The sequence below is a fragment of the Eptesicus fuscus genome, chromosome 8, assembly GCF_027574615.1.
Source record: "Eptesicus fuscus isolate TK198812 chromosome 8, DD_ASM_mEF_20220401, whole genome shotgun sequence".
Lineage (NCBI taxonomy): Eukaryota > Metazoa > Chordata > Mammalia > Chiroptera > Vespertilionidae > Eptesicus > Eptesicus fuscus.
In genome coordinates this window covers 91,225,127-91,369,305 of record NC_072480.1, presented here as the reverse complement: position 1 = coordinate 91,369,305, position 144,179 = coordinate 91,225,127, and the positions used below count along the sequence as shown (strand labels likewise).

The following is a 144,179-nucleotide window of genomic DNA, read 5'->3' as shown; positions in this document are numbered from 1 at the left end:
AATGCAGATAGGAGTTCACTGCAGAGTGAAATGAAGGCAGGAGAGTAGAAAGCATGCCTGTGTCTTCAACTCTTCCATGAAATTTGAATCTCAGTTGAGACAGAAAACTAGGAGCATGACAACAAAAAATACAGAGTTAAGAAGAGCTTTTCATTCCATTAATATAGTCAACAAATATTAATTAGGTGTTTTCTATGGTTCAGTCCCTCTTCCAGGTAATGGGAATACAAGACTGAGAAAGCCTGTCTTCTCATGAAGTTTATATTCAGGTGGTGGGAGACTGAAAATAGACTAGGTAATTGAGTAAAATGTGTAATGTGTTAACTGATGGTAATGACTAATGAGAAAAGTGAAGCAGAGAATCAGAGAGAAGGGTAACATGAAATAAAAATAGAGATTGGGGAAATGTCTCACTGAGAAAGTGACTTTTGAGCAAACACCTGAAGGAAACAAAATAGCTCCCTGTGGATATTGGAGAAGAGCATCCCAGTCAGAGGAAAATTAAAGTACAATGTCACTAAAGAGGGAGTGTGTCTGATGTGTTCCACCAACAGAAAAGAGGCTACTGTGGCTGAAGGAGGAGAGAGTAAAGGAGGGAAGATTCGAAAGATAGTAAGACACAGAACATGCACATTCTAGCATTCTAGCTAGTCACAGTGGAGTATTTGTCTTTAACTCTGAAACAGGAAGACACTGGAAGAATGATACACTAAGACTTACATGTTAATGGGATCACTGTGATGAAGGTGTGTTATGAATACTCTTCAGAGGCAAGGATAGAAGTGGGAAGATCACTTGGGAGCCTATTTCAATAACTGAAGAGAGAACATGGTGCTGAGATCAGAGCAGTGCCTGCTGGGTGAGTAAGAAGTGACATAATTCTGTATTTATTTTTAAGATAGAGCTGACAGGGTTTGCTGATGGAACGGATGAGTCTTTGAGGGAAAGGGAAAAGTCAAGGTAGACAAAAAGTTTTTAGCATCAGAAATGGAAATAATTGAGTCACCATTAAATAAGATATAAGGTGGGGGTGGCTGGTTGGGTGGCATGAGATCAACCAAAGAATTTGTATGCATATATGCATAACCCATGGACATAGAAAATAGTGTGGTAAAGGCCTGGGTTGGGGAGGGGTGGGATAGAAGGGGTCAATGGGGAAGAAATGGGACATAAGTAATACTTTCAACAATAAAGATTTTAAAAAAGAAGGTGTGGTCCTGGTCAGTGTGGCTTAGTTGGTTGGGCATCATCCCGAGCACCAAAAGGTTGCCAGTTTGATTCCCAGTCAGGGCATGTCCCAGGTTGTGGCTCTATCCTTGATAGGGACTTGCAGAAGGCAGTGGATTGATGTTTTTCTCTCACATTGAGGTTTCTCTCCCTATCTCCCTCTCCCTTCCTCTCTCTCTAAAAATCAAGTAAAAAATAAAAATTCCAAGTCTTTGCTATAACCTGTGATGACATGTATGAAAAAATATTAGTCCCCACCATTCTCTTCAAAAAGAAGAAAAAAATGTGGATGGTTGAGAAAGAAGCAGTTTCTTGAAGATTCTCCTTAGACATCCAGGAGACTTCCATTAGATGATTATTGGATATATGGACCTGGAGTTTAGGGGAGACATATGAGCTAAAGGTATAAATGCAGGAATTATATGGTTCTATATGATATCTGAAACAGTGAGATTGGATGAAATTGCCTATGGAGTAAACATAGATAGAAAAAAAAAGAAGGTCAGTAACTGAGACCAGGGATACACTGAATTGGGAGGTTAACACACGGGAAGCAAGTAGCAAAGGAATCTGAATAGGAATAACTAAAAAGAAAAAAGAAAATCCAGGTGATAAGATATCCTGTGTAGGAAGGGTGTCAAAGAGGGCAAGAAGATCAATTACAGCAAATGCTGCTGGGTTAAATACAACAGAAACAGCAAAATGGCACTGGCCTCAGTGATTTGGATGTCACTTTAGTGCTTGGAAAGATAGGGACTTGGAAAATGTAAATGAAAACCTTATAGTGTTTTAAATCAAGAGGGAGGCCTCTTCTGGTTGGGTTGTCAAAGAGTCCTCACATTTGAGATGGACCTGAATGAGGAAAAGGAACGAGTCAAGCAAAGATGGACAAGAACAGCAATTCAGATAGAAGGAATAGAAAGAAATGTGGACAGAATTAGCTCGGCCAACTCAAGGAATGGTAAAAGGCCATATGGCTAGAGCAGTCTTAGTGACAGCAATAAGGTAAGGGAGGGACACACAGCCTGGGTTGCATAGGTTTTATAGACCTGGGGAAATTAGGAATATGTCCCAATTGCAGTGGGATGCCATTGAAGAACGTGAAGGAGGGAAATGGTGTGTGCAGAGGGACTAGAAAGGCACAAGGGAGGAAAAGAACACTAAAGAGTCCCAGAGTGACAGTGGATCCTGGTTTGTTAGGGATCATCTTCCTTTGATCCATGTTGTTCCAGAAAAAGTATTCATATTTCCCTTGTTGGATAACATATTTTCTGGCCTTTCTGTTTTCGGTTTATATATTGGCAAGAATTTCTAAAATATGTATTATTAAAACATTGCAACACAAAGTAATTTCATTTCATTCTCTTTGGCAGAAGATAGAAAATAATTTTGATTTGGGTGATGTGGGCCTCACTTCCCCTGGATATAACATGATACTTTGTACCAGACCTCCTGACACTCCAGTGTTAGGATTTTATGAATTACTAGAGGCCTGGTCCACAAAATTCATGCACGAGTGCGGTCCCTAGGCCTGGCCAGAGATCTAAATGCGAGTGTCTGGCATGGAAGGGCAGGCCCCAGCTGACCTCTGAGCCCTGGGCAGCACCTGGCCCTGTGAGCCCCCTCCGCCTGAGTCATTGGGTCCCTGCCTGGCTCCCTCAGCACCTGGGAGCTGGGCGGTGGCTCTGCCCCCTGTTGCCACCACTGGTTGCTGTCTGCCGGGCCATCGGCAGGGCGATCGGGCCCCACTTGCATCTGCCTTGGCCTGGTGCTGCCCACTCATCTGCTCTACCATCCCACTGCGGTCCTGCTCTTGTCGGGGCCCATTGGGGCTGGCAGCACCTCCACTGCCGCCCACTGCCAGTGCTGCATCACGGACACCTGCCATGTTACGTGCCGCCCCCTGGTGGTCAGTGCATGTCATAGCGAGTGGTCAAACTCCCGGTAGAGGGAACAGTTTGCATATTAGGCTTTTATTATATAGGATATTGTTTCATACTAGAGGCCGGGTGCATGAAAATTCATACACTGGATGGGGGCGTCCCTCAGCCCAGCCTCCTGCCCCCTCTTACAGTCCGGAAGCCCTCAGGGGCGGGAGGCGAACTGGCAATCGGGAAGGCGATGCCCCATCACACCTCTGCTGCTACCACTGCCGGTAGCGCAAACCTCGGCCAGCCCTGGATACCTGAGCCTTTGGTGGCCCTGGGTGGCTGGGCAGGTGCTATCTGAGGCTTGCCTGGCCCTCGGGCCGGCCCTGGGCGGCTGGGGGGCTGATGGGACTGGGCACCGCCATCTTGTGGCTGTGGGTGCCACCATCTTTGAGGGCATGGCAGTCAATTAGCATATTCCATCCTTATTGGCAGTGGGCACCTCCATCTTTGCAATGGTGTGAGGGTCAATTAGCATATTCCCTCTTTATTAGATAGGATCAGGTTAAGACTTATGAGACAGTTCTAAAATTGCTTCAAAAATTATTCAATTTTTTTATTATCGTCATCTTTTTAGTATCCTCAAAGTTGCTGATGAATTGTTTAGATTGGAAAGATAGGAAAGAGGTATCAAACTCTTTTACTTGGACAAAAGTGGAAAAGCAATAAAATGCTCAGAAAAGTGCCACACAATAAAATTGTGATAAAAATGGCTGGGATTTTGTTATTCATATTTGCTGTTTGGAGTCCAGGCTCAGAAACAGACAAGAGGGCCTATTTTATACACAATAAATTATTCAAAACCATTGGGTTGTAAAAGTTAAAGCATGGAAGTGCTAACTATTCTTTCTTTTCTGCTTCTCTTTCCTACTTTCCTTCACTACTAAGTCCCTAGAGCTGTGAGGATTGAAAATGGAGTCTGAGAAGGAAAAGAAAGTAAAACATTTAGCAGCTTGCTTCCACTGGAGCAATGAAAGACGACAAAACTCTAGGTGTTAAAACCTAGACTCTAGGTCCTAGAGTATTTAATCTCAGAAATCCAATCCGATTGAAATTTTCTAGGAACCAAGCCACATCCTTGCTCTTGGCAATTTTTGATGTTTTGCTATTTACATATCTATGCCAGTCAGAGTAACATAACTTTTCTTCTGAGTTTTTAATATTTTATTGGTATTGTTGTAAAGAATCTTAAATATAAAACTTATTGATGTAGGGACTAAAACACAATTATGCAGAAATAAATTGTGAGAATAACTATAAACCAAAGGGAAAATGTATATATTATGCTCAGCCTGCACAGCCTACAAATACCGCTTGGATTTCACTTGGAAATAATTGTTCTATTCCCACTTTGAATCCATTAGGCACCTTTTCAAGACTCTCTCACTTATGTTCTGTGATGCCTTTACCATTTAGAAAAGACTGACTCTAAATGATTATTTTTGGAGGAGTCAATTTGAGGTGGGAATTACCTTTCTGAAACATTTTTCCCATCAAGTCATTGCTGTCATTAAAAAGTTTAATAATAACAAAATAACACCTCTTAAAACAGTGTATATTTTAAAAATGTTATTTCACAAAACAGTCATTCTGTCTTTAACTTCCACCTCGATCCCCACAATCAACTCTAAACTCAATCACTTGTACTTTGCATACACACACTTGAGCTCATTTTATTTCTCTTCTGATGCTATCTTTTTAAAACCATAGTAAATGACTCCCCTTCTTGGGAGACTTCCAAGACTGTGAACCTCTGGGAAAATTGAACATCTCTTCCTGCCATTTTCCATAGCACCAAAATTTCAGGGAAATGGCACAAGCTGCCTTGAGGACTGTGCCTGGATTGTTATGGCACTAACCCTTAGACTACACTGTGTGGAGTAGATACTGAATCTACCGTCTTATCCTTAAAGCCATCAAGACTCCCAGAGACAGTGAGCATTCAAATAGTTTAACAGCTATGCGGAGGAGGAGCCTGATTTACCACCTGTTTTGAGGATTCCACACTGTCCAGTTTACTTTTTTTTTTTTTTTGCATTTTAATTTCTTTATTGGTTAAGGTATTACATATTTGTCCTCATCCTCCCATTACCATCCCACCCTGCCCACTCCTGCCCTCACCCCCCTGTTGTCTGTGTCCACTGGTTAGGCTTATATACATGCATACAAGTCCTTTGGTTGATCTCTCCCCCTTACCCCCACCCTCCCCTATCTTCCCTCTGAGGTTTGACAGTCTGATCTATGCTTCCCTATCTCTGGATCTGTTTTTCATCATTAGTTTATGTTGTTCATTATTTCCCATAGATTAGTGAGATCATGTGATATTTATATTTCTCTGACTGGCTTATTTCACTTAGCATAATGCTCTCCAGTTCCATCCATGTTGTTGCAAATGGTAGGAATTCCTTCTTTTTTAGCACAGTGTAGTATTCCATTGTGTAGATGTACCACAGTAATTTAATCCACTCATCTGCTGATGGGCACTTAGGCTGTTTCCAAATCTTAGCTATGGTAAATTGTGCTGCTATGAACATAGGGTGCATATATCCTTTTTGATACATGTTTCTAGCTTCTTGGGATATATTCCTAGAAGTGGTATTACTGGGTCAAATGGAAATTCCATTTTTAGTTTTTTGTAGAAACTCCATACTGTTCTCCACAGTGGCTGTACCAGTCTGCATTCCCACCAGCAGTGCAGGAGGGTTCCTTTTTCTCTGCATCCTCGCCAACATTTGTCGTTTATTAATTTGTTGATGATAGCCATTCTGACAGGTGTGAGATGGTATTGCATTGTCGTTTTGATTTGCATCTCTCGGATAATTAGTGACTTTGAGCATGTTTTCATATGTCTCTTGGCCTTCCTTCTGTCTTCTTTCAAAAAGTTTCTATTTAGGTCCATTGCCTCTTTCTTTCTTTCTTTCTTTCTTTCTTTCTTTCTTTCTTTCTTTCTTTCTTTCTTTCTTTCTTTTTTCAATGAGTCATTTATTTTATTTTATTTTCTTTATTGATTAAAGTATGCCCATTTCTTGATTGGATTGTTTATCTTCCTTTTGTTGAGTTGTATGAGTTCCCTGTAAATGTTGGAGATTAAACCCTTATCAGTGATATCATTGGCAAATATGTTCTCCCATGCAGTGGGCTTTCTTGTTGTTTTATTGATGGTTTCCTTTACTGTGCAAAAGCTTTTTATTTTTATGTAGTCCCATTTGTTTATTTTCTCTTTATTTTCCATTGCCCTAGGAACAGTATCAGTGAAGAAGTTCCTTCGGCATATGTCTGAGATTTTGCTGCCTGTGGATTCCTCTAGTATTTTTATGGTTTTCCGTCTTATGTTTAAGTCCTTTATCCATTTTGAGTTTATTTTTGTGTATGGTGTAAGTTGGTGGTCTAGTTTCATTTTTTTGCATGTATCTGTTCAATTTTCCCAACACCATTTATTGAAGAGACTGTCTTGATTCCATTGTATGTTCATGCCTCCTTTGTTGAATATTAATTGGGCATAGTGGATTAGGTCGATTTTTGGGTTCTCTATTCTATTCCATTGGTCGATATGTCTGTTATTGTGCCATACCAGGCTGTTTTGAGAACAGTGGCTTTGTAATACAGCTTGATATCTGGTATTGAGATCCCACCTACTTTGTTCTTCTTTCTCAGGATTGCTGCAGCTATTCAGGGTCTTTTTTATTCCAGATGAATTTTTGGAGAGTTCATTCTAGGTCTGTGAAATATGCCGTTGGTAATTTAATGGGGATTGCATTGAATCTATAGATTGCTTTGGATAGTATGGACATTTTGATGATGTTGATTCTACCATTCCATGAACATGGTATGTTCTTCCATCTGTTTATATCTTCCTCTATCTCTTTTTTCAGTGTCCTATAGTTTTTTGCATATAGGTCTTTTACCTCTTTAGTTAAGTTTATTCCTAGGTATCTTAATTTTTTTGGTATGATGGTAAATGGGATTGCTCTTTTAGTCTCTCTTTCTGTAAGTTCACTATTGGTGTATAGAAATTCCATAAATTTCTTGGCATTAATTTTGTACCCTGCTACCTTGCCAAATTCATTTATTAAGTGTAATAATTTTTTGATGGAGTCTTTAGGGTTTTCTATGTACAGTATCATGTCTGCGAATAAGGACAGTTTTACTTCTTTTTTTTTCAATTTGGATGCCTTTTATTTCTTCTTGTCTGATAGCAATGGCTAGTACTTCCAGTACTGTGTCGAACAGGAGTGGTGAGAGAAGGTATCCCTGTCTTGTTCCTGTTCTTAGTGGAAATGGCTTTAGTTTTTGTCCATTGAGTATGATGCTGGCTGTGGGTTTGTCATATATGGCTTTTATGTTGGATTTTGTCAAATGCTTTTTCTGCGTCAATTGATATGAATATGTGATTTTTCTCCTTCAATTTGTTTATGTGATGTATCATATTTATTGATTTGCGGATATTGTACTGTTCTTGCATCCCTGGGATAAATCCTGCTTGTTCATGGTGTATGATCTTTCTGATGTACTGCTGGATCCAATTTGCTAGAATTTTGTTGAGGATTTTGACATCTATGTTCATGAAGGATATTGGCCTGTAATTCTCTTTCATTGTGTTGTCTTTATCTGGTTTTGGTATTAGGGTGATGCTGGCTTCATATAATGAGTTTGGAAGTGTTCCTTCCTCTTGAATTTTTTGGAATAGTCTGTGGAGGATAGGTTTTAGTTCTTCCTTGAATGTTTGGTATAACTCTCCTGTGAACCCATCTGGCCCTGGGCTTTTGTTTGCTAGAAGCTTTTTGATGACTGCTTCAATTTCTTCCATAGTTATTGGCCTATTGAGATTTTTAGAAGCTTCCTGATTGAGTTTTGAAAGGTGGTATTTTTCTAGGAATATGTCCATTTCCTCCAGGTTGTCTATTTTGTTGGAATAGAGTTGTTCCTAATATTTTTTAACAATCCTCTGTATTTCTGTGGGGTCTGTTGTTATTTTGCCTCTATCATTTCTGATTTTGTTTATTTGAGTCTTTTCTCTTTGCTTCTTGTTGAGCCTGGCTAGAGGTTCATCATCTTGTTTATCCTTTCAAAGAATCAGCTCTTGGTTTCATTGATCTTTTGTATTGTTTTTTTGGTCTCTATGTCATTCATTTCTGCTCTGCTCTTTATTATTTCCTTCCTTCTGCTCACTGTGGGCTTTTCTTGTTTCTCTCTTTCTAATTCTTTGAGTTGTAGCGTTAGATGATTTACTACCATGTTTTCTTGTTTTTTGAGGTAGGCCTGTGGAGCTATAAACTTCCCTCTCAGGACTGCTTTCAATGTGTCTCATAGGTTTTGGATTGTTGTGTTTTTATTGTCATTAGTTTCCAGGATGTTTTTAATTTTTTCTTTGATCTCATTGGTAACCCAATCAATATTTAATAACATGCTATTCAGCTTCAAAGTGTTTGAGTGTTTTGGATTGTTTTTATTCTAGTTTATTTCTAATATTATGCCATTGTGGTCTGAAAAGATACTTGGTATGATTTCAATCTTCTTGAATTTGGGGAAACTTTGCTTTGACCCAGTATGTGGTCTATTTTTGAAAAAATCCCATGTGCACTTGAGAAGAACGTATATTCCACAGCTTTGGGATGAAATGTTCTGAAGATGTCAATTAAGTTAATCTGATCTAGTGAGTCATTTAGGATTGTTGTTTCTTTGCTGATTTTTTGTCTAGAGGATTTATCCAGTGATGTCAGTGGTGTATTAAAGTCCCCTACTATGATTGTATTGTTGTCAATCGCTCTCTTGATATCTTCCAGAAGATTTTTTATGTATTTGGGTGCTCCTGCATTGGCTGCATATATGTTTATCAGGGTTATATCCTCTTGTTGTATCGATCCCTTTAGTATTATGAAGTGGCCTTCCTTATCTCTTGTTATGGTCTTCACTTTGAGGTCTATTTTGTCAGATATAAGTATTGCTACCCCAGCTTTTTTTTTCATTTCCATTTGCCTGAAAGATATTTTTCCATCCCTTCACTTTCAGTCTGTGTGAGTCCCTTGTTCTGTGGTGGGTCTCTTGTAGACAGCATCTATATGGGTCATGTTTTTTTTATCCATTCAGCCACTTGATGTCTTTTGATTGGAGCATTTAGTCCGTTTACGTTTAAAGTTATTATTGAAAGGTACTTGTTTGTGGCCATTTTTATTTTTTGAGGCTGTGTTCCTTCTTACCTTTTTGTTTCTTCTTTTTATAGCATTCCCTTTAGCATTTCTTGCATTGCTGGCTTGATAGTGATAAACTCCCTTAGCCTTTTTTTGTCTGTGAAGCTCCTGATTTCCCCTTCAATTTTGATTGATAGTCTTGCTGGATAGAGCAGTGGTCGACAAACTCATTAGTCAACAGAGCCAAATATCAACAGTACAACGATTGAAATTTCTTTTGAGAGCCAAATTTTTTAAACTTAAACTTCTTCTAATGCCACTTCTTTAAAATAGACTCGCCCAGGCTGTGGTATTTTTGTGGGAGAGCCACACTCAAGGGGCCAAAGAGCCACATGTGGCTTGCGAGCCACGGTTTGCCAACTACTGGGATAGAGTATTCTTGGATTCAGTCTTTTGCTTTGCATCACTTTGTATATCTCCTTCCATTCCCTTCTAGCTTGATGTGTTTCTGTTGAGAAATCATTTGATAATCTGATGGGGAATCCTTTGTAGGTAACTCTCTTTCTCTCTCTTGCAGCCTTTAAGATTCTCTCTTTGTCAATAACATTTGCCATTGTAATTATGGCATGTCTTGGTGTGGGTCTTTTGGGATTCATCTTGCTTGGGACTCTCTGTACTTGAGTAACTTTTTTCTTCCCCATATCAGGGAAGTTTTCTGTCATTATTTCTTCAAATAATTTTTCTAATCCTTGCTGCTCTTGTCCTCCTGGCAGCCCTATTATACGTATGTTATTTCATTTTGCATTGTTCCAAAGCTCCCTTAGACTCTCCTCCTGCTTTTTAATTTTTTTCTCTAGTTGCTGTTCAGATTGGGCTTGTTTCTGTACCTGATCTTCTAACTCACTAATTCGGTCCTCTGCTTCTTCTGGTCTACTGTTGAAGCCTTCCATGGTGTTTTTGATTGTAGCTATATCATTTTTCATTTCTTCCTGATTTTTGTATAGGTTGTTGATGTTTTTGATTGTAGCTATATCATTTTTCATTTCTTCCTGATTTTTGTATAGGTTGTTGATGTTCTCGTCCATCTGGTGTATGAACTGTACGATCATTACTCTGAATTCTTTTTCTGTCATGTTGCATGCTTCTATTTCACTTATTTCCTTTCTTGACAATTCCTCCTTTTCTTTCCTCTGGGGATTGTTTCATTGTCTCCCCATTCTGACTATGACCAGAAGGTTCAAATGTTGAGTTGTGGGGGCCTGGGCCGTGTGCAGTGGGAGTTTTGCACCCCCCAGTGTCACTAAAGAGCTCTGACACCCAAGACGTGCAGTTGCTGTGGGTTGGTGGGAGCCACGCTCGCCCTGGGTCAGAGTCACAGGTGCTTAGTGTGGCCTCGTGTGTGCACCTAGAATCAGGGACTTAGTGTGGCCTGCACCATGTTGAAACAGAGAACTCACTGGCATGTGCCAAAAATCAAAGTCCCCTATTGCGTGTCAGGAGTCAGAGGCTGCCTGTGTCCTTGCCGACAATTGAGTATCAGAGTCTCTGTTGCTTGGTGCTACCTTGCACTGAGAATCAGGGTCCCTGTGTGCACATGCACCAAGAATTGGAGTCACTGGCTCTTAGTGTGAATGTACTGGGAATCAGGGATCCCAGGCGCATGCATTGAGGAACAGAGTCTAGTCACTGGTGCTCATTGCTGCCTCTGGCGTGGAGATTCAGGATCCCCGATCTGCTTGGGATACCGGGTTGCTCAGTCACACTGTGTTGGCAAGAGGTCCACTCTGCCCTGCGGTAAACAGCCTTCTGTGTGCGCTTGCCCTGACTCAAAGTCAGGTGGCACTGCCACTTAGTGTGGGTGTGGGGTCTGGTCATGCGGGTGTGCACTATGGAAAACAAACTCCATGTGTCCATGCATCCAGGCTCAAATTCAGCACTGCCTCCCTGTGTGGGCACAGGCTGTGGTCATGGGGAACAAACTCCCCAAGTCCACACATCCAGGTTCAAATTCAGCACAGCCTCTCTGATAAGGTGCAGGGTCTGGTCATGGGAAACAAACTCCCGGGTTTGCACCCCCCAGGCTCAAATTCAGTGCTGTCTCTTTGCGTGGGCACAGGATCTGGTCACAGAAAACCATCTCCCCAAGGTCGTGCACCTATGCTCAAATTCAGGACTGCCTCCCTGCCTGGGCGTGGAGACTAGTTGCGGGAAACAAATTCCCAGAGTTCGCAAGTCCAGGCTCAAGTTCAGTGCTGCCTCCCTGCCCTGCATGGGCATGGGATCTGGTCGCAGAAAACTACCTCCCTAAGGATGAGCAGCCAGGCTCAAATTCAGCTCAGTATCCCTGCCTGGGCATGTAGACTAGTCGCAGGGAACAAACTTCCTATGTCAGACACCAAGGCTCAAAGTCAGGCAGAGTCGCCACTGCTTTGTGTGTGCAGAAAGCCTTATTGTGCAGCTGGGGTCTGGTAGTTTCTATGTCTCTGCCGCGGGGGCGGTAGGGGAGGGGGATTGGCTTTGTGACTCACAGAAATCTGTGGCTGTGGTGCCTGGAGTCTTGGTTTGCTTCTGAGACCAGATTGGGTATTGACGAGGCTAAGATTCTAGTCTCAAGCAGTTCTATTCTTCAAGATGGCATGGTCTCTGTGCCGCCGATGTCCTCCCTGGAGTGTTTGCAGTGGAGTGTTTGCCATCTAAGACTGCCCGGATTGGCAGCCCCCTGGAAGAACTGCAGGGTTCAGGAGCTTCACAGACAAAAAAAGGCTAAGGGAGTTTATCACCACCAAGCCAGCAATGCAAGAAATGCTAAAGGGAATGTTGTAGAAAGAAGAAACAAAAAGGTAAGAAGGAACACAGCCTCAAAAAATAAAAATGGCTACAAACAAGTACCTTTCAATAATAACTTTAAACGTAAACGAACTAAATGTTCCAATCAAAAGACATCGAGTGGCTGAATGGATAAAAAAACATGACCCATGTAGTTGCTGTCTACAAGAGACCCACCTCAGAACAAGGGACTCACACAGACTGAAAGTGAAGGGATGGAAAAATATCTTTCAGGCAAATGGAAATGAAAAAAAAGCTGGGGTAGCAATACTTATATCTGACAAAATAGACCTCCAAGTGAAGACCATAACAAGAGATAAGGAAGGCCACTTCATAATACTAAAGGGATCGATACAACAAGAGGATATAACCCTGATAAACATATAAACTGTCCCTATTTCACTCACACACACACCCACACACGTCCACACACACCTCTATCGCTCCCTCACTCTCTCACACACTTTCCCTCCCTACCTTCCTGCTGGTCACCAACTTGCCTCCTCTCCTTGATGCAGCTCTACCCTATCCTCTTTTATTATGCTTCTCTTTCTATTCACCTCAGTAGGCTCATTTAATGTTTGTGAGCGCAAAGAGGCTCACGTATTTATGTCCCAAGTACTTAATGTTCTAAATTGTCTCCAGTGTCCAGCCCGGGTTTCAACTCAGGGCCCTGCACTCAGCTCAGCCAGCATTACCCTTGTTGCCCCCAGGCTAAAGCTCAAGGAGCTGAGTACGAGGAGGACTCAGCTCCCTCCAGCCCTGCTGCCTTTGATCTGAGGGCTGCCCATTATCTGCTGGGGCGGGGCTGGCCAGGACCAGATCTGCCTGAACCAACATGGTGGGCTAAGGGATCATGTTTTCCCTCCCTAAAATTTCCCTCTTTGAACAAGTTTTCCAGGCAATTCTAAATGTCTCCGCCTGAGCAGAGAGGAGGGGGTGGAGGGACATGATAATGTGTAGAACAGCTCTGCTTAGTCATTGTGTTGGGTGATTTGGGGTGGCCAGCTGTAAAAAGGACATTCAGTCTTTTTGTGGGCTGAGCTCCACACCACCCCGGTATATCCTCATTCCCCCGTATTCAGTGCCCCATCCTCTTGCTGAAAGTGGGGGGCAGGTACACTTTTGCTCCCTGCATTTTCTCTTGGCTCAATAGGTAGCTGAACTTTCACATAACTTTCTCATAAGAACAAATCAAGTGGGAAAAATGTCCTATGACCCGCCTGATGGTGGCACTGCTCTCAGCTAGACAGTGTTTGCAAGGACTGGGCTTTATTCAGCTTTTGACAGTCCCTGGAAAAATTAGGGGCTGAATGATTGTTTGTTAAATGAATTTTAATGAGGTAAAATATGTTTTCTATTTTAATCATCATTAACGGAGAAGCTGTATTACCCTCAGGGACACATATATAGCAGATGTATAATTTCAGAGAAGTGCAATAGTCAATTAAAATTTCACATGCTGCTGCTGCTGAGTCATAGACCCTGTACATTAATGGTGTATTTGGACCATTTTCTTCCTTTTTTTTTTCTTCTATTTCTTTTCTTTTGTATATTTTACCAGTATGAGTGCTGAGATTGCTCAAATCACAATTCTACATCTCTAGAAATGTTCATTTCTCATGCAACCCATACATACATTTACAAGTTGTTAATTAAAAAAAACACATTTATTTTTTTAGCTTATGATTCCATTTATTGAGCTTAGGTTCTCAATCACTGCAGGTCAGCAATTTAGGCTGGGCTCAGCGGATGCCTCTCGTCTTGGCTGAGCTCCATCGTGTGTCTGTGGTCCCTGTGGATCATCTAGGTAGTTCTGAGTCTGGGAGTTGACTGGCTGCTGGCTGAGGCCTTGGGTGGATTGAACCATGGGCTTCTCTCATTCTCTAGTGGGCTAGTCAGATCATATTCCAAATTCACAGCTAGTATTTCTTCCACTCTGCCCTTTATCAATGGCACCTTCCATCTCAGAGGAGTCCTGTAAGGATTGAAGTTAGCTTTCCACATGTAAGAATTTTTTTCCCCCTCCAAGTTAATTCTTCTTCCATCACCATTTATCCCCCATTTATCCTCTTATATCTCCCCCTGCTTCCCTTTTCTCTTTGGTAATCACCATATTGTTGTCCGAGTCTATGAGTTTTTAAAAACTGTTCATTTTTATTTTAATTTATTTGATTTTTTTTAAAAATCTTTATTGTTGAAAGCATTACATATGTCCCATTTTTCCCCATTGACCCCTTTTAGTTAGAATCCTGCCCCCCCCCCCCCCCCAGGCCTTCACCACACTATTATCTATGTCAATGAGTTATGCATATATGCATACACGTTTATTGGTTGATCACTTCCCACCCACCCTTCCCTCTGAGGCTTGACAGTCTGTTCCATGGTCTATGAAAACTGTTAATTTTTAAACCTGATGCCACAGACTCCTCATACCTGTTCTTTGTAACCCAGGAATTTCTTCATTTCTTCATTTAATAAATACTAAGCACCTATTTTGTGCTAGCCACTGGGAGTACAGCAGTGGATAAGACAGTTTTCTAACTGATCTCTATCATAAAATTTTTCCTCCTTCCACTCTATTCTTCTCAGAGCAGCCAAGATGAGACTTGCAAAACATAAATCAGAAATGCCATTCCTGTATTTAAGCCCTCCAATGGCTTTCTAAAGCGCTAATCCAGGCTCGTGGCCAACATTTTCTAAGCCCTTCCTGATCTCTGGTTCTTTTCAGTTTCTGCTACATAGGTTTCCATTTGCTCATTCTCCAGACTCTTTCTACCCTTGCATTCACCAAGCCTGTTCCTACCTCAGGGCCTCTATATGGGAGGTTTCTCAACTCAGGGCTTTTCTCCCAAACTGTCACAGAACCCCAGATCTCAGCCAGAAAGCCACATCCTCAGACACACAATACCTGATCCACCTTTCAAAGCTTGCTCTCTCCCACACCTTACCACCCTCATTCACTCGGTAACGTCTTATGTTCTGCATATAGTATAGTATATTACTTATTTACAATAACTTTATGTAAGTGCATTGTAGTTTCTTCTACACCTGCCTTGTTTCTGATTCCAGACGAAAGACTGTGTGCTGTGGAGCTGTGGAATCTGCCATTGCCCTGGCTTAATATGAAATGTTGAGTTGAAATCTTTACATTGAGACAAGATTAAGGATGTCTTTTACAAAATATGCTATGATGCCACTACTATAATTTCAGGTAATGACATTTTATTTATTATTATTATTTTATTTTAAAAATTTTTATTTTTATTGATTTCATAGAGGAAAGGAGAGGGAGATAAAAACATCAATGAGGAGAGAGAATCATTGATTGGCTGCTTCTTGCATGCCCCACACTGGGGTTCAAGCCTGCAACCAGGGCATATGCCCTGACCAGGAATCGAACCATTGCAAGGAGTTTCAGGGATAAAATAGGCAGGTTTAGGGAGATTTAGGAATAAAGAGGTTCCATGGGGGAGGACTGCATAGGTGAGGGCTTGGAGCTGCCAAAAGGCATACATTCACAGAGAAAAATAAGAGGTGCCACAGGATAAGGGGAGAGGAAGAAATCCATACACAGAAGCTAGGGAAAGCCACAGGGTATGGGGAGCAAGAGGAAGCAAACTTTCACAGAGGATAGAGAAATGCCCACGAATGGGAGAAGGAGGAAAATGGATTGTCACAGGAGATAGAGAATTCTACCACTGAAGGGGAAGAGAAAGAGGGGGCACCACGTGGGGTTTGGGCTTTGAAGCTGATATTCCACCAGTAAGAAAGGAGTATGAAGAAACAAAAAACTGCAGCCTTTATAAACCTTAAAAAAAGGAAGCTTCGTGGGACCCCCTCCCTACGTGTGAGTCTGTACTTGCTTCCAATATTTTTCCACCCTTTTCACCTACCACCTTTTGTCCATGACTTCATTCATGGAATCCATCTGGACAAAAACCCAGAAAAGAAATCACCCTTGCATCTTGCTCAGGAAAACAACTGGACTCACCATGACCTCCTGGCTCATAGGTCAACACTCAACCACTGAACCACACCAGCCAGGCCCGGTCATGGCATTTTATATAGTTAAATTATTTCATCTCTGCTTTTCTCATTTAAGTAACTATGAATATGGGGTTCTGTTTTTTTCCTTGTTTTGCTGTCGTTGTCTTCGGGTGTTAAATTCATTTTTAGTTATCACTTGAGGTTGTGCATGTGTTTGTGTGTGTGTGTGTGTGTGTGTGTGTGTGTGTGTGTATAATTTAGGATACAACTCAGTGTCTATTTGAAATATTATTACCCAACTTTCAAAATGCAAAGCAGCCTGCCAAAGATCTCTAGTATACATTTAGTGTTATCTGTTAGGGTTTATTAAAGAGATATATCCTGCGGGAAGGCTGTGGAAATACTCAGAGGCAATGTGCAAAGATTATAAAATGAAAATAGTTTTACTGGTTTTCTCAGGAGAATGTTACATTTTGAATTTAGTTGCCCTTGGTTATGTTCTTTTTTCTTTCTTCTTTCTGTTTATAATATTTATCTTGTGGATGCTGTGGGGTTGTTGTTGTTGTTTTTTTTCTTCTCAAAATGCTTTGCTTATGTATTTATAAGGAATTAGTCATAGGTGATCTATATCTTCCTGTCTAATCATGTTTCTAAATTTCTTTTTGAATACTGGCCTTCATATTTTAAAGAAATACATAAAAAGTAAAAGGATATATTTCAAAAATAGCAAAACATTTGGGAGCTTCATTTTTGAAAAGTGTTTGTGTCTGAAAACTGGTGAAAAGTTTAAAAAAAAAACCACTTGTATCCCTTAAAACCTTCAGCTAAATGTTGATATTGGCTGTTTTAGTTTGCTAGGGGTGCAGCAACAATGGACCACAAACGAGTGGCTTAAACAACAGAAATATATTGTCTCACGGCGCTGGGGGCTACATCTGGAGATCTGTGGGCAGGGTTGGCTCCTGAGGGCTGCAGGGAACACCTACTTGGGATCCTTGGCTTGTAAATGTCTGCCTTCGACCTGTGTCTTGTACTCTGGCTTCCCATTTCTATCCAGATTTTTCCTGTTAGTGAGATTACCAGTCATACTCGGATTAGAGCTCACCCTAGGCACCTCATTTTATGATTACCTCTGTAAAGGTCTTATCTCTAAATAAGGTCACATTCTGGTTTACTGGGAGTTAAGATTTAATCATGTGAATTGGGGGAGGAAAGGTTACACAATTCAACCCATAATATCAGCTTATTACAAAGCTCTAATTTTTAACATCAACTGACTTTTCTTGAATTATTAATATGATTATGCTATTTTAGATATATTTTAAATTCATATTTTATTTCCTCAACATAAAGATAGAAGCAAAATTCCTGCTAACCTGGTGACTTTGCCAGTGGTTCTATATGGAAAGAATCTGTGTTGAAATAAGAAATGTGACATGAATGGTTTAGTCAGTGAGAAGTTAAACTTCTACTGCTCAAATTATTTCACTCCATTGCCCTTTATCTGTTCTTGTGCTTATAATGTCTGTTCTAATATGTCTTTCCTATCTACATGAATTATGAAAATTCATTTGCTAACTAAAATTTATAAAAATTCTCTTATCAGTGTCATAGTAGGTGCATGAAGATTTGGCATCAAATTCCATTGAAAATCAATTTACAGGGTTTTGTTTGGTTTTGTTTTTTAATCACAAATTGAAAAAGTTCAATTTAGCAGTCAACAGAGCAAGCACTTTTAGATTTGGCAAATGGGATTCACCTAAAGTCATCTGATATCTCCTTCCAGATTTTAACTCTTTCACAGAAATACCTAATGAAAATGATTTAATTTAATATTTGAGTTTTCATGACTTTTATATATTATATTTCATACATACAATATTTTTTGTGGAAGTTTTATTCCCCTTCAACATTCTACAATCAATTTATAGTTTAAGGATATTATTTCGGTCTTTATTTTCTGTCCACTTAAGAATTTTCTCTGCTTTCTTTCCTTAATTTGTATTTTATGTTTTTATATTTTTAATAAAAGCAACAAATTTTATTTCCAAATATAAAAGATAATAGTAATAATGAACTTTCACCCCACAAATAAAAGAAGAAAGTTAAAATCTTTCTAAATCTACCACCCAGAGGCAAATACTGTTAACACTTGGATGAACATAATTTTATTATTATTTATTTATTTATTTTTAATCTTATTTTTTTCTATTTTTTTTATTAAGGTATTATATGTGTACATATCTTACCATTGCCCCCCCCACCCCACTCTGATATATGCTCTCACCCCCCAGAGTTTTGCATCCATTGGTTATCTTTATATGCATGCATACAAGTCCTTTGGTTGATCTCTTATCTTCCCCACCTCTCCCTAACCTTCCTGCTGTAATTTGACCTTCTGTTTGATGCTTTACTGCCTCTGTATCTATCTTTTTGTTCAACAGTTTATAATGTTCTTTATTATCCATAAATGACCATAAATGAGTGAGATCATGTGGTATTTTTCTTTCATTGACTGGCTTATTTCACTCAGCATAATGTTCTCCAATTCCATCCAGGTTGCTGCAAATGGTAAGAATTCCTTCTTTTTTATGGCAGCATAGTATTCCATTGTGTAGATGTACCACAGTTTTCTGATCCAGTCTTATGCTGATGGGCACCTAGGCTGTTTCCAGATCTTAGCTATTGTAAATTGTGCTGCTATGAACATAGGGGTGCATATATCCTTTCTGATTGGTGTTCCCAGTTTCTTAGGATATATTCCTAGGAGTGGGATTACTGGGTCAAATGGGAGTTCCATTTTCAGTTTTTTGAGGAAACTCCATACTGTTCTCCACAGTGGCTGTACCAGTCTGCATTCCCACCAGCAGTGCACTAGGGTTCCTTTTTCTCCGCATCCTCGCCAACACTTGTCGTTTGTTGATTTGTTGATGATAGCCATTCTGACAGGTGTGAGATGGTACCGCATTGTCGTTTTGATTTGCATCTCTCAGATAATTAGTGACGTTGAGCATGTTTTCATGTGTCTCTTGGCCTTCCTTCTGTCTTCTTTTGAAAAGATTCTATTTAGGTCCATTGCCCATTTTTTTATTGGATCATTTATCTTCCTTTTATTCAGTTGTATAAGCTGCCTGTAGATGTTGGAGATTAAACCTTTATCAGTGATACCATGGATGAACATAATTTTAGATATTATCTACTTTTCTACCTATGCACTCTTTCTCCAGCTATGTATCTTCAAAATTATAATGGTTAAAACTACACTTTTATAACTGGGCTTTCCCCTCCCCCCTAACAGTAGGCTATGAAAAAGTGTGCATGTCAATAAATGTACATGTACATACAAGCATATAGATACATGTATACATACATAGAGGTATGTATTTTCATTTTAACAATTGCCATATATTATGTTAATACTTGGATAATAAATTATTTATGTGTCTCCCCACACTTAATAACACTATTATTTACAATTGCCCAAACTTGCATGAAATCACAATCAATGGTTTCCGTCTCTTTCCTATAGAGGAGATGAGCTAGTCCTGTAAATCTGTACTTAACACAGATTAGCCAGATTCATATTGCTGCCAACTATGTGGGTCTTGTTGGAACTTGATGACCTTCCCCAGAGGCTCTGGGTTGTTGAACATACTAAGAAAAAGTTAGGAGACTTACGTTACAAGGGTCTTAGGGTTTGCAAGTCAGAAGCACAACTAGGCACTACCCAGAGTGTTCCAAAGAAAGACAAGCTAAGAGTTCTCATGCTAAACTACATTCTTGAGAAGAATCAGTCCTGCATTCTTAGCTTCTGTCCCCTTAGAATTTTCAAAGTTCAGATTTTGATGGTGAAAGGTTTGGTCCATGATGGTCATCCTATAGATGACCAGTAGTCTGAATAATAGATGGCAGGTGGTCTGGGCAAGTAAGTAAACATTCTTTTCCTAGTCCTTCTGGGAGTAAAATAGAGGGTTATCTGGAGGTTTGATATATATCCAGGCATTAATAAAGGACTGGAAAATTCAAAGGTTTAAGTTAAAATAGGCTAATTAAAACAAAAATATAATAGCTTTCTCAACCTACTTGCTTTTAGTAATTTAGCATCTTGACTATAGTGACTCCATTTTATTTCTTCACTCTGTTCCTCAGGGTAAAAATTAATGAAAAATGGAAAGAAGAGGGAAGTGACTGCTCTTGAAAAGGAATCCAATAAATGATCATTCAAAAAGAAAATACCTACATTAATTTGGTGTTGTGTGAGAAACTGAGGAAAAGAGAATATTATCTCTTAGCTATACTTACTGATGCCCACTGGGATGAAGCTAATTGCTTACAAGACCACCTAATTTGTTTTGGGCTGAAGATCCAATATGGGCTCCAAATGATTTAAGAGGCATTCAATCTGGAGTCATCTATCTTTCTGTGTCAACTAGAGGCCCAGTGCATGATTAAATCATGCACGTGTAGGGTCCCCTGCACGCTTTCACTTTCGATCACGGGGGAGCTGGGTACCTGTCCACTGGTGCACCAGGCCTTTCAGAAGCTTCCGACGCGGTGGAGGCTTCTGAAAGGCCTGGTGCACCAGTGGACAGGCACCCAGCTCCCCTGTTTTTGATGGTCCACAGCAGGACGTGAGCTCGCTGCCCCAGAGGCCCCTTCTGTGCTGCAGCACAGCCATGGCGCAGACGCTGAGCTCACGCTGCCGCTGGCGACGCGAGCTCAGCATCCTGCCGGCCCAATCGGCCACCCCGGCCACCCTGAGTCCCGCCCCCCCCCGCGCCCCCTGGCCAATCGTGGGCATAGCGAAGGTACAGTCAATTTGCATATTTGTATATTATTAGGTAGGATAACACTAACAACACCTTGAGAAAGAACGCTTGAAGTAATTCTAATGTTGCTTCATCTGCTCAAGGTCAATGGCCTGGGATCATGGCAGCAAAAGCACAAGGAATAATTTTATGAGAGATTTACGGTACTCTAACTTATAAGAATTCATAATTGGATAATGTAATTTGCATAGGTGCTCTGTGACTGCCAAGGTCTAGTCATTATATATTCATATTCAATAGTGTAGTTAGTTGGAATTGGAAATCTATCAAACTTGACTAGGATTTTACCATCAAGGAGAAATGGGCATTACTTAAAGGCTCATTGGGAACCAATACTAGCAATTTTATAGCATGAAAAAAGACATATGGCTATGCCCATAAAGGGATTTGGAATTCAAAATTAGCTGAAATTTAACTTTTTGATTTATATCCTAATCCATGACAACATTTCTTACATGGACAAGAACTGCTTTTGTTGGAAAGGCTGATAAAATGCTATTATATTTAAAACTGACTAATTTTCTCATAATTTTATTCTAAAACATAATATAAATGCTTTTTATCATAATGTTGTAGTTGATACAATGAAAATGAATTGATAATATTGATATCAGTGATCAGATGTAATAGTAGATTGAAGGAAAACCTCCACAAAATGTTCTTCTCTTGGAAGCTGGTTTGATAGAGGAGCAACTAGATTTACTTAATACTTAAATAATTATTACTATTTAATCTGGTAATACCATTGCCAAAGTTCAGATTTGATGGTGAAAGGAGGTAACAAAGTTGTCAAATTTTACAAGATTACAAACAATTTTGGGTTGGAATATTGGAAATGGAAATGTTTCTTTGAAACAACACTATACTTCATTGACTAATACAAATAATTAATATTTTGGTTGTTCTTTGTCTTTTCTATTTTATTAAAGGTGTGAAACATGCAGATAATGTGATAATAGTTGATAATTTTAAAAGTTTGAGCATGAGTCAGAAGTGAGGAATGGATAAGATAAAGCTATCATGTAGCTATATTGGAGCACCTACGCTCATTTTTGGAGACACCTATAATCCTCCTACTGTCCCTTGGTCAAGATTAGGATAAGATACTCTAACTAGTGATGATGTGCTGTTTAAAGTTCAATATTATCCTTGAGACACCAGGGACTAGCCTTTTTGCATTATTTTAGGATATATGATATGATGATTTACACCTGGTTTTACCAGTTTTTCAGCCTGGCTCAACTTAGTGACCAGTGAGGCATAAAAGATCCCATTGGAATTTTTTTGTCCAGGTTCTCCTGATGCTAAGATTCCCAAGGCATAGCTTGGTGTTTCATTACCTGGTGATGAATCGCTTCATGTGTGCCCAGGAAAGGCCCCTGTTGGGCTGCACCTGAAAATCTCTCTGATGCCAATGCTGCCTTCACTCTTTCTCGGCTCCTCAATCTGTCCTCTGCCTTTATTACGAGCCTTACCTGTTCCAGTACACACTGAGAACTCTGTGAGTCCTTTCAGTTATCCCACCCAGTGTAACGGACACACTTTAGCTCAACTACCTCTACAGACTTTGTTTTTGTACTAGATACAATTACATATATCAATGTCTTATGGTTTCTGATTTTGTTAATATTAGTAATAGCTCATATTTACTGAATGCTTATTATGTGTCAGACACTGTTCTAGATACTTTAAAGATATTAATTCATTTGGTTTTCAAGACAACATTGCACGAAGGTGATAACAAAATATTTTATTCCCAATTTTCATGTGAGGAAACTGAAATGCTGAGGGCCTTGGAAGTTAGTTCTCCCAGGTAACTTTTATTACTTAAGTAATGAAATTGGGCCCTAAAGTCTTTGTACTCCCCCTCCATTTTTATCACTGAATATGTATGATATTCTGGTATCAGATTTAGAAAATTTTTCTCAAGCCAAAATTATAAAAAACAGTTTATATATATTTTTTCTCCTATTGTCCTCATTTCTTCCACATGAAATAATTTGCATTTTGTTAAACATTTTATATTTTCAATGACTACCTTCTTTTGATGTTGTCTTTCCTTCTGTACAGTAAACCTTTTTCTTTAATTTAATTCTGCTTACTAATTAGGACTCTTCCCATAGAGTTCAGAGTCCCTGTTACATCTTCCCGTGACAAACTCTGCACTCCTCTGCCGTGGAATGCTTAATGTTAGATTTTATTTAATCTTATATATTTTCTAATGTATATATATTTTTTCTAATGAGCATTTTAACCCCAAAATGTGAGCTCCTGAGATTAGGATTATGCCTTACTTTTTACATCTGCAGGGCCCAACACAGTTTCTGAGATTAGTAGTTCAATAAATATATCAAGGTTTATATTTTTGTGAAAACAATTCTGTCCTTTGGACAAGTTTTGCTCTTTACCTTTATTATTTGGTCATTTACTTTCCCTGACACACTCAATCAAACAGTAGCCCTGGTTTATGTCTGTTTTTCTTTATGAAAATACTAACCACTGAACTGTCAGCATCATTTTACTTTTCTTTCTTTTTTTCTGAAACAAATGTGCTAGGCAATAATATATAAGAATAATTTTACTCTTTTACTTATGTAAGGTTAAGCAAAAAGCAGCAGGGCATAAATTGGTACTTACTATATGTTAAAAAGTATAATTTTTAGAAGATACAGAAACAGATTCCACAAGTCCTTCTTTGGGAGGAATGCTGAGCTTCCTTTTCTGTTCTGAGCTCTCAGATGCATCTCTTCTAACTCCTTCCCATAACATGCGCTTTGAATTTTCTAAAAAATATTGTCAATGATCTCTTCTTTAAGAAAGGTAAAATGAGAATCTTAGTGAATATAATTAGTGCCATTTATTTTATATGGTAGGTTTAGAATGTTAGGTCTTAAATGAATAAGTTAAAGATAACGTTGGAATTACCTTATTTCCTGCTCCCAGTCTATGCCCATCAGTAAGGAGAATCATTTGCCAAAATTTAGGGAGATTCAGCCCATGAGCAGTATCATCACCTCTATTAGATGTGGCATAGTGTCCAGCAGAAAATGCCATTGAGTAAGGTTAAAAATATTATGATTCTACTTTACTTACCTACCTGTTTCATACTGACAAATCCATTGATTGGAAAATCCAGATGCCCTTACTATCACCTTGACCTTGTGTTTAATGTTTTTTGTCTATTTCATAGGCTTGCACACATCACAACATGAACTTCTATATACTGGCAGAGATTTGGGCTTTCCTTCTACCCTATAGGACCACTGAGGCCAAAGTTTTCAGTCAGAAATACTAAAATAACAAGTGAACTTTTTTATTATCCTTGATAAGCAGCCTTTATTTCAAATGCTGCCATATTTTCTATAGAATTCAATCATTATTTTTCACTAATATAATCTAAAATATTCCCTCATCTTGATTTAATGTTAGATGGAGTTTAGCAGTCTATAGACAGAAACTGGCATCATTCATTGCAGAAATACATCCATTTACTTAGATTTCCTCATTTAATCCTATATTAAACTATATTTTCTTAAAGCTAAAATCTTGGACACTCAATTGATGAAATAATAGAAAGTAAAAGTATGCTGCAAATCCAGATTCTTCTATTTTGGGGGGATCGGTTCATTTTTCCTAATCAGTTTTCTCAATCACCAATTGCTTGTTCTTGATGACAATGGGAAGGGAACATATAAATGTATAATCCCATACAAGATTGTCATTTTCTGTGAACAGGAAATAAAATTGCATTCTGACTCACTTTCACTTACTTCTTTATATTTAGACCATCACACTGATGGTTTTCACATAGAATAAATCAGCTAGTAGGCACTCTGGCCCAGAAACTATGTGAAGACATTCTTTGGTCTAAATATCAGATTTTTATGAAAGTTTTAAGATGTGTTTCTATATTTTTCTTTACAGAAACTTTCAAAAAAAGTGTTAAGAGCAGACACAGAAAAAGGGAAGGGCACCATTCAACAAAAGTTTGAGGCAGGATTGCAAAATTCCAGGATAAGGAAATTTTCAAGAAATAATTATTAGTGGATCAAGGATGTGACATTAAAGAGCAGGTCTCAACCAAATTTAAATACAGATAAAGAATAAGCAGTGTTAATAATTGCCTGCTCTCCCCACCCCAACTCAGTATGCCACAGTCTCTGCTGAATTTACAGGCGCCACAATAAGCTCTGCTTTGGATTAAACCACCCATGCAATAACCTGAGGCAATTGAGGGGCTCATTTTGTAGTTCCCTCTCTCAGGAATCATTGCCTTGTGCTACCTTGTATCTGAAGTCTGAAACTGTTTTCATGTATTTTATCTAGTTTTATAATTATTCCATGCAGGAGAAGAAATCTAGTTCCATTACTCTATCATGACTAGAGGTAGAAGTTCTATTCATTTTTCACCTTAGAAAAAGAGAAAAAAAAAGAGAGAAAGTTAAAATTCACATGAATATTTTATATTCATATTGAAACTGGCAATTTCATTTGGTTCTTTCATCACATGCTGTATAGGGAGTTATTCTGAGATAAAAGTCTTAAGTTTCTTAATGTGGGGTAGGTGGGTAGTGGCATCATTTCCTTTGCAGAGCATTAAAATTAGCATCATATTTCTAAGTAAACATATGTGGAGTTTCTGTCATCTAATTTTAACTACAAAAGGTCAAGAGTTCTAAAAAATTTCACCAGGACAAACCTTATGTTGAGAATAATTAAGAACAAAAGAATGATAAGAAAATTATTTAGTTGTCATGTCTAAGTATAAATTCTTCATCAGCTAAAGAGGGAAAAACGTTGTCAATGTAATCTAACATGAGAAACTGTAAGATAATTAAATTATTGAGTATTCTGAAATATAAAATTGCATTTATTATTGTAAAAAATAAATTGTATTTTAAATGGATTCTTTAAGATATTAGCTAATAATACAGTGAAAACCTCATGATTAGCAATACACTTATAGAATATGACATAAAGCCCAGCTGGTGTGGCTTAGTGGCTGAGCGTTGATCTGTGAACAGTTCAGTTCCCAGTCAGGGCACATGCCCGAGTTGTGGGCTCAATCCCCAATGGGGAACATGTAGTAGGTAGCTGATCAATGATTCTCTCTCATCATTGATTTTTCTATCTCTCTCTATCACTCTCCTTTCCTCTCTGAAATCAATAAAAATATTTTTTAATAAAGAGTATGACAAGTAACAGAATAAAATAGAACAAGAGCCCCAAAGCAGACCCATACATTTGATTTGTGACATAGGTTACATGCAAAGCTGTTGGAAAGGAAATCTCTTTTTTAGTAAGTTGTGCTATGTCAATTAGCTATCTACCTGGAAAATGTTTAAAATCTTCAGACATAAACAAATAGCATAAATAAAAATAAACAAGAAAATATTATCCCCCAAAAGACCCATATCTATTTGTTTCCTTATTTATTCCATACTTATGTAAGGAGATAAATAAGTATGAAAAAAGAAAGCATTAAAATTATATGGAAGATAGACTTACAATTTGCAATAGTTTCAGGATCAGAAGAGCAGAGTTTGAAGGGCTAAGTTAGAGATTTGTGGAAAGAATGATATGACTTTTGTAAGAACATATCAAGTAATAAGTATTAAAAAATCACATCCAGATACATATATCATTGTCTACAAAACACCAAGAAAAAGAGAGAATGGTAAAATAGCTATCAAGGTAACAAAACAAAACAAAGGACTATATATTAGTCATCTTGTATCTTGGGCTCTTGTAACAAAAAAATAGTGGGTGACTTAAACAACAAACATTTATTTCTCACAGTTCTGGAGGCTGGAATCTGAGATCAAGATGCCAGAATTGTGAGTTCTTGGTGAGGGCCCATTTCCTGGCTTGCAGATGGCCACCTTGTTGGTGTATCCTCACACGATGGAGAAAGAGCTCTGGTGTTTCTTCTTCTTTAAGGGCACTAATCCCACCAGGGGAATTCAACCAAACTCTTTCTTCCTATCACTTTGAAACTCCCAGATTTGGGGTGAGGGGATGAGCAGAATACATTCTTCTAATTACATTTTTGAATAATATTTGAGTTTTTAAAACCAGCAATGAAATAAAATGAATTTTATATGGTTAATGTGTGTGAGCTTCCAGAGTCTACTTAGAATGTTTATGTGAAAAGGGAATCCTAATATATAAAAGCCCAGGGTCCGTAACATCCAAAACGACCGAAGGATCGACCGACCGGAAGTCAGTGCTGGGTTGGGGTGGTGACCCAGCACTGACTGCCAAGGGGGCTGCAGATCAGGCCCGGAGAGAGGCCCAGGGAGAGAGAAGCAAGGTCTGATCCCTAGCCTCTGTGGCAGCTGTTGATCAGCACTTGCCTCTCTCTTTTGCTCCAGGCCTGGCCTGCAGCCGCACCTCTCTTTCTCTCTAGCCTCTGCTGGGGCTGCTGATCAGCCCACCTCTCTGATCAGGTCCATTGATAGGCCCAGAGACACCGACTAGCATAGAAACCAACCAATCAGAACCAAATCTGGGTGAACTGCGAAGGCAGAACCTAAGGTGGGGGCTGAGGAGGGGTTTTAAGGGCAATAGCTATTTGGTGTAAGGTGTAAGAAAGCAGTTCAATTTTTTAATGACTGGTTTGGCAGTATAGTGCATATGGCTGGCTATCAGTCCATATATAGAGATTATGTATTTTTGTCTGCCAAGAGCATCTCCTCCTGATGAAAAAGGCTCACCCCCCCCCCCTGCATTAGAGCAATCCTATCCTATATAATCTATCTATACTACTAAAAGGGTAATGTGTTAATTAGACCAGGTCAACCGGCCATCTTCCAGATGTCTGACTTCCTTCCAGACAAAGTCATGGGTATGGGAGCCGAGGCAGAGGACGTTAGGGCCTATCAGGCTGGCAGGGGAGGGCAGTTTGGGGCAAGATCAGGGTGGCAGGGGAGGGCAGTTGGGGGCGGGATCAGGTCAGTAGGGGAGGCCACTTGGGGGCGAGATCAGGCCAACAAGAGAGGGCCATTGGGGGCGAAATCATGCCGACAGGGGAGGGCAGTTGGGGGCGAGATCAGGCTGGCAGGGCGGGGGGGGGGCGCATTGGGGGTGAGATCAGGCCAGCAGGGGAGGGCAGCTTGGGGCAATAGGCCAGCAGGGGAGGGCAGTTAGGAGTGATCAGGCAGGCAGGCAGAGTCAGTTATGGGTGATTATGTAGGCAGGCAGAGGCAGTTAGGGGTGATCAGGCAGGTAGGCAGGTGAGCGATTAGGAGCCAGCTGTCCCAGATTGCAAGAGGGATGTCCGACCACTGGTTTAGGCCCGATCCCACAGGGTTGGACATCTCCCAAGGTGTCCTCGATTGGAGAGGGTGTAGGCGGGGCTGAGGGAACCTCCCCCCCCCCCCCCAATGCACGAATTTCATGCACCGGGCCACTAGTTAATTCTTTAAAAGATTAAGCACATTTGTAAGAAATCCTCAGAAGAAAGGAGAAGCCTAGAAAAATATTAATACCAGAGCAAAAATTAGAGCTTAGCAATCATATGACATAAAGTAAGCTGGGGGCAAAGCAATTTCAGGAGCTGGGAATTAAAATCTGACTTTTGTCTTTTAATCTATGTGTACACATCTGCTAAATGTTGAGCAAATGCTATAGTGGTACCATGAGACATTGTCAATATTGATATTGCTTATAGATAAAGGGACCTCACGATGGAAAAGCAGACCAAGCAAACCCACTTAACTATTCAAAGAATTCTAACTCAATCATTTTTCTGAGAACTACACCACATGGATATCTCATGCCTTTGATTAAGTACACAACAAATCTGTATCATTTTAATTTCATTATAAATTAGTTGATTTGAAAAAGATGTGCTTATATTCAGTTTCTTGACCATGCTATTTCAGATCATGACATAAAATGATACCATCTTGCTTGCAGATCATGCCGGCAGGGGAGGGCAGTTGTTTAAACAGAGCGGTATGTTTAAATCAAGTTTTCTATCATTCCATTGGATGTTTTAGAAGGAAACTGTCTAAAAATAATATTTTTCTTCATATAAGTTATCATTATTATGTCTTAATTGTTATTATGATTTCACAATATGCACAGATTGTGAAATGAGTAAAACATCATTTTATACACTTGTAAAAACAGCCACTTCAAATATAGAGAGCTCTTACTGTAAATGCTAGTGTAAGACAGTGAAAATGACTATGTCAGTTTAAAATATAAGTAAATTTAGGCAATGAGAAAAATTACAATAGTTTCCTTAACTTCAAAATTAAATTTTGTCCAAACATTAAGAAAACTTTACTGTAAGTGATAGATGTATAGGAAAATGAAAAATTATAAAACTATTATTTCTTAAATATACTATAATTTAAAACATCAGAAACATTAAAGATTTATTTACTTGTTTGTAAAAAAACAAAGGAGTCATTTGAATAGTGTTTGCCTTCTAATTGCGGAACTTCCTGCAGAGGAAGCCTCTTTATCTTGGAAATTTTTCATCCTCCTCTACAATTGATCAGCTTTCAAGATTTTATTCTTTTGCTTTCAAGTCTTGCACTGTCTCAGAGAGGTTTTTTTTTTAATTAAATTTTATTTTATTGATTAAGGTATTACATATGTGTCCTTATCTCCCCATTGTCCCCCAAAACCCCCACTCATGCCCTCACCCCCCTGTTGTCTGTGTCCATTGGTTAGGCTTATATGCATGCATACAAGTCCTTTGGTTAATCTTTCCCCCTTACCCACACCCTCCCCTACCTTCCCTCTGAGGTTTGACGGTCTGAAACTCATTTATGGAAAATAATGAACAACATAAACTGATGAACAAAAACAGATCCAGAGACAGAGAAGCATCTTTCAGACTGTCAGAGAGTTTTGTAATATGAAGATTTTGCTGGTATCAATTTCTTTAAAACATCTTAATTCTTTTTCGTCACAGCCGCTTTCTAATTTTGTGAATAAGTTTGGCTTCACTATGTTCCGCTGGTTGCATAGCTACAGGCTCTTGAACAGTGGTAGTTTAACATCCCACAGTCAGCTGTTTCTTCTGTGACTCCATTTACATTTGATTTGAAGTTCACTTCCAGCCTCAGCACTTTTTGTTTCTTTGTTTCACTTTCATTTTTTAAAATGTACCCAGATCTTGTACGTGATAGATAATATTTGGAACCATAAAAGAAGTCTCAATAAATTTGAAAATATTGAAGCCATAGATATGTTCTCTGATAAGAATAAAATAAAATAAAAAACAAACCAAAAAAACCCGGCCAGTGTTGCTCAGTGGTTGAGCCTCGACCTATGAACCAGAAGGTCATGGTTCAAATTACCGGTCAGGGCACATTCCTGGGTTGCGGGCCTGATCCCTAGTGTGGGGCGTGCAGGAGGCAGCCGGTCAATGATTCTCTTTCAACATTGACGTTTCTATCTCTCCCTCTCCCTTCCTTGCTGAAATGATTAAAAATATTTTTAAAAAAAAGAGTTGAAAAGACTACCAAAAGCTTAGATTAGATCCTGAAGGGAAAAAGTAAAGACCAGTAAAAAAGACTGACAGGTTATAAGGGTTAAAACCAATTGGAAATGATGAATTTTTAGGTTCTAGTTTTGATTAAAGTTGGATATTTGAAGGACAGCCACTCAAAAATAAAGGAAAGTTTGTTGAAAGTGTTACTGATCAAGTAGTTCTAGTGATTAAACTTTTTCTTCTGGATGGACAGGAATGATAAAGGCAGTAAAGAATAAAAAATTGGGGAAAAAATTAAAAGACCAAGGATGGGATTGCCTGCAAAGGTGAAAGAGCTTGTGATTAGTCTTAGGTTAACTTGAATTTTTTTTCTGTTCTCAATTTCAACTACCCAAAATGTTAAGGTATACCCCATGTTGCCTGTCAAGTTTTTTAAAATGAAATTTCATCCCTAACCGGTTTGGCTCAGTGGATAGAGCATCAGCCTGTGGATTGAAAGGTCCCAGGTTTGATTCCAGTCAAGGGCATGTACCTTGGTTGTGGACACATCCCCAGTGGGAGGTGTGCAGGAAGCAGCTGATCGATGATTCTCTCCCATCGATGTTTCTAACTTTCTATCCCTCTCCCTTCCTCTCTGTAAAAAAAAAATCAATAAAATATATATTTTTTAAAATGAAAATCCATCTGGTACCATTGCAATTAGCTAGTTATTAATAACTAGAGGCTGGTGCATGAAGTTCATGCAAGGGGGGGGCGTGTCCCTCAGCTTATCCTGCGCCCTCTTGCAATCTGGGACCCCTCGGATAGGGACCCTCAGCCTGTCCAGCAATCAGGACCTATCGAGGCTTTCCTTCCCCCAGCTGCTGGCAGCTGGCCCCACTCCTGCCACTGCCACTGCTTGCCATCTGTGCGGTGCTGCCCCTCTTCTCCCCCCGCCACTAGTCACCTCCCTCTGCAGGCAACAGGCGTGGGGTATAATCGCTTGGCTGGCCTGGGCCTCCCTCTGTGGGGCGATCAATCGTGGGACCCCCAGATCAATTGCCCCGCAGAGGGAGGCCCCGCCCACCCAGCCGGGGCTCCACGACTGATCGCTGCGCAGAGGGTGGCCTGGGCTTCCCTCTTTGGGACAATCGATCGCGGAGCCCTCCATCGATCGCCCCACAGAGGATGGCCTGTGTCAGGGACCAGCCTGACGGTTGAACCGGGCTGAGGTAGGGAGGTGAGAATTGAGAAAAGAAAGAAAGACAGGACAGCGGGATCGGGAGGAGTCTGCAGGTAGTCATCGACTGACTGCAGCTGCTTTATTGACTGCGTAATGCCTTTTATACACAAACACTTGAATAGGAGGTCAGTTAAGAGGAATGTACTCTCTGTTCCTCTTAATCTCTAAGATAAAGCAGGAAGCCAAATTCTCAGTAAATATTTACAGACTTCTGATAAGCTATGAAAGGTCTCTCTCATTCTCATTCTGCTGACAATAGGAAAGTGCCATCAAAACAAGTCAGGGAACATTCTGTGTGGGCAGGGGTGCTTACTCCCGGTCTCCGACAGGCCTGGGCCTCCCTCTGCAGGGCAATTGTGAGGCAATGGCGGGGCACCCCGACCAATTGCATCGCACCCGCCTTGGCTGCCTGACGCCAGTACATGTCATAGCGTGGTCGTCCGGCAGGTTGTCAGGACGGTTGTTCTGCTCTTCGATTGTTCGGTCGATTTGTATATTACGCTTTTGTTATTGTAGATAGACAAGGAGCAAAAGGAAGGTCAGACATTATAGGCATGTCATTTGGGCAGCTTCACCAGGAAGCTGAAACTTTGCTCTACACAGGGACCCAAAGGCCCATCCCCTGCACATTACTGGGGAAAGGGACTGGACAAAGGGGAGGATGGATGCATGCACAGTGAAGTTGGGGTGACCTTGGGATGTACTTGTCAACCAAACCTGGAAACAAGTCATTGGCTAGAAGAGGTGGAGCCAATGCAAGCCGGAGAAAATTTGGAGATACTTAATCCCCCAAACGAAGGAGTTTGCTCTCTCTTGGCTCTGTTGGCTCTTGGTTCCCTTGGCTCTCTTGCATTCGCCCATGTGGCCCATGGCAATGTGGATCCCACACACAATGGACTGATGGACTGCAACGGAGAACACAAGCTAAGCTAGCCTGATGCTGCACTGGACACTGCTCCAATATGGAGCAAAGTTTCTGGACATTGTTTTTCATTCCCTCCCTATTGAAATTACAGCTACATTTCTTCCTTGGCGGGCGAGAGGGTGTCGGGGAAGGAGGGTAAAGCACAATAAGACCTTGGGAACTCAGGAGTTTGATTCCACAGAAATAAAGCTTTCTATAATACCTCATCCTCCTGTGTGAGTATCAGAAAATTCCTTTTCTTGGGAAGCCTGCTCCCACCAGGACCTGGTGGGGGTACCAGGACCTCTCTTCACTGATAACACATTCTCTGAAATATTATTGCATATTAATCTTCAAATTAAATAATTTTAATGAGTATAGTTGCTACTTTATTAAGTTATCAGGTGTGTTGACACTTAATGTCAGTCCATTCCACCTTCTTCTAGATGGAAAGAATGAAAGCAAAAAATAACCAAAAAAATATTTCACCTTTTTCAGACTCCCTTCCTGACTGAGCCTGAGTGCAGGTTATCCAATTAGCATGACTCATTTGCATATTAAAAGTCAAAAGTGAGATAGAAGCCGTCAGGGTCCTTATCCATTGCTATTGACAAACAGGTACATGGAACTGTGCAACTTTCCTGAAACATTCTGGGGAATGGTGTTCATTTTACAGCTCTCTGGATGAGAGAACCAGTGAGAGGAAGGGGCCTGGGCCTGCTTCTTTGGGCTCAATCCTTCAAAGTTCTCAAAGGTCCTCAAAGTCCCTTGCTAGGTCAGTTTTAAATTGTCTGGAGACATTCCAACAGTCCAAAATTAATTTGGCCCCTTTCCACCATTTCCAACTATTTGTGAATACTTTTGGTAACTAAATAATAAACGACCAAAGTGAGAGTCATCAAGCATTAATTTGAGATCAGAGGCAAAAAGCTCTAATTTGAGATCCAAAAGAATAGCTAAACGGAAAGCACTGATTCAGGCAGAAACTAAATAGCGTTCTGAATAAGAGGTGAAAGCACCTGGTATTTATGAGAAAGGGAAGGGACCTAGGAAGGAAAGGAGGATTGATGGATACTAACAATACCTTTCGTATGCCCCTTCTAGATTTCAAACCTAAACACAAGGAGTGTTTTATTGTATAATAGAGGCCCAATGCACAAAATTCGTGCAAGAGTAAGCCTTCACAGCCCTGGCTGCGTAGGCCCTCCCAGCCCCATCTGCCCCGCGGCCCTGCCCCCACCCACTGGTGGTTCCATTTAGGAAGGTCGTTCTGCCATTGGGTCTACTTAGCATATTAGCTCTTTATTATATAGGAGTTATTTTGCCCACATGTCCACCAAAATGGCTAACTCAAAATAGATCCTCAATAAACATATTTTTGAAATATGGGCAATGTCAAAGTAGTAGACATTTATCAAAAGTTATAGCAAATGTACATTTCAAAGGCTTGGGAATGGATACCAAAAATTGAATTATAATTATTTCATAATAAAAATTATAGTAATACCAGTAATAAAAATTAACACTTATGAAAACACAGCTATAAACTCATTTAATTTTCACAACAAATCTATGAGACAACTTTCTATTGTGCTTGTTTTGGAGATAAGCAAAACTGAGGCAGAGTGAGGTTAAATAACTTACCCAAAATCACATCCTATTTAATAAAAGAGGAATATGCAAATTAACCATCACTCCAACTCAAAAGATGGCTGCCCCCATGTGGTCAAAGATGGCTGCTCCCATGTGGACACAAGATGGCTGCCACAAGATGCCCAGCAGGGCAGGGCGTTTGGGAGGGACCAGGCCTGCAAGGGAGGGCAGTTGGGGGCGATCAGGCCAGCAGGGAAGGGCAGTTAGGGGTGACCAGGCTGGCAGAGAAGGGAAGTTGGGGGCGACTGGACCTGCAGGGAAGGGCAGTTGAAGGGGACCCAGGCCTACAGGGGAGAGCAGTTGGGGGGGGACCAGGCCTGCAGGGGAGGGCAGTTAGGGGTGACCAGGCCTGCAGGGGAGGGCAGTTAGGGGCAAACAGGCTGGCAGGGGAGCAGTTAGGCATCAATCAGGCTGTCAGGAGAGTGGTTAGGGGGTGATCAGGCTGTCAGGCAGAAACAGTTAGGGGCAATCAGGAAGGCAGGCAGGTGAGCAGTTGGGAGCCAGCAGTCCTGGATTGTGAGAGGGATGTCCGACTGCCCATTTAGGCCCAATCCTGTAGGATTGGGCCTAAACGGGCAGCTGGACATCTCTCGAGGGGTCCCAGATTGGAGAGGGTGCAGGCTGGACTGAGGGACACACACCCTTGTGCACGAATTTTGTGCACCGGGCCTCTAGTACATAAATAAGATTAGATCCAGAATTTGCAGCCAGTTGGTTCAGCTCTAGAACCTGTGATTCTTTTTCCCCATGATATTACCCTTCATAAGCAAACCAATCATGATGATACTAGAGGCCCAGTGCATGATTGAATTATGCACGTGTAGGGTCCCCTACACACTTTTGCTTTCGATCGCGGGGGAGCTGGGTGCCTGTCTGCTGGTGCACCAGGCCTTTCGGAAGGAAGCCTCTGGCTTGGCAGAGGCTTCTGAAAGGCCTGGTGCTCCAGTGGACAGGCACCCAGCTCCCCCGCTTTTGATGGTCCGCGGTGGGACATGAGCTCGCCGCCCCAGAGGCCCCTTCTGTGCCGCAGCACAGCCATGGCGCAGACGCTGAGCTTGCGCCGTCTCTGGCGAAGCGAGCTCAGCGTCCCACTGGCCCAATCGGCTACCCTGGCCACCCCGAGTCCCGCCCCCTGCGCCTCCAGCTGGTCCAATCGTGGGCGTAGCAGAGTGATGGTAATTTACATATTACCATTTTATTAGGTAGGATACATAATAAGAACCTTTCCACTCATTATAAGATTTAAATTATTAACTTAAATTGTTGAATAACCAAGGAAAAAATATGTCAGAAGAGAAATAAATAAGATAATAGAAAATATAACAGATCATTGAATTTATATCAAAACAAACTCTGCTATTGAGTTTTCTGGGTAATGTTAAAAATTAGCTACTGAACATGAAAGAATATTGCTAATCAGTTAATATTTTCTAAAGGATTGCTCTTTTAGGAAAAAAGCTGTAATAGTAATGAAGAGGATTCAGTGTTTTAAATTTGTAAATTTTAACATTTCTATTTATTTTTAATAATACTCTTAACAGAGGGCTGCTAGTTGCCAAGCACTCTTAAACATGTTTCACAAATACAAATTTATTCAATTCTAATAGGATATTTCTTAAATTCTCATTTTGTTGATAAAAAACTGAGGTAAAATAATTTGCCTGATGTCACAGTAAATTCCAGAGGCATGATTCAGTCTCAGCAGCCTGTCTTAACATCCATACTTTACCTATCATGCTATTTAAATAAGGATCTTGTGTATAACAAGGAGTAAATTATCATAAGAAAATAAAAATGTTTAGTTCCTAAAAAACATTGAGGATTGTATAGTGTTCTTAAATAAATAACACCATGTTTCTTTCCTGAATAGTTTGTAAGAACTAGTTTATCATTAGAGGCCTCACCTTGCTCATTTTCTCCTATGTTGTATGAATATAGCAAGTGCTTTGGATGCAAGGAGTTTATTTTGAAACATAAACATAATAACATCAGTAACCAATTTTCTAACAATTTTCCTTAATCTGCCTTAGCTAGTGAATATTTTAAAATGTATTGTGTTTTTGGTACAGGTTTTAGAGACAGACTGGAATATTTGATATGCCGGTGTCTCCCACAGTAAAACAAATTAAATGAACAAATAAACAAACAAAATACCTTCCATGTGATGTAAAACAGTCAATGCCATGTGAATCTGTGTAAATTTGTTTTAAGCATTATGACAGATGACAGAGTCATTTAAATTTAAAAAAAAAACATTTGCTTGTGAATGAATCTTTTAAGATAATTTTTATTCATATCTAAATAATAGAAGGTTCAAGGTTAAGCACTGAAAGTGTCATATATATGATAAAGAAAAATGCAATCTCGAGCAGTTTACATTAATTCCATTTCTTCATTTTTCCTGAATGCCCCTCTTTTTTGAACTATTTTTCAAAAGATAGTGTTTTTTGTCCTTTATGGGATATCTTTCATCTTGGCTAATGATGAAAAGTTGCCGTTTCCTTTCATCCTTATTATCATATTCACTGTTCTCCTTAGTTGGTTGCTTTTTGGATGACACCCTGGTCCTGCAGAGAGCTGCAGGACTCCATCAGATCTGTTCAGTCATCTGAGCCTCATTAGTGAAGTTTGAACTGTTCTTTATATTGTTGTAGATTTGGAAAATTAAGGTGTTTTCCTCCAAGTCATTCAAGATTAAGTGAACATTTTAAAATGGGACATTACTAACAGTCATAAAGCGTATCTCGTATTTATATTACATATCATATTACACATCTAAAGAAGAGAAATAGAATGTGACCAATTTTCATGTAAAATTCGATTTATTCATACAGCCCATGATTTCGTAGAGATAGCAGGCCATTTACAAAGCTACCGTTGGAATAGGGTAAATCATTAAATTTTGAACTCTTAACTGAATTGGAAAGTAAAGAAAAAGTTCTAGACAATGGTGATTAGCCAGAACAGTATTTAGTACTATTGAGACCATCTTTACATCTCCTTTTATTTGGTTACGTCAATTATCATCGCTATTGTAGTGGTAAGAATTCTGGCTAATTTCAGCAAAGAAATTTACTGAAAGGCTATTTGATCCCTCCTGGAATCAGTAGGAAGGCTGGAAAACCCAGCAAGGAGTAAAGAAGGCTAAGCACACAGGCCCAAAGCCTCTTTTACTTAAGGATGATGCTCACAGCATCACCAACACAGGATTCTTGACGGTAAATCTTCCTCTGAACTCTCATTCCTACCATTGCTATAAATCATTTCTGACCTATCCAAATGTCTTGTCTTATTTTTTTCTCAAGAATCACTACCCAGGCAGGATTAAATCACTGGGCTGGCTTACCTCATAGCTGAGCTCCAGGAAGGAAGAGAGAGATGCTGGAGTTTGCAGCCTCAAGGATCTTGCCTCCCAAAACTATACGCACAGTAGGGAAATTACCAGAAACAGACAGGGTTTCTCATGTTGTCAGTCAAAAGACAATGGCTTACTTAAATCATAAGTATTATATTCACAGGTAGGTAGTACAATATTGCAAAGAATGCTCAGTTAACAAACAGTTGGGTTCTAATTCAAAGTCGACATTTACCATCCTCATGATATTGACTACAAAGTTAATTCTCTGAGCCTCTGTTTTCTAAGAAGGATGATGATAAATGTTGAGTCTTGTGTAAGCAGTGTGCTATCCGATGACGGGCTCGGTCACAAAAAAGAGGTATCAGGGGTTACCGCTGCTGTTGACATATTGAAAACTCATTAGCAACAATATCCAGATCATCCTTGTTCAGCTCAGGAGTCACTCTCATCTCTGTTGCGAGATCACTTTGTACATGGCTTGTGGAAGAGACTTACTGGCTTTCCCCAGAGAAGGTCAGCTTATCAACCTGATTATTAGATGAACTTGGGCCAAGACAGTCCATAAGGATCCAAAATGGCATGAGTTCTGAGTTCTAATTAATAAGGCTCAGCAATCCACCTGAGTATATTTTCCCCAGGACCCTCTGAAGATGGCATCAGAGGAGGTTTATAATATAGTCCTTGTTATCCACTAAATTGTGTCCCCCTAAAATCAGTATAATAAAAGGATAATATGCAAATTGGGCAGGACACCCTCACAGTAATGACCGAACAGCAGGCTGCATGAAGTGACAAGGCTGGCAGAAGAGTTAGTGAGGGATGACCAACCGACTGAACAGCAGGCTGTGTGGGGCAACCAGGCCAGCGGCAGGGCGGGTGGGGAGGCAGTAAGGGGTGATCAGGCTGGCAGGGGGAACAGTGAGGGGTGACCAGGCTGGCAAGGGCAGCAGTTAGGGGCGACCAGGCTGGTGTGGGGGGGAGGCAGTTAGGGGTGATCAGGCCGGCAGGCAGAGGTGGTTAGGGGTGATCATGCTGGCAGGGGGGCCGTTAAAGGCGATCAGGCAGGCAGGCAGGTGAGCAGTTAGGAGCCAGTAGTCTCAGATTGTGAGAGGGATATCCGACTGCCGGTTTAGGCCTTGGGATCAGGCCTAAACCGGCAGTCGGACATCCCCCAAGGAGTCCCAGATTGAAGAGGGTGCAGGCTGGGCTGAGGGGACCCCACCCCGTGCACAAATTTCGTGCACTGGGTCTCTAGTCCATGTTTAAACCCTAAGCCCTTGTACCTAAGTGACCAAATTTGGAGATAGGGCCTTGAAAGAGGTGATTAAGGTAAAATGATTAAGGCCTTAATCCTACATGACTGGTGTGGAAAGTTGAGTAAGAAGAGGAAAGTTGAATACATCGGAGACAACAGGAAAGTGAGCACTGAGGGATGACCATGTGAAGAAGAAGCAAAGTGGCAGCTATCTGCAAGTCAAGGAGAGGCCTCAGCAGAAATCAGACCTGCTGACACCTTGGTCTTGGACTTCAATCTCCAACTGTGAGAAATGAATGTCTATTGCTTAGACAACCCAGTGTAGTATTTTGAATGACAGCCCTAGGAAATGAATACAGTCCTGTATTAGTTTTTTTTCTACTGCTGTAATAACAAACTTAGTGGCTTAAGAGAACACAAACTTGTTTTCTTATACTAGCAGTTCTATGGCTCAGATGTCCAAAATGGATCTGACTGGGCTAAAAATCAAGTATTGGCAGGGCTGCACTACTTTATGGATGCTCTAGGGGGAAATCTGTCCTTGCCTTTTCCAGCTTCTAGCAGGCACCACAGTTTTTAGAAGCCTTCTTCCTTCATTGCCAAGGCCAGAAACCTTAAGTTAGTTTATTTGGCCATTCTTTGATCACCACATCACTTGTTCCGACTCCCTTCTACTTTCCTCTTCTATGTTAAAGGATCCTGATGATAACATTGGACCCACTCAGATACTCCAGAATAATGTCCCTATTTTAATTTCAGATGATTAGCAACCTTAATTTCATGAGTAACTTTAATTCTTCTTTGCTCTGCAACATAGCATTGTTCTTGGAATTAGGATGTAGATATCTTCCTGAGCAAGGGCATTATTCTGCTTACCATAAGTCCTATCACTTGTGGGTTGCTCAAGAGTCCCATAGCTCAAAAAGTAGTGGATTTTTTAAAAAAACTATTACAGTTCTGGAACTGGGTAAGTTATTGAAATCATCATCATAATGAGAGTGAGGTTTCTGCCTACCAGACCCAGAAATGTTCTGCTTAATTAGGTCAAGTAGCTCCTTAAGAGGCCACCTAACATTCCCAGACAATAAATATCCATTTTATTTCTAGGCAATTAACATGAAGAACGAACCATCCTTCCTTTCACAAATCTGCTGGGCTGCCCATTTGCCAAACCTAATTAGAAGCCAGAGGTCAAGGGAGGCATTTATCTTAGTGCAAAAAGGTTAGCCTGTTGGGTAAAATAGATGGGTGAAAAGAGGTATAGTTATTGAGCAGTAAGTGAGAAAATGGCAAGCCTACCATCTGTTACCATTTAACTCATTATCAAGTCCCATTAAAATTTCCTTTTAATATCTATCCACTTCTCCCCATTGCCATGACACCACCCAAGTCAGTCAGCTTTCCTAACTTTCTAACTAGCCTACTTGCCCTTAATCTAACTTCCAACCTCTAATTTATTCTCCACATTGCATTGCATTGCAATCTAGTCAACTTTTCCCTTAATCCCACTTCAAAATCATAAAGTCTTGCCACTGCTCTTAAGATCAAGAAAAACGTCTCAATCCATTAGCCTCCTAGTAGCTCTCAGCTTTATCTGGAACCTTGCTTGCCATTTTCCAGGTTTTTGTTTTGTTTTGTTTTGTTTTGTTTTGTTTTTCTCCAGCCACATTGGCCTTCCTTTGGTCTTTGATGCTCTTCATGCTCTTGCCTTCTTCAGGCATTTGGATACACTGCTTCTTCCATCCAGAATTTTCTCTTCCTGTGCAGCAGTTCAACTTCCAGACCTTCTTCGGATAAGTGTTCCTTTCTGAGTTCCCAGACTACATAAGTATGCAGTATTGCTTTTTGCCTCACTACACAGCACTGCTATTCTGTTTTTAGCATTTTTTTTCTTTGCCCTCAAGGAGATGCTAGTAACTGCATTGTTCAGAATCACCTTCGCCATATGGTTCCTGGTGAGGGTTCATCAGTGAGTGGTTCACTCAAGAAAAGCAGAAGGCAAAAGAGAGAGATCCCTTTGTTCTCTGAAAGCCATTGCAGGCAGATGGAACAGCAAAAGACAGATCTGAACTTTGGAAGCACTCCTGAAAGTTATCAGCAGTGGCTTCTGAAGATTTTAGGAGAGAAAATGGAGAAGTATAGATAAATAATTATGTATATTCATGAAAGCTAAGTATCCACGTGGCATGGAAGTGGAAAGGACACTATAGAATACAGACTTAGTTCATGCTCTGTCATTGGCCAGGTGACCCTAGATAGTTTTTTGAAGAGTCTTTAAGTTCCCTCATTTTAAAATGAAGAGGTTTTGCTGTAAGAAGAAAAGGGTAGGAAGTATATAAAATTGCTATAAAGTAAATGATATCCACTTAGCTACAATTCCCTTGGCTATAATACGGAGCTCCTAGGCTGACATCCCATAATGATTCCAGGAAACTTCTGGATATGAATTTGCTTAATGAAGTTTGCTCAGACTTAAATTAAGTGACACTTTTATCACTTTTTAAAAAAAATATACTTTATTGATTTTTTACAGAGAGGAAGAGAGAGGGATAGAGAGTTAGAAACATCGATGAGAGAGAAACATCGATCAGCTGCCTCTTGCACACCCCCTACTGGGGATGTGCCCGCAACCAAGGTACATGCCCTTGACCGGAATCGAACCTAGGACCCTTGAGTCCACAGGCCGACGCTCTATCCACTGAGCCAAACCGGTTTCGGCCTTTTATCACTTTTAAGCTTATTTAAACTACATGGGTCTGTCACTTTAATTCTGAAACTGCACTTCCCCATACCAAGTGCAATGTGCATTCATGTTTTTAAAAATATCTCTTAGAAATTAGTTCACATTCAATTTTTTCCTTAACTGGTATTTTTCTGTCTTTTTATTAAGACATGAATCACAAGGAAAGGGTAAATTGTTAATATTGCTTTGGGGAGTCAGCTGAGCTTGCAAGGAAATTAGTCACTAGTATTTTGTGCATACTCTTACCCCATGTACTTCCCCAACTGTCCAAGGAGTGTGACTTTTAGGGGCTGGGATACACTTTCCTGCCATTTGACAAACCTTGTAGTTTTGTGTGAAAGCTGGAAATGAGGGAGTGCTGGGCAGGTGGCAGCAGCAGATCCAGTGGAGCGGTCAGGGCTATGAGAGAGGGGGCAGGGGAGGTGCATGCATTTATATCTGGAGTCACTATTCTCTTCTATTGATCAACATATCTATTTTTATACCAATACCATACTATTATGATTACTATAGCCTTGTAGTATAGTTTGATATCAGGTAGAATGGTAATTTCAACTTTGTTCTTCTTTCTCAAGATGGCTGAGACTATTGGGATCTTTATGTAAAATATAAAAATTTGGAATATTTGTTCTAGTTCTGTGAAATGCATCATTGGTATTTTGATAGGAATTGAGTTGAATCTGTAGATTACTTTAGGTAGTATTGAAATTTTAATGATGTTAATTCTTCCTATCCATGAACACGGTATATGCTTTCACTTATTTGAATCTTTCTCAATTTCTTTCTTCAGTATCATATACTAGTAATTTCTCAGTGTAAGTCTTTTACCTCCTTGGTTAAATTTATTCCTTATTTTTTATGCAATTATAAATGAGATTGTTTTCTTAGTTTCTTTTCCTGATAGTTCATTATTCGTGTATAAAAAATGCCATCAATTTCTGAACATTAATTTTGTATCCTGCTACTTTACTAAATTTATTTATCAGTTCTTATAGGTTATTTATTTATTTTTGTTTTTTAGAGAGAAGAAGGGAAAGGAAGAGAGAGATAGAAACATCAATGATGAGAGAGAATCATTGATGGGCTGTTTCCTGCACGCCCCACACTGGGGATTGAGCCTGCAACCTGGGCATTGAGCCTGAAACCTGGGCATGTGCCCTGACCAGGAACCGAACTCTGATGTCCTGGTTCTTTGGTTGACACTCAACTGCTGAGCCATGCCAGCTGGGCTCTAGTAGGTTTTTGGATTTTATATACAGTATCATGTAATCTTTAAATAATGACAATTTTTCTTTCTAATTTGGATGCCTTTTATTTATTTTTATTGACTGATAGCTATGGCTAGAACTTCCAGTACTCTGTTTAAATATGAGTGGTAAAAGTGGATGTCCCTGTCTTATTCCTGATCTTAAGGAAAATGCTTTTAGTGTTTGCCCATTGAGTATGATGTTGGTTGTGGATTTGTCATATATGGTCTTTATTATGTTGAGGTATGTTCCCTCTGTTCCTACTTTGCGGAAAGTTTTTATTATAAATGAATATACACCATGCACAAGAATAAATTCAAAATGGGTTAAAAACAAATTTAAAACTCAAAATCATAAAAATACTAGAAGAAAACATTAACAGTAAAATCTTGGACATTTCTCATAGCAGTATTTTTTTCTGAGCTATCTGTTCATGCAAGGAAAACAAAATAAAAAATAAACAAATGGAACTATATCAAACTAAGAAGTTTTTGCAAAGCAAAGGAAACCATCAACAAAATGAAAAGACAGTCCACTCAGTGGGAAAACACATTTGCCAATGATACATCTGATAAGAGGTTAATATTCAAAATTTATAAAGAACCCAAACAACTCAACACCCACCCCCTCAAAAAAAAGACAACCCAAACAATCCAATTAAAAAATGAGCAAAGGACCTCAATGGACACTTCTCAAAAAAAGAACATACAAATGGCCAATAGACATATGAAAAGATGCTCAATGTTACTAATGATCAGAGAAATGCAAATTAAAACCACAAAGAGATATCACTTCACACCTATCATCAGAATGTTTATCATCAATAAATATACAAATAACATGCTGGTGAAGATGTGGAGAAAGGGAACCCTGGTATATTGTTGGTGGAAAGCAAATTGGTGCAGCCACTGTGGAAAACAGTATGGACTTTCTTAAAAAAATTCAAAATGGAACTGCCTTATGATTCAACAATTCCACTTCTGGAAATATATTCATTGAAGCCTGAAACACTGATTTGAAAGAATATATACATGCCTATGTTCATTGCAGCACTGTTTACAATAGCCAAGATTTGGAAGCAGCCCAAGTGCTCATAATAGATGACTGGATAAAAAAATATGTTGTACATTTACACCAGTGGTCGGCAAACTGTGGCTCGTGAGCCACATGCGGCTCTTTGGCTCCTTGAGTGTGGCTCTTCCACAAAATACCATGTGCAGGCGCGCACGTACAGTGCGATTGAAACTTCGTGGCCCATGCGCAGAAGTCGGTTTTTGGCCTGGGCGAGTCTATCTTGAAGTGGCGTTAGAAAACTAAAGGGGCCAAAGAGCTGCATGTGGCTCGCGAGCCGCGGTTTGCCGACCACTGGTTTACACAATGGAATACTACTCAACTGTAAAAAAAAATCTTTCCTTTTTTGATAGCATGGATAGACCTAGAGGATATTATGCTAAGTGAAATAAGCCAGGCAGAGGAACAAATATCACCTAAGCAAAATAGAAACAAAATAGAAACAAACTCCTAAATATGGAGAACAGATTGACAGCTGTCAGAGGGGAGAGGGTTGTGGGACTGGGTGAAACAAGTGAAGGAATTAAGCAATAAAAACCCACAAAAAAACCTCATAGACATAGTATGAGGATTACCAAAGGGATAGGAGGGTAGGGCAGGTAGAAGGGGATAAATAGACAGATGATGTAGTATAGAATTGTACACTTGAAATATATAAAAATGGTTACTTTTCTGCTCCCTGTACCAGAGGCACCCAGTGATGTTTTTGTTTTGTTTTGTTTTGTTTTGTTTTGTTTTGTTTTGTTGGCCCTTCACTGTAAAGACCTGGTGCGATTTTTAGAGATAAAGCCCATGAAAGTGTGCGGATGCCCCTAAGACTGCAGCCCTTAGGAGTCTCCCACTTCACACACTAGTCCTCACTCAGCCTCCAGCAATTCAACAAAGTGACCATTCAAGTGTTCTCGCCAGTTTATGCTCCTGTCCAAGTCTTCTGCTCCAGGTAAGCTGACCTCAGCTCTGGGTCTCTAGCCACCTTTCTGAAATTTGGGTGGCACTTTGCCCTGGGACCTCAGTTCTCTCTAATGGCTCCAAGAAAAATGATTGATTTTCAGTTTGTTCAGCTAATTTTTCTTGTTAGAGACATGAGTGGTGACTTCCAAGCTCTTTAGATGTTGGGGCTGGAACTAGAAGTCCTCCATGCACTTTCTTCTAAACGCTGACAACCTGCTGAAGTGCTTTGATTCTCAAAGAAAAGTAAACAAGTACATTGGTCCTTCCACTACACTGAGTGTTGATATTTTAATGTAATTTTACATTGCAACATAGAAACATAAATTTAGACCTATATTTCATAGGTCTATAGTTTTTAACCAACTTTTGAAGTACAATGTATGTATAAAGTAAATTTTTAAATCCTATAAAAATACTAAACCCTTAATATCAATTTATGATTTTGTGGGTGAACCAAAGCATTTTTGATAGGCTTAGTGGATGATACTGCTTAGTGCTGATACTAAGTCTCTTTCTGTATTTTAACTTCAATAATATTTGTGTAGGAAACTTCTATTCATAAAAGGTTATGTAAAATGTTACGGATAACATCAAGATTTTTCTTTTTTTCTACTTAGGATCATCAAACAAAAGCTCTGCTAGGATGCAATTTTTCAATATAAATATCAATGAGGTATGTTTTGAGAGTTATATAAGTGCTTTATATTCACATAGAGATGGGTCTGCTGCAACATTATTAAAATGTTTAAGTCACTATTTAATTATTGCTTTGAGTTCAGAATATGAAAAAATATTATCTTTGCAAATATATCACATAAATATGTGGTATCATATACCTTACTAGAGTCCTGGTGCACGATGCACCATTGGGGTCCCTCGTCCTGGCCTGTGGGATCAGACCGGAACTGGCTCTCCGACATCCCCTGTGGGGTCCCAGATTGTCAGAGGGTTCAGGGAAGGCCAAGGTTATCCCACTGATGCATGATCAGGGCCGGGGAGGGACACGGGAGGTTGGCCAGCTGGGGAGGGACCTCGGGAGGCATCCAGGGCATGTCTGGCCTGTCTCACTCAGTCCTGATTGGCCGAACCCCAGCAGCAAGCTAACCTACAGGTCGGAGCGTCTGTCCCCTGGTGGTCAGTACACATCATAGGGAGTGGTTGAGCGGCCTTAGCATATCATTAGCATATTATGCTTTGATTGGTTGAATGGATGGCCAGATACATAGCATATTAGGCTTTTATTATATAGGTTAACTAATGACCTGTTGCATTTTGGGGCATACAAATGTATCTCTTAATGAGTGTAAAATAAATCTTCCTTTGAGTTCAGCATGCATACATTTACCACAATGAGTTCTATGAGACCCTAGTCAGTTCTTCCAATCCATTTCTCTCTTTGATTGTAAAACTTTATCTGAACACCAGGGATAATGTTATATAGCCTCCACTCTAGACACATATGTCCACAGGCAACAAAAACAAAGTCATTGGAATCCCATGGCAGTAACTGATTGTAAAGCCACTATCCCGATGATCTGGAATATGTCCATGTTTGTAGTTTGTTTTCAATATAACATTTCTGATAGAGACCCTCTAAAAATGGATACACTGATCTTAGATTGAGAAAAATGTATATTTTGCCAAGATTTGAAATCCAACTTAACTGGGTTTGAATACTACATCCGATTACTCATAACTCTATTCTTGCCAAGTTTGCTTAGTATCTCTAAGCTTCAATATCTTAATCAGAAAAATGACCTGGCAAAGTTTCTGTGAAATCAAATGAAACCATGAATATAAACTTCCAGCTCCTTAGACATTCCCTCTGTTCTTTCAATTAATCATTAGGTTGACTTGAATATATTTTCTACATGGTTCCCTAGTAAGGTATGTTACATATAGAAAAACCTAATGGAGAATATCATGTAATGTAATACATTATGTATTACTTTTACACACACACACACACACACACACACACACACACACACACACAGAGCGAGAGAGAGAGACGGGGCTTTCTAAATGCATAATTTCATTTTTGAAGAATGTGGAAGTAATCAAACAGAAGTGGTTAGCATTGTGAAAAGAAAGATATACGCATAACAACATTACAGAGACAGGCTAGAAATATAGCCTACTCTGACAAAATTAAACCTCATTAGGCTAGAAGTTTGGAAAGTTGGTGCCTTACCTTATTATTCCCAATCTGACTTTTCTAATAATGAAGTGTTGACAGGGGTATTCAAGTTTAAGGTTTTTCAAATTCCAGATTTTTCAAAGACCACAAAAGGATCATATTTTATATGTACATCTAAAATAAGATTTATACACAAACAATTCTAAAGGAAATAGAGTGAGTTTGATGTTAGTGTAAGTTCCTCCTCACTAAGAATTTCGTGTTAAACTTAGTGTGGTTAAGGAATAGCCCAATAGCCTTCCCGCAGGTCTGCCTTGATCCACCTCAGTGACCCTACTTCTTGTCTGAAGCTACCTGGCTAGACCTCTCACAGCTTACCTCAGTGCCTCTGTTACTATTAGCCTTTCACTTGAAACCTGTATAATTTTATTAACCAATGTCACCCCATAAATTTAACTTTAAAAAAGAAGAAATAAGTGTATGGGACCTGAAGTCAAATGTTTGGATTTTGCCCCGGCCAGCGGGGTCTTCTAACGGGGGTACCGAGGAGGCGCACCTAAGAGAATGAGAGACAGACAAGGGACGCAGAAGAATGGAAGCAAGACAAAAGGGATTCTGATCAAGCCTCGAAATTTTATTTTTTACAGCGTTCCTTATATGTGGTTTCTAGAGGGGTGGGGGCTGACCCTTAGATAATCGGCTAAAGTCGTAAAGGGTGCTGACTATAGATAAAGGGTGTGGCGGTTGAAGGGCGGCTACAGAAGGAATGCTTTGACCTAGGGCAAGAGGAAGTGGGCCTAGTTTCAGTAACTTACTGAAGTAAGGTCAGAGTTAATCCTTTGACCAACTCTTGGCTCCTGACAGGATTTGAATTCTGGCCCAACAATTTACAAGGGCAAACCATTTAAACTCTGAGCCTCATTTTCCTTATTAATAAAATGAGGACGCTAATAGTTTATCTCAAAAAATTGTTGTAGCCCAGCTGGCATGGCTCAGTGGTTGAGCATTGACCTATTAACCAGAAGGTCACAGTTTAATTCCTGGTCAGGGCACATGCCCAGGTTGTGGCCTCCATCCCTAGTGTGGGGCTTGCAGGAGGCAGGCAATCAGTGATTCTCTCTCATCATTGATGTTTCTCTCTCCCTCTCTGTTCCTCTCTGAAATCAACAAAAATATATTTTTAAAAAATTGTTGTAAATATAAATGAAACTACAGACAAACTTACTATGAGGTTCATGGAAATTTGGCAAATATTTTTTAAAAGAATTTACTATTAAAATGCCAGGTGAATTTGAAAAAAAGAAACAGAGACAGGGATATATGGAACAGACTGACAGCTGTCAGAGGGAAGAGGGTTTGGGGGCCTGGATGAAAGAAGTTTAAGGATTAAGCAAAAAACGTACATACATAACACATAATCATACCAGTTTGATGATAGCCAGAGGAAAATGAAGGGCAGGAGTAGGTGGAGGTGGGCAAAGTGAGGGAAATGGGATAAAAAAGAGACTTTGCTTGGGGGGTGCATGATGCAGTATGCAGATGATATTTTATCAAGTTGTGCACTTGAAACCTGTATGGTTTTGTAAACCGATATCACCGCAATAAATTCAATAAAAAAAGGCCCTAGCCAGTTTTGCTCAGTGGATAGAGCGTCAGCCTGTGGATGGCAGGTTCCCGAGTTCAATTCCAATCAATTCCAATCAGTACCTTGGTTGCAGGCTCCTCCCTGGCCTGGGCCTGGCTGGGTGCATGCAGGAGGCAACCAATCAATGTGTTTCTCTCACATCGATGTTTCTCTCTGTCTTTCCCTCTCTCTTCACTCTCTCTAAAAGATCAATGGAAAAATATCCTCGGGTAGGGATTAACCAAAAAAATACAAAATAAAAAAGGAAGCAATTGAAATATTATCTAATCTTAGAAAAATAAGAATGATTGTGTGATACTGTTACTTTCTCAAGCACAGGGCACTGTTCCTGCGTTCTTTCTCGCAGGCATACTGTCTTTGGAGAAGATAGTGTTCTGTGGTACTCGAGGGCATGGCAAGATTATTTTGGCCATTTATGGTAGAAAATATGATCTCTCCCTGTTTAGAATACTAAGAAGTGCCTATGGAATATAAACTGATCACCTTTCCCCAGAAGAATTAGATCTAAAAATTAGCTTCATTAATGTAATGTATGCCTTTTATATTTGTCACACTGGAACTTGTTGAATTGATCAAGCAAATGAGACGAAAACTGCAAACTCGGACAGGGTGGTAGAAGGTGAAGGACATTTCTTTCCTCTGACTCAATGCTTGAGACCCCCTGTCCTGCTCTCTTCTTCTGGGGAAATAAATAATTGGTTAGGTGCTCAAAAGCGATCTGTAGATAATGCTAACATCAGTATAGACAGAGCTGAAGTGAGCATTGTTATATTATTACTTTTACTTAGTATTTGTTTCCTTTCCTCATGTGTTTTGTATTTGAAGCAAGAGATAAGAATGTAGGGGGAGAAAAGGTTAAGAAAAACAAATCACTTGCCCAGCCAGCATGGCTCAGTGGTTGAGCATCTACCTATGAACCCTATGAACCAGGAGTTCATGGTTCGATTTCTGGTCAGGGCACATGCCTGGGTTGTGGGCTCGATCCCCAGTGTGGATGGTGCAGAAGACAGCCAATCAATGACTCTCTCTCTCACTGATATTTCTGTTTTTCTCTCCCTCTCCCTTCCTCTCTGAAATTAATAAAAATACGTAAAATACATATATTTTTAAAAAAAGAAAACCAAATTACTTAAACATGGAATTTCTCATCAAACTTACATCGTATGAAAAAGGATATGATGAGAACCCTATATAATAAAAGCCTAATATGCTAAGTGTCTGGTGGTCTGGTTGTCCATTCAACCAATCAAAGCGTAATATGCTAATGATATGCTAAGGCCCCTCAACTGCTCACTATGACATACACTGACCACCAGGGGGCAGACAGTCTACCAGTTGCTATGATGTGCACTGACCACTAGGAGACAGACGCTCCGACTGGTAGGTTAGCTTGCTGCTGGGGTCCGGCCAATCGGGACTGAGTGAGATGGGCCAGACACGCCCTGAAGCCCTCCCGTGGTCCCTCCCCAAATGGCCAACCTCCTGTGACCTCCCCAGCCTAGATCATGTACCGGTGGGTCCCTCAGCCTGGCCTGTGCCATCTCACAATCCAGGACCCTTTGGGGGATGTCAGAGAGCCGGTTTCAGCCCAATCTCACAGGCCAGGCTGAGGGGCCCCACTGGTGCATGAATTTGTGCACCTGGCCTCTAGTAGAAGATAATAGAGAATAGAAATTTATAGAAGGCATACACATCATAAAAAGGGAGAATTAATCTGCCATATATTCTGTTCCCTATTATAATAACCCCTGTTTCTTTTTCATCTTACTTCTCTTTTTATTTTGTAATGTCCTAGATGGGAAGACAGATTTAGATTTTGCAAACTTGTGCTTTGGTGAGAGTATGATTGAATTGCATTGTTAAGAAAGATTTTCAACACTCAGTGTGTCATTTCCTTTCTTCATGTATCAGATGCTGAAATACTATGTGATAAAGATTTTACATTTCAATTGTAAAAAGTGGGAAGTGGATAAATCAGTTCAGCAGTCTTTAGGACAAACAGTAAAGTAAGTTTATTTTAATGTTTTTCTAAAATTCTATTAATTATATATGTCTTCTCTGTGTCTGGGTGTGTGTATAGGATATGTGAGATATAGGTGTATATACACAAAATCAATCATTTCTATATTTTTTATTGTAGCACTAATAATTTGATTTAGTTGTTTCAAGGATAAAAAAATAGAAATTTGTGCTAGGTGTTCCATGAATGGAAACTATATGTGTGTACATAGATATATACATAAAATATACTAAATACTTTGCAGGTTAAACTGGTAAGAAATTTTGAGCATATAACTGTATATTTTATTGAAAAATATTGGCTTTATTAAAAATATGATTAAACACTTTAATTGGACACATTTCCTTGATTTTCACATTATACTTGTGGCTTTAATATCTTTTATTAGCTTTACATGCTCATGTAGGAACTATTGGTTGTATGTCTATATATGCACTTCACTGGACTAGTCATAGGGAAATATACACTCCAAATGTAAAATACAGTTACTATCTTCAGGAAGTTTATGATTTAACTTGAGTAATATAATATAATATGATGTGATGTGATATGATGTAATATAATATGATATAATATAATATAATACAATATAACATAATATAATATAATTTGGGTACCTTGACTAGTGTGAAAGTGTACAGACAACTACTATGGGAATATAGGAGAGGCCAAAATTACTTCAAAGAGAGAAAGGACTATTAAAAAAATGTTCATGAATTTGTTAGAATTTAGATTCATCTTAAAGAATGGGTAAGATTTGCACAGCATAAAATGGGGATTAGTGTTCTCAGATAAAAAAAGATATAGAACTCAGATTACTAATGTTTTATGCAATAGTTAGAAAGCTGATTTTATGGAAGTACATACAAATCTAAGCTCCCTCACTCCTTAGTTCTACAACATTAACTAGTTATTCAAAACTTTTAGGTCTTGGTTTTCTAGCCTTGTAAAATGGAGACAATACTGCTCTATACCTCATGGAGCTGCTGTGAGGATAAAATAGAAAAGATAAAATAAAAAGAAATTGTTATTTTAAAATAAAGGTGATTTATTTTTTGATGGTTGTCTGTGTACCAGGCAATTTACAAAAATTATTTTAAATCCTCATAATAAATCTTTAAATTGTAATCATATTTTACATATATATAGAAACTGCAATAAAATAAAGTATTTGTCAAAGGTCACATAGTTAAGAAATTGCACAACCAATATTGAATCCTAGACTTTATATTTTTAAAAAAATGATGCTATTTTTCCTTCACTACCAAGGATGAGCATCAGTAGTACCAGGCACAATATAGTTGTTTCCATTTCTTACCTTAATCCCTTTTATGGACATATTTCTTAGGTATAGAGCTATTGGTTTCTCAAATATGTTAGTTATTTTCATTTTATACACATTTTTAAAACTTTTCATGCAAAATCAAAGTTTTTTATTAATAATAAAAGTTACAAAGTTATTATTTACCCCAAATCTTAGGGATAAAGTTAACCTTAAGCATTTGATGACAAATCTGAATAGAAAACAGTCTTAGAAGGAAGCCTGCCTAAAATATATATTGCATATAAAGAGTTTATTCATATCTATATAAAGATCTCCTGAGGATGTATAAGCAATTGATATGAATACACAAAACCCAAGAAGAAAAATAGTTACATGCAAATATCTCCTACAGACTAATAATAAAAAATACAAGTAAAAGCCACTATGAGGTATTAACTCTTATCAAAGTCAAAATGATTCTAAAGTAAATATTATTACTGAATAGTGGTGAATTTGTTTTAATACTGCCATACTTATATTTGACTGTAATCTTTGTAAATTTGTATGATCTTTATAAAGAACAGTTAGGCAGTAGATATCAAGAAGTTTAAAATAGTTTTTCTGCTAACTGGTAGTTTTAACATACAGTGAATTATCCTAAAATAACATTTCAAAAGAAGACAGATATTATGAAAATATTTACATTATCTATATTAGTAAATATTGTCCTCCAAAGGAGAAGGGAAAAATTAAAATAATCACATTATAGAAAAATAACTATATGAATAAGATTCATGTATTTAATAAGTTATTATGTAGCCCATAATTATAAATTAAAAATAATTTGAAATATAAAATATTGATACGATTTTAAGGGAAATATATAAGACCAAATGATAATGTCATTATGAATCAACTAAGTAACATGGATATTTAGGTACAAAGACTCAAATTTTATGTAAAAATATGAAAGTATATTTTTCTTATATTAGGACAAAGGATGATAGAAACTTTCCTTTAGTTTCCTTCAAACATTGTTATCATGTTTTTATAATAAATAAACAACAGGAAAAACGTAAAAGGCATGTTTTCAAACAAGTTAACATTGAAATTCTTTCACATGGATTTCCTGTGGTAGCTTCTGTAAACTTTTCACGCACTTTACTAAAAGCTGATATTGCAGAGATGTGTTTCACTTCCCATGAGAACATGCTTTTAATAGGTTATACAAACTCAGAAAATTTCACAGTCCTTTGTCAGTGCGTTGACATTTGGTTGGAATTATAACTTTATGTGAAGTTACTTTTTCTCTTAACCTTGGAAATAACATTTAAAGGCACATTTGCATTGCATAAATTGTAAACTGGCTGCTAACTTCATATGTGTATGTTCTTTAAAATTATTTAAAAATCGCAATAATAATGCAGTAAAGAACTGAAGTAATCTAGTAAATCTAATTAATGCATTTGATGCAAAGTGGGAACTTTGAGGGTGAAATGTTTTGTTTCAGTTTCCTATTTACACACAATTCAGAGAAAACCTTTTCATTTTCCAATGTATAAAACAACTTTAAAATTTTTCACAATCGTGAAATACAAACTTTGCTTGAGCCATAACCCTATATATGAAACCTAGTCATCTTGCAAAAAATACTGTCTTTCATTTATTTATGAAATTTCTTATAATGTATTTATGTATGTAATTGGAATCTAACAAGTGCAAGGAACTTCTGAATCATAGATCTAACTTGCGTGAAAGGAGACAGACAGTAGACATGATGAATAAGAAAAATGTATTGCACATCAGTTAGATAGTGAAACATTTTTTTGAAAAACAAACAAAAATTAAGCCAGGGAGGACTTGAAGTGAAAGAGATATGTTGTAATTTTACACATGAGGCTCAAGAAATGTCAGTCTATCTAAGAGAGTAAGGTTTTAATGGGGAGCTGAGTGAGATGGGAAGGTGTTCACAGGTTTTGAGCAGTGGAGTGACATGATCTGACTTGCTTTGTGAGAGGAACACTCTACAGGTAGTATGGAGAATAAATAAGTATATAAATGGAAAGAGTAAGAGTGAAGCTGAGAGACAAGTTGAGAAAGATGATGGGGCTCCAACCAGGATGGCAGAAGGGAAGGTGACAATAGATTGGATGTGGAGTATGAGATAAGGAAGACCCCTAGGTTTGGGCCATAAGGAAATCCAAGTTGTGATGCTGTAAGACCGTTGCATATACTAGTAAGGTCTGGAGTTAAGAGGAGAGTTCTGGGCAACAGACATCGATGTAAGAGTCATCAACCAGCCTTCAAGTTTGTATTTAAAACAGTGAGGCTAGTGAGAACACTGAGGAGATGAATAATACAGAGAGAGAACAAGAACTGAGACCTGGCACAATCCAATGTTAATAAGCTGGGAGATGAGGAGGAATAAGGAAGGAAAAATAAAACTTCCCTCGATGTACTATCTCAGTGCAATCTTCAATATTTCTTCTCAATATAAGAGCATGAACATGACCAAATTTCTGGTTTACATAATCAAGGCCTATCATCTTTACATATTTACTGTTTCATGATTTCTCAAGAATCTGCTTCTCTACCATAGAAGCAAAACAGCTCAAATTCCATGTAGCAAGCAGCTTATGGATGTTCTTACATGCCTTGGAATTCTTTGTCCTATTTCATGGCCCGGCCTTCTTCTAGTATAGTGTCAAAGGGTCTTCCTTACCTTTAATGCTGATTCTTCTTCCTTTACTTGCTCATTAAATGTATTTGTTCTCAAGTTTATGTTCTCCATATTTTTTTCCTGAAACATATTTTCTGTTTGATATTTTTCTCCTAGTATTTGTTAAAGTGTTATATTTTGATGCTTGCTCATCAAGTTTTTTTCATTTCCTTCTCTTTTTAAATATCTCTTGGATTCTCCCCTTTCATTGTCAACTCCATTTCTACTACCCAAGGAGCCTAGCTGGGGTAGAGAAAACTGAGCTGAAATTAAAAAAAAAAAATTGGAATAGAGTGGAAGGAAGGAATGGAGGAGGAAGTCAGGAGTTGCCATGCAATCAGATATGGGTGTGGTGGATGAGAGTGAACTAAAATAGACCCTGGCCTTTGGTTGAAGTGACTATGCTTGGCTAGCATCTCTATTTATCTTTACATCTGACTTTATCATGTGTGTCTCTCTGCATAAAAAATAGAATTAAAGGATTATAATAAACAGATGATATAAATAGACATATGCCAACACCAATAAACCTGGGAAAAATAAAAATTAGGTTGATGTGGAAAACACACCATTGTAGCTAGTTGTATTATTTAAAGAAATGATTCTGAGCTGGATCAGAAATAAGATCACAAGATCACAGCTGGACATATGTATATGTATAAGTATGTATGTGTATCTGTATATATACATACACACATATATATACACACACATATATGTATATACATACATATTATATATATGTATGTATATATACATACATATATATGTGTATATATACATATATATGTGTGTATATATATATATGTAATTTTCTGGTGATAATTTATCTATTTTAGCCTTTTATATTGGTGCATAAGATCTTTGGTGCTTGAAAATGTTCTAAACACATTGATCTTGGCTGTCTAGTGACTTTCACAGTATTGAAGTGATGGTATATAATAGGAATTTGTTGAACTAGCCTACGTGAAGGAATAGGTATTTCCATCTTAAAGTTATTGATTGAAAAATATCCCAATACTTACCATCCTATATAATAAAAGTCTAATATTATGCTAAAACAGACCTGTAGGTCCAGTCTACTGGTTGGCTCTTCAACCAATCAAAGCATAATATGCTAATGATATGCTAAGGCAGCTCAACCTCTTGCTATGACATGCACTGACCACCAGGGGGCAGATGCTCTGACCGGTAGGTTAGCTTGCTCCTGGGGTCCTGCTGATCGGGACTGAGCGAGAGGGGATGGACATGCCCAGGAGCCCTCCTGCAGTCCCTCCCCGGCTGGCCAACCTCCTGTGTCTCTCCCCATCCTCTATCGTGCACCTGTGAGGTCCCTTGGCCTGGCCTGCACCCTGTCGCAATCTGGGACTCCTCGGGGGGATATTGGAGAGCTGGTTTTGGCCCGATCCCACAGGGTGAGCGCTGCTCAACCAGAAGCTGGGCTCAGGGCTGGCAAGCACAGTGGCGGTGGCAGGAGCCTCTCCCACCTCTGAGGCAGCACTAAGGATGTCCTATTGATGGCTCCCAGACTACTAGAGGGCACAGGCTGGGCTGAGGGACCCTGGGCCTCTAGTGTATATATATTTGTTTAAGATGGAGCATCTAGCATTCTAGATCCACCTTTAAAAAAAAAGGAGAAAAAATGGAATTCTTCCTTTCTCCCAAGAAAAGACCTTTTAACCAAAACAGACCTGTAGGTTCTAAATTGCAAATTTGTGAAAACATATATGTGGGAATTCTGAGCACATATATGGATAAAAAATAACATTCATTTTAACTTATTGAGGTCAAAATCAGATCATTGTATTATCTTTCTGGATTTGCTACTTTCTTTTCCTCTTTAAAATACAACTAAGACCATCGTTTGCAAAAAAAAAAAAAAAATTGTCCCAACCAAAATGTTAGTAATGTTCTCTTGAGAGCTACAGTGGGATATAGCCATTGCTAGATGCCAGGTGGGCCTGACAAGAAGAAAATGATGCTTATTGGGAACAGGCGAGTGGCAGTGCCTTAATAGTGCACTACAGTCACCCAGCCCCAACATTTGGTCCATGTTTAAGGAAGCTATAAAAAGAATAAGAGTGTAGAATAGGAAAAAAGTCTGAATTAAGTTTAAAACCTATTTACCAAGAAATTCTCTATCAGCAGAAGCACACTTTTTTGGTCCCCCTATCTGCAAACTTCTATTTTGTCCTATCTAATAAAGAGGGAATATGCTAATTGACCTTCATGCTATTGCAAAGATGGTGGTGCCCACAGCTAACAAGGAGGGAATATGCTAATTGACTGCCCTGCCCTCAAAGATGGCAGCACCCACAGCCACAAGATGGCCGTGCCCAGTCACCTCAGCCCCACTGGGGTGGCAGGCATGTGGCAAGGCTGGGCCCACCCGCCTCTAGAGTCTCCCTGTACTCTCAGTCTCCCAGCCGCCCAGGGCCAGCCTGAGGTACAGGCAAGCCTCAGATGGTGGCTGCCCAGCTGCCCAGGGCTGGCCCGAGGTTCAGGCAAGCCTCGAGGCTTGCGCTGCTGGAAGTGGCAGCAGCAGAGGTGTGATGGGGCGTCACCTTCCCCTTATTGCCAGGTCGCCTCCTGCCCCTGAGGGCTCCCAGACTGTGAGAGGCGGCAGGCTGGGCTGAGGGACCCCTCCCCCCCTCCATTGCATGAATTTTCATGCACTGGGCCTCTAGTTTAAAAAATAAAAAACAAAACAAAACTAATATATGTGACTTGATTTTGGCTGTCTAGTGACTTGCACAGTATATGAGGTGATGGTACATAATAGGAATTTGTCCCAACCAACTGTCCCAACAGTTCAGTTCATTCGATTGATAAATTTACAAAATAAAATATTATTAATAAATATTTGTTGAATAAATGATCTGATTTGTAATACCTGACCAAACACAAATCAGATCATTTATTCAACAAATATTGTAATACCTGACCAAACACAAATCATATCATTTATTCAACAAATATTTATTAAGAATATTTTATTTTGTAAATTTATCAATCGAATGAACTGAACTGTTTCCAAGAAAAAGTAGTATAATTTATTTTCATGGAAAATGTTTTTAAAATGTGATCCTCAGATTGCAAGCTGCAGCATTACTAGAGAATTAGTTGGATTTGCAAATTCTTGACTCTTCCATCACAAACATTGGAAACTGAGGGTAAAGCCCATCAATCTGTTTTTAATCAAGCCTTTCAAATGATTCTGATGCATTTTCAAGACACATAGGTATAGATTGTGTCATAGAATATGGATTGTGCTTTAAAAGGTACAAGGATAGCCCAGCCAGTGTGGCTCAGTGGTTGAGCATAGGCCCATGAACCAGGAGGTCATGGCATCAATCTTTCTGTCTCTCTATCCCTCTCCCTTCCTCTCTCTCTGAAATCAGTAATTTTAGAAAAAAGGTACAAAAACATATTTATGATGCTGCCAGTGTATAATGAGGAGTCCTGAAAAATAAGTAAATAAATACAAGTAAGAAAAAGAAAAACCAAAACTAAGTTTTTTCTGTAATTCCTAATCTAGTGATTAGATTTTTTTCTGCCCAAAATGATAAACAGATGCCTTGGCAAAAGAAAAACTGGCTCATAAAGTTCTGATAAAAGACCACAGGAAATATGTACATGTGTACATAGCAAGATACATGAGTAGGTCCTATGTAAGTCTGTCTTACTGTTAAAATTAAAACTTACTAACATATATATATATATATATATGGTAGATATGTAAATTTAGTTAATTATGTTTTCTTGCTCAAATTGAATTTTAATCCTAAAATTCAGTTGGAAACATTATGCCAAAGGGTCCTAACCATTTTATGTGTAATTAATGTTTTTCCATGTGTTTGATAGAGGTATGGCACAGTGGGATAGCTTTCCTGATCAAGAGGAGGACACTGACAGCTGTTCAGAATCTGTGAAGTTTGATGCTCGATCAGTGACAGCTTTGCTACCTCTGAGTAAGTAGAGGAAGGGTGGGATGCCCAGGGAGGTTGTCCTTAGAGTTATTGACACTAAGTCAAATCAGTCTTGTAGCCTACCCTAAATGTGTATGGATGTTAAAATAAGACTTATTGGGTAAACTGGTCTTTCCCTGTCTTGAGAGAGAATACAAAATAAACTTAAACTGAAGTAAGGAAACATAATACATTAAATTAATTTATGTATTAATGAGATTGATTGAGTTATCTGATTTCCCAGCCACTGGACTAGGTCCTGGAGATGTCTGTGATTGTAGCACCAGGAGGGAAGGCAGGGTGGGTGGGAAGAGATTAACCAAAGAATTTATATCACATATATGCATAACCCATGGACACAGACAATAGGGTGGTGAAGGCCTAGGGGGAGGGGATGGGCTAGAAGGGCCAATGGGGGGAAAAAAAGGGTACATCTGTATAACTTTCAACAATAAAGATAAATTAAAAAAGAAACACATAGGTGGTTGGTGCTTGTATTAGTTTCCTGTGGCTGCTGTAACAGATTACCACAAAGTAGGCGCCTTAAAACAACAGACCTTTATTCTCTGACACCTCCAAAGGCCAGAAGTCTAAGTCAAGGTCTCAGCAAGGCCATACGCCCTTGGAAGGCTCTAGGCTCAGAATACTTTCTTGCCTCTTTCTAGCTTCTAGTGGCTCCGGGTAATATTTAGTACTGCCCCTTTGCTTGTAACTTCATCGCTGCAATCTCTGCCTCCATCTGCACACGGTCTTCTCCGAGGGTGTCTCCAAGCCTTCTTATCCTAAAGACATCAAACAGTGGATTAGGCCCCACCCTAATGCAGTATGGCCTCGCTTGAACTTGATCATATCTACAAACATCCTTTTTCCAAATAAGTTCATATTAGTTTTCAACAGATATCTTTTTGAGAAACACAATTCGGCACATAACAGTCCTGAAACAGATGTTTGTGCAGGGTACCAGAAGACTTCAAAATAAGCAGTATTTGATTGTATCTGGATAGGTCCATTTAGTGTGAGGACAGAGGTGCTTTAATTCTGTTAAGCCTTAAGTGCATTTACCAAGTGTTGAGGTGGGTGGGGAAGGAGCTATAGAGATATTTCAGTTAGAGGAAGCAGCAAATGCAAAGTTACAGGATCGTATTCATACATAAAAAAACCTGAAATACAGATCACAACTGCAAGACATGATGGATCTTATATGCTGTGTTAACAATAGATGGTGGATGAGGCACCAGTGAGACAAGGAAAAAAGATAACAGTAAAAGCTTTTAAAGGTGGAGATATTGAGAGATTGAGGAAGGAGCACAGAGTCAATGGGAACAGAAAAAAGGCAAAATAACCAAAACAAACACAAAACAAACACACACAATAACACATTTGAGGGTTTTTAAATGGCAGCCTACAGATAATTTGTGCTTATAAATTGGAGGTAAAGGAGATGATGACTCCTGGGTTTCAGGTTTAGTCAATCTGGGGGATGGAATACCTCATCTTGCTTGTATTGTGGGTTGTTCTTTTTCCTTAGATCCCTCCTTATTGTTTCTCTTTATTTTATTTTCTGTATATTTCTTTTGTTTTGTTTTGTTAGTCCTCACTTAAGGAAAATTTTCCATTGATTGTTTTTTTTTGTTTGTTTTCATTTAAGTTTATTGTTTAAGGTATTACAAATAGTAGTATATATGTCTCCTTTTTTTCTTTTTCCCCATTGACCCTCCCCCTCCCCTATCCCCTGGCACTTGCCCTCATCCTCCTCCTCCCCCCCCCCCCCCCCCCCCCCCCGTGTCTTGTGTCTGTTGGTTGTGCTTATATGCATGCATACAAGTCCTTCGGTTGATCTCCATTGATTGTTTTTTAGAGAGAGTAGAAGAGAGGGGGAAAAACGGAGAGAAATATTGATGTGAGAGAAACACATGGATTGGTTACCTCCTGCACAAGCCCCGACCAGGGCCCAGACCTGGAGGAGCCTGCAATCAATGTACATGCTCTGACTGGAAGGGAACCTGGGACCCTTTGGTCCACAAGCCGATGCTCCCTCTGCTGAGCCAAACCAGCCAGGGCTTATCTTTACTTCTTAATTTTTTTTCTCCTTTTCCTTTCATTTCCTCATAGAACATTATTGAGCACTGTCTGAACTTTTGTTTTTAATTTTGGAGTTTACAACCTGAAAACAAAATTTACTTTTTTAAAAAAAAAATGAGCAACAAGAGCAATGGCCATAGGAAAAATATTTTAATAAGTGGTTTTATTAACTTAATCTGAGAAATGTCTTCCTCTTCTATTGAGATTCCTTCTACATCAAGTTATCTTTTCCACAATTAGTACCCATTATGTGAATCACTGCTTATTATAAATTAATAATACTGAAATGTTAATATTTTCTAGTATATACAGAGGATGAACTTCATTGATTTATTTCAAAATTTAGTCAAAATGTGAATTTTTTTATTTCTTATTTTACATTTTATTCACATCATAAGAGGTATCCAAATACAAAGTTACAGAGATTGGGTTATAAAAAGAAAATTGTACTAGTATAATCATCATAGAAAATAAATGTTTCTCTTATCTGACTTAATAGGAGAAAAAAAATCATAATTACATAGTTACTTGGGGTTTTTTATTTTCACCCAGAATATATTTCCATATGAAACAATAATAAAATTGTTTGCATATGTTGGTATGAATATTAAAATGTATCAACCAGTGGCCCGAAATGAAACAAGTACAAACTGTAGAAGATACTCACTTTTTCATGCATGCTTAGTTCATGGGTAAGTAAATCAAATGTCCACAGTGATGCCAATATTGGCTTAGACTGTGATTGTCCCTTTTTCTTCCTATTGAATAAACAAGGACCTATCTCCCGTGGCCTCCCCCCCCCCCCGCCCTTTTTATTTTAGTAGGCTTCCTAGTTACAATATAACTGCAGATCATAAAGATTGTAATTAAGTAAGATTAAGTTTTCTAACAACAGTTTGGGCTTTTGTTTTTTAGATTTTAAAAATGGCCCTGCCTTTCCAAAGAAACTGAAGTCCGTCAAAGCTGCCCTGATTGCCCTTTATCTCCTTGTGTTTATAGTTCTCATACCTATCCTTGGGATAGTGGCAGGTACAGTATTCTAGAGTTCTGAAACCCAGCAGCTCAGCATGTGAATTAGTTACTGTAGAAGCAAAAAAGAAGCACTCTTTTTTTGTATTTGGGAGATTTGTAAGGTAAACTTGACATCACAAAGTTCCTCAAATTTATTAAATGAAAAAATAGATTCTTCAAAGTTACTAAGTCAAAGAATAGAAACAATGAAATAGAATAGAAAATGAAATATTAAGATAAGAATAGAGCTGTGAAAAGGATTATTTCAAAAATATATTATCCTCTGAAGTCCTATAGATGTCTAGTGGTGGGTCACAAATTTCAAGGTAAGTATTCTAGTTGCCGATGTGAAAATATGAACATGATCATTTACATTAAAAATGCCTAAAATATAAAAACAAGCCAGTTGTTCAGGTAAAGATCTACTCCTAGTATTGAGAGCAGAAAGAAATATTCCTGTAAGTCTTAAAAAAATAATGGCCTACACTTCAATAATATCTTTACAGTTTATATGGCCACATATTTCATAAGGCCATTATTTAAAACATCTCTAAAAATTAGAACACTTTACTTGGGCTCAACATAATGTTTTCCAGGTACATATTTCTTTGGAGAGTCTGACTTAAATTGGGGATAAATCTGAGGGTTTCTACAGGGGTGGCTTGCATATAACTCAGTGAAATCTGTAAGTATTATTCCCCTCAGAAGCATTTATTATGTATTTGATTTACATTTGCATTTATATACCCTGTAGCTCTCCTTTCTCTATGACTGAAAACATGTCTGGGCATATGATCTACTAAGAGATAGGCTGGGAGTTAGATACATTTTTTGTGCACACACTAATCAGCTCAATGAGAAAATGCTCCTAAATACAAGGCCAAACCTCTGCTAAGAAGCAATCTAAAGGAATATTCCAAGACAGAGCCAAAATTATGCTAAGAAAGAAATGATAATAAAACAACAATTGTAACTGTAGCTATCGATTTTAGGCATTCACTATGTTCAGGAACTGGGCTATAAATTTTCCACAGATTACCTAAATACACCTATCCAGTTACCCCTGAGTAGACATAAACTCACCCTCATTACCCACAAAAGGAATTTGAGAGTGTTCAGGAGTGGAGCTGCAGTTCCCACCCATAACACTTGACTCCTAACCTCTGTGTCCTACTGTCTTCCAGGGTAATTGGGTTTTTAGCCCAAAATATGATTGACCAATAAAAAAACAAAAAAGAGTTGCTGTAATTTTAGCCAGGAAAATATTTTTCCCAGATAAAGATCAACTCCTATTTTGGCCATTAGAAACAAAAACCAACAAGAAACGAAACCAGTCACTCAAACCAACCACAACCATCTAAGTAAAAGAACCTGATTATCTCTCATGAAACTAACTTCCTGATGAGCTCAGGTTATCTGTATGCTGTTTATGTACATGCTTATCTGAAGTTTGAAAGACATAACTGAAAGGTACTTTATTGTTTGGGATTATTAACAATAAGCCAGTTATGATTAGGTTAATTTAATTGCCTTTATATAAACCATGGTCTGTAGCGCCAACCCAAGAGTGCAACTGCTTTCTAATAGGCCAGTGCAGAATGTGGACTGAAGTCTGAAAAGAACTCAGGGTTCTCAGCAAGTTCAGGATCTCTGGGCTATTAGAAAATACTATCCAGTCAACACATTTAATTTAGGGTTGACAATGATTGATCTGAAGTGGTTTTGTTTACTAAAACTATAATAGTACCTATTAAGATTGACGAGAAGTTTAAAATGTTCAAATCAAATAAGCTCATGTTAGCACCCAAATTCATAAGAATAGGGAGATCTTGCCATGTCTATCACTCTTGAATAATAAACAATTGATCATCCATTTACAATTTTAATTAAGTTGTAGATCAGAATATATTCCAAAAAAAGGAACTAAAATGCAATACATATCTCTATTGATAACCAAAAATTACAATTATAGATCAAATATATCCCTACTAAAATAATAGTAATCACTTTGTTTTGGCAAATATGAGTTGGTGGGTGAAGTAAAATGTTGTACATAAAAACTCTGCTTAAATTTAAAGTGTCATATTCATGAAAAGATATTCCTTAATTTTAAAATCTATTCTATATGCTATCTTTTCTTAAAGAACCTACTGGATCACTGGCTTAATAATAGAACAGCATAGTATCTCTGGACAATCAAATATAATTCAGTATTAATGTATATAAATTGTCACTGAAATATTGCATACTCTTTAGCTCAGAATAATATAGGTTTTGGGTAGGAAAAGGTATTACCAACACGAAAGAGTAAATGTGATCCATGGAATCAAATATAATTCTCTCCCTAGGACTTCACACAAGTCCTAAAAGCTTGTCTCCTTTAAATGTGAAATAGAAAAGTAAAAAAAAATGCCATCTCTCCAATGATAGTGAGATAAATGAAGATCTGAAAATAGGAACTCTTGCGTTCTTTACCTAGATTTATGATACAGAATTAAACATTCTTAAAAAACGTAGGGATCAAATTAGTTCTCATTCAGAATTTGGGGAAATAAAAACGGTTTTGTTTTTAAATATATTAGTAAAATGTAACCTTTATTATCAGTCCATGTTGAACTTGATGTCAAATAAAAACATTTGGTCATATGACATTTTGTTCAATCAGGTGTCTCTCTTATATTGTGAACAAGAGTTGCTTTACCCATATAATATAGAAATTGTTTCAGTATAAGTAAAATTACATGCTTGAATAATTATGTCCATATGCCTAGTAAAATAAAGTACAGAGATTACTGTACTCATTGCAATATGGAACTTCCTCCAGTTTTTGTATTACACAATATTTATTGCCTCTAATTATCAATGATGTGCATATAGATGCACAAGTCACAAACAGATAATCCAAAATATTAACAATAACAAAAAAGCTGAAACTTGCCAAAAGCTTATTATGTGCCAGGATGTATTCTAAAGATTTCACATAAAATAGCTCATTTAATTATTTGAACACTGACTAGTAGTACCCAATTTATATAGAAGTGAAATAAAAGCATTGACACCTTAATTTGCCCAAGGTCACAATTTGTAAAGGAAAGAGCAAGAATTGCTAACCCAGTTCTAATCCAGAACCTGAATTCTTAACTGCTAACTAAAAAAAAAAAATACTATAAAGGGAAAATTTTAAGGGACAACTTTGAATTTCAGTCTATCTTATTCCTAGTGTTTTATACTTAGTAGGTGCTTAATAAATAAAGCATAGCATTGACGAATTCATTAATGAGGCTGTCAATCCAAAAATTACTCCCCACACTTAATTTAATAAATGGGATAAAATCTTAGTAAGAAATATACTTTTTTTTTGTCCAACTTATTGATAAATTAAGAATTATAAAATTATGCACACTTAAAATGGCCTTTGTTGTGGATCATATAAAAATGTAGTCACATTTACCTTAATTGTAAAGAGAATGTAACTAGGAAAATAGGATATAATGTGTGTTTCTAAAAATTGGGATTTAAGTGCATATACTATATGCCTTATCTCATTCATCCTTAGCACCACTGTTGAGATAGTTACTATTTCTAGATCTTTGTGAGGACTTAAGCAAGGAGAAAATAAGTAACTTGCCCAGAGTAACCCAGCTAATAATGAGGAGTAGAGCTAGATTCCAGAATCAGGCAACTTGACCCTGTGTAAACAACAATGTCTTCTTTATATAACAGGTACCCTGAGTTAAGGGTGGAAACTAAATGTTTTTTCATGTGTTATTTCATTTAATTCTCAAAACCCTATAAAGATGATACTATTGCTATATCATCTTTACTCAGAAAACTGACAGATCAGGTATAGCTGATTATGTAGATATATTTTAAACTATGTGAAGTTATTATTTTTATTGCTTAATAATGGTCAGATATGGAAAAATTTATATAATAAAACAAATATAAGTAAAGGACATATATATGTAGATAAAAGGTATAAATGATGGAGAAAAATATATAGAGATATGGAAAAACAAGAAAATCTTAACCATCACTGGTTAGTGGTAAAATAATATTTAATGTTTTCTTTATTTTGTATAAATATATAATTTTATCTGCAAAGTTAATGCTTTTCATTTTTTTGAAACTGTAAACATATTATATTGCTCTAGATATTTCAGAAGGATAATTAGCTTGTTTAGAGAATATATGTCTATTTGGAAGTACATATCCTCAGCTCTGTATGTCCCCAAAATATGATCTTGCTTTTGTAATAATAATATGATAATGAAAACTGAGAGTCATATTTGATATACATACACCAAAATGTTATCATTTAACTTGGAAGAGATTAATGGTAAATAGTTTTTTCTTATTATTCATCTTCTCTAAATTTTTGCTGTGGATATATATTTCATAGTAGACAAAGACTAATCTTAGAAAAATAATACCTTTTAAAGTAAGAATATTATTTGCCCAATTTTTTGTTCTACCAACTATAAATTAGGCCTGTGTAAACTGAAAATGACAATTCTTTGCCAGCTTAATGATAGGATGAGGAAGATGAAACAACAATTTATTATACAGTAAATAACACCAATACTTCTACTTTAGAAACTGTATTGTTATTATCATTTATCTTGATAAGAACTAATATATTCAACATGCTAACTTCAGATACTCTGTTATCTCATTTTATCTTAATGACAGACCCAAGGAGTAGGGTACAATGCACTTTATAATCTGTGGAATCTCTCTTACTGGGAAAGCCAAATGCAATGGTCTAGGAGATTCTTATAAGCAGCAATTCAAAAAGAATGGCTTAATCCTGGAATAAATTCTAAAGTAAATTGGGAATAGGAGACTATCACCTTCTCAGCAATATACCTACTGTGGTTCATACATGTCTATTTAAAATAAATACCTGATTTGGGATAGCATTTAGAATGTTAGAATGGGATGATATACTGGTATGCATCTAAGGAGCCAGGCCATGACTCTGCTTATTTTTACTTTAAATACGTAGCTCAACTCCTAAAATGGGAAAGGAAGAATTGCACAGTTGGTTCAATTAATGGCAATGATTCATCTCAGAGTCTCATGGGAAAAGGAAATGACCGTGAAGAGGATATAAAATTTCGAGAAGTTGTCACAGGAAACCTGAGCAGCATGGAGAAAAGAATCCAGTATATTTCAGATACACAAGCCAATCTCATAGATTCAGAGCGTTTCCAAAATGTCAGTGCAATGACTGATGAAAGATTTAATGATGTTCTTCTCCAACTGAGAACCGTGGCTTCCTCAGCCCAGGAACATGGAAATGAAATAGATGAAATCTCCAAGGCATTGATAAGTCTGAACACCACATTACTTGCTTTGCAGCTCAGTATTGAAACACTGAATGGCAAAGTCCAACAGAATACAGTTAAACAACAAGAGGTAAGAACTTTCCTATTGGAAGGCCACATGCTGACACTGAATTCATTTAGCTCCTATCTCCTCAGAGGAACAGATCATTATAAACATTATAAACCCTGATTGAACATCATCCTACCTACCCAGATTCCATTCAGAATCTTACCAGGTCTCAATCTAGTTCCTTTTCCAGATTCCCAGCAAAAAAGAAAATATTTTTCCATTGGATATAGCCTCTCAAGGTATTTTAGTATCATAAAACCTGGTATAGTATCTCTTGTGGCTGCCTAAACCAATTATGATTTTTAGATTACCTTAGCAGATCTGGAGAGGTGGGCACTCTGTAAATTTTACAATAGACCCCCCATTTTTTTTATCCTCATCCTTTACATGGATAACCTAAAAAATCTAGTTTAAAATAGTTACTTTGTCACTCCCAGGAAGTATACATAACTTTTATGTGTAAATTAACTATAATTTAAAAATCAAAATTTGAATAATATATTACATGTATTATAATAGCATCAAATATACAAGACAAAAGAGCAAGATATATTCTAGACCAATTGTCAGCAAAAGTTTCTTTTTAAAGGGTTAGATTTAGCTTTGGGACTACATGGTCTATGTCAAAACTGCTCAACTCTGTGATAAAAGTAGAACAGAGAAACAAAACATTATCAAAATAGATTAAAAGGTTTGGTACATCAGCAAGAGAAAAGGCCAATGCACAACGGAAAACCAAGAAAATACTTGAAAGGAAAAGTAATAAAGAAAAATATAAAAAAAATTATGATTTGGTATTTAACCTTATCATAGTTTGAAAAGCAAATTAAGTATCAAGAATTTATTGTGTCTACTTTTACTCTGCCAAGTTAAATATATTAATAATGCCAATAATTTAGGTGCAAAAAGTAGGCACTAATGTACAATTAATAAGATTTTAAAATGATATCAACTGTTTGGATGACAGTGTGAGAGTATTGAACAAAAAATTTAATATTTACACACTTGGATCAGATTCACTTTCAGGAAGCTGTCCTATAGAAACACACACATATATGTAAAATGATGTTCAGCCCAGCCAGTGTGGTGCACTGGTTGAACGTTGACCTATTGACCTATGAACCAGGAAGTCATGGTTCCAATCCCAGTCAGGGCACATGCCCAGGATGCGGGCTTGATCCCCAATAAGGGTCATGCAGGGAGCAGCCGATCAATGATTCTTTCTCATCATTGATGTTTTTATCTCTCCTTCTCCCTCTCTGAAATCAATAAAAAATTTTTAAAAGATGTTCATTATAGCATTATTTAAAGTTGTAAAATATGTGCAGCTCACAACTCTAATAGGAATCAAATAAACTATGAAAAATACATACAGTATACTTACACTAAATTATTAAATATAAGGCAGCCTCTAAGTATTATAATAAGTAAATATATCATTGAGTAAAAAATTAAATATATTATTGAGTAAAAAATTAAAGCATGTCCCAGATCAAACAAGTACTATCTCGCTTGTTCACAATCTCAGGTATATAAATGCCATTAAAATCAAAATAATAATGAAATCTCAAATACAGAGGCAATGAAAATTAAAAAGATATTGTTAATATGCTAGTTGAGATTGTATTGAATATGAAAAGCAATCCTGAATTTTCATTTCCACTGGGAAATATGGCATTAAACTTTGTTACTGATATAAAACGATTATATATTCAAATCTGTCAAATTCACAGAATTGGAATACTAAATTTCACTATAAGTACAGTATAAAAAAGCTTTACTTCAGATAAATTAAAAATCATATCACAAGTGTTTTAAAATTATTTGTCTTTTGACATCTATATATTTGGAAATAGAAGAATACCTTAGATATATTCAACTAAGGTGGGAGCAGGGCAGAGGGTGTGAATATTCAGCTGTTCAGTCAAAAGAGGAAATGCTTCAAAACCAAAGAATTAATCTTTTAAAATAGTTCTCTAATTTTTGTAGTCTTATTCCATAATATTCTTGTAATATTATATGTATTTTTTAAAAACCTGGCTTCCAGGGTTTCTTAAGCTTACATATTTTATCAATAATGGTGTAACAAAAATTGTGGATGCTTGCTTATGCTTCACAGGAGATGAGTAAATTAGAGGAGCGTGTGCACAATGCATCAGCAGAAATTATGTCTATGAATGAAAAACAAGCACGTTTGGAAGAGGAAATAAAAGGAGAAGTGAAACTATTGAACAACATCACCAATGATCTTAGACTGAAAGATTGGGAACATTCTCAGACACTGAAAAATATCACTTTAATTCAAGGTAAAATAACTCCTCTTTCTTCCAGAAAATTATATATTAAAATGTAATGATACACATGAGATTTGATCTCCAAAATCCTATGACTTAAAATAGTTTTGAGCATACATTTACTACAAATATCTATAGAAAGAAATCTTCAGATCATATTAGGACATGGTAAGGTAACAGTATCCTGGTATCCTTTAAATAGAAAGGGTAAGTTCTAATGAGTCATTATCCCAAGTTTTCTGTAAGGCACAAAGTTCTCTCTCTGTCTATAAATCAAGCTTGTTAATTCTCTTTTTCAAAACTTCCAGATTCTTTCTTATGTTTTACCCTATTGTATTATTAATTAGAAAAGTCTTTGAACTCTCCAAAATAAGTGAATTTGTCCATTTATTTTTAATTGGTTTGTAAAGCAAGGTGAATTTGCAAATTAATATTTTTACACTAGTTTCTAATTAATTAATTGTTAGTATTTTTCATATTTACTTTCAACCTTTTGGTAGTCTTTTGTTTAGGTTCGTCTCTCACAAAGAACAAGTCCCAGAAGACTATATAGAGTACATTTTTGCTTCCAATGCTCACAATTCGGAAAAAGTAAATAATGTATATTTATAGATATATACATATGCAGTAAGAAAACTTATATTTAAATGCAGGTTAATGTGACACACAAAGTTCATATTATCTTTTTAAATATTTATCTTTGAAATGGAAGTAGATGAATGAGTCAGGTAGAATGTAGATTAGATACCTATTTTTTGGATTGCAGGGATGTTCTCTTTATTACTCTGCAGTATAGCTTACTTATAGAAAACACGTATGTATTCTTTATTACATTAAAATAGATAATAAAAAATTTCAATTAATCAGCTTTCTAACAATTAGACAACTACACTTTAGATTTCAAATAAAGATCCTAAACTTTACAAATCCAAATCTAAATCATTGATTCTTGAGCACCCCACTCTATCCACCCCCAAATCTGTTGCTTTCCCAGTCTTATCTGTTTGTTGTATCATTGTTCAATTTGTTACTCTCAGACATCTTGGAAACTATCTTTGATATTTTCCTCTCACTCTCTACATCCAATCCATCTATGTCCTGTTAACTCACAATATTTCAAATAAAATTCATTTTTACTGTCTCCTTTGCTACTATTCTAATTCAAGCAACTATACTCCAGTTTGATGTACTCCATCAGCTTCCCAATTGTTTGGCCTAACTGTACTCTTAATTCATTCTACATAATTTAGAGCAAAAGAGTGCTATCAAAAAATGTCATTATCCTGGCTGGGGTGCTCAGTGGTTGAGAGTTGGCCCATCTACCAGGAAGTCATGGTTTGATTCCAGGTCAGGGCACATTCCAGGTTGCTGGATCAATCCCCAGTAGGGGGAATTGCAGAGGGCAGCTGATCAGTATTTCTCTCATTGATACTTATATCTCTCTATCTCTCTCCCTTCTTTTCTCTCTAAAATTAATAAAAACATATCCTATATAATAAAAGGCTAAGATGCAAATTGACCGAATGGTGGAACGACCAGTCGCTATGATGCGCAATGACCACCAGGGGGCAGGCGCTCAATGCAGGAGCTGCCACCTGGTGGTCAGTGCGCTCCCACAGCACCACTCAGCCAGAAGCTGGGCTCAATACTGGTGAGCGCAGTGGTGGTGGCGGGAGCCTCTCCTGCCTCCGGGGCAGTGCTAGGGATGTCCGCCTGCTGGCTTAGGCCTGCTCTCTGAGAGCGCAGGCCAGGCTGAGGGGCCCCCCCCCCAAACCCAAGTGCATGAATTTTGTGCACCGGGCCTCTAGTCTATAATAATAAAAGTGTAATATGCTAATTAGATCAGACCCCCTTCTGGGCAACCTTCTGGATGAAGCCAGGGCTGTGAGGGAAGCCCCGGTCCTGGGTGACTGCCTGTGGCTGGAGGGAAGCCCAGGTCCCGGATGCCAGAGGCAACCTGGTGCTGGCAGCCGGGAGAAGGAAGGCCTACTCTTGCACAAATTTCGTGCATCAGGCCTCTAGTTTAAAAATATTGCTAGACCTTTCCTCTCAAGCTAAGATGCTCCAAAGAAAATCTAAATTTCTACTTGGTCTGGCACCCATCTCCTTATCTGCACTTATTTTCTAATTTTCACTCTGTCTAGCTTAGAAATCTGGAAGAATGAAAATGCCATTAAAAGGTGTGAGTTAAGCCCTGACCCAGTGGCTCAGTTGGTTGGAGGGTCCTCCCATACACCAAAAAGGATTCCTCATCAGGGTACATACTTTAGATTGCAGATTCGGTCCCCAGTCAGAGTGTGTGTGTGAGGAAATAAATCAATGTTTCTCTCTCACATCCATGTCTCTCTCTCTCTCTCTCTCTCTCTCTCATACACACCCACACACACACACACACCAATAAAAACATATTCTCATGTGAGCATTTTTTAAAAAGTGTAAGTTAGCCGAAACCGGTTTGGCTCAGTGGATAGAGCGTCGGCCTGCGGACTCAAGGGTCCCAGGTTCGATTCTGGTCAAGGGCATGTACTTTGGTTGCGGGCACATCCCCAGTACGGGGTGTGCAGGAGGCAGCTGATCGATGTTTCTCTCTCATCGATGTTTCTGACTCTCTGTCCCTCTCCCTTCCTTTCTGTAAAAAATCAATAAAATATATGATTTAAAAAAAGTGTAAGTTAATAAGGAGGAAGTGCTAGTTTCACTTGTTGCTATCTAGAATGAGCAGTAGACTCTGTCTTGAAATGTCCTTCTCTTACCTCTCCAATTTTTCTTAGCTCCACTCAAAATCACCTTTTTAGAGATAAGTTCCCCCTCATTCTCATGCTTCTCTCCATCTCTATATCTTTACTTACTTTAAGTTCCTCATAGTACTTATTGCTATATGAAATTGTTTTCCACTTTCATTTGCTATTGGTTTATTATATATCTTTCAATAGAATGTGAACTCCAGGAAGTTGAATCTTGTCTTGACTGTCTTTTCTAGCACGTGTTAGAGCACCTGGTATATAGTAGGTGAGCAACTATATATGTGTTGAATGAATAAGTGAAACTAGTACTTTTATTTCTTTTCATTTTTAGTACTATCTTGTCAAGTTACACTTTATAATGGCAATAGCATTCTTCCAAGTTTCCAAGATAGAATATTTAATTGTTTTTTATTCTTTCTCCCAAGGATATTAGTTCTTATGTTCTACCCTTTATATGCTTGTGTAAACTGTTTTTATCACTGCTCTGCCAGACTATTGAAATAGTCTCCCAATTATTTCCTGCCTCAGTCTTTCACACTATAATCCTTTCTGCATTCTTGTTAGAATGCAGTGTTCTTGAAGGGAACCTAGATTACAAAAAGCCTTTCACTGTCTCCTCATTAGACATATATGTCTCTTTTTAGCATTGAAGGTATTCTGTAATGTGTTTCTTAACTATTTCTTAATGTCTCATGCTCTCCTTTTCTCTTTTTAATCCCAAATATTTCAATTGCTTTTACTGTAATTATAACATACCCAATACTTTCATACATCCTGCCTTGGGTCTTTTCCTTCACTTGAAATAATATATTTCCTCTTCTATTAGTATCTGAAAATATCTACCATTCAATGTCCATCTAATATGTGAGCTCTTACATGAAGCCTTCTCTAGTTCCACCATAGTAATACTATTGCTGACATTTATATTTTGCTTAATATTGAACAATAAGTATTTTTTCACATGAGTATTCTTAATATGATCCAATATAATAAAAATGTAATATGCAAATGGTTGTTATGCCATGAAGCGTAATGACCGACCACGTAACGACCGGATCACAGATCATCAGGAGGGTGGGGCAGCAAGCTACAAGCGGGCAGTGGAGAGCCATAGGAGGAGGCAGAGCAGCAAGCTATGAGGGAGGGTGGGGGGACAGAGGGAGCTACAGGAGGGTGGGGCAGCGGGCAGAGAGCTACAGGAGGGGGCAGGGCAGAAAGCTATGAGGGGTTGAGGGGCAGAGGGAGCTACAGGAGGGCAGGGCAGTGGACAGAGAGCTACTGGAGGGTGGCCACGAGCTACTGGTGAGCTATTGGTGCACGGATTCGTGTGCAGAGCTACTAGTTGTCATATATAAAAGTATCTCATATTACCTTATAGTGAAATGTTAGGTCTTCTTGGAAACAATAAGTTCCTTAAAATGAAGGACTATTTCTACATTCTTTATAGCATCTTGCCATAAAATACATTTATAAATACATATTTATTAAACTACAACCCAGAGATATATATTGTATAAATTAGTGAGTTTTTTATCATTTGTGGGTTGTAGGACCATATCATTACTTTCTGTCCTTTTCTTTATATTAACAATTGCTAAATAACTATAAAGATAAAAGAAATAAAGATGTTTTAATACATTTCTCAGCTAATTATAGTAAGTAGAGTTTAAAGGACTAAATTATTAAAATGGTAAACAGAGTTTGGTAGAGAGTGGGGGACAACATGATTTAAAGTTGGTGAACACTGAGGCAGGAAGCTAAGAGAAGTAAAATATGTCTCAGTAGTGAAAAAAGATAACATAATGCTCACTTAGGAAAATTTTAATGTATTTTCCAGCATCTAAAAGCACCAAATAAATATATTTCATGGTAAGGAAGAAGAATAAGCAATTGATTGTATTTAAATTTAGAGATTTGTGTTCAATTAATTATTGGAATTTAAAAATATATTGACGTGTCTTTAGCCACTATAAAGGAAAAACTAATCTCAGGAATAATGGAAGAACAGATGTCAAAAATGAAGTCAATTAAATTTGGAATACTCTATCCTAGGATGTCAGGAAAGAAGGGTTCTAGCTCTGGTTTTACCCAATTAGCTTTAAGGTCTTGAATAACTCACTCTCTCTGACCCTCTATAAGTATGTTTGACTTAACAATCTTTTAAGGCTTTTCCAGATTAAATATATCTAAGTCAGTGAGTATGAACACTGGAAGAATACAAAAAAGGGGGGCAGGTGTAAGTAGTTAGAGCCTACTTAAGATTTGAACTCATTATGAGGCAAGATTGAGAACAAAGTAAATAATTTATTATAATAATTAGGACATGAAACATAACTGGAAATTTCGGCAGATATTAGTGCTATATTATCGTCAGAGGATTTAAAATAATGATATGCCTGGGTTTGCTCTGCAGTAAACTGCATAATGTTGATCTATAATATATATGATTACTGAGTGTTCTAAATAAGTACATTTCTTGGGCTTATGTAGAAATCTCAGTTTTCCTTTTTTTAAAAAAAATTATAGAGAAGGAGCTAAATAGTGGATTTTTTATGTGTGTTCTATAAAGGGAATTGTTTATGAAACATTTTTGCTATAGCATTTAATAATTGTTCCTGTAACTTTGCAGTTAGGAGGTATAAAAATGAAGAAAAAATAATGTGAATGCTTATAGCTTTTTGAACTAGAGCAAATAATGTATTTTGACTTATACCAATCTAGTTTTCTTTGACATATGCTAGCAAGGGAGTTGACAGGTAGCATTATTTCCATTTATTTATGCACATAGGTAGTTATTGATGTGATTATGGAACAGAATTTTGAGAGGCTAAATAGTAACTCAGAACAAAGAAGGTGACTACAATAGACTCTAAGTCTCCTAATTTGAAGATCTTCATTCTTTTTTTTCCATAACATGGCAGAGTAGATTGCTACATTTCTTTATGGTTGAGTTGGAGACATATAATATCTAGATCAATAGATAGATAGATGATAGATAGATAGATAGATAGATAGATAGATAGATAGATAGATATAGAGATATACAGTTTTTAAGCTGACTGAAGGATATCTGAGGGTGAAATATACAAAATACTTTCAGACCAGATTACAAAATATCTAGAATCGTCAGCTGAGGGATGATGGGCATGTGAACTGCTAGAGATAGAAAGGAGAGCAGTTTTGGAAAGTAGCATGATAGCATTATGTTGACAATGTTTTCAAAAGTTCTATGCAAGAAGCTAAGAGAAAAGTGGTTTATGATCTGTGTACTTTTATATGTTCAAACTATTTAAGACACAAAACATTTATTTAAATATTACCCACATTTTGTTCATAGCAATAGAAGAGATATAACAATGGCTAAAAGTAAAATATAATATAGTGACTGACATTAATGTTATATGAAGAATAAGATAACAAAAAAGTAGCATCTGACACACCTAGTTAAAACTCTTTAAGTGAAACATTAACCTGGTTTCCTTACTTTGAGATTCAGATACCTGGTATCAGGTGATTATTGTTGTCTTTGTTGTTTAAAGAAATGCCTTTATTTACTTACTGTTTAAATTATTTTTTATTTTTCAGTTGTCAATCAATATTATGTTAGTTTCAGGTATACAGGATAATGGTTAGACTTTTATGTAACTTATGAAGTGATCCCCTGATAAGTCTTCTACTACCCACCTGACACTGTACACAGGTATTACAACATTACTGACTGTAGTCCCTCTGCTGTACTTTACATATTCATAACTATTTTGTAACTGCCAATTAGTATCAGTATTATTACATTAAAATAGAAAGAGGAGGATTTTTAACTCAGAATTTTATAAAATAACATGTTTTTTTCCAGTATACTTATTTATTTAAGTGTATATGTATATATATTTTTCCCATCACCTTTTATCCCCCCATCCCCTCATTTACCTTCACCCACATCCTTCCCTCCATGCAACACTGCACTGTTGTCTGTGTCCATTGAGTTCTTTCTCTTTTTTTTCTCTTCTGCTCAATCCCTCCACCCCTCAACCCCCATCTTCCCTGCCAAGCTGTCAGCCTGCTTTCTGTCTATGAGTCTGTCTCTATTTTGCTTGTTAGTTCATGTGAGTGAAATCATATGGAATTTGTGCTTGGCTTATTTCACTTAGCATAATGTTCCTTATGATTGAACTAATGCTCCAACCTTAGAGCTGTATGCAGTTACTATACATAGTTACATGCAAAATAACTGAAAGGATAATTAGTGATTATGAAGTTCATTTCTTTCTTACCTCAGAAATGGTGAAAACTCTTCATTTCAGAGGCTAAGAGCCTAGATCTAGTCTGTATGTCCTTCGTTTCCTGTCTCACACATTCTAGTTTTCCCTGAAATGCCTGTGTCTTGCTTTAGAGGCTGAATCACTAAATCAAAGTTTTTGCTTGTCCACTTTTTTCAAAACAACAACACCATCCTTGGGTACCATGGATTTCTTCCTTTCAATTTGATCAGCAAAACTCAGGCTGCAAATTGAGTCTTTCTGTCCTGCTTGCCCCTCCATCATCACGGTGTGGAGAGTGACCTGCTGCTGTGTGCATGGTGGGAAGTTAAACTCCCTTTGTTGGGAAGAACTGCATTTCACATAGATTAGGAGATGCACACAGATCCCCACTGATATAATAGTAGAATCACATTTCTTGTGGAACATATAAATATATGTTTCCACCAATAAGCTATAGCTTAGGAGAATTTGCTAGTTAATTACTTAATGCCCAGTAATATGTAGTTTGCATGACGATTATGTGAAAAAATGTGCAAAAATGGACAACATATACACAAATACAAGAAAAATGTACAGGGCTGTTCTCTTAAGATGATAAAATTATAAATTATATTTTTCTCTCATGTCTTTTCTAGGTTTTTATATTTTCTAGAATAAATAGAGTTGCTTTTGTAATGAAAACAAAATAAAACATTACTGTTCAATGTTGCATATGAAAAAAAAAGGACAATGTACAATTGAGAAAAACAATGATATATGAAAACTGAGTAATCAGGAAAGGAAGGTTCCAAAACACAAGTTATACCTTAAAAAAATGGAACAGATCAGAAAAATAGAAACAGAAACAAGGACTTCAAAAGAAACAAAGGAAATGGATGAATATACTTACTCATGAAATAATCTTTACCTATTTATGTGGCCACCTCTTAGAATTCTTCCATTGTTACATCTCCAAACCTAATTAGAATTTGTAAACAAACCACTCTAACCAATGATGCTAAATGTAGTTGTGTGTTGTCCTTGGGCTTTGTATGTGGCCGAACCATAGCAATTGAAAATGCCTCTTTTAAAACATCATTTTGTTATTCTACTAGTGGCCTGGTGCAGGGATTCATGCACATTGAAAGAAAATTAATTAGAAGAAATATTTTAAAAATATATATTTTATTGATTTTTTACAGAGAGGAAGGCAGAGGGATAGAGAGTTAGAAACATCGATGAGAGAAACATCAATCAGCTGCCTCCTGCACACCTCCTACTGGAGATGTGCCTGCAACCAAGGTACATGCCCTTGACCAGAATTGAACCTGGGACCTTTCAGTCCGCAGGCCGACGCTCTATCCACTGAGCCAAACCGGTTAGGGCTAGAAGAAATATTTTAATATCGCTATTCGCCCTTTTAATAGAAGTGTCAACCAAATTCACGATCGACAATGACAGATCGAAACACACACGTGCAATTGATGCCAGCGAGAGCTTTATATGTATTGTGCATGCACAAGTCAACGTTTATTTTTAAATTGCCAGTGCATGTTGTCTGTACCAGCGGTTGGTCGGACAGACGGACAGTCAGGTCACTTAGCCTTTTATATATATAGACTAGAGGCCCAGTGCATGAAAATTCGTGCACTTGGAGGGGGGGTGGTCCCTCAGCCCAGCCTGTGCCCTCTTGCAGTCTGGGACCCCTTGGGGGATGTCCACCTGCTAGCTTAGGCCCACTCCCAGGGTGGGGGAGGGATCAGGCCTAAGCTGGCAGTTAGACATCCCTCTGGCAGCCTAGAATCCCTGGGCCTAAGCCATTAATCGGACATCCTTAACGCTGCTGCGAAGGCAGGAGAGGGTCCTGCCACCGCCACTGCGCTGGCCAGCCATGAGCCCGCTTCTGGCTGAGCAGTGCTCCCCTTGTGGAAGTGCACTGACCACCAGGGGGCAGCGCCTGCATTGAGTGTATGCCCCCTGGTGGTCAGTGTGCATCATAGCGACCAGTCGTTCCTGGTCAGTCCACCTTTAGGGTCAATTTGCATATTACCCTTTTATTATATAGGATAGGATGATGCATCTGGTTTGTTTCTTCCTCTTGGAGCTGAAAAGAAAATTGCTAAGTGTTTTGCTTTACAGGTAGGGAATAGTATTTTTGCCCTGTGCACTCTGTATGGAAGAGCGAATACTAGTAGGATACCTTTAGGTTCTAAAGACATGCTCAGTACCATCATTCTAAAGAAGTGATCACCATGTATCTTATATCTGTTTTACTGGGCACAGAAAATTCAAATGACTGTATTAGTGTTGCTCTAACTCAGTACTCAGGGACATATTGAAAATTGGGTGAGGCCAAGTAGTCATTAATATTCCCTGCAACCCCTCCAATTAGATAGATAGATAGATAGATTGATCTATTTCTATCTAAGGATCCTACTTAATATTTTACTTGATAAACTATTCATTTTCACCTGCCTGCCATTCCCCACATCTCTCCCACTTACCCAGAATTTTCTTTCATGTCATTCTACTCAGTGTTCAAAATATCCTGCAAATCCCACTCCCTCAATAAAGCCTTTTCAAATATTGCTACCCATGCTGATCTGAACCTATCAAATACCAGAGTTTGTCACTTTCAACATTGTTTAGTTTGTCTAGTATGTGTGGTTTTGTTTCCCTTGAGGGTATCTGTCATGAGTTATAAGTCCTTACTTATAGATTTCCTACACAATATGGAACTCAATACAGTGAAATGTGCCAAGCATGTGCACAATACTACTATGGGTTTGTGCCATCATTGACTCATTGTCTCTTCTCTGCCCCTAGCTTCTGAGAACCTGGAAAAGTTCTAGGCACTCATAAATATTTATAGACAATTAGGTTGTCTAATTTAGGGCTGGCTCATTTTTACCAGTATAGGGCATTGCATATCACAATATGGGTATGCTTCAGTCTTATTTATTCTGCATTATTGTGTAACAAATAACAAACTCAGGATTTACTTATACAATTATCTTAACAAATGACAAGTTCATTTTGCCTATGTTTTTAAAACTGCAATCAGTAATTATAATTTATTTTTTAAAGGGCCTCCTGGACCCCCAGGTGAAAAAGGAGATAGAGGCTTCGTTGGAGAACCTGGTCCACCAGGCATTCCAGGTCTAATGGGTATGATAATAGAAACCTCTTAGTCATCTACACGTCAATGTATGTGCGCAGTGTGTATGCATTGAAGGGCACATTACCTGTTCCAGCAGCCTAATCACTATAACGTACTGAGTGGCAAACACTGATTTGGAAGAAAGTTAAACACTTTAGCCAGAGCAACCACATGGAGTGTTTCATAAACCTCATAAATGTAGGGAGGCTCTCTGTTCCACGGGCTGCAGACAGTGTATGGCAGTGATCTAGCTTTAGATCACATGTGAAGGAGAACATGAAATTCATCTTCACTTTGAATATATTTGCAAGTTACCTGGTTTTTAGGATACAAAAATATTCATTACTATAAGTCAAAAGCAAGTTCGCTTATGTTCCTTGTACAGCCCTTAAGTGGAATTACATCTGCATAAACCTACGAAATCTCAATGTAAACATTGACTGGAATGCAGGTGATTTTTTCTGTGCTGTCAGACATTCTCTGTATTTTAGTTAGAGCACAACTGTTTCAAATGATTTTTCTCTGTCTATGTTGTAATCTTGAAAGCAATATTTTGAAAGAAGATAGTAGAAGACAGAAAAGGCGAAAGAGCATAAACTTTCTTTGCTCTCAAGAAAATAAAGAAGACAGTAACAATAACATGATTGTCATGTTATTCTTGGCTAGAAATCAAATACCCACATGCTTTTTGAAAGTGGGGAGCATATTGCATGGTCTAATTATAACTAGATAGTTTGTGCAGACAAAAGTGTCTAAGTATCATGTATTTCATCTTATTTTTCTGTCTTCTGATTATGTGAAATACTCTTTTTTTTTCAATCAATGTATTGACCACCCCGGGTGACATCAGAAAAATAATTTTAAAAAATGAAAAGCATGGATTTTACACCTGCCTGACCTTTACATCATTGTGTTTAAAAAGCCACTATATGAGGTTTTTGTGGGAAAAGTTTAAAAAATCATTTAAAAAAATACCTATTATATATCTAATGGGTTGTTTGTGTGCCTTTGAAAGTACTGTCAGGTAAGATTCTTTATTCAGAAAAGTCTTTCTACTTGACTAGCATTAAGCAGATCTAATAATGGTGCATTAATGGCATAAGCGGGTGAAGTAACCAGTAGTAGTAAGCTGCCGGAGCTGCTATTGTCAGAGGCCTGTCAGCTCCTCCATCACAGAGTACAATTGTCACAGCTTTATAATTCAGCCATAAAAGTGGAGAATGGGTTACAACTTGCCCTGCAAAGCCTCATCGGGGAGCATCTTCTGCAGCTCTTTCTGAACTATGGATGCATGAAACACAAAGAAGGATTTACAAGCCTCAGCTCTAGTTAATACCATAAACAGATGCCATGGCAAAGCTGCTTTGATTCTTGTAGTGAGGGCTTAGTCTATTGCTGTTGGTTCTGCTCATTTACACAAATAGGCATTATCCAGGCCCTCATAACAGATAACAGAAAGATTTCATTTGTTTGGGTGAACTCTTTTAATATATTTTATTTGTTTTTCACAGAGAGGAAGGGAGAGGGATAGAGAGCTAGAAACATCGATGAGAGAGAAACATCGACCAGCTGCCTCCTGCACGCCCCCTACCGGGGATGTGCCCGCAACCAATGTACATGCCCTCGACCGGAATCGAACCCGGGACCTTCCAGTCTGCAGACCAACGCTCTATCCACTGAGCCAAACCAGTTTCGGCGAGGTGGACTCTTTTAGATAGTTAGGCCACCACTTGGTTTGGTGTACTGTAGCAGAAGTACCCAAGTCATCAGGCATCTATCTCTCTTAATGAATTCCTCCTTCCTTAATTGCTGCATTCTGTTTTGTCCACTGCCAAATTGCCTAACTGGCCATACTTGGTACTGGAATAAAGAAGTTAAGAATATATAATGGACTGTCAGGATAATTCTACTTCCTGATTTGAGCAAGTTTATTAAAATTCCACCTATACATCTAATGAAACCACTAAACTCAGCTTGACAAAGTCCAAGTCACTTAAACTCACACCAATAATATGAAAATCTGAGAAACTTAAGTAGTTATGCTAGTGGTCTTAAATAATACCATCACAATTTTACTCATGTACAGGGTGGATATTATGCTAAAATATGCTTTACCTCAAAATAATACGATATAAATTTATTTCAGAGTGTCATTTCCTTGGAGGTATGCCAGGGAGAATGACCTATTATTGCCTTTTACTCGAGATACTATTCTTTCCCTGTGCTGGTGCTTTATAAGCCTTTGTGGATCCCGTGCTCAGAAATACAGTTTCTGCCTTCACAGAACTTACAGTATGATAAGTAATTATATAATGGTGATGAATTTCATGACCAGGGATTCCTGATCTCACATGAGCTTTTTGGGGGCCACTTTTAGGGAAATTTCACCATGTCGGGAATGCTTGGAAGAACACCTCCTAGTTCCTAAAGAAACCTCTTGGTAGCCATTTAATGGACCGTTTCTTCCCATTGTGGGACCACAAGGGTGCCTGACCTGTATGCACAGGAGGTACGACCTTCATAAGATGCCTTGAGAGGGAACCAAAGACTCCTTGGCTGCAAAATTCTCAACCACTGGGGCTGTTAACTTGTCTTATGTGGTCTGTATTTTCCACCATGGATCATGCCTCTGGAGGAGAAAGGAACACTATCCTCATGTTGGATATTGGAGTCCAGGAACCATATTCTATCAAACTTTATTTCCAGGCATGTCTTTATTCCAGCCCACTCCTACTGCCAGACTGACCTGGAGAGGCCCCGCCTCAGGCTTCCTTAGGGCAGTGCTTGCTAAAATATACATGTTGTGCCAATGAATTTAAAAAATGGCACTGCTAACTATGTACATACACTAAATAAAACTAAATTTAGCAACCTTCACAAAAGGCGGGTGAAATAATAATTATCCTATCTAATAAAGAGTGAATATATAAATTGACTGTCATGCCATCACAAAGATTGTGGCTCCTATAGCCACAAGATGGTGGCGCCCAGTCCCCTTAGCCCCGCCAGAGTCCCCCAGTCCTTTCAGCCCAGCCGGGGAGGGGGAGTGGCAGACGTACAGTGCGGCCGGACCCACCCTCAGCCTCCCAGCTGCCCAGGGCCAGCCCGAAGCGCAGGCAAGCCTGGGATGGTGGCTGCCCAGCCGACACCCGAGGCTCAGGCAAGCTTTGGATATCAGCTTCCCAGCCGCTTAGGGCCAGCCCGAGGTGCAGGCAAGCCTCGGATATTGGCTGCCCAGCCGCCCAGGGCTGCCCGAGGCTCAGGTAACCAGGGCAGGCCAAGGCTTGTGCTGCCGGCAGTGGCAGTAGCAGAGGTTTGATGGGGGCATCGCCTTCCCCTGATCGCCATGGTTGCCTCCCACCCCTGAGGGCTCCCAGACTGTGAGAAGGGGCAGGTCGGGCTGAGGGACGCGCCCCCCCCCCCCCCCCCCCCGCCCTCCAGTGCATGAATGCACTGGGCCTCTAGTGTTATTATAAAGAAGGGGGAGGAGGAGGAGGAGAAGAACCAACACAAAGCATTTATCATAAGGCAGGCACTTTTTCTAAGTGTTTTATATTAATTAGCTCTTTTAATAATCACATCAAGTTTGTGATATGGGGACAAATATATACAATTTTATAGATGCCAGGAAGGTTAAGTGGCCTGCCAGAAATTAAGCAGCAGAGCCAGTATTTGAACCCAGATGGACAGGACTGCAGGTTCCGTGTTCTTAACCAGTCAGCTAGACCACAGAAAGAAGCCAGAATGGAGAGCTGGGGACCCAGGATGTGTGAATCATGGTCAGACCAGTGTTACATAAACAATGGGATCTCTCTATCTTCTGTTCCTGCCTCTATAAAAATGACAGATTTAAAAAAAAAATGAGGGGTAAGGCCCCTTGAAAGATTTCATAGCTGAGATTCTGTGTAAAATGTACTTGTATTGCCTGTGGATTAGAAGCAGGTGCCAGACCCTTTCCCCTTGCTACAGATTATTGCAGAAAATTAGTTAATTGCTACCTGAAAGGCTCAGAGAATCTGGTCTCTTGGAATAAAATTCAATAGTGGTGCTTATATGTAGGGGTCACATTTTCAGACATCATTAAACAAACCATTGGGCTATATGGAGTTGGCTTAAACATCCCATAATAGAGGCCTCTCAATTGAGTAATTTCTAGTATCACAGGTGCTTTACTAGTATTTATGGATTCATTTGTTCACTTATTGAAAAGGTAACATAATCTCTGGTTGAACAGCTGTATTCTGAAGATCATTCTGATGTACTCAGTGGGCCATCATTGGAGAGGCTCTTTCTGATCCCCAGAGGCATTCTCTATTACATTTCTTTGTTTTCCTAAAATTTTAATGTCCAAAATTATCTTCTATATTTATCTGTTAACTTTGGTACCATCTGTCTCCACACTGGAAGATCTGTTTGGATAAGAGCCTTTGTAATTCCAGAGTGGGCAGGGACTGGAACAATGTGCATGCTCAGTATATTATTGCTGCATTAATGGAGAAAATGGTCAACATGGGAGTCACCAGTGAGTGGCACTCTATAAAAAGTGGAGAATGTTCTAAGATAAATAAAAAAGAAAGTTCAGATTCAGTTTTTATTTGTAAATTTGACAGACAGATCTTAATACTTGCAAGTACAAAGGTCTGACGGCCTTGCTTGGAGAATGAAGAAAGGTATAAATATTAACCTATCAGCCTGTTTTGAGAACTTATGTTAGGTCTTTTTTAGGCTGTATGCTATGTATATAACCATATATATGCATACTGTGTATATACACTATATATATATATATGTATGTACACACATATATGTATGTATGTATATATATGTAAATGTGTATATATAAATATATCTATATATGTGCATATATATAGCAGTATATATATCAACATATATAACTTAGTATATATTAACATATATAACATATATTAACATATATAACATAGTATACATCAATAATATATCAACATATATAACATAGTATATATTGTATAATTAATAAAATAGAGATGTCCTGGCTTTACTAATATTTCTAAACATATTTTATCATTTTATTGCTTTGAATATCTGCTTAATATCTGTTGAAATCCAAATTTTACACAAGGTTGAATAATATTTCTTAACTAATTATAATAATATACTTCTTAAACTGAATACTAGTATTTCTTAGAGAACAGTTAGCCCAAATTTAGGCTTCTATATGAATGAACCTTAAGAAAATATTTTTAATGAATTAAATATGCATAAGCACTGCCTCCTGGAACTTGTAAACTGGTGGCAGTATATTAAGAGATTGACATTGGCAAGAGATTTATAATCAGTTTTTCATAATATGCTTCCCAATGTGCTTCTGGGAACTGATAAACACACCTAAATGGTGTTTTTACCGTAACTTATCTCAAGCTACTTGACTTCAGATGGAATATTTTATCCCACAGGGAAATATTTGTTTTTATATGCAGTTATCACAGTCAACATAGCAGGTTAGGGTAAAAAACAACAACTATTTGTTTGCCTGTGTGTGTGTGTGTGTGTGAGTGTGTGTGTGTGTGTGTGTGTGTGTGTGTGTGTGTGTGTGTGTGTGTGTGTGTGTTTGTAGTTCCATTGTTCTTCTGGATTACAATGGAATATTTAAAAACAATTCCATGAGAGCTAGAGTAATCATTCCAGAACTAGGACCCCGATTTTTAAAAATAAATACTCTTTGATACTTCTCATTGCTTGAGCTGTGCTTTTTCTGGGCCAAATCTTAAGACTTCAATTTTCAGCTTATACATTTAAAAGTTATCATTATAGTTACAGCAAATCCTGCCATTTGAAGATTCCTGATTAGATAACATAAGCCCTCTGGTTAAAATGCCAACACTTTTTTCCCCTGATATGTTTTTATTTGTAATAACAATGTTATTTATTGAAAACCTACAATGTACTAAGTACACTAATGTTACTACCTACTGTTTAGATGGAAAATGGGTATTTCTACTTACTGTTTAGATATAGTATATGGAATTTTAGGAAATATGCTTTTATTTGGAGATTCACCTATATCATATTCATTAATGAAACTATATTGTTTCATTATACTAATTTTCTTTTTATTCATTAACCATGCAGGTCCTCCAGGTCTTAAAGGTGATCGGGGATCGATTGGCTTTCCTGGAAGTCGAGGATTCATAGGACCAGCAGGGAAGACTGGGAGGCCAGGTATTATGATAATTGTATTTTCTTCATAGAATATGTAAAATAAATACTGGATCATAGGTATTTTTTCAGCTTCTTACATAACAATGGTCATCACAGTATGAATAGTAGCACTCAAATGCAATACATTTAGTGGTCTGAAACATTTTGAAACTGATTATTATTCTCCTGAGGAAAGTTTCTATGTCCCGAAGGGAAATAGTTAAAAAACAACAACAACAGGATTTATAAACTCCACACAACCATAAATCACCATGAAGAATGGTATCTATTTTAGAACAAAGAGAGTGGAAAGACTGGCAAAGACAAACAAGCAAAGTACAAATCTTCCTTTAACTAACACCAGCCAAACCCTCTTAAGGTATAGTTAGCAAAATACAGATGAGTCTGAAATTCTATCCTATGCAAGATAAACTGCCTGCTATTACATATTACTACTTAATAATCAACATTACTCATGTCCTTTAAGATTTACATACATGATTATATTATTTCTAGTCCTTACACTAGCCAGTAGCTTAAACTTGAATTACTAACTTTACACAGACATTTAGACTTGAGCAGGTTTATTTTTTCCTAATTTAAATTATGACCAAGAGAATATGATCTTTATTATTTAAAAAAATAGTGTATTTTTTAGAATAGTTTTAGGTTTGTAGAAAAATTGTACAGAAAATATATACTTTCCATATACCACCACCACGAATAGTTACCATTATTATTTTTATTTTTTAAATATATTTTTATTGATTTCAGAGAGGAAGGAAAGGGGGAGAGGTAGAAACAAAAATATCACTGATGAGAGAATCATTGATGGGCTGCCTCCTGCACACCAGCTACTGGGGATCGATCCCGCAACCTGGGTATGTGTCCTGACTGGGAATCTAACTGTGACCTCCTGGTTCATAGGTCAAAGCTCAAAAACTGGCTGGGCCAGTTACCACTATTATTCATAACTTGCCTTAGAGTGGTGCATTTGTTACAAATGGTAAACCAATATTGATACATTATTACTAATTAAAATTCACAGTCTACATTAGGGTTCACTCTTGGTGATGTTCATCCTATGGGTTTAGATAAATGAATAATGGCATGTACCCACCATTATAATATCATACAGAGGAGTTTTACTGTCCTAAACATCCACTATTCCACCTACTCATCTTCACCCAGTTGCTCCTGAACCACTGATCCTTTTGCTACCTCCATACTTTTACCTTTTCCAGAATGCCATATAATTGGAGTCAAACTATATGTAATCTTTTCAGAGTGGCTTATTTCACTTAGCAATTTAAGTGAATGCATTTAAAGTTCTGCATATCTTTTTTGTGGCCTGATAGCTCTTTTTAACACTCAGTATATTCTATTGTATGCATGTACTGTAGTTTATTTATCCATTCACCTATTGAAGGATATCTTACTTTCTCCCCAATCTTGGCAATCATGAAAAAATATGCGTTAAACATACATATGCACATGTTTGTGTGAACCTAGAAGTGCAATTGCTGGATTGCATGGTAAACTTGTGTGTAGCTTTGTAAAAACTGACAAACTGTCTTCCAAAATGACTGTACCATTTTGCATTCCCACCAAGTGAATGAGAATTCCTGTTACTCCAGATCCTCAGGCATTTGGTGTTGTTCGTGTTTTGGATTTTAGCAATTCTAATAGGTACATTGAGGTATTTTTGTCACTGTCAGTGTTTATGGACTGTCAATGGCATGAGGCTTAGAGGAAAATCAGCGGGCCACAAATAAGCAACCTACACTGTCTCCACCAGAGACCTGAGTACCTGAATGGTGTATTTAGGTACCGACCATCTCTCAAACCATCCAGTTTTAATCAGGCCTTTTTGTCATCCTGGGAAGAAGTGTTTGTTCATTTGTTAATTTGTTGGAAATTATCTGCATCACTCAGGAATTGTGAATTTCCTATATGACAATTTGGGTTCAGTAGAAAAGTTTTTAAAAAATCTTAAATTTGAAAAAAAAAATTCAAAGCTATTTATAGATTCCAAGACAATTCAAAATAATTCTGTGAAGTGAGAAAACATATTTTATCTGTGAAACGGAATTTTTGGACTGGAACACACAGTATTCCCCCTGGGCAGAATGGTTCCGGGTTTTTTGTCTGTGGAAATCGAAGAATGAAAACCATGGACGGAAGGTGGTATAGCAAAGGTGGAAATTTATTGAAGAACAAGTACAGATTCCCAAGTGGGGAAAGATTCTCACAGCACAGACTCCCACATGGGGAGGGGGAAAGAAGAGTCCCACTGAGTTCCTTTTCCTAAAGGCTTATAAAGGCCGCAGATCTTGGTGCCTTGATATCCCCTCTGAATGGTCACTATTTCCTTGGACTGGTTACTATAGTAACTTCTGAGTTCAAAGGTCAACCTCACAGGGGACATATGAGGTTCTCTCCCCCCTCCTTCCTTATTGTTTTCCTATTCCCTTTGGGCTTTCTTCTTCTCCTTCTGAATGAAGGGCTTCTTCCTCTTTATTTTGTAAATATAAACCTTTTGCTGTTCCCAGCTCCCTCATTCTTTGGAAATGTACCTGTTTCAGCTTTTCAGCTCCCCTATTCTATAGAAATATACCTTCTGTTGCTCTGCAGCCCTGTGTTTCTTCCATGGTCCCCTTAATTTCTAAAATTTCCCAAATATGTCTTTTTTACCCCTAAAAATTCCTGTTTCATCTGTATTCTAAGTTTAAAATGGAAATGGTGTATTAGTCTGCGATGTATCTCAAATAGCTGGTCATTTACTATCCTTGGAAAATCATAGTAAGATTTTGTTTGGGACTCTTTCTGGTGCAGTTTATAATGATTAACTTTATGATGAACTAATTTGTCTTTCTAGAAAGCTACACAAAAAGAGGAAATGAGACAGAAATTTTAGGAATGTTAAGAGAGCTAGACTGTTCTCCCAACAGTCTGTCAACTTTGCACAACTTTCCTCTGTAAGTGGCCAGGGAAGAAGTTAGGACTAAACCCCAGAATAACTGGAGCACAATTTGCCGGATTTAAGGAGAAATAGCTTACCTCATTAGCCGAGTGCCTACATCGCCTCATATGCTGTGCTTGCAGGCGAGGACACAAGACAAGCTAGTTCCCCACACTTGAAGAGTTATCTTCCAGAAATTTCCTCACAATAACTGCTCTTTTAAAGTTTAATCAGCCCTGGCTGATTTGGCTCAGCGGATAGTGTCGGCCTGTGGACTAAGAGGTCCCGAGTTTGATTCCAGTCAAGGGCACATGCCCAGGTTGCGGGCTCAATCCCCAGTAGGGGACATGCAGGAGGCAGCCAATCAATGATTCTCTGTCATCATTGATGTTTCTATCTCTCTCCATCTCCCTTCCTCTCTGAAATAAATAAAAGAAATATATATTTTAAAGTTTAATTAAAATGATAATTCTGTAAAGTTTATGTGAAGTATCTAACCTTAGATTGTTCATTTCGGGGGGGGGGAGGGTTTAAACATTTGTCAAAGTGGCTTGACCTTGAATTTCATGGGGGCACATAGTTATTCCATGTATAATATTTTTTTTGCCCTTTTAGGAAAAACAGGGGTAGTATAGTGTATATCTGTATCTTACAGAGATAGTACATATTTGAATCCTATATCTGAATCCTACCTCTCCACATAGTTAGCCTCTCTGTGCCTCAGTTTTCTTATCTACAAAACAGTGCTAATAAGAGAACCCATGTTTTAGAATTTCTATAAAAAACAAAGCATGGTAAGATTTTGTTTGGGTCTCTTTCTGGAACAGTTTATTTGTAACTTCCTATTGACATTAAATCATAATGATTCATTTTAGAAATGAATATACACTATGAACTATAAGTAATCAATAGATTCCTTAAAGTGCTTCAAACAATTTTTATCATAAAGCAAGCTGTTTATACATGTTGGTTATTAGCTACAGCTTTTACAAGTTTTAGGCATTTTTCTACTTTCAGAGCCTTAGAGTTCAACAAATACCCACTAGCCAAAGTACTTGGGAGGGCATTCATTCATTCATGCACCCAGTCAGCACAATTTTGTGAGAGTTCACTGTGTGTTGGGGATAAATATAGCATAGTTGCTTCCGTCAAGGATTAGGCCTCAGATAAATGCAGAAGCAGTGAGCTCTGATGCAATGTGCTGAGTCATAAGCCTGTAGGAAGCAGGACAAAATGCTATGGGAGTAGAGAGTAGAGAATGATTGATTCTGTACAGCAAACCATGTTAGTGTTAGCGCAGACCTGAAAGATGCATGGAAATTCTTTGGATTTGTGGTTCTCAAACTTGAGCAGACCCCAGAATCATCTGTAGGGCCTGTTAAAACAGCTTGCCGGGCTTGATCCCCAGCATTTCTGATTCAATAGGTCAAGGATTGCACTCCCAGAAATTCATTCACAGCCCAGTCCTTGGGATGCACCACTCTAAGGAAATGGAAAAGAAGACAGATAAATTGTAATGGGAATAGAACAACACAGCTTAGATTGAGGTGGAAGACACCAGGATTCCTGGGGTAGGGAGGAAGGCAAAATCAAGAGAACAACTAAAATGAATAATGACCAGCCGGAGTGGCTCAATGGTTGAGTGTGGACCTATGAACCAGGAGGTCACGGTTCGATTCCCAGTTAGTGTACGTGCCCGGGGTTACAGACTTGATTCCCAGTAGGGGGCGTGCAGGAGGCATCCGATCCATGATTTTCTCTCATCAGTGATGTTTCTGTCTCTCTCTACCTCTTCCTTCCTCTCTGAAATCAATCCTATATAATAAAGGCCTAATATGCAAATCGATCAAATGGCAGAACGACCGGTCGCTATGATGCGTCGCTATGATGTGCACTGACCACCAGGGGGCACACGCTCAACACAGGAGCTGGCCCCAGCCTGCAGGCCCCAGGCCAGCCAAGGAGGGTGCCAGCAGGCCCCCTCCCCCCCACAATTGCCCTGCTGGTCGCCCCACAGAGGGAGGCAACCGTGGCAGAGGGGCGATCAGGGAGTGGGGATGGCCCATGAGTGTGCCAGTGCCAACCCCCAATCGCCCCACCGGTCGCCCCACAAATGGGCCCTGATCACCGGCCAGGCCTAGGGACCCTACCCATGCATGAATTTTGTGCATTGGGCCTCTAGTAAAAATATATTTTTAAAAAAGAAACAGGAATATTGATTTTACAAAAAGGTGAATAAGCCCAAACCCAGTTGATTAACACCTTAGTTTTTCCTACTTTTAGGTAAATGGACATTTAATGCCCTTGTGCATTATTTAAGATAATGTGTGTAAAGGATCTACCCAGAACAACGCCAGGTTTGTAATAGGGCTTCTAGAATAATATAATAATAATTATCATCATCAACATTAGCATTATATTTGAAATCTGTAGGCTGTTATAAAGTGATATTCTAGATTACTCTAGGATGTTCTGTCTCCATTTAAAGCAAGCATTATGAATTGTCAGAATTTTAAAAAGTGTTTCTTTGTTTGTTTTCTTTTCCTATTTCCCCCCAAGGAAATCCTGGACAAAAAGGCCAGAAAGGGGAAAAAGGGAGTAGAAGCCTGGCATGTAAGTTTATAGTTTCTTGTTTTTTTGTTTTTTCTGTGCACCTCTGTAATAAACAAGCTTTGATAGTAGAGGTCTGGGCTTGAGGCAACGGCTGAGAAAGAACTTCAGCATTGATCCATAGAGTCTGTGGAAGTCAGCCCCATTTTCCACACACACAGTGTGCTAATTGGAGTAAAACAAATAGATTAAAATTGTACAACACTTTGAATCTCATTACCCATTTGTGCTTTGGTTTTGTGAAGAGCACAATTTTCTAAAAATTCCATGTAGAAAATTGTTCAATTTTTAAGCCAATTTCTATCTGTTGAAGGAACAATTACAGCCACCTTACCTGTTACCTGAGCTAACAGAAATATTAATATAGGAATCTGGACAATGTAAGAACCCTGACAGACTAATTCTCAGATGGCTGGGGGTTTTGTGTTTTGTTTTATTTAACTAAAAATGTGAAAAGTGGTATTCTATGTCAGAGACCTTCAAAACTGCAAAAGAAGAGATTTCACAAAAGGAACCTCTGTTCAGTGGAGGCTAATCTCATATTGCAATGTAGAGAATCTGTAAATTGGGCCTTCCAAACTAAATACTAGACGAGATGTCTTCAATATGCCATAGGCAATCAACTGTCTTGGCCAAATCTACACAGATATAATGAAAGGATTATGAAAAGGAATAAGGAACCTCTACTTCTCAGAATTCAAGGGTTGCTCCCCTGTATTCCCAACAGGAGCTACCTGTGATGTGTGTGTGTGTGTCTGTGGGAATAGCTGATACACATACACACGGATCATCATCGTTACCCATATCAGTATATATGACTCTACCTTTTTGCTCTCAATGGCTATACATTATTCCATTGTACAGCTATACAATAATTACCATAATATATCATTCAATCCACTAGTCATGAGCACATGAAGATTTTTGCTTGCTTCGATTTGGGTTTACTAAACTATGCTACATATAGCATTCTCATACATGATCTTGTGGGAATATTTTTAATAGAGAATTTTCCAGAAGTAGAATCAATACACAAATTATGGCAAATTCTGTAACATACAAACAAATCTAGCAGTTTTCCATGATAATTATCATTTAAAAATACAGTACCAATTTCTCTGCATTAACAAAAGTAATTATTTTGACCTGATGCTGTGTGTGGATGCCACCTTTAGACAGTTTACCGTCACCATTGTGAATGCCAGGCATTAAAGTGTGTGTAACCACATGACCTTTCCATCAGTGTTGCATTGTTGATCTCTTTGCCCTTGAATGAAGTAACACTAGCATTGTGTTTCTCCTCAGAGTGCTTTAGTGTTATTCAATGGTTATTAGTGTTGTTATTATATTAAGATAGTAGAATCATTAGTATATCTTTTTTCCTTTGATCACTTTGATCTGCTGTATACTTTTCCCCCCACTTTTTCCCCTTTCTCCTTGTCATCCATTTATGTTCAGTTGAGCCCCTGGTATAACTCACTCTTCCCTATCTTTATGTTTTTCTCTATCATTATCTCTACCTTTGTCTTTGGTTCTTCTTTATCTCCTTTTCTCCTTTTCTTGAGACTTTCTCTGAGCTTCTTAACTATGACTGGTTAATCTTGGCAAATGCAAGACTTCTTTATTTTATAGTCTGTAAATCAAACATATTCACACACTGTTCTGTTGCCTGAGGTTATCAAATGCTTTTTAGATGTGTTCAGAAATGTTTTCAATTTCAGATACTTTCATGGATGTTTGAAGTTCATGTGCATTCTTTCTTTGACAAAGCATTAAGAGAGATATTTCTGTGTATAAATACATATAGCCTCCAGACTCCAGGGAGAATATATAACTCTATAATGTTTCAAAAACATCTATACAATATGTTCTGCTTTTCACTTAAAGTTAATATGCCAGTCATCTGCCCATGTCAGTACACATGGCTCTACCTTTTTGTTCTCAATGGCTATACATCATTCCATTGTACAACTATACCATAATTATCATAATATATTATTCAATCCACTAGCCATGAACACTTGAATATTTTTTTTTGCTTTGAATTAGCTTTAATAAACAATGCTACATACAGCATTCTTATACATGATCTTGTGGGAATATTTTTTAGTAGAGAGAATTTTCCAGAAATAGAATCAATAGTTCAAAAACGACATGCATTTTGCAACTTGATGGATTCCTGCAAATGGCTCCTAAAAGATTGTGCCAATTTATTCTATATGAAAGTGCCTGATTCCCCACATCTTCATTTGATTCTGATATATGAAAATTTATATTAAATTATTTTAATATACAGTCTTTTATATTTTTCAGGCATGATTTCAATATAATACAAATAATAATTGATTTCCTCTTTTATATACGTGTCAGGACCGGTATCACTCCCTGATCATATTAGGGCAGGACCCTTTTAAGATCAGGTGGGTTGACGGGACACCTTCTGCTACCATCTCATTAAAAGGCCCTTCACCTCTGGACAAGTCACCAGTACAACTGACTCCAAGATCCCTTTGTGCCTCCTCCAAACAACTTTGGTTCCCGCGCGGTGCCCAGCTTCCTCATGGCTTCCTCTACTGGTCCTGGGTACTGTTTGGGCCTCTGTTCTTATCTCTCTGTATCCCACCATCGCTACCACCCCCTAGCATCCCTAACCGGTGTCCTTCCATTGTACTGACTGGCATGTTTTTCCAACCAGCCCTCAGCGCCAAGCAAGGTATCCTCTGCCACCTACTCATCTAGTGCTCGCCAAACCAATTTAGCCCATTGGGTTGTAAGAGAAATCCCATGGGTGCTGACTAAATGTGGGTTCTTTACTTTCAAAAACATGCCTCCACCAGCAATAAGGATAACCTAAAAGAAAATCCATTCATTCATTCATTCATTCAACGTATGTTTATCTTATACCTCCTGGAGCTGAACTTCACAGCTAATAAGATTGCTGTTGTATCTGGCCTTACTGAGCTAATTATCCCTGAAAGACATAGACATGTAAATAGGCAATTATAAAATATAGTGGAACTGTATTGGAGGAAGAACAGGGCTCTATAGGTGTTTAGAGGATATCAAAATATTTAATTCCTTAGGAGATTAAAAAGATAAATTGATTTTGATTTGCTTAGTTTACCTTCTTGTCTTCTTACCAAATTACAGCATTTATTCTAAGTTTTATAGTGAGGTAACAGTTCATTCAACACATTTGAATAAAAAACAAAACTTGTTTTCTTAAATTACCTGGCCATTTCAAGTAAGAATTTTTTTTTGTCATTAAAGAGTAATGCTGATAATTTTTTTTTTAATTCTAAAAAGCTCTTTATATCTTGTGCTATAAATATCGAATATAGATCCTGGAGAAAATAAATGCTTTAGTAGAACTGGAACTATTTTGTGTAGGTGAAGAAAGGGCTAAAAATGAGAAAGGATGAAAGATTAGAAAAGGAAGATCACAAAAAAAGAATAGGAAATATGTGGGATTCCATGTCATTCTTGACTATCTCTCTATTAATAGATCACATTTTCACAACTCCTCCTTCCTTCAAGGTTTAACACATAATCCCAGGATTCACAGCATTAGGATCTAGTAGAACTCTGAGTAGTGTGCCTGTATGTATCTCACCACTTCCACTCCCTTCCCTATGAAATGGACGTCTTAACACCTACCTCACAGGGTTGTTGTGAGGATCATATGAGATACTGTGTGTGTGTGTGTAGGTGCTCTATATAATCATAAAGTGCTTTAAATACATAAGGTATGGTTCATAGTGTTCTCTTCTGAACTGATTGCTATTCCTTGTTGGTATAATGTAGATATTTCAAAAGCAAAATGAAAATTCAAGAAGCCAAAGAAATGTCATGGACAAAAAGAGAGATGCTAGAAAATAAGATAAGATTTCACATTAGATAGAGCAATGCAGGTGTGACCAGATCACAAATCAAGGAGTTTGAGCCAAGCAGAAGAGCATAAATTATAAATAAAAACAGCAACTAACCTGAGTGCATGCAAGGGGCCAGAAGCTGTCAGTAGAGGTCAGAAAAAAAATGTCAGGCTCATAAAACAATAGTCCTGGCTCTGAAAGACAAAGCATGAGCCCAAGACACTGCCGATGAGAAAGCTGCTGAAGTGTTTGATTTATTTATTTATTAAGTTCTAATGCTAGTCACATGGTTTGTCTGCTATGTTGTCACCCTAACTTGGAAGGCTATGTGTTTCAGGAAACAAAAGAATTACTGCCATAAAATTAAACACACTGCATGAGGCTCTGCCCTAAACATCCCTATTACTAATATATGGGCTGTTAGTACATATTTTCCGGCGTATAAGACGACTGGGCATATAAGATTTTCCTGGGTTAAAAGTTGTTTTATACGCCGGAAAATACAGTAGTCCAATATATCTAATCCATTATATCTAATCCCATCAGTATAGTCCAATATACTGTATTTTCCGGCGTATAAAATGACTTTTTAACCCAGGAAAATCTTATACGCCCAGTCGTCTTATACCCAGAAAGTACGGTATGTGTTGCTGTGCTTAACTCATGCCCATGAGACTATAACTAGAATGTGACTTTGGATCATCTTATTTTGAAACCCATACAATGATATGAATCATCAACTTGTCTTTCACTAGACGTCTACTGAGGACTCAACTCAAACATAAATGAATTCTGGTCTTTCTCAAAGCATTCAACTGACCAAAGTAAACCACCTTCTCCAATCACTAAATAATTACAATAATGAGCATTTAGAGAACATTTGCTATGCACCAGGGGCTTTTGTTGTTGTTGTTGTTTTTAATTTCTTTATTGATTAAGGTATCACATATTTGTCCTCATCCTCCCATTCCCATCCCAAACCCCTTCCCACGCATGCCCCCACCCCCCTGTTGTCCATGACCACTGGTTAGGCTTATATGCATGCATACAAGTCCTTTGATTGATCTCTCCTCTTACCCTCCCCTCCGCTACCTTCCCTTTGAGGTTTGACAGTCTGATCGATGCTTCCCTGTCTCCGGGTCTGTTTTTGTTCATCAGTTTATGTTGTTCATTATTTCTCCTAGATGAGTGAGATCATGTGATACTAGAAATATAAGAACCGAAAATGAGACAAGCAATAATGGTTATTCTGAGAGGCAAATGAATCAGTCTGTAGTGAGTTTCTTTCTGGGCCAACAGCTCTTTTGAGTCCCAATTTCAATGTCAAACAGTTCCTTATGTGTACATGTCAGCAATGATATTTCAGTTCTGGATGGTGGACAAATGGTGGTAATTCAGGTCCGACCCTCTCTGGTTTGGTACCCAGGGGCTTTTGATGCATTATATCACTTAACCCTCAGAAGAGTGTTTGAGGTAAGTACTATTATTATTCCCATTTTATAGATTAGAAACTGAAGCTTCCACTGCTAATAAGTGGAAGGGCAGAAACTCAAAGCCACGTCTATCCATCTCCAAAGTCCCTGTTTGTAACTACGACTCCATTCAACACTCCCACACCAGTTTTATGTATTCTTTAATGTCAATACCACACATGCGTATTATGGAGGCTATGAAGAGAGGAAGGAGGAAGAGAGACAGGTTTGTCATGAGTGTAGTTTTCCAGAATGGGCTTACTAGTTTGAAGACCTGAAGGAGATACAAATTCATACAGCACAACTTCCATTAGGTCAAATTCCAAAAAGCACTCTCAGAGAATCTTTATTTGTGTATGTTTCCATCTTCATCTACCCCTCCATCTATTGTCTGCAGTTTCTCCCCCAAGAATATTACTGAGAAGTACAGTCTCCCTGGGATGCGTACAAAGCTTCCATTATCAGCAGTGAGAGTTACCTACGTGCAGGGGAAGGAGCCACCTGTTACTATTCTATCTTTATTTCAGTTACTGGCTCAATTTTAACATTTTTCAATATAGTTTGGCTGCTTTGATGTCCCTGTTTTATTGAGTCTCCTTTTCATCTCCTCACTTTTCTCCATAGCCCCAGTTATGACTTAGCACAGCAGAGTGTACCTGAGTAGCAGTGGCTCCAGGAAACTCAGACAGGTGCTGCCCATTCTCCACAGTTATGTAATGTTTAAAGCTTTATATGATTCCACAGATTGTTGCTAAACACATAGAGTGTTCCATTAACACAATAGACATGTTTCCAGATGGTATGTGTAACTAATATGTTTTGTAAGGTGAAATAGAGATTTCAATCAGTAATGGATCCAGCTTGTCCTGTTTAGTCCTTAGCCCAGCCAATTCTCACAGCGGCTCTCAACAGAGCCACTTAGAAGGGGGAAATTCATTCCAACTCCAGCCAGGTCTTCTACATCAGCAAAATCTGAAATTCATCCAGTTATGTGCCAGAATGCAGTTGGAGCAGAGAGACCCAGTATGCCGCTTCGCATTCCTCCACAGCCTCAGAGGACAAGCAGGTTTCCTGCCCTTCAGAGAACTGGGTCCTGCTTCCGATTCTGCAGAAACATGTCTCAGACTAGCACAGGGTCGTTTAGTTCATTCCAAGTAAAGCACAATCTGAATAGAGGTTCACAACCTATCACTTGCCCCCTCAACCTGGCCTGTGGAAATACACTGCCCTACAACGTGAATCTTAAGACCAAATTCCCTAGAACAGTGGTTCTCAACCTTTCTAATGCCGCGACCCTTTAATACAGTTCCTCATGTTGTGGTGACCCCCAACCATAAAATTATTTTTGTTGCTACTTCATAACTGTAATTTTGCTACTGTTATGAATCGTAGTGTAAATATCTGTGTTTTCTGATGGTCTTAGGCAACCCACAGGTTGAGAACCGCTAGCAGGGTCGCCTAAGACCATCGGAAAACACAGATATTTACATTATGATTCATAACTAGTAAAATTACAGTTATGAAGTAGCAACAAAAATAATTTTATGGTTGGGGGTCACCACAACATGAGGAACTGTATTAAAGGGCCGCGGCATTAGAAAGGTTGAGAATCACTGCCCTAGGACAACACGGTTACTTCTTTGCACATGAAGTGTCCAATAAACATCACCCACCTGCGGACTCCGGACCCTTTCCTGGGGTGCTACAGTTATTCCCACTTCCTGGTTCCCCAAAATTCTTAACTTCCAGCTTCATCCCTTGCAAAGTAAAATACGAGCATCCCAGCGACCTTTCAGATGCTCATTCCAGGGAACTATTTAAAGGAATCCTCATGTGAATCTGTAGCAAAAGGAAAAACACCGGCCTTTTTAATGATGTTTTACGTAATTTAAAAATTTTATTTAAAAATAAAAATTGCTATGCTTCTTGCTATGCTTCTTTATTTACACACCTAGCCTTGTCTGAGGAATAATGCCACCTCTTTTCCTTCCAAAGAATTCTTCTTGTCTCTGCTTGGATCCTGAGTTTTTCCTACAATTTTAGTGTCTAAAGAATGGCACACTCGTTGTCTTATCAGATGAGGTCAATGCCAAGTGGTAGGTTAGACAGGATCACCTCTTCTGAATCTCAGGGTGCAGGCAGAAGGACCCTGAAAACATGGATTAACCTCGTTGTGCTGTCCAATAATATCTAGTAATACTCTTGCTAATTGCTATTGGACAGCAGTAGACGAGGTGAATTTTTCCATAATGTGGAAGACTTAGAACTGAGTAACCATACTATGTTCTAGTATTGTTCTACCAGCTATTCGCAGGCTATGGAGATCATCTAAATGACCTCTACAGCTTTTTGTCATATACAGATGGCTGGAATTACTAGTAACATTCAGAAATTCCGATTTCAAAGATTTAGGTTGTGGTCAGATATACTTAATTTCCAAAAGCTCTCCTTAGGATTCTGAAGGGCAAAGTCATTGAGAAACAGTTTTTAATGTATGATTCTTTTGTGCTGCCATCACCCATCCCAATCATTAGGCCAGAAATCTAAATTATGTTATTAATAACAATAATGCTTATAACACAGAGGGTAACCCCTGTGTGCCAGGTACTTTGTACACCTCCTTCACTTAAACTTCACAGAAAATGATCACTTAGTTTTACCCATGAGGATTTAGTCAGTTGAGCAACCTGTGCAAAATCACACAGCCAATATGTATGTGGCGGGTCTGCAGTTTGAATCTTGGTTAATCTGATTTTAAATTATATCACTTGGTTCAATATTATATTTCACCACAACCTAACTTTCCCTCTTAAGGCTCTTCAGAGTACATTTGTGAACTAAAGCAGTTCTCACAAAAGTCCTGAGAGAGAATTATAGGAAATATCATAATAATGAAAGAAAGAAAGTGAAAAAAGGCAAAATAGTATGTCCAGAGTCCTACGGGAAGTTTGTCGATCAGCCGGGACTTGGGCCCTGGTCTCCTGAGTCTAGTCTAGAGAAGCATACCGTTTTCTGATAAGGAGCCTGCCCCTTCTCTGAAGAATAAGCCCTGAGACCCTCCCTTTTGAAATAAAATATATAGTTAGTAGTTCAACCTCACTAAGAACCCACAGGTTGAGAAATACCATATTTTACAGGGGTTTTTTCCCTTCTGTTATTACCCAAACAAGATATGTCATCCATGTTTTCTTTTGTGTTTCCAAGAGTATTTAAAAAAAAATAGTCAAGATTTAAGCTGAGCAAATGGAAGCAATGTTTGCTGGAGCATTCTTTGCTGAATTTTTGTTGAGTTTTCTAGTGATCTGTCCTTAAATACCTCTGGGCACAGCTGTTAGACACAAGTTATGGCCTCTCCTGTCGAGTGCAGAGTAATAAAGACCACGCACACTATTGTCTTCTCACAATTCCAATAAGTCAACCTGGTAACAGCTTGCAGAGCTCTGGACAGTTACGAGCATAAACAAAATATAGCATACAGTGCCGAGGAGAACGGATACTGTCTTTTCATTTACTTCCCAATCCAATTCAGGATACAAACACTCAGTTACTTTGGAAAATTATTTTATCTTCATAAAAAGTCAGAAAATCTGACTGAGTGGTCAGCCCTGCCAAGAACCGGACAGATTAAATGTTAGTGGGCCAAATTTGGGACATTTTCCTCCACAAGATCCACAGCTCAAATCTACAGTCTATGTTTTCACAGGTTCCTACAATAACTTTCAGAATTAAGCATAATAATTCTATCACTACCATTTATATAGTACTTTAAAGGTTAAAATATCAGTTTTTTACATATTGTCATATTTGAAACCTCAATCCTAGGAAGTAGGCGTTATGTTTATTTTTATAAATGAGTAAATGAAGCCACAAAGAGTTAGGTCACTTACATCTCAACAGCTTATAAAGAGGGACATGAAAACTTCCATGAGGTCTAGCTGAGGCCTGCATTTTCAGAAATCAGAAAGAATAATAATGTAATTTATGCTTTTTTATGATGTGAGTTTTCTAAATTAGCTTTGTTTCATATCTTTATGGATGACTTGATTATTTTTATGCCTTAGAGTTTTAAGTGAAGAGCAAAACTTTAAATATCCTACAAATAAGTGAATAAAATTCCCCTTTATAAAGTTTTAAATATTCTCCTACATAACTCTAGAAACTAAGACTCATTTAGAAATGACATATTAAAAATAGCAAGATTGCTTTAAAATTATGACAAATATCCCAGTAAATGAACACTATCCCTTGAAGAAAGCAATGTGCTTTTTGAAATGCAGACCTTTTGATTCAATTGGTATTTTGAAAATCCAGTGGTAGGAGCAGTTTATAGCTAATGACACTCTGAGGAGAACTTACACCAAGGACCATGCTCTGCTTTTCTGGACTCTCTCGATTTTTCAGTTTTGTTTGTTTTCCACACATATGCTTATTCTTAAACATCACATTCCTATGAGAATCTGTCCAACTAGAGAGGTCTTCTTAAATACCAAGTTCTTTCATCTTAAATATTTACCACTTTTTTAGTAATATTTTAAGTCCTGTCTGATGATTCCATTCAAAAACTGACAAATTAATATTGAAAATAATAGCCTTCTGCTATTTTTGAACTTGCATACATTGAAGTAATACACTCTTATTCATGATTAAGTTTGATTTACTCGGGATCATGAGTTTAGTACAGTTAATTTGAAGCAACAAGTTCTCAACCTTTAGTTATTCAGCATTTGAACTATGGGTGTTCCGTATAATCATGGCTGACTTTGCTAACTAATTTGCAGTGTCACCAAAATACGTACTACCCAGCTATTCTGCAGTCTCGATTCTTAGGGGTCAGTTTGTGCTTTAATATTGAAATGAAATTATTTGAGCACCAGCCTCATGCTCTAAAGCAATGCGAATGATTCCTGTCTAAAATAGTTTGATGAAAACATAGAAAGCTTATATTCCTCTATATACCCTCATTCAAATTCCTGCCGCCTCTGTGGTAATTGGTGTAATCGTGCTTCCAAAAAATCATGGGCACCTAAAACCTCAGAATGTGACCTCCTTTGGAAATAGGGTTTTGCAGCTATAATTAAGTTCATATGAAGTCATTTGGATCCAGGTGGACCCTAAATCTAATGACTGACACCTTTATAAGAGGAGGACACACAGAGACACAGTGACGATCCTGTGAAGACAGAGGCAGAGATTGGAGAGATGCAGTTGCAAGCCGAGAAGCCACTAGAAGCTGGGAAAAGGCAAGGAAGGATATGATTTCAGACTCTGGCCTCCAGAGCTGTGAGAGAATGCATTTCTGTTGTTTTAAGCTGCACAACTGTGACCATTTGTTACCACAGCCCTAGTTTCTCCGCTTTATTCTTTCCTGGGATTTCCAGAATGTTTGTCTCTCTTAACATCCAGAGTCAGATTCAAAATCTGTTACATTCCTTGCCGGAAGCCAATTCCAGCATGTCATAATTGCAAGAGTTTCATCAAAAGGTTGATGGAACTTGGGGACTTAACAAGGGCTGAGTCACATATGTTATCACCTGCTGGAATGGCTAAAGGCATTTCCCCAAACCTGAAAAGGATGATTGTTTGCTGCCAGACAGCTAAGGGCATCTTAATCCACATGTTATTGCCTCCTACTGGCCGAACACCTGAACAGCCATAGGCTATTCCCCAATCTGACAATGCTTCTGTAGAAACACTACCCTTTGAAGTGTATATCTCCACCTTGCCTTAGGACAAATTGTGTTAATAAAAAGCAAGGGGTACTGAGACAAGGAGAACTTAGCTCCTTTAGCTAGGCTTCTCTGACCCCCAATGCCTTTCAAAATTATCTTTTGTCTCTGGATTCCTACTTAATCTATGCACAGCCCTTTCTCCAGATTCCAGAACCCTTCTAGATGCAGGATCAAGACCACCAGTGTTAAATGATGCCCAACGTCCGGCATTAATTCCTTTTCCAGGGAAATTTGTTTCTCCAAACATCTGCTATCTGGGTTGTGGCTTTCATAGCTAAGCACCTCATTCAGATAATGACCTTAAAAAGAAAAATCAGTTCCCTTCCTGGAGGAATCTTGCCATATTGCAAGAACAGCCAGGTCAACCTGCAGCCATTGTTTTAAATGTCTGTTACATTTGGAGCTCAAATATAATAATTACCATTGTAATATATTTAACTCTAAATCCCAATTTAAACAAATTATATAAAAAGGACCACAAGGTTAACAATATCATAATTAAAAATGAATTCCACTCATCAGGTCGTTTTTAACCTCAGTTCTTCACCCAGCAGCAGTGATAGACACATGCAAAAAGCCCCAGAGTTCACATTCTTACCAACTTCTCTTTTCAAATTAGAATGTTGTCTGTCTAATGGAGAATAGCAGATCCATAATATCCTTTTCCTAACTTTTGAGGAGAGACCTTCTTTTATAAATTATTTAGGGAACATGTATGATATCAACATCTCTGTGTATGTGTTGTTTTCTTTAAATAAAATATATTTCACACATAAAGGAAAGACGGAGGAGCATTCATAACAAATAGCTAATAAATAGTCATGTACCTTGGTTTTAGAGATATTAAAATTTTACCACACAAACTGAAGGTATTTGTTTTTAAAGATATATAATTTTAACTCACATAGTTGAAGCTCTAGTTATGCCTGCCTCCCTTGCTTTTCCAAGATAAACTATTATTTTGGAGTTCATATGTTTCTTTCCATTCAGGTTTTCATACATTTACTGCATATGTAAGTATGCATAAACAATAGATGGTATTGTGTTGTGCGTTATCTTACATAAATAGAATTACCTATCATTTTGGCATTGTTCTTTCTACTCAATTTTATGAATTTCAGCTGTGAGTCATAGACCTGTTACAACAGTAAGCTTGAATGAATATCCAGTCACTACTTATGTTATTAAATTAATCTTAGTTTTTAAAATAATATTATATACAATTAGGAAAAGATTAGATATTCAATTTCTGTCCCAGAATTACTGTCAATATGCTTAGATACTTTCTTCCAGTCTTTTTATATGTAAACTAGAGGGCCGGTGCATGACATTCATGCACAGGTGGGGTCCAGCCGGCCCCACCCCCAATCAGGGTCGGGAGGGGGGGGCAACTGGGGGCGGGGCCAGCAGGGGGGAGAGGCCGTGGGCAGGAACTGATTTTTTCCCAGGAAGGGAACTGATTTTTCTTTTTAAGGTCATTATCTGAATGAGGTGCTGGAAAAGGAATTAATCGGCCCCGCCACCTAATCGGGGTGGGGAGGCTGGTCGGGGGCAGGGCCGGCTGGAGGCAGGGGCCATTGGAGGGGCCGATTGGCGCCCTGATCGCGCCTGTTGGCCTCCACAGTACGCATCATAGTGACTGGTTGTTCCAGTCACTGCGCTTTTATATATACAGATATTTTGCATAATTGAAATAAATTTTAAATATTAATATAGTCATTTAATATTATATTATCATCTTTCCCCCCATTCTATACGATCTTTTTGATAATTGGGCTTAATGTCTCAAAAACTATCCATCTACTGTATAACTATCTCTCTATTTTGAGATATTTAATATATTTCTGTTTTACTTCCCCCTTTAAAAATAAATCTGCAATAAAAAAATAAAAATAGCCTCTGAACTTGTTAACTTTTATTATATTTGGTGTAATCTCCTCAGATTAAGTTATAAACCATTTAATAGAATACCTGCCCTATTACATATTTTTATTTGGTATCATATGGTCATAGAAATATGAATGTACTATTTAAATAAATATTTTATATATTGTTTTTATTTTCTATACACACTTTAGAAATTATCATACTACATTCTTCCCTCCAGAACTAGGAAGTAGGAATAATAAGATTGCCTTTAAAAAGTTAAATTGCAATGAATCAGAGCAGAGATAAATGTCAAATCAACTCACCTGATTGAATGTATTAACATATATGAAGAAAAATGTGTTAACCAAAGAGCTTGCTGTCCAGTCCCAGAGGCAAAATCTCACTGCTATGTCTCATTGTAAATTAATAAATTAATTAAATGAAGAATTCACTTATTGTAATTTGACTTCCTATAAAGATTGCCCACGGGGAGAAAATGGCCTTGTCAAGCAGATACAAATATTTCGGTTTTTGAGGCAATCACATTTCTCCTTCTAAATTGAATTGACATTTAGTCCCAAGATTCTGTTTAACATTAGTCTGCCACTAAGAGATAAATCCTCTAACCCTACAAAATCAGGTTTTGGAGTACGTAAGGCTTTTGATCAGACATTCCCACCAGACCCTACTGCCTTGGGGACTTTCAGTAGACAGCCATGTCGTTTTTTTCCATAAAAAAACTCATGATTAATTCAGTTAAATCAATCTTTTCCTTCACAATTTCCCTTACTGCTTCTACATATAGAGACTATATTCCCTCTAGAGACTTGTAAAATACTAAATTTTATTACTTCTATTGTTTGATATTTTAAGCATTTACCAATTTAATTCATTCAGTTAATGCAGTTTGCATATCAAGAAGAGCTCACCATTCATTCATTCATTCATTCATTCGTATCACAACTCTTTATCAAGTAACTACTAAGTGAAAATCTAGACTTTGTCAGGTGCTAAAAAGATAACAGCAAGGATTTCTGTCTAGTGGAGAAAATAAACTAGTTTACAGTGTTTTGATAGTTCAGCTGTGCTGTGGGAGTTGGAAGTGGGAATCCTGTCCAAACTGGGGCGGGGGGGAGAGAATTGAGGGTGAAGAAATGGGAGATTTGTGTGTGGGGGAGGGGAAGGTGCAGGGAGGTGGTGAGGGGGAATAGAAGGAACATACCAGAAAGGGACCAAAGCTCCAGAAATTAAGGAGAGTAAGGCTTATTTGGGCACATTGAATAATCTATATATAAAAGCCTAATATGCAAATTATCCCCATGGGAGTTCGACCGGGAGACCGATCACTCGCTATGACATGCACTGACCACCAGGGGGTGGCACGGAATGAAGGAAGGCCCCTGCCGGCAGCTGGCAGGCGGGGAAGGGAGGTCCTGGCTGGCAGCCAGAAGGCCTCAATCGACCCTGATCACCAGCCAGGCCTAAGGACCTTACCACTGTTCGAATTTTGTGCACCGAGCCTCTAGTTATATTATAAAATAAAATAAAATGCAGGAGTGAGGAGTGTAGAGGTTCTCAAAGGGTTCGATTAGAGAGGAAAGCAGAGATAAATCACGACCTTTGTTATTTCAGAGATCACTTGGCAGGAGTATCCCTACTGAAATCCTTGTCTATTGTGTTTTTAACTATAAGAGGGATTGCCAAGCTTTTTTATAAAGGGCCAGGTAGCAAATAAGCCAGAAGGTCTCTGTCACAGCTATTCAACTTGCTGTTTCAGTCTGAAAGGAGTCCTAAACAACATACAAGTGGGTATGGCTGCATTCCAATAAAACTTCATTAGTATAACAGACAACAGGCTGAAATTGGCCCATGGGCCATAATTTATTCTTCACTGGTATAGCAGACTTTCCTCAAAATAATAGATAAACATGTTTTTAAATAACAAAGGTCAAATAAACTTACATCTGAAACCATGGGGTAGGTTTTGTCTCTGTACAGAAGCTTATCTGAGTTGATTAAGAACCCCCCTTTGAGGAGCATAAGCATTAAACAGGGAATTAGTAAAAAAGAAAAATTAATGAATAAGGTGATTAATATCACATATAACATTTATTCCAGTGCTTTCACCAGAAAATGATAACCTCAAAATTTTCAAAACTTGTAAATATAAAAACTTTGTACTTGTAATACCATTTTAAAGAATGCACTATTTCTTCTAACTTTCAAAATGATCTCAAAAATGCACAAATCTTGAAGGCAGGATTCGTATATTATGCAAATTTTTCCAGGAACCCATTAAAATGCCTGGTACAGAAAAGTTATGTGAAGATACATTTAAGAGCAAATATCATTTTCCCTTTTTAGCAGCTGAAAAACTTAGTCTTAGGTTAAATGTTCCAATAAGACCCATAAACAAACAGTGTCAGAGGCAGAACAAGTGTCCAGTAACCTGCCTCCTGGAGTTTAATTTCAGTTATGCTCTACAGTCACAGATGTGAAAAAGAACACAGAGCTAACCATGTAGGATAATTAATATTTCATAAATACACAAAGATTATTAAAATGACTTTTATGGAATGAGCTATTGTCTTTGCTCAAAACTTCCCTTCATCTAGGAAATGCCTCTGACCCTCACTCCAGAAATACCATGTAAATGCAAGTGACACTGTCTTTGGCCCAAGCTATTAAGACCGTAGATGGGCAATCTAACTCAAACAAAATCAGAGGAGGACTTCCCTGGATATTTAGGACTGTCACTGAGAAGAAGACTATAAAATAGAAACCCGGGCATTATGAACACACATGTTTTATCATGTGGATTGGAAAACAGAGATATCTATATTGCAACAAAAGAAAAGAATGCAGCAATTTTCAGAGAGGCTTTTGTGTAAATCTTGGATAGAGATTACTAAGCAGATTTGAGTTAGTCCAGCTTTTCTAGATGCCTACATATATTCTTACCCCTGGGATCATAGGAAATCCTGTGGTTCTTACATGCATCATCATTTCCATTTTGGTTTGTGTTTCTGTTTTTAGCCAATTACAAAATAATGACTAATTCAAAGAGTCATTAAAGGGACACATGGTCAATGTTTATCTGTGTTTATCTGATTTGAATCTGGAGAAAGTCTACATTGATAAAGTTAAGAGGAGAATTAAGACAGCTACCCAGAAAAACAAACAAGCATTACTCTTTTCTGAAATCTTTAGGTATAAGGTAAATATTCCCCAATGGAGAAAATCTGTCTGACTAAATATGTTAGCTTGATAGCAAAGAAACCATAGCCATTATTTACATCCATATAATGAGCTGGCTAAATTCAGAGGAAATTCTGACCTGCAGTCTGACAGAGAAAATGCTGATTGTGGATATTCAGAATGGCAAAATGGACTTTTCTCCACCAGCAAAGCAGAGTAGTTGAAAGAGCCTGTTGGCCTGCCACTTTTCTCTGTATTAGTGCATAGATGATCACAGATTGGCAAAATATGGTCACACTTCTGTAATTGATTTATAATTGAAAAATATTGAGTTGACAGATAGGCATAGACATCCCAAACATATTTAGCCCTAAAAAATTCATTAGAGGACTTACTCCCCTTCAAAATCACACAAGCATAGGGAATTTGGAAAAAATATGCAGCCATTCTATTTGGAATAAATACACATTCTAAAGGATTCTATAAGAACTTCAGCAGGTATGTCTGATTAACATGTCTCCTCATTTAAATATATAATGTGATCTTGTAGGTTAGTGGTTCTCAAAGTATGGTCCCAGGAATAACAGCATCAGCATACTCTGGGAACTTGTCCCACTCAAGACCTACTGAATCAGAAACTCTGCTGTGGGGCCAGCCATCTGTGAATCCAATGCATACTGCTATGGACTGAATTATGTTCATTCATCCTCCTCTCCCTATTAAATTTATATGTTGAAGCCAAAAACACCATTGTGATGGTATTTGGAGGTGGAGTTTTTAGGAGATAATTAGGTTTAGATGCTATTATGAGGATAGGGTCCTCATGATGGAATTAGTACCCTTAAGAGATCAGAGAGCTTATTCTCTCCTTTCAAAAATTGTCTGCTTTGTATCGCATTCAAAGAAAGAAAAACATGTTGGGACACAAAATCCAGTACCCTTACTAGTATAATAAGAAATATCTTTGCTATCCTATATAATAAAGAGGTAATATGCAAATTGACCATCACTCCAACACATAAGATGACCACCCCCATGTGGCCAAAGATGGCTGCCCCCATGTGGACACAAGATGGTTGCCACAAGATGGCCAGAAGGGGAGAGCAGTTGTGGCCAATCAGGCCTGCAGGGGAGGGCAGTTAGGGGTGACCAGGCCGGCAGAGGAGGGCAGTTGGGGGGGACCAGGCCTGCAGGGGAGGACAGTTGGGGGGAACCAGGCCTGCAGGGGAGGGCAGTTGTGGGGGGACCAGGCCTGCAGGGGAGGACAGTTAGGGGCAACCAGGCTGGCAAGGGAGGGAAGTTAGGGGTTACCGGGTCAGCAGGGGAAGGTAGTTGGGGACAACCACGCCTACAGGGGAGGACAGTTAGGGTTGACCAGGCCTGCAGGGGAGGGCAGTTGGGGGTGACCAGGCCAGCAGGGGAGGGTAGTTAGGGGCAATCAGGCCAGCTGGGGAGCAGTTAGGTGTTGATCAGGCTGGCAGGGGAGTGTTTAGGGGATGATCAGGCTGGCAGGCAGAAGCAGGTTAGGGGCAATCAGGCAGGCAGGCAGGCGAGCAGTTGGCAGCCAGCAGTTCTGGATTGTGAGAGGGATGTCCCAGATTGGAGAGGGTTCAGGCTGGGCTGAGGGGCAACCCCTCCCACCCTGTGTACAAATTTCATGTACCAGGCCTCTCGTTTCTAAATAAATGCCACTATAGTTATCTTGTATCTCTTACTAGAAGATAGGATGTTTGGCCATCTATTTTTGTGCTTATGATATTATAAAATATCTTCTCCTCCACCTCCTATATCATTGAAAGTCACTGTATTGTGTTTTCCAATTTGTGTGTTAGCGTGTCGAGAATATAATAAATCATTTTGTTATAAAGTTTTCTAAATAGTATGCAAAATCTATATAACATTTAAAAACTTGTAGCTGTTGAGTTTGTAGTCATTGAAATATAATCTTTGAAGTGTTCTCATATACATAACTTACATAAATGTTAAAACAGAGAGAATGGTTTCTAATCTTCAGCTTTGACTAATGCCATGCTTGTAACTAAACTCTTCAGTGGGTGATGCTAGAAAGTTTAAAATATATTCCAATAGTTGACCTTACTGATAAAAAGTGCTAAAATGATTTTTAAAGCATTATGAAACTTGTTAATATGTAACTAACCCCTGCTGACTTTGGTTACAGCTCCAACTCGGACAGTACGACTGGTCGACGGTAGTGGCCCTCATGAAGGCAGAGTGGAGGTTTTCCATGATGACCAGTGGGGCACAGTCTGTGATGACCACTGGGAACTGCGCAGTGGACTGGTCATCTGCAGGAGTCTGGGATTCCGCGGTGTTCTAAATGTGCACAAGGGAGCTAGTTTTGGACAAGGTAATCTTTTAAAAAATATGTTTTATTGATTTCATAGAGGAAGGGACAGGGAGAGATAGACACATCTATGATGAGAGAAAATCATTGATAGGCTGCCTCCTGCACGCCCCCTACTGTAGATGGAGCCACACCCAGGGACGTGCCCTGACCAGGAATCTAACCCTGATCTCCTGGTTCATAGGTCAATGTTCAACCACTGAACCACACTGGCTGGGCAGACAAGGTATTTTTTTAAAAAAATTTATCATTGTTGAGAATATTACAGATTTAAAATTTTTTTTTTAAATGAAGCATTGGCATTCTCTAATATGTAGAAGCAAGTAGAGATAGAAACGTATAGCATAGGAAGAAAAATTGTGTGTAGTATTTTTTAAAATGGCCTTTCCTAGAAAGTAAAAATGAAGAGAAAGGGACATTAAAATCAAGTGACATATGCTCTCAGATAAACTTTAATATGTAAATTTTATTTAGATTCAATTGGTCAGTTGCAGGGCACTAACATAGAGGAAAATAGAGTGATTGGCAAAGCAGGACAAGTGAATTAATAAGGTGACTTAGATTCTATAAAGTGGACAGCTCATTTCTAATAGAAGGCATACAGCTGTCATCCATGCTGATTACTCACCTGGTAGGTGATGGCTAAAAACTCGTCAGTTTTGGAAATAACAGCATGTGATGATGATCTGAATTCTTAGGATGTGTCTTTGTTGACAAAATGAAATATAGTTTGCCAGTTGTCCAGGTAATTCAATCAATGTGGACTAACTGAATAGCTCAACCCAAAAAGAGAAAAATACTCTAAAATAGCTTTTATCAAGATGACTTACACTTTACATTATCCAAAGAGTTGACAACTCTGCATTTAGCTTTGTATCTCTAAGGAACAAGCCTGGTGGTACAATTTATCAATTTCTTTTATCCCAGATGGTAAAATCGCCACTGTTTCAACATTGCATTCACCTTAAGGCCTAGTCTCACAAGTAAAATATTCTTTGTCCCACAACTTTTATTCATTCCCGCTTATATCTCGAGGGAGTTCTGGTCTAATGCACTGGCAAAAAAGAAAAAAAAAAGTATTATAGAATCCTGGCAAGAAAATATTTTATATTTAAATAAGTAATGAAACAATAGAGTTTAGTCTCATGTGAAATTAGTTTATTTATTTATTTCTTTGGCTACATGGAGGCAATTTTCTTCAGATAACTGGCCACTTCTCTAAGATGAATATCCATTTTTACTGAGGCTGTGCATTAGGGTAGTCGGTGATGCTATACATTATACTAGAGTTTTATTGATAAAACAGCAAGGCATGCCAGAATTTTGTTTTCTGTTTACATTTTTAAGCACCTGCTGAAATGAATCAGAAAGAACAGGCATTTGATAACGAAGGAGCTGAGTTGAAACTTTAGTGCTGATACTTTTGTTTCAGATTTCAATATCTTAATTCAATAAAATGAGAATAATAATAACAATACCAAGCCAGATTTATTTTGAATCTTAAAAAAGCTGGCATATAAAAAGTGTCAAGCCCTAGCTGGTTTCGCTCAGTGGATAGAGCATGAGCCCGTGGACTGGAGGGTCCTGGGTTCAATTCCAGTCAAGGGCATACACCTCTGTTGCAGACTTAATCCCTCGCCCTGGTCGGGGCGCAGGAAGCAACCAATTGATGTTTCTCTTTCTCTTTCTAAAAATCAATGGGAAAAATATCCTCAGGATTAACAACAACAAAAACATGTCCAGTATAAAGCCTGCCTGGTGGCATTGCACAATAGAGGCAGAGAGCACCATCAACAGGTTACTTTCCATCCTCTGAAGGTTAGGAGAGCCAGATCTGTGTTGCATGGTACAGTGACAGAGTGATGTTCCAAGGGTCACAGAATTGAATGTGACTTCGTACTGAACAGAGAGGAGAGTGACTAAATGTACTAGGAACTCGGGAGGAACTAGGGTAATCTCCCCTCTCCACCCAAGGAGACCCAGCTCTAGTCTCTGCTCACTGCGTGGAATCCAGTACCAAACGAGTGAGGAATGAATGATGATGAGAAATTTAAAATCGCAAAGCAAGATGAGCTGCGAAAGGTAACAAAACTCAGGTTATTCGTTCTGAAGAAAAGGAGTCTGAGAAATAAATTTCACGACCTGCTTCATTGTATGTTTTGTTTTAAGAAACAGGCTTACTTTGTAAGCTGATTTGGGATTAGACACAGCAAACAACCTTTTTATGTAAAGCTGCTTACGCTCCCCCTTACGTTTCCACGCCACCTTAAATTTACAGTGTAACTGGGGTGGAGGGGGAGGCGCAGGAAAAGCCATTTTGAATGCAGCATAGAGACAGAAAACAGAAATATGAGTGGGAGGGTTGGGGAGAGAAAAGGATGCATTAGAATTTGAATTATTTGTAATTTCTTAGTAAAGCAAGAATAATCAGATTAATACTCTATGTATATATTCATTATACCAAAATTCAAACAAGAAGAAAGAACATTTGCATTTATTTTCTTTGTATAAGTCCCCATTAAAGAAAGAATACCATTTTCTCCGTGCAGTTTCTCCCTTCTCTCTCTCTCTCTCTCTCTCTCTCTCTCTCTCTCTCTCTCTCTCTCTCTCTCTCTCTCGTCTTTTTCTCTCCGTTTTGAAATAGCAAACCGGGCTTACCAGAGAGAAACCTTGTAGCTTTAAGAAGAATTAGTTTTTCAGCCGCAAGGACAGTGACTGATAGGAATAAAGCTTAAAGCATGCTCCTTTACATAGGTTCCTCCATTTGGATGTTTCTTTTGCTAAAGTGGAATGTTCTTTGTTCCTCCCCCTCAGTAGACCAAAAGGTTAACTTAAGGAAGCACTGAGAAGCCTTTTGCCTGTCACTGCATGGGACAGGGAAGGGGGGATGAGTCACTTCTCTCCCTGTGCAGGCTCTCCCATCCCTGTCCCAGTGGTCTCCCTGCAGCAAGCCTGGATGAGCTTTGCCAATGGTGGTACTCCTGGAATGTGTTCCAGCCCATCTGAGCCCCTGTGCTGATGCAGGAAGCATAAGCTGGGCCAGGAGCAGCTAGCTCTCTCCTCTTCTCCTCGGTTTACAGAAGTTTGTGCTGAAGCCCCAAACCTGAGAGCAGAAACAAAAGACAATTCTAGATATACTAGTAAATGTCATATTCTATTCATCCCTCCTTTCCCGTTTCATAATCAAATTTCTAAGTGGAATTCAAAATAAATACAAGAATAAACTGAAGGAGATCAGAGATATAGATAACTATACCTCTGAATTAAGCTTCAGTAAATGGGAGTAAAAATAATATCAAAGATAAATAAAATACCTCAATGGATAGGAGCTCAAATTCTTGCATACTGTACCTTGCATAGTGGCAGCTTTACAAGATGCCTACATGTTGGATCTTATGGAACCTGATATGGAGCCTATAGAGTTCTTAGCACATCTGTTTTGTTACTATGGTAACAAAGACAGTATGAAGTAGGAATAATATTGTTTAGCAAGTGCTGATTACATGATCTCATTTAATGCACATTGTGCCTGTGAAAAATAGATATTATAGCCCCAATTTTTCACAGAGAAAGTTAAGTAAAGCTGTCACAAAATTTGCCCAAGTTATTATGATGCATTTTTTTTGGGGGGGTGTTATAGATTATTGTCATAACCTGTCTCTTCACTAGACAGAATGTTCTAAGTTATTTATGCTTAAGAACTTCATGTTGGAAGAGCTTGCTTCTTCAAAATCTTAAAAATCATAGATTTTAAGAGGTAAATGAAATTTTAGAGGTACTTCAGCCATATCCCTTTATTTTGCATGTATAAATAAGTAGGGAAAATGAGTGCCTTCTTTAAAACCACAAAGCTAGAATCCAGAACTTTAGTCTGTTTCATCATTCTCTATTCTGATTCCCATTCCATTTCAACTTTGATCTGAAAACACAATTATTTTCTTTGAGAGGCTGTTGACAAAGTACTTCTCTACTATAAGTCTTAAAAGGGATGCAAATCCATGTCACTCAGCCATAACTGGATTTAATTCACATTCATGCAGAGAATGTTAACCATGTGGTTTTTACTTCCACAGATATCAACTCAGCAGCTAGTCAAAAAATCTCATCACTTTGCTATATATCTGGCTAATGTATAAAATCTGATTCCCTTTTTCCCCATAAAAGTTTTGGGTTAGTGATGATTAGATTAAATAAACTCAGAGTCCCTCAAAGAACAACACTATCTGCATTCTTTTAAAAGAAGAGATGAAGGGAAAATGGCAGAGTCTGTCAAACATGCTCTCAATCATCACAAACCAAGCTCATGAACCCCCAGAAGCCATGGACAGCGCCTTCAGTATGTCTGCTTTTGGAACACCAAGCCATTCTGTCCCGACACAGCCACAAAATGTTAAAGGAATTGAAGCTGTGTAGATGATTAGGTAGATGACAGATAGGCAGATAGATAGATGATAGATAGGATTAGAGAATGAAAACATCTAAAACATACTCATCAATTTTGCATAAGTTCCCACTAAGAAGAAAGAATAGTTTGGAGGCAAAAAATAAAAATCACACCAGCAGCAACAAAATCCTCGAATAACAGTTATTACCTGAGGAAATAAAAACAAATTTGCTCTTTTATCTTTGAGGTTCAGATAAAGATAAAATTGTATTAATTTTATGCCACCTTAGCATTAATTTTTAATGCAGAAACCAATTTGGAAGGATATGGGAAATGTGTATTAAGTGAAATTTTCCCTTAGGCTCAATAGTCCTGAATATATTAATATAAAAATAAAATGACAAATCTTTGAACATTACTTTTATAACTCTTATTTGGGCTCCTATGTAGTCAATAAATATCACCAAGCTATAAAAGGGCATTATGTTCTATTGCTGGCTCTGTTCTCCTGGAGAAGGCCAAACATCCTTTCTGAGTCTGTTTATCTACCCATGAAATGGAGATAATTGCCATTATTTTACAAGATTATTAGAAGAGTAAATTTTTTAAATCATATGTGAAAAGGCTTAGTATGTTCACTGTGTCTGAGTCTTTTCCACATAGAAAAGACCAGATTACCCGATAGCACAATCTGCTTTTCATATTAGTGGGGTCAGAGTTAGTTCTAGATGCAAGGGTCAGCTCTGCCACTAATTACGTGTGTGAGCTCAGTTGCTCCATTTGCCTAAAGCAGAGTTCCTCCCTAGGAAGTCAGTGCAAGAGAAAATGGATTTTGATTTTGTTCACTCGTGTAGATGCTCAAAACATCTGCTGAACCACCCAATGAATAATGCAGAGCATTGCAGTAAATCACTGATTGAAACCTGGCTCTAGGCAGATGCAGGGGAATGCTCCACCATGCATTAGCTTCATGACCTTATTGTCTCCGATTTTTACTTTCCTCTCCAGTAAAATGGCATATGGAAGCACTTAACTTTTTAAGGTTATTTGAAGATTCAATGATATAACAGATCAAAAGTACTTTGAGTGTTTCTGCCTACATTGTAAATTCTTCAAAGAGTGGGCTGATATATTCATTATTATGACCCCAGAATGGTATTCTAACATTCATGGATTCCTCTACTGTGGTTTCTAAAAACAGACAATCCCGATATGAACATTTCAAGCTCACATGAGCTCTCCAGGTCCTCCTCTTACAATTGACCAGTCCAGGATAGCCTTTGCTTTTCCAATAGATTGTTTGAATCCTAATGATTTAATTTCTGTTATATTAAATGTTCCTAGTTCCCTTGGTAATGTAAACCAAAATATAATTTTGTCTTATATTTGGATCTTTCTAGTGAAGGCACAAATTATACAAAAATTAAGCAATTGTACCAATTTATTTTACATGTGGAAATCAAAATTTCTTGTCTAATTCAACAAGTAAATAAAAACATGAGTCATCACAGAAAATGTCTACATCAACATCCTATTAACTTATAGACTCTTCAATTTAACTTGCACATTTCTGCTAGGCACAATTCTAAAATGTAGTTCTGATTATGTCATTTCTTGTTGTGACTCAGTATAAAATTCAAAATATTTTATGGTGTGGTCCCGGCTTCCTATCAGCCTTCCTTCTTCCTCATTAATATACTTTGTGTTTGGATGCCAGGAGACTGACTACTCACTATCCTAATACCTCCAGCATGGTCATGCTGTCCCCACTATATGGAATGACTTCTATTTTATGCATGGAAACCTCTAGCCACTTTTTAAGATTGGGTCAAATTTTATCTACATTGTGATTACAAAATTCCCAATATCTGCTAATTTATTCTTATATTATATTCTTTTATTCATATGACTATATATTATACACATTAATAATCATGCACATATTATTAATTTATGAAGCTAACAGAATATTTGAAAAATTAGGAAGAGTAATGTCATTGTATGTGCTTTACATATGCCTCTGAAAAACAAGGATTATTTAACTCTGTTTTATAGTGACCCAAAGATCTGTTTGCAAGTTGAATTTAGTATTTCTAAGTACATTTCATATAGCTCTTGTGACTGAAAGAGGACCTTTTAACATATTGATCCGAATGAAAAAGCCCTCCACCAGTTTTGCAAAGGTGCTTGCTGAAATTTAGCTGCTAAATCAACAGTTTCCTGATGGCATGAAATGTTCTTGAAAATTCATTAGGAGGTTTGCCATGTTGTATGTTTAACAAAACCCAATGAAATCATTCATTTGGACGTTTTCAAAGGTTCTGTTTCTAGATGTCGTAAGCCTAAAAGAAAGGAGAACTTTAATAAATGAAACACTTAGAAAATTTTTAGAAAACATTTAAAAACCTTCTTTTTTAAAGTTATCTTTTCTTGCAATGAATTCCTTTCAAAAAAGCAGTTTTCTTCTTCATGATTAAAATAACATCCTTATCTTAAAAGTGGCAGTTAAGTGTGTTTATTTAGATAAATATCTTCAAGGCAGCCTACTGCTGACAGCCATTGCTTTTCCTTCTAATGTGGCTGAGGAAGAATCAGAAAAGGGTGTGAGCTTTGCCATTTTCTTGTTATTTGCCTGCCCTTGCAAAGAATGCAGACTGGTGCAGCCACTGTGGTGAACAGTATGGCGTTTCCTCAAAAAACTAAAAATGGAACTCCCATTTGGCCCAGTGATCCCACTTCTAGGAATACATCCCAAGAAACTAGAAACACCAATCAGAAAGGATATATGCACCCCTATGTTCATAGCAGCACAATTCACCATAGCTAAGATTTGGAAACAGCCTAATTGCCCATCAGTAGATGAGTGGATTAAAAAACAGTGGTACATCTACACAATGGAATACTAAGCTGCTGTAAAAAGGAAGGAACTCCTACCATTTGCAACAGCATGGATGGAACTGCAGAGCATTATGTTAAGCAAAATAAGTCAGTCAGAGAAGGGTAAATATCACATGATCTCACTCATTTATGGAAAATAATGAACAACATAAACTGATGAACAAAAACAGATCCAGAGACAGAGAAACATCGATCAGACCGTCAAACCTCAGAGGAAGGTAGGGGAGGGTGGGGGTAAGGGGAAGAGATCAACCAAAGGACTAGTATGCATGCATATAAGCCTAAACCATGGACACAGACACCAGAGGGTTATGAACGGGGGAGTTGGGGGGGTTGGTATGGGAGGGATACTGACATATATATAATACCTTAATCAATAATAATAATAAAATAGCCCATGGTCTTCTTACAGGACAGTTTGTAAGACCTCTGCTAGTTGTAGTGGTTTTAGGTTAATTAAAAATAGTTAATGTATTTGGGAAACCAGTCCATGTAAACTAAAATACTAGAGGCTAAGAACTCCAGGATACCTCATGATCCAGGTCTACCCCATACCCATACACTTGAATTGTCAGGTCATTGCATATACCCATTACTACTGAATCTTATTTCTTTCCTTATTTTTAAAAATAAAAATAATATGCTAAATGCTTTAATCTGTGACTTTGTAGAACTGTGTACCTTTATTACAGATCTTACACTTTGGATTTTAGTATTTTACACATTGACAAAATATAAAGTTTTCTGGGACAGGGGATTGATTTTTGAATCCTAATAAAGAGCACAGATTCAAATGATCAACACATTCTGTTAAATTAGTGAGTAGATAAATGGCTTTGTTCCATTCAAATATAAAAACTAAACTATACTTCCTAATAATGCAATTGTATCTGATTTCTGTAGGTACTGGTCCAATATGGCTGAATGAAGTATTTTGCTTTGGGAGAGAATCATCTATCGAGGACTGTAAAATCCGACAGTGGGGTGTGAGAGCCTGTTCGCATGCCGAAGATGCTGGAGTCACTTGCGCTTTATAACGTATTACATTTCATTCACATTGATGAAATCGCTGCAAAATGGTTTTATTACTTTTCTCCATTAAAATCAGTTTAATGAATATTTAAGAGATTAAGAATATTGCCCAAAATACGGAATATTTAAAAGTCACTGGATAAACATATTAACAACCTTCATACTTACTATATGTTTGTTTTTGAACCATTTTAACATCTAATTTGTCAAATGGAATTCTATAATGATTTATACATTGAATTGAATATACTGAAGTTTAAGGCTTCTAGATTACAAATGTCAGTAATATGGAAACAATTTCAATCAATGGTTCCAATTCATATCTTCACCAGGAGATTACAGTTTTTATCATTTTTGTCTTCTTTGTAATCTATTTTGTTGATTTTAATTGAATTACTTTCTGAATAATGGTTGAAAAAATTTCTTTGGTGCTAAGTTTGCAAAATCTTTAATTCATGCATATTTTTAAAGAAAAAATCTTATCCAGCTGTTGAGATGTCTAATGAGCAATAACTTGGCTGTAAATGATAAGTTTCGGTCATGTAAAACTTTTATCAGAAGGTTTTGCAAGATCATGTATTAACATGGTAAACAATAACATGCTTAATAGCATATTTATTAACAATAATAACGTGATTGTTTTACATGGTAATGTATTGACAGTTTTTTAAAAAAGTATATGTTTATTGATTTCAGGGAGAAAGGTGGAGAGAGAAACAAACATCGATGATGAAAGAGAATCATTGATCCGCTGCCTCCTGCACACCCCCAACTGGGGATAGACCCCCTCCCCCTCAACCCTGGCATGTGTCCTGACCTGGAATTGAACTGTGACCCCATGATTCAAAGGTCGACGCTCAACCAGTGAGCCACACGGGCCGGGCTGTATTGACAGTTTTTACGGAATCATAGTTAGTTGAAAGCAAGACTCAGGAGAAAAGGCTCAGGCCCACCTTTGCCAGATTGTGTATAAATAATGGATGGATCAAAAGTGTTGTTTTTAACATGCAGCTCAGATTGTTATGCACTTACATTGAATAATTACCTGTTGCCATTCTAATACACTGTGTTTAAAATGTAAATGCACCTCCTTACTCCATCTGAACTAACAACATGCTAATGTCTTGAGTGCAGAAAGAAGTGTCAACTATCCTGTGTTTTTCCATGAAGTCCCTGCCTCCCATCACTACGCTAGGTTTATATTGCATCCACATAGCTATGCTAGAGCTAAATTTTCCAAAATTCTCTTTCCTGCATTGTTCTTGTCATGGACCACAGAACATTTTGCATGGGATTGGGAAACAGTGTGTAGAAGCAGCCGCGGGTATCTTGAGGCTCAGAATGTCGGGCAGGGGCCGCAGGGCACCGACAGCACACACAGGCTGTCCCTGCTCTGCTGGCTGACCTGGTTCACAGGACAGGAGTGCCTGTAGCTCCCCAAGTCCCCCCAGCCATCCCAGTCGGTCGGAGTGTTACTGACAAGTAGGAGATCAGAAAGAAAGAGAAGAATCCTGGGCCCTTCTTGGGAAGTGGTTCTGATCCAAAGAGAAAGAACGCGGTTTGGCACAGAGGGGATTTTTATGTCAGTGCCACAGAAGGATAGTGTCCCATACCCCTAGGCCAGGTGCATATTAGCTCCCTGGTAAATTCACTGCCTTCTCCTGAGGCCACCGGAACCAGCAAAGCTGGAAGCAGTGAGAAACTAATACAGGTTCCAGCGCATCCTCCTGGCTTCCATTTTGTCCTTGCTGTCTCCACGTTCATGTCCATCTTCCTTGCTAAACTGCCACCCTGCTGAACTCAGATGACCCAGCACCAGGCATAAAAACAGCAAACATTTCTTAGAGGCTTAGTCACAATTGCACAAGACATGATATGTTGAAGGGAACAAAGGAAGAGCTGCTCCGGACCGGGAGACAGTGACTGGCCTCAGACAGCAAAGTGGACAAGAGAACATGGGGCATTCAATAACTGCATGAGCCTGACATTTAGAATCTTCTTAGTTTGTAAAGAAATCAGATTATTTTTAATTATTTTGGCTGTTTAACTGTGCTTTCTGAGATTGAAACACAGGTTTTTAGAATCAAACTCTTCCACTGTAGGTTTTTCTACAAAAATGTCAAGTACACAAGTGATTTTTAAAAAGGAAATATACTATGTTATTGTTAATAACTCTAGAATTGAATGAGACCGTTAAAGCTCTTTGAGGTTCCCTGAATGAAAAACTCTATTACACTCCTAGCTAGAGTAATTTTAGGTAACGGAGGAAAAGCAAACTGAAATACATTTGTTAATCACCCATTAAGAATCTCCCTAGGGCCAAGTAAGTTCAATCAAACCTGTGAAACATTCCAATTACTTTCAGAAAAGTCTTTGATGCTTCATACTTACAATATTTCCCTAAAAAGACTGATGCAATTAATGACATAAATTGCTCTTATATTTTCTTTTGTTAAATTCATAAAACAGTCCTGTTCTAAAGGTTCAATGAGAATAAAGTGAAAATAGCAACTATTCTGAATTAGGGCTTATAAGGGAAGGCTAGCTGGCTTTCAGAGAACCAATTTGTCTGATATCCAGATCAGCTGCCAGAGTGATCAGAGGGAGAAAAGGAATAACCTGAGAGAGTTCAGATAAATTAAAAAACAAACAAACCAAAAAACAGGAAGGAGGAGAGAAGGAAGAGGAGGAAGGTGGCAGGAAGGAGGAGAAAAGGAAGAGGAGAAAGGTGGCAGGAAGGAGGAGAGGACGAAAGAAGGACTAGAAAATGGAAGAAAGGAGATTTAAGGAATAACAAATTTGCTAATTGTCACTTCATCATGCGTCGAAGTTCGCATTATAAGGTAGGCCAGTTTGTGATATTTTTAAACATCTTATACTGAGGAAGTGAGATAGCAAATTAATTGGGGGAACGTGACTCTTGGGACTGTAGTAGAGTTAGACAATTCTTTCTATGTTAATAATCCAAACTCTAAAGTTGACTTTCTACTCAAAGCCGAGTTTTATTTTGTATCACAGGTAGTAAGGGAATCAAGACATTTAAGAGAACCAATATGTCATTTAGTTCTGACCGGTGGCTCTGTACTCGGATTATAACTGAAGGAGATCACTGCTTGTAGACTTGACTTATGTTTACTTAGAGACAACAGACCAAACACTGCCTATGCTAGAACACCGTCTGCTCTGTTTTTCATTTTCAAATAGAATCACAATATTATCAGCTAATCATTTACATTGAGAAAAGTTATATTAAGATAAAGCAAATGCATAACATTCTGTCTGTGGATTATGCTTTTCCTGTAGAGATAAAAAACACACAAAAAACTTAAGTAATTCATTCTTATTTTCTGAGTTATCTTCTCCGTGAACAGGAGAGCTGCATCATTTCACAAAACGGCTAATATTGGTCAGAGGGCCCTGGGAGTTGGTCAGTGTACTGCGCAGGCAGCGGGAGACCCGGGTTTCTGCCTTGGGTGCGCCTCTTGCTTGCTGCGTGTTCTTTAGGGAAGTCATTTTACCTCGAATCCTCAAACCCTGGCAAACAAAAGAGGAGTGTGTCTTAGTAACTCAGTGTGATGGCGAGGACCAGAGGTGAACATAATGAACCAAACAAATCATTCATTTTCTCGTACCTGTAATATTTACTGGCCACCCCCACATTTGATAGTGTTAATGCAAGTAAAGAAACTGAATTATGTTGAAGTTACTTTTGTTTTCTAGACCGTGTTCTTTTCATTTTGATGTGACTTTGAGACCCTCACACATTATACCTTTATTGGGGCTAAAAATGGGAGAGTGTTCTCTAAATTACAAGGGAAAGTTAATTGTGTATCTAGAACTTTTCATTGACTCGGGTCCTTAGGGAGAATGCTGTGCGAATCAGCATAGTCTACGTCAGTGAAGAGATGATTGATTACCTTGTAAGCAAAAAACATTGAAAAAAAAAAATAAAAAAAACAGTAAGGGGGACATTCCCAAGGCTGCCTGGGGTACGTGGCTTGCCCAGTTCGAACAGCCAGCTCTCGGCCTCCATGGGCATTCGGAGAAAGGAAAGAGGCGGGAGGGAAAGAGGAATGTTCACAGGCGGATCCTAAATGGAGCCGCAGCAGAAATCTCAGGTCAAGAAGCAGAGGCCGCCCAGGTGAACCCGCTTCCCTCCGCCTTCCAAAGCTCCAGTCCTTTCCCGGGTGCTTTTCTCTCTCTCTCTCTGCATCTGTGCTCTCCTGTCTCCACTGATTTTTGTTTTGTTTTACTTTCCCCTCTCACTTCCCAAAAGGCCTGGGGTTTCATTTAGACACTGTTTGTTAGGTAAAACCTGTTAGGTAAAACCGGCTGGTCCTGGAGAACGCCAGCCAAGACACTGATCCAAACCACTTGCTGGTGCAGCCGGTCAGCCATACCTGACACAGCAGCCATCCCAGTGGGTTGGAGTGTTCCTGACAAGTAGGAGACCAGAAAGAGAGAAGAACCCTGGGCCCTTCTTGGGAAGTGGTTCTGATCCAAAGAGAAAGAACGTGGTTTGGCACAGAGGGGATTTTTATGTCAGTGCCACAGAAGGATAAAACTTTATCAGCCAGAATAGAACACTAAGCTGAGAACAAACCAACAGTTTGCTAGAAGAACAGAAACTCCAATTTAGGAGGTTTTCATTGGATTTAATAGGCACCCTAACACCATAGAAGGGAAAGTAACTAGCAAGGAGGGTGGCTAGAGAAAAGGTGGTGATCTGCAGGCTTGAGGGACTGGTGATGCCTAATACCAGGCAGCCATTTAGCTGGATCAAGAGCCTCTTTCAGCCCTCGCTGGTTTGGCTCAATGTATAGAGCGTCGGCCTGTGGACTCAAGGGTCCTGAGTTCGATTCCGGTCAAGGGCACATGCCCAGGTTGTGGGCTTGGTTCCCAGTGGGGGGCATGCAGGAGGCAGCCAATCAATGATTCTCTCTCATCATTGATGTTTCTATCTCTCCCTTCCTCTCTGAAATCAATAAAAAGATATATATATTTTAAAAAGAGCCTCTTTCAGCTGAAAGAGATACTTTTCTTGCTCTACAGCAACTTGGAGCAGGTCACAGAATGTGGATTGAAGGGTCAGGATGCCCCTAATGAAACTGAGCAAGCCAAGGACACTTTCTGTGCTTAACCATGTCATCTTTAAAATAAGATATTTACATCTCGACTCTTAGTTCTCAGTGTCACTGTTGTGATAAAATTAGATTGATCTGAAAATCTGTGTAAACTGCATAATCTAATGTTTAAATTAGCCTTACTATTATTGCTACCTAGGAAGAAAAGGTGAGAGAGAGGCTGGGGAAATGTTCCTAGTTTATACTCAAGGAATGAGTCTGGCTTAGTATAATTTTGAGTATGGAATTAGACATGTGTAGGATGAATTTTAATATATGATAATATAAGATTCTTAGTAGTTTTGATTAATCATTTTGGCATAATTGCCTTGCTTTATTGTATAATTCATGTTATGACATTGCCAGGTGCCAGCATAGTTAGTAATGAGTCCTCTGCTTTAATTTCCATGTTTTTCTTAAAAGGTTTATGCAAGGGGCACCTTGGCGTATAACAGGCACAGTGATCTGAGGAACATTTTAGGGAAAGAATTTGGGGCACAGGCTGGACTCCTCCCTCACTTACCAGTCACTCCTGTTCTTAGGTCTCATGGTCAGGTGTGAGTTTGGTGCTGGAAGTTTAAACTCCATAAGCATCAATCAATGAACATCAATTTTCTCATCTGTGTATGTGGGAATAACAAAAGTACTTACAGGTTTGTTACTAAAATTAGTAAAATAATTCGAGGACCGTTGGAGGTATGCTGGTGTTATGTAAGATTCATTCAGAAGGGAGGTTTTCTCAACATGGAATGATAATACCTAGGGAAGCTGTAGTGATGAGGACAATGGGCAGAGTTCTGTATGTCCACTTTAACTCTTGGGTGTTGAAATTCTAGCTCCCCACCCCTAAAGTCTTAAACATATACTTTTAGCCCTGGTGAGTGGTTCAGTGCTTAGAGCATGCCCCCATGCACTGAAGGATCTTGGTTTAATTCCTGGTCAATTCTGGGTTGGGCCACGTGGGGGAAGCAACCAGTAAATGGGTCTCTCTCACATCAATGTTTCTCTCTCCTCTCCCTCCCTCCACTCCCTTCCACACTCTCTTCAAAAAAAAAAAAAAAAGCAATGGAGAAAATATCCTCTGGTGAGGATTAACAATAAAAACAAACAAAAAAGTACTTTTATAGCACAGCAGAAGGCTAATTTAAGAAGTTCATCACTTTGAAGGATTATAAATGTATCTTTGTGGTAATCAGATGGTTTTAAAGATCCAGATATATTTAATGCCAGATCCATACTAAATGGGAAGATAAGCTGTGTAGAAAATTAGAGAATTGTTTTCCCTTATGATCCAAAACAGGGAAGTCTTGTAAAATTAACAGATTCCTTAAATTTACATTAAACAGATTGATTTCTGTCTCCCCTCCAGCCAAGGAGGCCTAAGTGTCCCTTTCAGTCTCTCCAGGAACGTCACTGGAGTGAACAGTCAGAACAGAGGGTTTAACGTGTTCAATCTGAGACTCCCATTCCTCCTCCTCTAAGTTAGTTACATTTAGGGTTCGTACTCGTGTCCCAAGTACGAACCCTAAATGTAAGTTTCTTTTCCTGCACTGCCTCATGGGCACTGCTTAAATTCCATTTGCCCAAAATATCACAGACACAAACCCTGAGAGTTCAGAGAATCATGAGATGCCCAATAGCATGAGCATCTCAGGACCAAATATTAAATGTCCTGTTGTCCACCAATGGAACAGTCTCATTGGTTGATTGTACTTCCCCTTTGCTTCTCAGTTCCCTACCTCCCCTCAGCCCCTTTCCTGTCCTCTCAGGCTGTCAATTAGCACCCAATGCCTAGTAATTGCTTGAGCATCACAGGTCTTCATTTTATGCTCTTCACTATGTCCATGACTAAGGAGTCTCACCTTCCTCCTCCAAATCTACCAACAGACCTTGACCTAATAGTTGTCATTCTCTTTAAGAAGATCTGTTATGTTCAACTAAAACAATATTCTCCCCCATCTTATGGACTGGATTCAAAAGGAGAGCATTATCATAGATTCACTAAGAAGTCAAAATAGACAGGCATATAGCTACATACTGTGAGAAAAACAAAAGTGAATAAGATATAACTGGTAAATAAGAAATGAACAGGGCCGAAACTGGTTTGGCTCAGTGGATAGAGCGTCGGTCTGCAGACTGAAGGGTCCCGGGTTCGATTCCGGTCAAGGGCATGTACATTGGTTGCGGGCACATCCCCGGTGGGGGGTGGGGGGTGGGCACATCCCCGGTGAGGGATGTGCAGGAGGCAGCTGGTCGATGTTTCTCTCTCATTGATATTTCTAGCTCTCTATCCCTCTCCCTTCCTCTCTGTAAAAAAATCAATAAAATATATTTTAAAAAAATGAACAGGAAGAATCACCATGGATAGAGAGCTATTGAGTTTATGATTCATAATCTGCAGAAGGCTCTGGCAAATAAATAGTCTCTGTTTCTTAAGGACTCATTCTGGCCAGTTCTTGAAATAAGAGTGAACACGTGTAAGAGACCCAATCCCCACCAAGCAGGTGTGATCTCAAATCATGAGCACAGCTGTCGTCCTGATATCCATCCTGTTTCCTGAGAATGCCGGGTCCCTGCGCCTTACAAAGCTGTCTTCTTATTACTCCTGCTGCATAGGTAGCCAAAGCACCGGATGTTTGCCTCAGTGACGATCGTCACAGGGCTTCCTGCCTGCCTGGAGGGATTCCTGGGACTCTGCCCAGCTTGCCCCAGCAGCTAGGGTCTTACGGTCCCAAGTAGTCCAAGCCAACTAGGTTCTCGGGTCCAGTAAACCCCAATATATCTCTGCTCATATCAAGAGAGACCAGGAAAAACTCTGCCCCCTTCTGGTCTTGTGACTTATTATTTTACCCAACGAAAGTAGCAGCCCTGCTTATGTGCCCTAGTCAGCAATCAGAAGGGGTGGAGCTCTCTTTACCGGATACCTGTCTCCTGTACACAGCCAACTCATCGATCCCATAGCATCTCTCCAGCTATCATTCCAAAATAGTTAATTCCTTTATCACTTTATTCCACTGGTAATGTGAGGCGTAATATTACAGCCCAGTGCTTCTGAACAATGCTCCGTTTAGAAGGTAATGCGAATAACTACTAGTTCATGCACAGAATTGTCAATAGACCATAAAAAGGTATTTGTTCATATAAAGCATCACTCATTGCTTTCCTATTGTACCTGTTAAGTACCATGTTGATATCCCTGTGCAGTAATAATTTCATTTTTGATCTTTAAAATAAGTCTTTAAATGACTTGCGTATCTGCTTAGCTGAGGAGGCATAACCTTCCCTGAGTCTTGATGCCAGGGCACGTCAACCGAGCTCTCTGGACATTTTCTGACTTTTCAAGGCACATTTTAAAAATTAAAGCTAATGGAAAAGAATTCCCAACTTAAATAGTTGAGAGAAAAATATGATAACATAGTTATAAAACATTTTCTGTAGCTAAGTATGCTCTCAAATAAGAATGATGGCATCCCTGAATCAGTCGCTTTTATAGACTGCAAACAGAAGAAATTAGAAATTTTAAAAAAAGTTGTAAAATAGAGAAAACTGTTGATTTTCCATCATTTGTAATATTCGAGGATTTATCAAGAAGGCAGAATAGGAGAAGGCGAAGGACACGCCTCTCCCCACTCTGGACAGGGCGCAAGGGACATAAAATGGGGCTGGCTGAGAGATTTGTCAATATTTAGTTACACACTGTGCTGAGGCATCTGCAATAATGCAGTAAGGTGACCCAGCTTGCAGACTGAACATAGAAATGAGAATTTAAGTGCGTGCCATGCCAGGTGAAAAGGCACAATGGAAGGGACACGGCATCTGGGTTCAAATCCTGCCTCTGCAGTCAGTGAGTTTACTACTTGTAATCTTAGGCAACTCCGTAACCTTCCTTGGACTCATTGGTCTTATCTATCATATTAATGTAATAATTACCAGGAAGAAACATGCCAATCTTCTAACTCATTGGCAGCCTCGCTACGTGTTGTGCAGAGCAGAACAGTGATCAGCATATGTGCTCATCAATAATAGGACTGAGGCCTCCAGACCAAAGGGAAAGCAGAGAGGGGACCAGCAAGACGATAGATCTATTGAAACTGATGTTAGCCGTGGACTAAAACAGATGACTCTGAGCCACCTTGGATTCGGGCAGAATCCAAGTAGAATGAGCTAAATCACCCCAAGTGTGGGGAGCCACCTGGGGTGCTAGCCTTCAGCCTTGGAGCAGGATGAGTTACTGGGCTCTGCAGTAAGGGGGACTGGAAGCACAGTGGCCCACAGGAGCCAGGAGCTGGAGCTGCTGCCGTGTCCCAGCTTACCTAACAGAGGCAGCAATCCAATTTTAAGAGATTTTTCTATTCTTCTGCCTGTAGGTTAGATTGGTGCTCAAACTAAAAACTGTTTTGTCAGCAGGAAGAGGAGCTACTCACTCATTCTTGATTCCCCTCATAGATCGATGAACAAACTCATCCGATAGTTCACCACATCCTTAGAAAAGGGTCTCCATGCTTAGGGGCCAGTTGTTCGGAGGTGTCTCCTAGACTGTTACCTGCAGTGGTTTCCTGTTCAGGCAGCTAGGTTTTGCTGAAGCTCCACCTCCCGAATTTCAGAGGTGTGATTCAAAGGCTCCGTCTCACTATGATAACACTCAAAACAAGGGCTAATATGTTGAGAAGCTGAAAGACTAGCTCTCGAACTAGTTTTTTAATTCCAGGTTTACTAGATTCACATGCCATCGCTGAGCTCAGTGGTTCTATCCAATTCCTTCCCGAGTCTCTCTCTGCAGGCAGGAGTCTAGAGTCCTGCTATTTTCCATTTATTATCTCTCCCACCTAAACCTTAGCAATGGAGGGTGATGGAAGGTGTCCAGTGTGGTTCCATATATCCACAGGGAGTCTAACCCAGCATGGCCATGATACTTACTCTTTCTGCTGCTTTTCTATGTATACATTACATAGGAAATAGCATGAACAATTAGATTCTGGAGTAGTCCAACACATATATGAAAGCGTGATATATGATAGAAAGTTAGAAAAGATATTCTCTGTTATACTGAGAAAACAGTTTATCCACATGTGGTAAAAAATGAAATCAGTTCCTGGTGTATACCAAGCACAAAAATCAATTCCTAGTCAATTAAAGGTCCAATGTTTAATGCCAACCTGTAAAACTAGGAGAAAAAAATAACACAGAAGGAAATCCTTCTCACTTCCTTATAAGGAAATATTTCTTGAATGGGACAAAATATATAAACTACAATGAAAATATTGATAAATTGGCTACATTAAAAAAATTTATAGGAATCTAAATACATAAAACAGAGAAAATAAGACAAGGCAAAAATTGAGAAAGGATATTTGCAATATATATATAATAAAATAATTGGTTTTCATAAAACAGAAGATCAAAATAAAATAAAAATAGGAAAAATAGACTTAGAAAAATGGGCAAAATATATGACTTAGCAACTGACAGAAAGCAAACCAAGTAGTAACTAAGAAAAGAAAGCTAACCCACAGTAAGGTATTATTTAACTGTTTCCTGGCTTGAAAAGGCTCACCTTAAAATCACCCAGCCCCAGGTAGGAGAGGCGGGGGGGAGGTAAGTGGGGGAAGGAAAAAAAAAAAGGAGTGAGACATATGTACTACCATTTGTAATACCTTAAACAATAAAATTAAAAAAAATTAAAAAATCACACAGCCCCATTTCTACAACTCCATAAATATCCATCCTTGCTTTCTACCTTCTAAAGCACTTCGAAAACTATGTCAGTGTTGTGTTCTTTTTTACTGCAGTAAGTTAATGACTTGATTAGCAAGTTATTCAGGTCATCTATTATGCAGTCAACTAAAGTATATTTCATTTATTTTTTATATATTTATTTTTCTCTCAAAGTTGATATTTTATTGGTTGGTTTGAGGATAAGTACAGATATTTCCATTTGTACACAATTCTTAAAAAGTGAATATACTATATGTAGACTAAAAAGAAATACCTTGTTGCTATACATACCAATATAAAGAAATCTCACAAAAATATTGACTTAAAAACAGTAATACTAAACAAAAACTGCTATAGAGAAATACTGTTTATCTCTATTTATTTAAAATTTAAAGAATGCAAATCAATATTTAAGAATTTGAAAAATGCAGATTGGGAGAAATGGGGTTGCAATCAGAAAACGTAAAGGAAGCTGGAACCATGTTTTTAATGTTTTAATTCGCAAGATAGATGGTGGCCTCATAGGTGTTCATCACATTTATTATTTAAACCTTTTTGTAATTTATTTTCTATGTTTTAAAGATAAAAGCATGTTTGTTTGTTTGGCTTTAAGTTAATGGGATAGTGAGTGGTAGAGACAAAGTAAAAATTCTGAAAATGATGGACCTGCCATCAATCTGAGGGCTGCTAACCCAGATTTTTTAAGATGAAAAATAACCAAAACATTATTAGAACTCCAGCCCCCTTCTCAGTCTTTACCTTATGTACCAGAGTGACACACTTCATAGAGCTTGATTCGCCAGGTTGTGTACATCTTTAACCTTCTGTCTGTGGTTAATGCGGTGTCTTAGTCCAGCTACCTGCAATGGGTCTGGTCATGTTTGCCCACTCTACCAGAGTTTAAAGACATTTTTGCTCAGTTGTGGTCATATCTAAGAAAGGAAAACAATGAAAGATGAGTGATAATGCTTGTTTTCCTCCTGTTCTTCTCGTTCATTTCTTCAGCCTTTCAGTAGGTTAGGGTGGGAATAGGCAAGACTGAGCCAGCTGGAAGAAAGAAGTTTGACAGGCAGTCTGAGTTACACAAGTGGGGAGGGAATTACTTCTAGAACACCTTGCTGCAATTTTCTGCCTGGCCAACACAAACTTCTGTTTAGAAGCCTATTTAGGGAACCACATTCTGTTTCCAACATTTTCAAACATCTGCCTTCTTCTTTAAAGAAGCCAATCGCTAACAACCAGTTCTGGAAACTGTAATAGCTTATGACTGTCACTGGAATCACTGTTAGTGGACCGTTGATGGCAGGTTTTAGACAATTCCCAGGGACCAAACAAAGCAATACTTTAAGTATTATTTATAACGCTTCTGTGGATATCTCTAAATTCAATATTCTGTTCTTTGTGACAGACGCTGCAAACAGTTTCATCAAATTATACTGTGAGAAACATGTTCCACACCAGCAAGGTCTCCCTGGGAGTTAATTATTTTAACAACAGTCTCATTTTTTAAGTTATATTTTAGAATGAACTTGCAGACTATTTTATTAGAAGCCAGTTATCAGTGGTATGCACTTGAATTTGTTTTAGTTTGATGCCTTCATTTATAGTTTTAAAAAATAATCTACTCATTCAATTCTGATAATGTGTTTTTTGGTTTTTTTTCCATCTTAAAAAATCTAGGTTAGCAGACCTCAGATTGATGGCAGGTCTATCATTTTCAGAATTTTTACTTTGTCTCTACCACTCACTATCCCATTAACTTAGCGCCAAACAAATAATGATTTTAACATGGAAACAATTCAATATATTTGAGAAGGCCTTTACAATTTTTAACATAAAAGAATAGAAAAACATAAAGTCCAAGGCAAGTTGTCATGTGCCCATGAGTAACCTCCAACTTTATTACCCAGGACAATGGGGTGGGGGGAGAAGAGAAGTTGGATTGAATGATCATCAAATGACTCAATCACCTCATTGTTCAGTAGGCCAGCTGCTTCCTCACCACTCTTACTCGTGAGCTACTAAAAAGTAGAAAAATTGAGGGACTTGAGTTTCATCTTTTTAATTTCCCTGTCCTCTCCTTGCTGCTGCTAATAATCAGGGAGGTTCTAAGGAACAAACAGGTGGGTTGTACAGGTGAGGGAATCTCATCAAACTACAAAGCTAGGTAATTAGACCCTGAATAAATGGGCTTCCTGGCCTCCCATTGAGGTCTCCAAACCGCTTGGAGCTGAATTTAATGCTTTTATTGTGTGTTTCTTTTTGCCAGTGGCAGTTAGAGGCTGGAGAAGAAAATGCCTTTTGAACACAGCATTAGCAGAAAAAGGACCTCATGGCCTGTGAGCTGCTCAAGGAAAAGACTGCTTCTAGCTAACTAGTGCCTGACTTTTCGGGTACTCGAATGAGTGATAAGTGAAGAAATTATTGACTAGGGCAGTGGTCGGCAAACTCATTAGTCAACAGAGCCAAATATCAACAGTACAACGATTTAAATTTCTTTTGAGAGCCAAATTTTTTAAACTTAATCTATATAGGTAGGTACATTGTTATTAACTTAATTAGGGTACTCCTAAGCTGGCCTTTGCTAAAAACTCAAAGGGCCAAAGAGCCACATGTGGCTCGCGAGCCGCAGTTTGCCAACCACTGGACTAGGGCAATGAGCAGCACTAAGAATTGCACTTTTTCTGCACGACCTTGGATTCGCTCTGTGAACATGAACCTGCCATTTCACTTACTTGATACCAGTCTTCTCATCTAAGAAATAGTAGCAGACATATGAGTTCTATTTTAACAGTTTTTTTTTATTTTTGAGCATCACATGACATCATGGATGTATAAGCACTTTTTAACCCAACAATTACTATCAGAATGAAAAATATATGTACCTTTTTCCTCAGGACCTGCTTACATGATTTACATAGATACTCTTCTCTCCATAATCCTTTCATTTACCTTGAGCCCAGCAGCCAAGCAGGATTGGCTTGGCCCTTATTGAAGACACAGTGAAGTCCTGCAAAGCCAGTCTTGGAACGCCCTCACCTTCTCCTAGTCTGTGTAGGTCTGTTACAAATGGCCTGATACACCAATTGAGCAGAGTTTTGATACATGTGTCTCATTCCCCTCTGCTCTGATAGTTGCGTCCCCAACCTTAAATGGGCCCCAACCTCTGAGCAAATCTCTGACAAGTAGCCTTGGGGGCCTGCCCTAGAGCTGCTCTAACTGGGGATCTTCCCTCTATCTTTGCCCTCAAACCCGACTCACGTCTCCGACTTCTTTTCATACCTACAATCTTGGGCTGGCCACCACCTACAGCATTAGTGCCCACAAACGGGGCCTCCAGAACCTGGGTCTCAGAGCCTTCCTATGGCAATTCCACTGCAGTGGGGAAACCTCAGATCCCAGAAGCCATTCCCATTGGATCTGAAGTGGTTGACTTGGAAAGCCCTGGGCTGCCTCTTCTTTAAGAAAAAACAACTAATTTTTTGTGTAGGTACCTACAAAGTCAAAACTGCATTAAAATATACACACAAAAATCTAATTTTATGCCTTACACCCACAGTCTTCCTCTGTCCCTTATAAATATTTTTGTTTGTTTACCTTTCCACTGTTTCTGCTCAAATACAAGCAAATATGAAGATCCAACACATATTCTTGTTTCCCCCACATTCTGACATGAAAGTCGTCACATACTCTTAACTTGTCTTCCCCATGAATTTTCACTCAACAAGGCATTCCTATTAGCATATGGCTACCAATACATAGAAAACCTCCCAAACTTTTTTCAACTAAGCCATCAGTTTCTGAAAAGTAGGACTTAAAATCTCAAACTACATTGGGATTTATTTCCTTCTTGAATTTGGTCAGGTGTTCCTTTTTATGCTATCAGACTATATTTTCTGGTGCAAATGTTTATGACTAATTTCTTCTTCATGGAACATCACTTTTTTTTTTTTTTTGGTATGTAGCTTTCCTTTTTGTTCCTTATGATTTTTTCAGTTAGTTCTGTTTCACTGGCTACTAAAACAACTGCTATAGTTTGTTTTTGCTTATGTTTGCTTTTCATATAAACATCCATATACATGCACAGGGACTCCAAGGAGTCGGGACAACATCCACTCTAGCATTAGAACAGATCCTGGTGTCATCTCTGTGTCAGGTGGTCCAGGAGCTCCCCAGTGAGACAGTAGTGTAGCTGGGGTAGTAGGAAAAGGTGATTTTCTTTTCTGTTTGCCTTTAAATTATTTGTTTAAATTGTTTATTTTGCAGTCTTTCTTTTATGGTCCTTATACTTCTCAGGGACTTTCAGCTATTTAGTCCCCTGAATTCATATTCTGTAATGTGTTATTGGAGGGAGGGAGGTAGAGAGATAGGATGAGGTGAAAACCCAGGTCCTACCTAATGCTCTTTCTGAGTATTTGGAGATTGCAGTATAGTTTGTTTTAGGGCAGAAAGTTTCTAATATTTAATATACTAGAGGCCCGGTGTACGAAATTCGTGCCCGGGGGGGTGGGGGTTGGGGGGTGTCCCTTAGCCCAGCCTGCACCCTCTCCAATCCGGGATGCCGACCACCTGTTTAGGCCCGATCCCACTGGGGATCGGGCCTAAACGGGGGTTCGGACATCCCTCTCACAATCCAGGACTGCTGGCTCCCAACCGCTTGCTTGCCTCTGCCTGATTGCCCCTAACTACTTCTGCCTGCCAGCTTGATCATCCCCTAACCACTCCACTGCAAGCCTGATTGATGCCCAACTGCTCCCTGGCTGGCCCGATTGCCCCTAACTGCCCTCCCCTGCCAGTCTGGTTGCCCCTAACTGTCCTCCCCTGCAGGCCTGGTCCCTCCCAACTGCCCTCCTCTGCTGGCCCGGTCATCCCTAATTGCCCTCCCTGCTGGCCGGATTGCCCACAACTGCCCTCCCCTGCAGACCTGGTTCCCCCAACTGCCCTTCCCTGCAGGCCTGCATCCCCCTCAAGGGTCCTCCCCTGCAGGCCTGAGTCCTCCCCCCTAACTGTCCTCCCCTGCAGGCCTGGTCCCCCCCAACTGCCCTCCCCCGCTGGCCTGGTCCCCCCAACTGCCCTGCCCTGTAGGCCTGGGTCCTCCCACAAATGTCCTCCATTGTAGGCCTGGTCCTCCCCCCAACTGCCCTCCCCTGCAGTCCTCTTCCCCTTGCTGCCCTCCCCTTGCAGTCTTCCCCGAACTGCCCTCCCTTGCTGGCCTGGTCTCCCCCAACTGCCCTCCTCTGCCAACCTGGTCACCTCCAACTGCCCACATCTGCCCTCCTCTGCCATCTTGTGGCAGCCATCTTGTGTCCACATGGGGGCAACCATCTTTGACCACATGGTGCGGCCATCTTGTGTCTTGGAGTGATGGTCAATTTGCATATTACTCTTTTATTAGATAGGATTCCTAACATTTCCCCATTACACTTTCTCTTCCACTGACCAATCTTGTCTTTCAGGGCATCTGTTAATATCTCAGTTCTAGGCAATGCTTTTTGCAAAGGGTTGATTCACCTTGGTAGATGAAAAGGAATTCATAGTCACCCACCTATTAACACCATGTGGAGTTCACTTATAATCCACTTGTTTGTCAGCACGTTTCTGATGCTACCCCAGCGACTCCAGTCAGCACTGAAGTGCTCCTGATGATTTTCTGCCCCATACAGAGCTGGGACAGTAAACAGTCCAACCAGGCGCAATCAGAAGAGCTGCCAAGGGAATCTATTTGGTGCCCATTCCTTTCTACCCAGATCATTATTTCCTTAACTCACATTTGGACTAGATGGTCAGCAGTTTCTTGCCATTTAAATGTTAGGTTCTGAGATAAACCAAGTGTTCTCTTGCTTCTAGATACCAGCAGGGTCATGTTTGGGGGTGGTAATCAGCAACCGTTAGTTCACCCTCTTATCATGAAGTGGACTTTTCATCTCCTCTCACCCTTCCTAATAAATGCATATAGCAGTTTGCAATTAACTTCACAGTATCCACCCTGAAATCATGGTAGAACATATTTTTTAAAATCTCAAAGTCTTTACTGCATTTCTATTTTATAAATAATTCAAACACATAGGCCTCTTAAAAATTGAGGTCATATATGATTGATTATTGCATGTTTCCAAATATCTGCCAAAGTGTTTTGAGACCAATAAGTTCATTATAAAAGCTATTTGACTTAATGAGCACTTTCAGTGTAATTGAAATTTGGAAGGATAGCTTTCACACAGAATAAGAGGTAGGAAATGTATGGCATCTTAGATAATTTTGCATAGGAGGATATTGCCCATCATGTGGCTTCTGAATGAAATGTTTCCATGGAGATTACAGCTTGAATTAACTCTATTTCATTAATTTTAAAAGCCCAAAGCAGAAAAGTGGTATAAACATTTTTCACTGCTTAAGAGCTATATTCTCTGTTTCCTTTGTCATCTAAAACATAACCTAACCACATATTGAGCCCATAAATGCAGGTCATAAACTTGGCCTTTGGCAAAGAGGTTATATTACATAATGTTAAAATCATGAGTTTTAAGACACAGTTATTTTGTGATTGTATTTTTCCTTTAAGAAAAACCAGTGGAGGGAATTTCAACTGGTAGGTGGAAATCCAAGATAATGGATTAAAAATGGGATGTGAGAGAAAAAGCAGAGTTCAGGGTAATTCCAAAGGTTTGGGGCCATTTGTAGTATTAAATTTTTTAAAAAATTATTGACCATCCCTGTGTCAGTGGGAAACCTCCAGATCATAGAAGGTGAATAGCAAACAGAATTGCTGGTAGAACCCTAACACTTAGCATTACTGGGAAATCAAATCTTTATTGACAAATACGATACTTTCTTGCCAATAATTTAAAGTCCCCCAATACGTAATCATTTATTCAGATCTGGCCATAACAAAGCTATAATAATAATAGTGTAATATGCTAATTAGACCTGACACCTGAACGATCTTCCAGACATCCTTCCGGACAACCTTCCGGATGAAGCCAGGGCTGTGAGGGCCGAGCCCCTTGCACAAATTTCGTGCATCGGGCCTCTAGTTATTGTATAAAATCATTGTGTACATCTTGGTCGCCAGTGTCTGGGTATCTAAATACAACTATAAAAACTTATAAAAGAGAACTGATACCACTATAAATGCATAATTATTAGCTCTCAAAACTGCTTACTATGTTTATCTGGTTAACTCAATCTTATGCTGCTTGCTATGAAAATTAGAAAACTTTTTATAATTTCCTCTAAGTGGGTTACCTACCATTCTGGGCTACCACCATCTACATTTACAAACCAGAAAGAGAGCTCTCACCAGCAACAAAATCAGCTAGCATATTTATCTCGTACTCTTCAGCTTCCAGAACTGTGAGAAAATAAATTTCTGTTGTTTGAACTACTTAATCTATGTTATTTTGTTATGGCAATCTGAAGAGTCTTGTGAAGTACTGTGCCTTTAACTTGTGGGGGTCTTAGCTATTTCTGGGTAGTGTCAGAATTTAATTGAACTGTAAGGTGTCCAGTTGATATCAGAGAATTGGTGTTGGAATACAGCATCAAAGGTGACAATCTTAAATTTTCTTTTTCTGATAGTTTTGAAGTAAAAAACAATACAATCAATAATATTTGACCTCTAGACTTCCTATCTGCTAAAGTATAAATATCACATGGATGACATTTCAGGCTGCTTTAAATTCCCTTGTTTGCATCCTCAGCTATATCCCCGGCACCTAGGACAATGCTGTAGATGCTCAATAAACACTTGTGAAAGGAATGAATGAATGAACTAATAGCCTTTCCCCAGAAAATAAACATCAGTGCTATCAGAGGCTTTAAATATTTTTTTTGCCTGAAATTTTTTCTAAAATAGATTGTACACTTGCTAGTTAGGTTTAACCAAGATGTAATATGGGGTCTTCTCAGTTCATTAAATCTAGATAAGATTGCCTCAAACCCCAATTTCATAGTATGGCAAAGCTCTAAACTCATTTTCTCCCTAAATTGTGCTAATTTATAAAAGTATGTCCATAGTTCCCTTCAATTTCTGTCTCATTTTTTTATATCCACCTTTTCTGTTTTTTCTTTTGCTGATCCTTCCACAAAGCTTAGTCCTGTTTATCAGTATGCACCCACACCCATGCCAAGCATTTTGTAGGGTAGAGGACAGAGGCAGTCACATGGCACAGCAGGTTATCCTTTGCCTTGTGCTACTGCTCCCCTAGATCCTCCATCTCCGAAGTCCTAATGCCAGGTCATGTCCATGCCTTGCAGACACTCATTTACCCAAGTGCTCTAATCAAGGCTTGCTCTACACCAAGGCAGCTTGATCCCTAAGTCTTTTTTTCCTACCAGCTATGAAAACTCAATTTTCTCCCTCATTACATTCTCCTGTGAGCAAAACAGTTATAGCTCCTTACAAATGTATTTCATAAATTCTCTCTTCAAACCTGAGGTGAGTAAAAGAAAAGAAGTACAGTGAGAAACAGTCCCACTGTCTTAATCCAGCCTTTCTTGTTTCTTTCTAATCTAGGTTTCTGCAGGGCTCTTCTTCGAGGGCTTGGTAGAGTATTACTCCCAGCATTTTCCTGTTGCTCACTATCTTCCTCTTTGGGCATTAATTACCCACAATGAATCTCCTCTTTATTCAAGCCCAACAACAGCTCCCCCTCTCCCTCTGCAGCAGCCTGGTGGCCTGTAGGACATGAGGGTGACTGAGAATTGTTCAGATATCTTTCGTTCAAACAAGAGAGAGAGCCTTTAGATTTAATTAAGAGAGAAAAAAAAAAGATAAATTCCCATAATAGAGTCTTTATTCATAAAACAAGGCCCACACCCCTGTGTCCAACCCCCAGATGTGAAGCAAGTGTAACAGGAATGGGATCCTTCAGCTAATAGGAGCAGCAAAGACCAACTTTCTCTGACCCATCTTCTGTCTCCAACCCGGCCATCTAGATCATGATGAAGATTTACCCAGAAGCCCCTCCTCTCTGTAACCAGGGTCCCTCGTCTGTGCTTTTCCTTACATCTGCCCCATACGGACTGTAGCCTGCTGGATGCCAGGGCATGTGTGTCTATTGTTCCTGAAGATTCTGTGCCTCGTGGTATTCTCCATAAGGAAGGCTAATCAATGGACATAATCTCAGACCAGGTCATGGGGCTCATTCTAGAGAGTTCTCTGGTTGGACGTGGAGAGCTCCTTCCTTTCGCTACCTGGATCTTGCTGGTTGTCAGTTGAACCTCAAGAGGATAAATGTTCCATCACGTCCAACTCCCTTATCTGAGTGAAGTCACTGCAGTCCCAGCTCTACGTGGGGTCTTTTTCTGTGTGGAAGTTAATGTGGCTTTTCTTCCTTCTGCCTCCTGAGCTAATTTCACTAATAGTGACTCTGCATATGGTTTATTGCAAAAGTTTAATTTACCCATGCATAGAAGAGAGAGATTGGTTAAAACCTAGGTGTCTAAGTCCCTGAGAGCTTCTATAATTAATGCCAGTGGTAGCTGGCCAGACATTCTGCTCAGAAAGAGCTGGACACATTTCTAATTTGTGACCGATCACATAATGATTCTTAAGCATACTTGCTCCAACTCCCGACAATCCTGTAATATTTTAGTGGTATATTCTTCCCAACTCAAAATCTCTCTCTCCAATCTTTGACATGGTGTGAATGTCCCTGGTTTCTCATAGAGAAATATTGTAAAGGATGCTGAATAAACAAAACCATGATAGGTAACAGTATTCCAGGGGATTCTTTCTTGTCTTTAAAGCTGAAAATGGACCATTTGAGAATCCTATATAATAAAAGGGTAATATGAAAATTGACCATAATGGCAGAATTACCACTTGACCAGTAACTATGAGGCGCACTGAGCACCTCAGTCCCTTTCCCAGGCTGGCAGGCTCCCATCGCCCAATGGCAAACAGGGAACCGGGGGTGGGTGGTGGGGGATGTGGGCGGCACCAGGCCAATGCCTCTGCCCCATCAGTTGCCCCCCACACAGAGGGCAACCCATGGCAGGGGTGGGGCTGGCGAGCAGGCGGGAATGGCTGACCTCTCGGTCCCTCCCCTCACTCCCTTCCTGGCCAGCAGGCTCCGATTGCCCAATGGCAAGTGGGGAACAGCGGTGTGGGGTGGGTCCGGCTGTGGGCAGCCAGGGAAAATGGCCCTGATTGCAGGCCAGGCCTAGGAACCATTGCACTGGGCCTCTAGTCTTATGTAACAGCTATAGGCCATCTTTCTTGACCAATAAACACATATTTTCCAAAGAAATAATTATGGATCTCTTGATGCACAATGCTTCTTTACCTGCTTCTTCATGGGAAAACTTCATGAATTTTATCACTCTTGTAAGCTTGTGTAATACTGACCTATATCCATAAACCCATCTCAAAGCCTGCACAGCCAATACTTATAGGCAGTATTCTCAGAGCCATAATAGCCTATTAAGCACAGATAGTCCACTGTTTTGGAGTTGTGTTGACAATGTTTTTCTGTTGGGCTGGTGTGGGGATTTCCTCTGATGCAAATCAGGAAAGGGTTCTTGAAGTTTATATTTCCTGGAAGAGCTTCCAAGCACATGTAGGGATGGCTGAGGCCCTTTCAATCTTGAGCAGAAGAGAGTGCCTTGAATCTCTAATTATATAATATGGGGAGATTCTAATCTTCCCCAGCATTCTGCTTGATCCTATGTTCTTGAGGGTCTCCTTCAGCCTTGGCCCCAGAACCCTCATATGTTGCTTCAGGTTCACCCCATGGAAGTCCAAACGCACAACTTTTCCTTCTTCACCAATTTCTACACACTCGTAAACCCACAAATAATTTTACCAACTTATAGCGTGTTTCACCTTCTGAGAATTCACAAGGAGCTTTATACTGTCACATATGCAATCTTCTGACACAGTGCAAACCAGTTCCTTCTCTTCCCTCATTCCCACGGCAGCTCTTTTCTACCCTTCCTCCTACTCTTACAAGCAAACAAGTGACTGTCATTTTCTTAAACCAAGTCATTTTGTTCTCTTATGTGACAACCATGATCAACACGTATTTTCAACATAGCATATTCCAAAGTCAATTCATCCCTTAAATTTAAAAAAACATTAATCTTCTATTATAGGTAGAAAATACATTTATTTATTATCTGCAGAAAAGCACAATGAAGACAGTAATTATTAATAAAAATCTCACCAATCAGCATTAGCTAATATGAATATTTTGGCAAATATATTTTGGAATTCTTTGAAAAAATACATCTTTCCACTGTAAATTCCACTATATCTATGTTTCTTAATTTAGTTAAGAAATACTCAATTTTTGCACACTTATTTTTTTATTCTAAATTGCTATAAGCAATGATATGGAAAATAATGACCCCATAATTATAATTTGCACATGAAAAGACACTGATGGTGCTCTTTTACATTTAAGCTGAAAAATCAGCCCATTTCGTTTACTATAAGCAAGAACAGATAATTCAAAAAGTATCATTAGAAAAAAATATTTACAAGTTGAATATCTTCAGTATGGACTGAGGGAATGCCTATGTATGTTTAAGAAGCCTTTTTTCCCTAAGTACAGCTAAGAAAGTATCAGAAAACATGATGGACTCACTGACAAATTTTATTTGAAGTGTGACAACTAAACCATCTGTAGATATTTACTGCAAATCAGTAGCAGAATTTCGTGATCCTTGTTTTAATAAAACAGGAGACCAGATTCCCAGAAGCAATTCTTTTCCGAACTAAAAAAGGTTTAAGGAAAAGATGATCTTTCTAAAACTACCAGAGAATTCACCCTTTTAGAGAATCTAAACATTAAAATCTTGAAGAATCTAAGGATTGAAAGAAGAGGGCATCCATACTCTCTGTTTATATCCACAAAAATGTCAACACCCTAAACACCCTTACAAAAACCACTGAAAAATAGTTCATTAGTTACTTCGGGGATCTTCTCCTATCTTACTATAATTGACTGATATAAAACTACTTTCTTCAGTCTGGGAAGGTGAAATACAATATAATGTGTGTGTGTGTGTGTGTGTGTGTACTGCCCACATTAGAGGCAGATATTCACAGACATAAGTATGATTGCAAAAGAGCAATGTAAAAAACTTGAATTATCAATTCTTATGTAATAGGTTTTCAGACTATAAATTTATGGACAATTGAAAAGTATATTTATAATATAAAATATGTAGAATATTTTTATAAGCATAATGTACATAATTATGCACAAAATATCTCATTTTTTATATTAAAAGATAGTGAAGATCAATTATATAAATTAAAATTTAAACTATTTAATTTTTACCAAGGAAGAAATAACGTTTTAAAATAATTTTACTCTAGGAAAGTTTAACATTTCTCTAAGGATTTGATTTGCCTTTTCTCTCCCTAATTGAGAACTTTAAAACAAATCTGGTTTCCCTTTGTGTAATAATTTTGAGGAAGCTCAGAGCCAAATTTAAAATTATGTTGAATTTCATGGCTAGCATTTGTATCCCCATTGTCCTAGGTCCTGATTTTCTATTTCTATTGCATTATTAGTTGTATTTATCTTCTATTATAAGCCATTTAAGAAAACTTTGTAATAAAGAATTGGAATCGTATATAATAAAAGCCTAATATGCTAAGTGTCCAGTCAACCAGTTGGCCATTCAACCAATCAAAGTGTAGTATGCTAATTATATGCTAAGGCCGCTCAACTGCTCACTGTGACGTGCACTGACCACCAGGGGGAAGTTGACCGGTCGACCAGTTGCTATGACATGCACTGATCACTAGGGAGCACATGCTCCAACTGGTAGGTTAGCTTCCTGCTGTGGTCTGGCTGATCAGGACTGGGAGAAATGGGCTGGACATGCCCTGGAACCCTCAGGTGGTCCCTCCCCAGCTGGCCAACCTCCCCTGTCTCTTCAGGGCCCTGATTGTGCACCGGTGGGGATCCTTGGCTTGGCTGTGGCCTCTCACAATCTGGGACCTCTCGGGGGATGTCAGAGAGCCAGTTTCAGCCTGATCCCACAGGCCAGGATGAGGGACCCCATTGGTGCATGGATTCATGCATCAAGCATCTAGTATAAAAATAATTTCTTTGAACAACTAAAAATGTTGTCATTATGTGAAGATGTGTATATATATATATATATATATATATATATATATATATAATAAAAGTGTAATATGCTAATTAGACCAGACATCCTTCCAAATGACCTTCTGTATGAAGCTGCCACGGCGAGCAGGGGCTGAGGCAGAGGTAGCTGCCATGGAGGTGGGGGCCGAGCCCCTTGAACAAATTCATGCATTGGGCCTCTATTATATATATAAAACATAAAATTTCAGTCATTCAAATAATATTTATTAATCTTCTATTTTGGAAATGCCCCTATGAATAAAATAATTATTAATAAGAGAAAATCTATGTTAGCCCTCCACCTCTTCTCCTTAGCTTTATCATATAATCTAGAATAGAAGCATTTAAATTAGCAAATGGTATTATTTTTCTTCAATCTATTAATATGTCTGAAAATTCTACATGATTTTCACAGAACACTTTTATATATTTTGTATTATGAATATAGGTCTTATTTGTCAATAAATTTATAATCTGAAAACCTACATAAATAAGAATTTACACTTGAAGTTTTCTACGTTGCTCTTACTGCAGTCATGCTCTCTCCTGTGATTATATAATACCTACATCTAGTCTAGCGATGGCAGGAACTGCAACTACCTTGTTCACCATCAGTTTCTATGTTCCTTTAGAGAAGGGGTCAGTGAACATTTTTTTGTATAAGGTTAGATGATAAATATTGTAGGCTTTGTAGGCATAAGGACTCTGTCACAATAATGCAACTCTAGTGTTCCGGTGTGAAAACAGCCACAACTCAACTTTAGTGTGAATGAATGGATGTGACTGTGTTTCAATAAAATATACTTTACAAGTGCTAGTGAATGGCAGTCTGTAGTTTGCAGACCTCTGCTATTGAGTACAATAGGCATTCAATGTTTTTGAAACCAAATGTATGAAAATCAAAATTAACATAAGATCTGGAGAAAGGATAGATTTCATGTTTAATAGTACTAATGGTGGAATAGCTTTTTTTTTGCATATTTTTCTTTTTTTTTTTTTTCTGTTTAGGATATTTTCTTTTTTTTTTTTTTTTTTTTTTTTTTAATTTCTTTATTGATTAAGGTGTCACATATTTGTCCTCATCCCCCCATTCCCATCCCACCCCTCTCCCCACGCATGCCCCAATCCCCTGTTGAACTTAACCGTTGGATAGGCTTATATGCATGCATACAGGTCCTTTGGTTGAACTCTCCCCCTCCCCCCACCCTCCCCCTACCCTCCCCTATCCTCCCTCTGAGGCCCGATAGTCCGATCGATGCCTCCTTGCTTCTGGTTCTGTTCTTGTTCCTCAGTCTATGTTGTTCATCATTTCCCCTAGATGAGCGAGATCATATGTCACTAGATATATACTAATAAGAACTGAATGTGAGACGAGCAATAATAGTTATGCTGACAGGCAAATGAATCAATCTGTAGCGAGCTTCCCCCTGGACCAACAGTTCTTTTGAGACCCAATTTCAATGTCCAGTAGTTCCTTATGTGTACATGTCAGCACTGACCCCTCAGCTCTGGATGGTGGACAAATGGTGGTAATGGAGGTCCGACTCCCTCTGGTTTGGTCTCGGCCGAACCCAGGGGCACGGCGTCACCCGGACTAAGGGGCACGTGGCCTCACCTATACCCAAGGGGCGCGTGGTCTCACCCGGGCCTGGGACCCAGCCTCATCCGGATGGATCCAGGGGCGCACGGCCTCACCCGGACCCAGGATCTGGCTTCACCCGTACCCAGGGACGCTTGGCCTCTCCCAGACCCAGGGGCACGTGGCCTCACCCGGGCTTAGTTGCACAAGGCCTCACCTGGTTCCAGGGACACATGGTCTCTCCCGGACCCAGGGACGCTTGGCCTCTCCCAGACCCAGGGCCACATGGGCTCACCCGGGCCTAGGTGCACGAGGCCTCATCCGGATCCAGGGACGCATGGTCTCACCCGGACCCAGGGACGCTTGGCCTCTCCCAGACCCAGGGCCACTTGGGCTCACCCGGGTCTAGGTGCACGCGTCCTCACCCGGATCCAGGGACACATGGTCTCACCCGGACCCAGGGACGCTTGGCCTCTCAGACCCCGGGGCACGTGACCTCACCCATGCCTAGGTGCACGAGGTCTCACCCGGATCCAGGGACACACGGTCTCACCCGGACCCAGTGACGCCTGGCCTCCCCCAGACCCAGGGGCACGCGGCCCCACCCG

General features: G+C 38.7%; 1 protein-coding gene across 2 annotated transcripts; it reads left to right on the top strand.

Moving 5' to 3' along the window:
- Positions 1-44,767: 44,767 nt before the first annotated feature.
- Positions 44,768-118,172, top strand: MSR1 (macrophage scavenger receptor 1). Of its 2 annotated transcripts, XM_008146257.3 has the most exons (12): positions 44,768-44,775; positions 45,404-45,459; positions 50,483-50,577; positions 58,439-58,545; positions 61,540-61,653; positions 66,644-67,056; positions 69,155-69,341; positions 79,399-79,479; positions 85,583-85,672; positions 91,173-91,226; positions 109,543-109,731; positions 117,914-118,172. In XM_008146257.3, exons 2-12 carry the CDS (start codon positions 45,430-45,432, stop codon positions 118,045-118,047), a joined length of 1,494 nt encoding a protein of 497 aa, XP_008144479.3. In that variant the 5' UTR covers positions 44,768-44,775; positions 45,404-45,429; the 3' UTR covers positions 118,048-118,172. The 2 variants fall into 2 exon arrangements, with proteins under 2 accessions (XP_008144479.3, XP_054576299.1); XM_054720324.1 differs by lacking the exons at positions 44,768-44,775; positions 45,404-45,459; positions 50,483-50,577; positions 58,439-58,545 and adding an exon at positions 61,287-61,316.
- Positions 118,173-144,179: the final 26,007 nt, after the last annotated feature.

Bases quoted from the DNA above. Each gene is read 5' to 3' on its own strand.
- MSR1 (XM_008146257.3), top strand. From the start codon at position 45,430: ATGCAATTTTTCAATATAAATATCAATGAG. The intron at 50,578-58,438 runs GTAAGTTTATTT...TGTGTTTGATAG, and splicing joins TCTTTAGGACAAACAGTAAA to AGGTATGGCACAGTGGGATA. The intron at 58,546-61,539 runs GTAAGTAGAGGA...TTTGTTTTTTAG, and splicing joins GACAGCTTTGCTACCTCTGA to ATTTTAAAAATGGCCCTGCC.